This window comes from Eulemur rufifrons, chromosome 18 (assembly GCF_041146395.1).
Source record: "Eulemur rufifrons isolate Redbay chromosome 18, OSU_ERuf_1, whole genome shotgun sequence".
NCBI lineage: Eukaryota > Metazoa > Chordata > Mammalia > Primates > Lemuridae > Eulemur > Eulemur rufifrons.
The window spans coordinates 31,432,076-31,572,706 of record NC_091000.1 but is presented as its reverse complement, the minus strand read 5'-3'; the positions used below and the strand labels follow the sequence as shown (position 1 = coordinate 31,572,706).

General features: G+C 37.6%; 1 protein-coding gene across 2 annotated transcripts; it reads right to left on the bottom strand.

The window, feature by feature from the left end:
- Positions 1-46,158: 46,158 nt before the first annotated feature.
- On the bottom strand, positions 46,159-134,132 carry HHIP (hedgehog interacting protein). Of its 2 annotated transcripts, XM_069493086.1 has the most exons (14): positions 133,369-134,132; positions 127,539-127,731; positions 122,979-123,135; positions 122,082-122,283; positions 79,016-79,167; positions 78,441-78,614; positions 77,686-77,829; positions 73,482-73,603; positions 70,861-70,984; positions 69,765-69,895; positions 66,566-66,647; positions 50,087-50,235; positions 47,208-47,336; positions 46,159-46,390 (listed from the first exon to the last, which is right to left on the bottom strand). In XM_069493086.1, exons 1-14 carry the CDS (start codon positions 133,648-133,650, stop codon positions 46,380-46,382), a joined length of 2,052 nt encoding a protein of 683 aa, XP_069349187.1. In that variant the 5' UTR covers positions 133,651-134,132; the 3' UTR covers positions 46,159-46,379. The 2 variants fall into 2 exon arrangements, with proteins under 2 accessions (XP_069349187.1, XP_069349186.1); XM_069493085.1 differs by lacking the exon at positions 46,159-46,390 and having other exon boundaries at positions 46,880-47,336.
- Positions 134,133-140,631: the final 6,499 nt, after the last annotated feature.

Sequence of the window (140,631 nt, the reverse complement as noted above, 5' to 3'; positions counted from 1 at the left end):
TATATTTGACCTCTTTTTTTTTTTTTTGGTAAGATTCCATATGTAAGTGAGATCATGGAATATTTTTCTTTCTGTGTCTGGCTTATTTCACTTGACATAATGTCCTCCAGGCCTATGCATATTGTGGGAAATGTCAGGATCTTATTCTTTTTTAAGGCTAAATGATATTCCATTATATTTCCCACATTTTCTGTTCTTTTCTTTTTTATGTAGTTAGCTTTCTGGCTCTTAGATATTAGTCTTTTTTTTTTTTTTTTTTTTTCAGAATATTGTGGGGGTACAAATGTTTTTGTTACGTAAATTGCTTTTGTACCATTTGAGTCAAAGTATAAGTGTGCCCATCCCCCAGATAGTGGGCATTGTAAACATTAGGTGTGAATTTACCCATTGCCTTCTCACCCCTCCCACCTGCTTTATTTCCAATGAATGTTATTTCCATATGTGCACAAAGTATTGAATGATTAGTTCCAATTTAATGGTGAGTACATGTGATGTTTGTTTTTCTATTCTTGTGACACTTCACTTAGGAGAATGATCTCCAGTTCTATCCAGGATTAATATCTTATGGTAAAGTCTTGTTGCCTGAATTGGTACAGGTTATGAAGTAAAAGAGAATTCTGGAGGAAAACAAAATATAAGTTAATATTGGAAAATATTATTCTGCCACACATCTTTTTACTAATAAAAAGTAGAATTGCTTAATGATCTACACCCACAATTCAGGGCTCTGTTCTGAATTTGAGACCTATATATCCAACTGCCTACTTGAGACTTCCTCTTGGATGTCCTGTAGAGATCTCAGGATGTGGTGGAACACGTCCTCTTGCCTCGATCTAAACATTCTCCTGGGTTCCTTATCTCAATAACTGTCATCATCATCCATCCAATTGGGAAGGCCCCTGGGACATCTCCCTGACTTGTCCCTTTCCTTTACACCCTACACCCGATCATTGGCATCAGAGAATCCTGCATTTCTTTCTCTCTGTCTCATCTATGCAGGCCAATGGACTGCACCATCACCTTGTACCTGGGTTACTGCGACAGTCTGTTAAACAGTCTCTCCAATCCAGTCTTCCTTCCCTGTAATCAATTCTCCATTCTGTAGCCATTTCCTAATAATAAAAATTAGGTCATGTCAGCCTGTACCAAATGTATATCTATACTTTTCCATTGGTTTTATGATGGAATTCATATATATAGTGTGATATACATACTTGATATGGTGTGTAAGGCCTCATTTCTTGCCACTCTTGCCCTAGCTCTCTTTGAGCCCATCAGTCTTCTTTCAGTATCTTAAATGAGCTTATGCTCTTTCATGCTTCCAGGCCTTTGCTCAAATCCCTCCTTCCGTAGAAGATTCCCCTCCATTTCCAGCCCCCGCACCACACTTACTTTTCCCTGTTTGATCTGTTTTTTCCTATCTGGAAGCTGTCAACCAGCTTTCCATATTTTAGCACCATTTTCCTGCTTTTGTTTTTAATGATAAATTCTGTACTAATTTATAAATTTCTCAGAGATTTTGTGATGTAAACTAGGTTAGTATTGGCCTTCTCCACTGGTAGCTGAGGATTTAGTTTTCTCAGACCAGTAATTTTCTCTTGTCTAGTGGTTTTCTAGCTTTAAAAATTTCATAGTCTCCTCTCCTGTTCTTCCCATTTTTGTGAGTCTTTGCCTTAAAAATATCTGTTCCTTTAATCAGGTTTCAAAATGAACCAAAAAAATGTGCGTGCTAAATTAGAGATGTTTACCCAGCAATATCCTGCTTAAAAAAAATTTTTTTTTGATATATAACATATACACAATAAAGTGTATAAAGCACACTAATTTTAAGTTTACAGCTTGATTAATTTTTACATAAGTCTATCAAGATATATATTTCTGTGTAATCACCAGGTAAATTGAGATATAAAACATTTCTAGCATCCCAGAAAGATTTTTTTGTTCTCCTTCCCTGTCAAGACCAATTCCCCACAGTAACCTCTTTTCTGACTTCTATCATCATCAAATAAATTTTGCTGTTCCTTTTAATTAATATAAAAGCAATCATTGGTCCCTCTTTTATTTCTGGCTTATTTTGCTCAACAGAGTGTGTGAGAGAGTCTTCAATGTTGTTGCATGTATCAGCAATGCAGTGGTGTCTTGGAACTGGCTCACACGGCTGGTGGTTGTGTACATTTCTTTGCAACTCTGCATTCTGTGACTTCATATTGATAACTTGAAATTGACCATGCTGGGAGTATTTACACCAAAAAAAAAAAAAAAAAAATCAGAAAATACTAACAGTCAAGACGTTTTTCCTCCCCAGAGAGCCAGTTGTTAAATGTTTACCAGCACATCACTGTAGTAGTTTATTCTTTTATTCCTGGGTGGGTCTGCCAGTGTAGGAATGTAAGTTACTTATTCATGATCCTTTTGATGTCCAGTTATTTCTAGTTTTTGGCTATTATGAATAAAACTGGTGTGAGTATTCTTGTTCATATGTTTTTAAAATAAATGTATGTATTTATTTCTCTTGAATATATGTTTAGAAGTGTAACTGCTTCTAAGCATTGGTTATGAGTGGGTAGATATTTAGTTTTAGGAGATTCTACCAGACAGTTTTCCAAAGGGGTTGCACCAATTTACACTTTCCCAAGCAATCCAGTTGTACTACATTCTTGTTAACATTTGGTATTATCAGTCTTCTCATTTTAGCCGTTCTGCTGGGTGTGTGATGGTATCTCTTTGTGGTTTAAATTTGCTTTCCTCAAAGAGTAATGATTTTGCATTCTTCTTCATATATTGGCCATTTGTATAGCTCCTTTTTTAACATTTCTGGTCGTATCTTTTGCCCAATTTTAAATTATTTTTTAAAAATATATTCTGTATATAAGTCCTTTGTTGGATGTTTGTGTTGTAGATATTTTCTCCCACTTTGGCCTGTCTTTTCACTCTTTTAATGGTATCTTATGATGAACAGAAGTTCTTAAGATTAAATAAATCCAACTTAACAATTTTTTCTTTTATGGTTAGTGCCTTTTGAATATTTTTCCATGTAGACATCTAATTGTTACAGAATCATTTTCTAAAATTATCGTCTTTTCCCCACAGAATTTCAGTGGCAATTTTTCTGTAAATCTGTAGTTATTTGTTTTTTTAATGAGATTGTATGTGGTATTTTAAAATATTTCATTTTCCAGTTGTTTTTTATGTCATAGAAATATAATGGATTTTTGTATGTCAGTTTTGTTACTAATGACCCTCTAAATTCACTTTTATTAATTCTAATAGTTTTCAGATTAATTTGGATTTTTCATGTATGTATTCATATTAATATTTGCAAATAAAGACTATGTTTTCTTATTTTCTAATCCTTCTACCTTTTATTATTTTGCTTTTGCTTTCCTATTGTATTGACTAGAGTTTCCAGTACAATATTGAGGATATGTGATGGTACATATTCTTGTCCTTAAAGCATTATTGGTTGTCACCACTGAGCGAATGGTGCCACTGTCACCTGGTGGGTAAAGGCAAGGGATGCTGCTAAACATCCTACATTGCGTAGACCATACACTCACAACAAGGGATTATCCAACCCTAAATATCAATAATGCTGAAGTTGGGAAACCTGGATGTGAGGGAAAGCAGATTAACATCTCATAGATCATATGGCTGTGAATATTCACAACATTGACCTTGAATCATTAGAAAACATTAGATTATGATCAGCACACACTACAATGCAATGCATTCTAGAAAGATTTATATAAAAATGGTTAATATTTGCAACAATGTAAGACTTAAAGACAAGTTTCAATTGTCTAAATAATTAATGTATGTCACAGAGCTCATTTCCAAATAGTGCCATATGCATGAAGTATTTCAGAAAGCCAAGACCTCTTTACAATTTTTATATTGTTCAATAATAATTTAAAAAACATTTCTAACTTACTGGTTTGATATTTTTTTTAAAGAGTTTTTTTTTTTTTTTTTTAAAGAAGTTTCTAAAACAAACTGCGGGACTTCATGGCCTCAGTGAACATTTTTTTCTCTGTACAGAGGCTTTGCACAATAGTCAGCCCCGACCTCAACAGCAAGCATCTGGCTGTCAGCTGGGAGGTCATTCTGAAAGGGCTGCTCCTGCAGACCAATCCTCTCTTTCGTCTTCAGAGCCAGGGCATAGTCAGCTGGGGCATGAAAGAACCAACTAAATTTGGTGTAATTGCGGCAGGTTTCAGGAATTTGCCTAATTGGGATGGGTGAGGGGAAGAAGGGTGGCAGGAAAGGGAATTATGCAGAAGTTCAGGAAAGGATAAAATATGCTGGAAATAAAATGAATAAGTAACAACATCTGGAAATTGATTGAAAAAAGGCCACAATTGAAAGTGCATCTGGGGAAGAGAAAACAGGACCCAGATTGCCATAGATCTGAAAGATCGGGAGCCTAGAGAAAGAAAATTCTATTTAAAAATAAAATAAGGAAAAAAAAAATGGTCCTGTGGCCTGGTGACATGCACCAGGAAGCAAACGAACTTGGCTTGGCTTCTTGACCAAGAAATCTCTATCTGTATTTTAGCATGCTTTCTGAGCCATGAAATATGTGCAGGAAGAAAGCCCAGAAGAGCCAGAAATTCCAGTGGTAGGGAAAGATGGCATGGCTGTGTCAAAATACACAAAGGTGCAGAGTGTAGTGGAGATGGTCTCTGTAACTGACAGGTCATTTGTTAGGCAGAAATAAGCAAATTTCATTGCCTTTTTAATCACTGCATTTATGTCTTCACATTCAGCTCATCTCCTAATTGAAATATTTTCTAAAGTCCTGGGTCATGACATCACCAAGCTGTTCAGATAACGCTGGCTTGTGATGTGGCATAAGAGAACATTTTTCTCAGTGTATTCACAAATTAACACTGAATAAGAACCACATCCACACTGCTGGCCATACATCATGCTATCACCACACTCTGCAATCACTCAGAGACAATCGTAATGTTCCCTATCCATCTACAGGGTGAAGAGAGCCTAGCATTGTCCGCTGGCCCCAGTGTCCTCTCTGAAGTCATGGAGGAATGAATGCATAACCCAATCTTGAGTTACAAAACCAGTCTGTCATGTCAAATCTCCAGCGGGGAGGAGGTGAAGACTCCCAGAGCTGAAGGCTGGTATTTCTCGTGGAGACTCAAAATCAACTCAGAATACTTTTCATTTTTAGCATCATGTAGTACTGTTTGTCAAGAACCTGGTCATGTTACTCAGGAAGCTCACAGATTTCTTCCTGCTACAATTTTTTTTATTCTTCCTTGTTTTTGACATCTCTTCTCTTTAGTTCTTTTGGGAGAGGAGTCTTGGCCCACTCAATAGTGCTGAACCTTGAAGTTTAAAGAAAGGACACTATTTTGTAGTCCAAATTGTACTGATCTGTGGAGAGGAAGATGGCAGAGAAATCATCTATTCATAAAGCTTTTTGCCCCTAAGGACAAAAAAACACATAGACACCCACTGTTATGGATTGAATTGTGTCTCCCCCAAATTCGTATGTTGAAGTCCTAACCCCCAACACCCCAGAATGTGACTGTATGTGGAAACGGGGCCTTTAAAGAGGTAATTAAGTTAAAATGAGGTCATTAGGCTGGCCTCTAATACCTTATGACTGCTGTCTTTATAAGAAGTCATTAGGACACAGATACACACCAGAAGACCATATGAAGACACAGGCAGAAGATGGCCATCTACAAGCCAAGGAGAGAAATCTCAGAAGAAATCAACCCTGCTGACTCCTTGAACTCTGACTTCTAGCCTCCAGAACTGTGAGATAACAAATTTCTGTTATTTAAGCCACCCAGTCTATGGTGCTTTGTTATGGCAGCCCTAGAAAACTAATACACTCACATATACCTTGATATCTTTTTCTGAATAAACACTTTCTTAAAATTTAAATGGACTATTAGACAAATACTTTTTTAACACCAAATGTGTGTCCCAATATTTACACTGAGTGTTGTAAAGAAAACAAAGAGACGATACTCAAACAGCCCCTACACATTTTCTTCACATCAAATAGGTAACAGTGTGAATTCACCAACCATGATATACGTGTTTTAAATCCACTTCCACAGAATGAGACGCTCAGACAAGGATTGGAGTGTACATAGGTTATTTGGGAGGCGATTCCAGGAAAATGAGGTAGGAGCACAGGGAAGTGAAGCAGAGAACTTGAGTTAAAAAGCAGGCTACCATTGTGGACACCTGTGGCTCAATCCCAGTGGTCTCCTCACTGGGATCACCCTCACTGCGAGAGGGTACGGAAAACGCTTCAGAGTTTTTGCTCTTCAGGAGTGAGGCAGTTGGAGTGATTGTCCCCCAAATACATTTGTCATTGGTTAAAAGCTGCACCTGTGGACGCCACCTCCCTGGTAGCCCTGCGTATCCTGCTCTGCAGCCAGAGAGAGTCCTCAGGTAGGAAATCCCAAATGCTTGCCGTAAATACTCATGTTTGTGTTGAACAATGAGGGCTAAGGGGATAGGGGCAGGCCACAGAAGTGCACTATACATATTCTCTCTGTATGCTCATGTCTCTTAGAGGGAAGCCATCCCTCTTTCTTAGTTCATACGATTCAGGTGGCAGCGATCCACCCCGTAGGCCTAGCAGTGGGCCCGTGACTCAGCCTACAGAGTTGCCTGAATTGGTCAGTTAGGTTGTTTCATCCCCATAGCCTCAGTATGTGGCTCACTAGTCCCAAGCTAGACCAATAGAGTCCTCCGCTTCAAGACCTTTGTCCATAAAGAAGCTCCCTCTTTACACTGGGATTTCTAGCTGCAAAGCTGATTAAGGTGGAGGCTGCCAGTAGCTACTCTAGCTCCAGGTGAGGAGAGCTGGTCTGAGCACGAAGTAGCCATACAGGAAAGCTGAGCAAGAGATGGCACACTGGACAAAGATAGTGCTTTGTTCAAATTTTTTTATTGATACATATTATTTGTATATATTGATGCGGTACCTGTGATATTTTGTGACACGCATAGAATGTGTAATGATCAAGTCAAGGTGTTTAAGATATCTATGACCATGGGCATTTATCATTTCTATGTTGGGAACATTTCGAATCCTCTCTTATAGCTATTTTGAAATATACATTGTTTTTAACTATAGCTACTCTACTATGCTGCCAAACTTTAGAACTTATTTCTTCTATCTAACTGTATGTTTGTACCCATTAAGTAACCTCTCTTCATCCCCTGCCCCACCCACATATCCTTCCCAACCTCTAGTATCTATCATCCTACTATTTACTTCCATGATACCAACTTTTTTAGCTTCTACGTATGAGTGAGAACATGCAACATTTGTTTTTCTGTGCCTGGTTTGTTTCATGTAACATAATGTCCCCTAATTCCATCCTTGTTGTTGCAAATGACAGAATTTCATTCTTTTTTATGACTGAATAATATTCCACTATGTATATATACCACATTTTCTTTATCATTCATCCATACATTGATGCAAACTTAGGTTGATTCCATATTTTGCTAATAGTGCTGCAATAAACATGGGGTGCAGGTATCCCTTTGATATATACTTATGTCCTCTCCTCTGGATAAATACCCAGTAGTGTGATTGCCAAATCATATGGTAGTTCTATTTTTAGTTTTTTTCAGAAATCTCCACACTGTTTTCCATAATGGCTGTATTAATTTACATTTCCACCAACAGTGTAGAAGAGTTGCCTTTTCTCCACATCCTTGCCAGCATCTGTGTTTTTTTTTTTTTTTTTTTTTGTCTTTTTGGTAATAGCCATTCTAACTAGTGTAAGATGATAGATACTTCATTGTAGTTTTGATTGAATTTCCCTGATGATTAGTGATGTTGAGCATTTTTTTTTCATGTATCTATTGGCTATTTGTATGTCTTCTTTTGAGAAATGTCTATTCAGGTCCTTAGCCCAATTCTTTTTAATTCAAAATATTAAGGGTGTACAAGTGTTTTTGTGAGATGGAAGAACTGTCTAATGCTGAAGTCAGGTGTTTTAGAGTGCCTGTTACCAGAATAGTGTACCTGATAGGAAAGTTTTTATCCCTCAACTCCCTCCCACTCTCACTCCTTCTTAGTTTCTAATGTCCTTTATGCCACCTTATGACCAGATGGACCCATCATTTAGCTCCCACTTTTAGTGAGAACATGGTATTTGTTTTATTCATACCTGGGTTACTTTACTTAGAATAATGACCTCCAATTCTATCCAGGTTGCTTCAAAAGACATTATTTCATTACTTTTGACAGCTGAGTAGTACTCCATGGTATATATATATACACCATATTTTCTTTATCTGCTCATCAATTAATATATCTTCGCAGTTGTGAATTGTGCTGTGATAAACATTCGAGTGCAGGTGTCTTTTTTATAAAATGACTTCTTTTCATTTGGGTAGATACCCAGTAGTGGGATTGCTGGATCAAATGGTAGTTCTACTTTTATTTCTTTGAGGAATTGCCATACTGTTTTCCATAAAAGTTATACTAATTTGCATTCCCACCAAGAGCGTATACGTGTTCCCTTTTCCCTGCATTCATACTATCATCTATTGCTTTTTGACTTTTTAGTATTGGCCATTCTGACAGGGGTAAGGTAGTATCTCATTGTGGTTTTAATTTGCATTTCCCTGGTGATCAGCGATGTTGAACATTTTTTCATATATTTTTTGGCCATTTGACTATCTTCTTTTGAAAAAAACTCAGTTCATGTCTTTTGCCTAGTTTTTGATGGGGTTGTTCAGTTTTTTCTTGCTGATTTATCTTATAGTGTCTAGGTATTAGTCCTTGGTCGGATATGTACTTTGCAGATATTGTCTCCCATTCTGTAGGTTGTCTATTTACTCTGTTGATTCTTTCCTTTGCTGTGCAGAAACTTTTTAAAATTTAATCAAGTCCCATTTATTTATTTTGTTATTGCTGTATTTGTCTTTGGGGTCTTAGTCATAAATTCTTTGCCTAGGCTGATGTCTAGAAGAGTTTTTCCTATGTTTTCTTCTAGAATTTTTATGGTTTCATGCCTTAGATTTAAGTCTTTAGTCCATCTTGAATTAATTTTTGTATATGGTAAGAGATAGGGTTCTTGTTTCATTCTTTTACGTGTGGCTATCCAATTTTCCTAGCACCATTTATTGACTAGGTCATCCTTTCGCCAGTTGTACGTTGTTGTCTGCTTTGTCAAAAATCAGTTGGTCATAGCTATATGGTTTTATTTCTGGGTTTTCTGTTCTGTTCCACTGGTCTATGTTTCTACTGGTGTACCAATATCATGCTGTTTAAGTTACTATAGCCTTGTATATAATTTGAAGTCAGGTAACATGATGCCTCCTTATTTGTTCTTTTTGCTTAAGATTGCTTTGGCTATTTGGGCTCTTTTTTGTTTCCACATGAAGCTTAGGATTATTTTTTCTAGCTCTGTGAAATATGATCTAGGTATTCTGGTGGGAATTGCACTGAATCTGTAAATCACTTTGGGCAGCATGGACATTTTAATGATGTTGATTTTTCTAATCCATGAGCGTGAAATGTTTTTCCATTTGTTTGTGTCATCTCTGATTTCTTTCATCAGTGTTTTGTAGTTCTCCTTGTAGAGATTTTTCACCTCCTTGGTTAAATATATTCCTAGGTATTTTATTTATTTATTTATTTTGAAGCTATCATAAATGATATTGAGCTCTTGATTTGACTCTCACCTTGACTAATATATTTATTAGTATATAGAAGTGCTATTGATTTATGTACATTGATTTTGTAACCTGAGACTTTGCTGAATTTATTTATCAATTCTAGCAGTCTTTTGGTGGGTTCCTTAGGGTTTTCTAAATATAAGATTATATCATCAACAAACAGGGATAGTTTGACCCCCTCTTTCCTGATTTGGATGCCATTTATTTCTTTCTCTTGCCTGATTGCTCTGGCTAGGAATTCTAGTACTATTAATATATTGAATAGAAGTGGTGACCTTGGGCACCCTTGTCTTGTTCTGGTTCTTAGGGGGAATGCTTTTAATTTTTCCCCATTCAGTATGATGTTGACTGTGTTTTTGTCATATACGGCACTTATAATTATGATGTATGTTTCTTTTATGCCCAGTTTTTTGAGAATTTTTATCATGAAAACATGCTGGATTTTATTGAATGCTTTTTCTGCATCTATTCAGATGATCATATCATCTTTGTTTTTAACTTCTGTTTATATGGTGAACCACATTTTTGCTTGTCTAGGAAAGACTTTATTTCTCTTTCATATATGAAGGATAACTTTGCTGAGTATAACATTCTTGGCTGACAGTGTTTTTGTTTTTTTGTTTCTCTTTTTTCCTTTTAGCACTTGAATTATATCATCCAATTTTCTCCTGACCTGTAAAGTTTCTGCTGAGAAATTCACTGTTAGTCTGATGGGGATTCCTTCATATGTGACTAGATTCTTTCTTTCACTGTTTTTAGAATTCTCTGTGTCTTTTGACAGTTTGACTATAATGTACCATGAAGACCTTTCTGGGTTGTATCTATTTGAGAATCTCTGAACTTTCTGTATCTGGATGTCTAAGTCTCTTACTAAACTTGGAAAGTTTTCAGCCATTATTTTATTAAACAAGTTTTCTATGCCTTTGTGCTTCTCTTCACCTTCTCGAACACCCAAAATTAGAACATTTGGTTTCTTTATGGTGTCCATATGTTGCATAGGCCTTCTTCCTTCTTTTTTATTCTTTTTTCTTTTTCTTTTTTTCTACTGGATTATTTCAAAAGTCCTCTCTTTAAGCTCTAAAATTCTTTCTTTTGTTTGATGTAGTCTATTGTTGAAGCTCTTGATTATATTTTTATTCATCCATTCAGTTCTTCCGTTTCAGGATTTCTGTTTGGTTCTTTTATAATGTCTGTCTCTTTGGTGAATTTCTTGTTTATATTCTGAATTGTTTTTCTGATTTCTTTGTATTGTTTAGCTATATTCTCTTGCATCTCACGGAGCTTCTTTAATATTATTTTGGATTCTTTTTCAGGAATTTTATAAATTTCTTTTTAATTGGAATTGGCTGCTGGAGAATTATTGTGTTCCTTAAGAAGTGTTATATTTCCTTGCTTTTTCACGTTTCTTATGTCCTTATGTTGACATCTGTGCATTTGGTGTAATGGTTGCTTCTTTCAGTTTTTTGTATTGGCTTTCATAAGGGAAGTCTTTTTCCTGACTATGTATCTATGGTGTTGGTTGAGTATGGCACTTTGGGTTTGATTCTCGGTATGTGCAGTAGTGTAGCCTTTGTATTATTTGTTTGGGTATAATCTGTGTCAGTGGTATCTGTGATTTCTTCAGTGGCTTAGGCTGTGGTTGTTAGTGGAAGATTTGGTAAGGCTTTTTTGGGGACACAGATGCTAGGTGAGCCAGTCCTTGGGCCCCAGTGGTGGCAGTGGAAGGATGAGTGTGCCTGCCCTTGGGCTCCTGGCTAACATTTGGAGGCACCAGTTTCAGTGGATCCAGTGGGCTATTTTTGGGCCTCCAGGTGGCTTGCTTGGGTGCTAGCAGTGGTAGTGGTGGGCTTGACAATTGGGCTGGTGCTTGGGCCCCCAAGCAATACGCATGGTGTGGGTAATGGCATTAGTGGTGGCTTTCACAGCTTCAGCCTTGGCCCAGAACCCACTCTCTTAGTCTCCCTTATTCCAGCTCTCTTCCTTATGCCCTTCCACTCTGTATATTTTAGTTTGAGCCTTTAATCCATTTATATTTAATGTAATAACTAGTACAGTAGAACTTATATCTGCCACTTTATGTTTTTAATATGTCTTACACCTTTTTTGTTCCTTTTCCCCTCCATTCCTGCTTTCTTTTGTGTCAAATATTTTCTAGTGTACCATTTAAATTCCATTGTCACTTCTTTATATATATGTATGTATTTTTTCCCATTATATTCTTAGTAGTTTCCAGAGGATTACTATTAACATGTTAAATTTTGACAATCTAGTTCAGATTAATACCAATTTAATTTCAATAGTATACAAAAACTTTATAACTCTGCTTTCCCTTCTTTGTACTATTTTCATACACAATGCATCTTTATACATGATATGCCTATGAATATAGATTTAAAACTATTGTTTTATGAAGTTCTCTTTTAAATCAGATAGGAGAAAAAAAGCAAATCACAAATAAAAATTCATTTATTCTTTTATTCTTACCTATGTAGTTGCCTTGACTAGTGCTCATTTTTTCTACCTGTGTATTTTTACCATCTCGTGTTCTTTAATTTCACCCTGAAGGATTCCCTTTAGTATTTCTTGTAGCACAGGTTTCAGGTTCATATATTCTTTTCCCATTTATTTCCTTCAGAAAGAAGGAGACTATGTAACCAGTATGTAGTTATGAAAATTATTAGGAATGACTGATAAAATGATAAAATAATAATTATTCTTGTTACAAATATATTTCATATTCTTTGGAAATACTGTAGTTCTTTTATTTTGAACCAGCTTTAAACGTTCTCTTGTTTTTAAATCTTCTAAAAATTATTTTTCTGGGCTGGGCATGGTGGCTCATATCTATAATCCTAGCACTCTGGGAGGCTGAGGCAGGGGGATCACTTGAGCTCAGAAGTTTGAGACCAGCCTGAGCAAGAGCAATACTCCATCTCTACTAAAAATAGAAAAATTAGCCAGGCGCAGTGGCGGGCACCTATAGTCCCAGCTACTCAGGAGGCTGAGGCAGGAGGATCACTTGAACCCAGGAGTTTGAGATTGCAATGAGCTATGATGATGCCACTGCACTCTAGCCCAGGCAACAAGAGCAAGACTCTGTCTCAAAACAAAACAAAACACAACACAACAAAAAAACCTTTTTTTCTGTAAAAGTGATGGAAAAACTCTTCCTGAATGTAGCAATACAAATTAAATTATGTAGAACACTTTGGTCTTAAATTATGAAATAAATTCTTTGTGAAATCAAATCCGGATCTGTAAACAATGTTGTTTGTTTAAAAAAACTGAACAAATAATGGAAAGTTTGGATAAAAGTACAGAGCATAATTCTTGAGTATTGAGTGTAAGATTGTCTTTCATAACTTCTTTCAAAGTGTTTTATACATATTCATTTAAACCTCACATGTGTTCATCTACAGATCATTTATCCACAAATGTCTGCCTTTAGATCATTTGCCCCAGAGATAGGAGATTTAGTCGAAGATATAACTAGTGGAATCTTGAATCATAGTTTTCTAACAGAAACAAATGTTAGAATAGCCTTTGAAAAATCTTTGAATAGCTTTGGATTTTAGAAGGAACTGACAGGCATTTGTCTAGTACCATATGCAGTTACCCACGGACAAAGAATCATCTAAAATAGCTTTTGGCACATGGTAAGTGTGCTTAGTGGCCTTGTGTCATAGAAACATGTCCCTTCACGGTGTGCAGTAATCCCACATTATTTCTAACCTTGTCCATTACAGGCACTCATGTTTCCTTAGCCAGGTAGGCAGGGAGGCTAGTCTGCTCCTTTAGGTCACTGAAGAATTGACTGCTATCATAACACATCTGTTGGTATCATTGGGACCAAGCATATGTTGCTGATCTTACTCATGAACAGAACATTGCACAAAGCCATTCTTGGGAGTTTCTTCTCAGCACGACTCATCAGGATGTTTTGGCAGAAATTTAATGGCTATCTGTGAGGTCTGGCCACTAATGCTCCATCTTCTTGCTCAGGCACAATATTTTCTCTTAGCCAAATAAAGAAATTTCTTCTATAAAGAGTCCTTCTGCTGAGCCTTTGGAAAATTAAGTGCCTAGGTAAGTGCCCTCCACAGGGGAAAGCTGGTGTGGATCTGGTTAATTTCTTAACTCTGAGGAATCCATTTAGAAAACTATCAACCAACTCAAATTGAAAAAACAATTACCCTAAGCTATTTGTGGTTTCTACCCATAGTTCTCGGAGCTTGAACTCAAGTCTTTCCTGTCTTGAATGTGATGCATTTGAACAAGGAAGAGAAAAATGCCCCTTTTCGATTAATCTTGACACTTTATGAAAGTAATTTCTAAAATATGATTTTTTGGGGGGAAACTGTTGCTACAGGAGTTGTTTTTCTCAGGGTCTCTCCATCTGACAGGTTATCTGAGGGCTAGTTTATTTACTTCTTCCACTAGGTGGCAGGACTTTTAAGCAATATTGCAAATGTGTCCCAGAAAGTCCTCTTGGAACAAAGAAGTTAGAATTGTCAACATTTGATACAGGTCAAGGAGTTTAGCTTTCTTATGCTTCTGCGTTTCTATGAATACCTTGTGCCACATTCCTCCCCATAATTCAGTTTATTTTTCCAGGCAAACAATGCATTAAGAATGTGCTTTAGCTTTTGGCATCATGTATCAATTGCAGAAATGATTTTAATAACAGATCTTTGACCGAAACATCTGTAGTTTCTTGTTTTCAGGAGGAAAGAGAGGTGCACTCTAGACTTTGAAATGACAAAGGATAGAATCTTTCATTTCCGTCTAAAATGGTCAGGGAGGAGGATGGATTGTTGGTGTTGGTGAGAGGGGGTTAGAGTGTTTGGCACCAAACAGAATGAAAATACATACAAAGAAATAAAAGGATTGATATTAAGAGGTGACAAATTACAAGTGTAGGAGAAAGTCAATTGCTTCTATGAATTAGGATCTTGTGGATATTCGGGTCTGAATTATGTTTTGCTAAGTTTTCATTACTGAGTAATGGCCTTTTTGGCTCATGATTCAATGTGAGTGGCATTTGGGGTGATCCTGGCTAATTGAGAAATTAGTCAAGATGCTTTTGAAATCCTGTCATCAAATACAAGTGGAAAATATTTCCCCAGCTATCTGAAAATAAACTGGTGAAAAACGAAAAGGTCAAATTGCCGTAAACCCTTTTGGGTTTTGTTATGGGCAGTTGTGAATAGCATCACTCACTCTCAGATAACTGGAGCTTGAGTTACATGAAATAAGCCTTTGGAATTAAGTTAATGGGTGGTCTTTACTTTAGTTTGTTACTCTGGCACTTGGGTACCAATACTTAATATTCATGATTAAATCCAAGGAGAAAAATGTTTGAAATTACAACCTCCTCTTGTGTTTGGAGAAGAATCTCATTTCAGCCAAACTTTTTATTTAACCAACATGTTTTACCTTCCTTAATGGAGAAGGAGTAGAGTTCCAAGTACTATTAAATGTTTACCTTTGGTTCACTTGCTGTAGAATGTGACAGGTTTGCAGATATGTTTCCAACACAAAGACAAGGAACCTGTGTCTCTCTCGCTCTTTCTCGCTCGCGCTCTCTCTCAACACAGAATCTCACAAGAGCCTATAGTGCAGATACAGCTGCTGTTGGAAAAGTTCAGGTACAGAAATTCCCCAGACATGTAATCTATTGTTTCCTTGGCCACTCCTGTGAATGTCTGGCTTTCCCAGACAGGTGCTCTTATTTATAAACACCTCCTATGAAGACAGCCAAAAGTGCAAGGTGTTCCTGTCAGGGTGAGTGATGGGTGCAGCGTGAAGGAGTAAATGGGTGGGATGGTGGTGAGTTGAAACCCGAGCTGTTCTGATCCCTTGGAGCAGGACACCTGGAAGCCCCGCCTGCTGCTCCTGCCTCTTCCTCTCACAGCCCCTGGTGTTCCCAGATACAGGGGGGTAGAGAGAAGTAAATAAATAGTGTGTTTATTGAATGGGGGATGGGCTGAAGGGATGTTTGGGGGGTTTAATCCCAGCCAGGAAACTTCAAAAAGCCTCTCCTAACTGAAAACAAAACTACCAGGGGTGGTTCTTTGATTTCCACTTTGGTGGCCTTTGCACTTTAGGCGTGCCTTTGACCCACTGCCCTGCTGGCCATGCTCCTCCTTCCTGTCTCTTTTGCTCCTTCAAACTCTCTGGGTTGAAGCCAGGGCGCGGAAGGGAAATATTATTTGAAAAGAATGACCAGGGTGAGGACTTCTCAGTCTGGAGTGTAATCCCTTCCGTGACTTTTGAAACATTGGTTGTGTCTTCCACAAGGCCAATCATACGCTACTCAATCTACTCAATTGTAAAATAAGAATATTCTTTTCTCTCTTATTTTGAATTTATGTTAGAACTCATCAAATCCAATAGTTTGTGCTTGACTGTTTTAAATAAAGTGTGGTACTTACATGACTCTGTATGCACTCTGTCTTGAGTAAGTAAACTCAACTTAGATACCACTAATAAGCTAAATCTTTTCGAAGAGGCAAAGCACTGTATAAATACACTCACATGTTGTAAAGGAAAGGCTTTGGAATTAGACACATTTGGTTTAAATTTCTGTTCCAATATTTATTATATATGTGACGTTAGACAAGTCATTGAACTTCTTTGTGCCTAGTTTTCTACCTCTATAAAAAGGGGATATTAATATCTTTTCTTTAGTGCTGTGATGATTAGGTGACTCAATGGATGTTAAACATGGAGTATTCATTCTAATGCAGAGTGTGGGCTCAATGTATGCTAGCTACTTCTTTCCACAATCCATGGTGGAATCTGTTTCAAAATAAGGATTGGTCATGAAGCAATGCTTCCAAAACATTATCTTCTTGGTTAATTTTTAATCACTGTGGAAAAAGTTTCTCTGGATGCATTTGAGTTTTCTGCTGGTGGCACTCTCTCCTGGAAGAAACCCTGGGTAGAGAAAATAGCAGTTAAAAACAAGGTTTGGTGAATGGGAAAAAATAAAAACCTGAATGATGTTCCGATCAAGAAGATTTTTTCCCCCAGTAATAGAACTTTTTTTTCCTCATTAACACTCATCTCTAGAGATAAAAGCATGTGCCTTTCTCCACACATGACAGCCACTTTTGAACATATTGACGCATTTCTGCCTGTTTTATATAAATCTAATTTCAGGAATAATAAAATCAAAATATGAGAGCTGGAAGAGACTATTCATATTTTGTTTTATTTTTTAAATTGGTATATAATAGATGTATATATTTGAGGGATACATGTGATAATTTAATACATTTGTATAATTTGTAAAGACCAAATCAGTATAATTGGGGTATCTGTTACCTTAAATATTTATCTTTCCTTTATGCTAGAAACATTCAAATTATTCACTTCCAGCTATTCTGAAATATACAATAGATTATTGTAAACTATAGTCACCCTACTGATCTATCAAACACTAGGTCTTATTTCTTCCATCAAACTGTATATTTGAACCCATTAATCGACCTCTCTTCATTCTTCCTCCCCTGTACACTTCCCAGCCTCTGGTAACCATCTATCTACTTTCTATCTTCATGGGATCTACTTTTTTAGCTCCCACATATGAATGAGGATGTGTGATATTTGTGTCTTTCCATGCCCGGCTTATTTCACTTAGCATAATGTTCTCCAATTCCATCCATGTTGCTGCAAATGAGAGGATTTTATCATTTTTATGACTGAATAATATTCCATTGTGTATGTGTACCATATTTTCTTTATCCACTCACCCATAGATGGACACTTATGTTGATTCCATATATTGGCTATGGTGAATAGTGCTGCAATAAACATGGGAGTGCAGATGTGGCTTTGATACTGATTTCTTTTCTTTGGATATATATTCAGTAACGGAATTGCTGGATAATATGGTGGTCTTATTTTTAGTTTTTTGAGGAACCTCCATACAGTTTTCCATGGTGGTCGTACTAGCTTACATTCCCACAGTCTGTGAGGGTTCCCCTTTCTCCACATTCTTGTCAGCGTCTGTTATTCCCTGGACTATCATTATTATTAAAAGAGTATGTTGGGCCCAATGCGGTGGCTCACGCCTGTAATCCCAGCACTCTGGGAGGCCGAGGCAGGTGGGTCGCTTGAGGTCAGGAGTTTGAGACCAGCCTGAGCAAAAGCGAGACCCCGTCTCTACTAAAAATAGAAAGAAATTATCTGGCCAACTAAAAATATATATAGAAAAAAAAATTAGCCGGGCATGGTGGCGCATACCTGTAGTCCCAGCTACTCGGGAGGCTGAGGCAGGAGGATCGCTTGAGCCCAGGAGTTTGAGGTTGCTGTGAGCGAGGCTGATGCCACGGCACTCACTCTAGCCAGGGCAACAAAGTGACACTCTGTCTCAAAAAAAAAAAAAAAAAGAGTATATTGGAGGACCCAGAAAAAGTTTAAGACGACAAAGATGACAAACAATGAGCTCATGGCAGAGCAGCGATTAAATACAAAGTGTCTTTATGGAATCAACCTAAGTGTCCATCCACAGATGAATGAATAAAGAAAATGTGGTATAGATACATGATGAAATACCATTCAACCTTTAAAAAGAAAGAAATTTTGTCATTTGTGACAACATAAATGGAATTGGAGAGCATTATGCTAAGTGAAATAAACCAGGCATGGAAAGACAAATACTGCATGTTCTCACGTAAATATGGAATCTAAACAATGGAACTCATAGCAGCAGAGAGTAGAGCGGTGGTTACAGAGGCTGGGAGGTGGGAAGAATAGGCAGATGATACAAAGGGTATCATCAAAGGGTACAAAGCCTCTTAAATAGGAAAAGTTTTTTTTTTTTCTTTGAGATCTATTGCACAGCATGGTGATTATAGTAAATAAAAATGCATCGTACATTTTGAAATCACTAAAGGAGTAAATTTCAAAAGCTCTCATCACAAATAACTATTTGAGGTAATAGATGTGTTAATTAGTTGATTTAATTATTCCACACTGCATTTGTGGATTATAGTATCACTTTGTACCTCACAATAATATATAACTGTAATTCGTCCATTAACAATTAAAAAATAATAAAAATAAATCACACTGTACACCTTAGAAAAATTCAAGTATCTTGACTTTTAATCCAAAGCTCCGTATTTCAGAAAGCGTATTTCATTGAAAGTAATTCTTTCTTTATTTTTTTCCTCTCAGTGAGTAGAGAGTTGGGAGCCAACATTAGGGAGGTGGGCTCTTTTACTTGTTCTCAAGTAATCCTCTACTGATTTGGAAGAGAGGAAGCAGGTGGATTCAAGTTGGAACGAAGGAAAGATTAAAGAACATCCTTGCCAGGCTGCGATTCCCACAGCCGTTTCTTCTTGGGGGAGATACTAGAATACTGAATCTTGAGTTTTGTCATTTTTTCCCCCACCAATTAAAGATAAGCACAGACTGACGGATTGGGGAGTAATTAATTAAAATAATTTGTGGGACATCAGAAGATACATTTCTTGAAGCTGCACAGGTATAAGGAAACATCTCTTATGTGGATTTGTTTTAATTATTGCATGAAACTAAATCATAGTGAGATTTCTCAGTCTCTGTAAGTATGAATTAAAAGTTAACAAACCATCTCTGGCTCAGATCTCTCTAACCTGTGTTCTGCATCTTGTTCCAAGAGCAGTGTTTGCTGCCAACCATACCGGATGGGACATCTGTAGCAAGGACTGGAACTGAGAATGTTGCCCTGAGTTTGAAGGTGTTATTTTTCCCAAGGTTTGATTTGCCTGGCATTCTTTGCTTGGCATTTTTTCCTCTTCCTTTGCAAGGAAAGGGAGAAACGAGGAGCGTTAGTTGCTGACGAAGTCAAGAGGGCACTGAGGCTCGCTGGGTTTATTACTTTTGGCATATGAACGGTGTGATGTGGTTTTACTTCCTATTTGCAGAGCCTTTCTAGAAACCTAGGCTCTGTTCTTCAGTGAGTCCTCCTTGTCTGCTTATATATATTAAAAAGGAGAAAGTGACTGTCCAAAAGAAGGAAAGGAATTTTAAGAAGCAGATTCTTGAAGACAACAGGGGCCCTCAAGAGAGAGCAGCGGAATCGGAGGGCATAGGGCAGAAGACAATCATTAACGTGTAAAAATCGCCTTTCTTTCCAGTGTAGACTTTGTGGAATTTGCATGTATCTCTCTTACAGTCAAATGTAGACAATAATGGTAGTAACAACAACCGCAGCATTACAAACGGCATGCGTGTGGTACGTCCAGTTGCTTGCACACATTGTTATGTTTAAATAAAGAAGGTATGGAACACAAAACAAACTTTTTGAGTATTCACATTAGTTTTAATGTGGTTTTTTCCCCAGAGTGTTGGCCCCAGGATGATGGCCCAGTTTGGCACAAGGAGGAGACAGTGGGCCTGGCATCTGGTATCTGGTTTTGAGCTTAGCTCAATCATGAAAGACTTGAACGAGGCACGAGCTCCCAGGCCTCAGTTCTTCTCATCTTTAATAAGATGAAATTATATTAGATGATCTCTAAGAATCCTCCCAGCTCTAATATTTTATGATCCATTTCCCTGGATGGGGATAAATTTTCATTTTAAACAAAGCACCATTTGAATGTTGAAAGGCTCACTCCGCTCTTTGAGAAAGTCCCTTATTGCAGCCAGTAGTTTGTTCAGAGGTGTACACTTGGTTTACAAAACCTTTATCTTTTCAAGCATGCAGCTAGCTAAGAAAATACTGCTTTCATCACCACCATTTGTATTTGAAATGGAAAATTCTCCCTGGGAAGATTTAAATGGCTGTGCGTATTGCATGCATTGTGTAACTACCTCACAGTGTAACAAGTCTAACAAAAACAAGAATCACTTACGAGATGCTGTAAGCCAAGTCTTCCTAAATGTAATTCTAAACTGGGAATATCTTTAATCTGCACACATAAATACTTGTTATGTTATTTCAAAAGAAGTTCCTACATGGCCAGGCAAACACAGGAAAATGAAGAGCGAGTGTGCAGATAGAGAAGGGCGAGGTAGCTGTGTGTCCGCAATGATCCCATGTGAGTGTGCGTGTGCGTGCGTGCATGTGTGTGTGTGTGCATGTATGTGTGTGTGAGAATTAGAGAAGGTGACAATGATCGAAAGAACAAGTGTATTCAGAAGGTTATAAAATGAAATGATAGGAATCTCGCTTCTTTAGCTTGTAACTGATTCTTATACACACTTGTTTCTTTTACACCACACCTTAAAAGGAGATCTTAAAACCGACAAGGCAAACTTCAAGTGGCATGAGAGAGAGAGGAAAAAAAATCCAATGAGAATATTGTCTTTAGTAGAATATCAGATTCTGGTCTTTGGTTTTCTAGCTATATTTCTCCTTAGTTTCAAGAAAGATTTTTAGCTTGTCATCAGGAGTTATATTCTCTTCCCATGCCCACTACCTGCTTTTGTTTGATTTTAGTAGCTTTTTATTATTCATTCTAAGGATGCTGTTTCATAAACAAAACTTTTAAAAATAAGCTTTTTATTTTGGAGTAGTTTTAGAATTATAGAAAAGTTGTGTGGGCAGTATAGAGAGTTCCTAAATCACTCTCACCCTGTTTTCGCAGAGTTAACATCTGCACTACCATGGTGCATTGGTCAAAAATAAGAAACTGATATTGATATATCACTATTAACTAAACTCCAGACTTTGTAAAGGTTTACCTGTTTTTCCATTCATATCCTTTCTCTGTTCCAGGATCCAATCCAACTGCACATTGCATTTGCCCACTATTTTATGCAGGCAAACAGAAAGGTCTGAGAAAAGACACACAAATGCCTTTAAGAGGTATCGCCTTTTATCTGGATGTTCCTCACTGTCGCAGAGGTAGTGCTGTGCAGTGGTTAGCTGGACCTGCTTTGCTGGCCGTGCCCTGACTGCCCCCACACAGCTTTGGCTGCTTTCCTGGATAGTGCTGTTTGCAAGCCTCTACCCGTGCACTCCTCAGGCCGTCCTGTAATCTCACTCTCAGATGCTGGGACTCATTTAGCATCAAACCTACATCCAGGGTGGAGAAGAAATGCCTCAGATCCAGGCAATGTCATTTGCATCCCATAGGTTTTGTGGTGTTGGCCAAAACAGTCTTGTTGGCCTTTGTTTACAGCCAGACAAGCTATAAGCCCCATGGGGTGAGGGGCTGTTTTGGTCCCTCCTATCTTTGCAGGCACCCCTGGAGCCTGAGCAGTGGTAGGCTCTCAGTAAATATTTGTTGCATGAATGAATGTGTGAAAAGGTGAGAAGAGCTGCAGGAACACCAGCAGAGACAGGGAACACCATGGTTGGCAGAGGAAAGGCCTTTGGCCCTCTGGGTCCCCACCCAGGTGGCCTTGGCAGAGACGGGAAGGAATCCTCTCCCGAGGGGGCAGCTCAGGGTTCTTCAGCTGTTCTTAGTTGGAAGCCTCACTTCACTACATCACACCTGGCTCTATTTCAGAGATTAATGAACAGCATCTTGTCAGGTTTAATATATTGCTCTTGGGGAGTTTACTTTGACGATGTAATCATAAATCCCCTGAGCTGCGAATTACACCTTAAGGACTTAAATGAAGTTCTAGTGAAAACTAAAGAAACAGGAATCACCGTAAAATGTAAAAAGTGCCAGTTTTGAGAGAAAACTGTAAATTTTCTAGGACATTAGGTTTCAAAAGAAGGATTACACACAGACTAAACAAAGTAGAAGTCATAAAAATTTAAAGACACCACAAAACATAACAAAAATAAGATCCTTTTTAGTTATGACAGAATTCTAAAAGGAAACTTACACCAAATTATGCCACCCAAGCAGAGCCATTAATTAACCTAATGAGAAAATATGTTCCATTTCCATGGCCAAAGCATGTCAGGAAGCCTTTGACATTTTAAAATTGGAAAGAAAGAAAGAAGGAAGGAAAAGAAAGAAAAAAAGAAAAGAAAGAAAGGCCAATTGCATCATTCTCAAAAGTTTTAAATGTTAACTTATCAGTTCAGGAACTCTGGGGTACTTTTGATAATATCCTCAGTGACTCCCTGGGGAAAATTTTGTAATTGTTGCATGAATAAAAATGTGGATTAAAAAAACAGTATTGGGAAAATAAGTTGGAGTCAAGGGAACCATCAGGAAACTAAGGATGAGAATCTTAATATAAGCTTCGCTATTGACCTTGGGCAGAATTTCACAAGATGAACTTGAGCAATGAGAAGAGATCAAGCAGGGACCTCCCTTCACGTTCCGCTAAAGCTACATTGTCCCAAATAAAGACTAAAGCAAAACAGGGAGATATAAAATTTGTATTCTGAAACAAAACTGTAACAATTTCTTTTTTTACACTTCACCCTATGCATGGCATTTAAAAGTCAATCCTCTTTCTGTTTCCTAGTAATTCTATTGATTCCATGACTAATGCTTACATTGCAACCAGTCGTTTCCCCTCCGGGTTGTCATTGTCCTGCCCCCCTTCTTCCTGATCCCCCTCTCAACACCCCAAATCTCCATGCCAGCTCTTGGTGAGCCCTGGACTTAGTTATGAGATCAGAGTGACACCTGGGCAATTCACACACGCTTTCTTTTTTCCTCCTGAGAAGTGGAGATAATAATATTTCCCATATATTTCACAGAAGTTGTTTCAAGGATTAGTGAGGTCATAGGGGCAGAGTGCTTTGAGGCCGTCAGATGAAAAGGGTTATAGTAGTCTAACATGTTATTAGTCAGCGTTATTCAAATTGCTGCACGGTCTTGTACTAGCATAGTTATGGTCGAGAAGGTATTAGTCAGGGGTTTATGTATTTCTCCCCAAGATTACTCTTAAAACTGAAATTGCAAAGTGGTCCCAGTTGTGAAAGTTGAAACCAGAGTAGGTATGAAGGCTCTAGGCCTGGTTCACTGGCCTCCCAGGTGGTGTTATGTGGCCTGGACAGGCTCCAGGTCCCACCTTCTCTGGTGACCTGTGGAGTAACCTGCCGTTTTGCACTTTCAGAGGTGATAGACAGTTAACAGGGGCCTGGCAGTCACAGAAATTTTGCCTCAAGGTCTGAGGTCAGAGATGTTTTTCCAGCCTGCACTGGGAAGGTATTCTAGTTCTTACTCGCCTTATTGATCCTGCCAATCATTTCAGGACGTTATCCATTTGACTTACACCATTTGAGTAGAAGAAACGGGCGCTCGAGTCCACGATTTTCTAGTCAGAGACAATATGGAGCTTCCCGTTACCTCCCTGCAAGGATACAACCCCAAGGCCACTGAAAATGCTCAAAGGTGTGCTTAGACTTCAAGAGCTCCAGTTCCTCTTGGCCTGGGATTTATACCTGTACATTAAGAGCCCAGCTTTCAGGATTTTAGACTTGCCCAAAGATCATATTATTGAACTAGATCTTTAAAAGAGGGTTGAAAGGATGAATCTTTTTAAGTGTGAAAAGATGCAGAGGATTTTTATATAGAAATTGTATCTTAATGGTGAAGATTAAACATTTTGAAATGGATTTAAACTCTAAACTTTATTTCTTTTTAGCTTTTTAATTTTTTCTTTTTTCTTTTTTTTTTTTTTTGAGATACAATCTTGTTCTATTGCCTGGGTAGCGTGTAGTGGCATCATAATAGCTCACAGCAACCTCAAACACCAGGGCTCAAGTGATTCTCCTGCCTCAGCCTCCTGAGTAGCTGGGACTACAGGTGTGTGCCTCCACACCTGGCTAATTTTTCTATTTTTGGTTGCCAGGCTAATTTTTTCTATTTTTAGTAGAGGTGGGGTCTCACTCTTGCTCAGGCTGGTCTTGAACTCCTGAGCTCAAGTGATCCTCCTGCCTCGGCCTCCCAGAGTGCTAGGATTACAGGCATGAGCCACTGCGCCGGGCCAGTTTTTTAATTTTTTAAAGAGACAGGGTCTCTCTGTCACCCAGGTTAGAGTGCAGTGGCACAATCATAGCTTACTAGAGCCTCAAACTCCTAGGCTTGAGCAATCCTCCTGCTTCAGCCTCCTGAGTAGTTAAGACTACAGATGCGTGCCACCACACCCAATGAATTTTTAAATTTTTTGTAGAGATAGAGTCTCAATGTTTCCCAGGCTAGTCTTGAACTTCTGGCCTCAAGGGATTCTATTGCCTCGTCTTCCCAAAGCGTTGGGATTACAAGTGTGAGCCGCTGCACCTGGCCACTCTGAACTTTAGAGTTATGTTAGATACATCAAATTGCCTGATTCTATAGCTGTTAGTTACTAGATCAAAGTCTGGAGACAGTGGCTGAAATTCTTTAGTTCACTTGGGTGAGTAAATCTTGATAGTGCCTTGGTTCTCAAACTTCAGCATCCAGCAGTGAGAATCTCCTGGAGGGCCCACTAAAACACAGATGGCTGGGCTTCACCCTTAGAATTTCCAACCCAGTAGGTCTGGAGTGGGCCTGAGAATTTGCATTTATTAACAAGTTCCCAGGTAAGGCTAAGGCTGCTGGTCCAGGGACCATAATTTGAGAACCGCTGTGCCATAAGCATGGGCTGTAGAATCTCAAGTCAAGACTAGACTTCTATTACACAAAGTATGGTCTTGGACTGGGGCATTGACATCCGCTGGAAGCTTGTTAGCAATGCAGTCTCGGGCCCCATTCCAGACCTCCTGTATCTGAGTCTGCATTTACCGATACTACCCAGGTGATTGGCATCCACGGGACCATTCTAGGGGTCCCTGTGTGTTTGTTCTTAGCCAGCACCCTTGAATTTTCTGAATTCTCACAGGATGGGGAGCTCCCTGAGCCACATATTTTTCCATTTGAACATAGCTCTGACTGAACATGGCCAAGGAGCCCCCTGAGAATCAGCTTAGCACAAGGTAGTGTAGGGTTTTACTCATCTCTCACTCATGACTCATCAAAGAGTAAACTGAGACCTATAAAAATGGCCAATGAACAAAATCAAATGGCTTAAGAACAATGGCAAGCCTGCTTTTACCACAGGAACGAAAGGCACAGGAGAGACTCCGGTGCTTCTGTAATCGTGGACGGTGTGACTCCTTTTGAGCCAGAATCCCATGAACCAGATGGAGCCCTTGGGTGTCCACATTGTGGTCCCATCGTGCAATTCTATACAGCAGAGATGTCAATGCTGCTCTCAGCAGGGCTGGCTGCAGCCCTGTGTGTGTGGAGCCAGGTGTTCAACATCAAATAACACTGCCCCGGACCCAGCAATCCAGAGAAAAATGTAAATGAAACTTAAACAGTTATGATAAGAACCAGTCGGCCACCCTGTCCACCCTCTCCCAAGTCATCCCCCATCTCGCCCTCCCTTCTTTGCTCACAGTGCTGAAATTCCTGGGAGTGTCTTTAGAATTGCAAATGCTGGGGGGTTTTTTTTGTTTTTTTTTTTTTAATAGACTACACAAATCTCAGAAACCAGGGCAGATTTATTGAAGGCTCTGGACACAAAAGACTTCACCTAGAAGGACCCATCAAGATATACAGTTAAGGACAGAGTTTGAAGATTACGCTTTACTAAATGTGCAGATTTTTTTTATTACATCAGACATTTGGTGTATCTCTCATTGTTTTGCATTCTTTAGCAAGTCGTTAATTTGACAAGTATTATGCTCAGTGTAAGGTTCTATGGGGAAGTACAAAAATGAAGCTTCTTGGAGGAAAAATAGGTGTGAACTTAACAAAACAAAACAAAGATGCAAGGTTGAGAGAGTTCAGGACCAGATGTCTTGGTGGCCAGGAAATAGGACGCCAGTCTCTGAGGTGTAGGATGCATGGGAACAGTGTGTGAATGGCAAGTGGTGACTGGGGTTCTGGCTGTACTGTCTCTTGATGTCACTCCTTTCCAGCTTCCAATGGACACTGAAGCCCCTTGTTTGGACTAGTTATCATACACCAAGAGAATTGTGGACTGGATGAGGAGCCTTCAAACTAAAGCAGCCAGAGTAATGGGTATGGACTGGTGTTAGTGGCTTTAAACCACCCAAAGGCTTTCCAGTGTGCTTAAAGTAAAACCCAAACTCCTTTTCAATCCTACAAGACCATGCATAATTGTTTCCTGCCTACATCTCCCACTTCATTCTTTCCTTTGCTCCCAATACTTGAGCCACTGTGGCGTCCACACCAGTCTTTTTTTTTTTTTATCTCCAGGTCTTGGTTTTGCTTCTGCCTGGATGTCCTTCCCCAAACTCCTACACCCTTCTCCTGCAGTGGGATTTCTGTGGTCTCCCTGTTTCAAGTAGCTCTCACTCCCAGTTGCTGTCTCTGTCATCACCCTGCTCATTTCCTTCTTAACTGTCCTATTTATCAATAACTCTAGAACTTAGTGAGTTAAAGCAAAGGCAATCATTTTATTATATCTTACAGTTTCTCTGGGATAGGAATTGAGGAAAGGTTTGACCGGGTGGCCACTGCTCAGGGTCTGTCATGCAGTCACAGTCAGGACGTGACTGGAGCTGAAACAACACAAGGCTGTGGTCAGGGCAGGCTAGACATGACTGTCCCTGCGTGTGGTCTCATGGTCTCTCCACTGGGGCTAGCTGTAGCTTTTTCACAGCATAGTGGCCTCAGGGTAGTTCAGCAGCTTAGTTGGTGGCTGAAGTCTTCATCAGCCAAGTGTTTCTGTGAGCGAGGTGGAAGTTGCATCATCTTTTATGACAGCCTTGAAAGTCACTCAGCATCATTTCTACTTTTTATTGGCCTATATTCAAGGGTGGAGGAATAAGACTGCATGTCCTGATGGGGGATGACTCTAGGAAACAAGTGGGATGGGAGATCCTGTTGCTCCCAACTTTAAAAAATATTATCTGCCACAATGTCACTTATTGCAACATGTAAGTATAGTGTTTATTGTTAATTTCTCTAATATGTCTCTCTCCTTAGAACATATGTTCTCTGAGGGGTGGAGCGTTGTATGTCTTGATTGGTCCTATGCCACAAGCTCAAAGTGAGTGTGCAATCGTTGTTTAGCTGAATGTTGAATGAATGCCCAAAGGCCAGGATACATTCATGAATCAACTCAACTCTTTCATGGAACTACAACACATCGTTTTGAAATAGTCTTTCCTCCTTGATCCACCCATTTTCCAAAGGATGTAGCAATAACTACAGAGAAGCACTAAGAAGTCTTCCCCGCCCCTTCTTCCTTTTAAGTTGACATTTCTCCAATGTTGTTTAGTTTTTATTTGAAAGACACAGACATTCTGAAGCTCTTCTTCTGCTCCTTAGCCTTTTTGCCCTGGAAGCCCACGAGCCAGACCCACTTCTTAGAGATGTAACCTCTGCTAATAAGCACCTGCCTTTCCTCCACTCTTCTTTAGCCCAATGTAGTTTTTCCAGCAAGCACTCCAAGTTCTCCAATACACAACAGTGAATATGTCGAGGAATGCCCTGCTACAGACACCTAATTCAAGGCATATACTCGATCACATTTTACCTTGTCAGATAGAGTCATAGTGAAGCATTTGGCCACTGAGTAGGTTGCATATAAATTTTCAGGTCTGGGTAAGGAAGTATTTTCTGAGAATTTGGGGGCTCCCTTTAAGTTTTTTCCTCAATGAGCTCAACTCTCTATTACATATGTCTAAAGTGTGTTCTTAAGTTGCTTAGAAAGGCATTTGGGGATGGTGGAATTGAGATTGAATAGGTCTAGACAAAGTTCTCCAGGTGGACTTTTAAAATTCTACTTGGGGATCTCATGAACCGCTCTTAAGGATGCTGTGAAAAAGACATTTTGATAAAAGAATAGTAATGACATGTCTTGACATAATGGCTTTTAGATGAGGATTTCTTACAAATATTAGAATTGGTATTTTTTTTTTCCATAAGGAACATAGACACAAATTGAATCACAAAGTAAGTCTGGCAGTACAAGGTACTGATTTTTTTTTTATTTTTTTTTATTTTATTTTTTATTTTTTTATTTCATCTTGTTATGGGGGATACAGAATTGCAGGTTACATACGTTGCTCCTGTTCCGCCTTTCCCCCCAAGTCAGAGCTCCGGGCGTGTCTGTTCCCCAGGTCGTGCGCATTGCACCCATCATGAGGTATATATCCCTCCCTTCCCCACGCCCCCTTCCCGAGTCAGCACCTTCAAGTGTTACCGCTCCCCAAACGGTGCGCAATGCACTCATTGTGTAGGCATACCCCCATCCCCTCCCCCACCCCCCACCTCAGTCTGATATCCGATTGGTGTTGTTCCCAGATTTGTATTTAGGTGATGATCAGGGAAACCAATTTTCTGGTGAGTACATGTGATGCTTGTTTTTCCATTCTTGGGATACTTCACTTAATATAATGGGTTCCAATTCTTTTTTTTTTTTTAAATAGAGACAGGGTCTCGCTCTTGCTCAGGCTGGTCTTGAACTCCTGACCTCGAGCAATCCTCCCGTCTCAGCCTCCCAGAGTACTAGGATTACAAGCGTGGGCCACCGTGCCCGGCCTCGAAGGTACCGATTTTGAGAAGCTACATATTTCTGTTTTGTTTCTGTGGCAATATTCACGTGTACCTTTTTATTAGGGAATTTACCTTTATAGAAAGTTAACTGAATACGTTTTGTTTGGAGCAGTATGGCAATGCCATACTGTTATTGGCCCAGGCTACCTGCCTGCAAATAAACCTTTCTGAACCTGGGTATAGGCATACCTTGTTTTGCTGTGCTTTGCTTTATTGAGCTTCACAGATTTTTTTTACAAAATTGAAGGTTTGTGGCAACCCAGTGTTGAGCAAGTTCATCAACACCCTTTTCCAACAGCGTGTCTCACTTTGTGTCTCTGTGTCACATTTTGGTAATTCTTGCAATATTTCATATTTTTCATTATTATTGTATCTCTTATGGTGATTTGTGATCAGTGATCTTTGCTGACTCCTATAATTATTTTGAGGCAAGATCCTCCACCAGCAAAAAGATTATATCTCACAGAAGGCTCAGATGATCATTAGCATTTTTTAGCAATAAAATACTTTTAATTGAGGTATGTACTTCTTTTAGGCATAATGCTATAGCACACTTAATAGACTACATAGTATAAACATAACTTTTATATGAACTTGGAAGCCAAAGAATTTGCATGATTTGTTTTATTGTGATTTTGCTTTATTGCTGTGGTCTGGAGCCAAACCTGCAATATCTTCGAGGTATGCCTGCATATATTGTGGGTGCGCTGCTTCGGCTTCTAGGGAAGTAGCTCATAAACATCATAGCCAAAGGAATAGCAGAAATATTACATTGGAGCTAAATAGACAGGTTGAATTAGGAGCTTATGATACCAGTAGAGATGGTGGGAAGACACTGCTTGTCTGCCCCAGGAGTCCAGCAGGCCTGAGTATGGTGTATGGAATCTTAACAACCTCCAGGGTGACAAGTGATGATGGGTTCATTGAATGGACTAAATGAAAATCTCACCTGGAATCTTAATTATGAACCAAGTGAGATTTTACCTTTCTCTCTTGACCCAGGCCCCAAACGTATTAGCCTTAGATAAATAACCAAAGTGGACTGAATTTAAAGCAAAAACTTTTCTTTGCCTGGTAAGTACTTTTAGACACTAATAGTGCTATCTTTCCATGTCTAGGTTGTTTCTCTTCCCAGAGTCTAAGCATTTTGAGAATGAAGAAGCTACCTTCTACAACTTTGTTTTCCCAATAGGACCTAGGCTACTCTCAAACAACAATTCACCAATGAATTGATATTAATGTATAATTATGGAAGACTAGTCTAGGCCCTATTGGGTTTTATTGTGTAAATTAAAACAGAGAAAGTATAAGAAGGAAACCTCCAATTTTCTACCTCTCCCCCTCCCTCCTCTCCTCTCTCCCTCTCTCTCTCCCTCTTTCTTTGCTTTTCCTCCTTCCTCTTTCCCTTTCTCCTTTCTTCTTTTATTTTCTTTTATTGTAGAAATATAGGGTCGTGTTTATTTGGCTCTGGTTTCTCCCCAAAAAACTTTGGTAATGAGACTTCATTTTTTCTCTTTACATTTGTAGTAACTATAGCACATGGATGAGAGTGGTTTGTTTGTTTGTTTTTAAATCTAATATTGTAGAGGGAATAGTCATTTAGAGGAAGCACATATGAGATCCTAAGCCAAATCAAGTAGAAGTGAAATACTTTCAAGCAAGCTTCTAAGAAGCCAACAGAAACAAATCAAGCAATTTCTTACCATGAAACAAGGAAATACGGAGGCCAGTCTTCACATATATCCATGACGGGTGAGGGAATGTTGAAAGTAGGCGAAAAATGTGAGTTTCTGTCTAGAATGCTATTGCAATGCTTTGTGAGATGAGTGCAATAGACCCTCCACGTGACTTCTGCACTTAGCGTGCCGCATGCCTTTGAAAAACTCTGAGGATTTTGTTTTTACCAAAGTTGGTAACACAGTGAGTCTAGCTAGATAATGGGCAAGTTTACCAACAAAAGCATGACTGCATTGTCTTGTACTAAACTAGTCATCAGGAAGAAATGTTTGAAAACAAGATAAGAATAAATATTATCATTAACTTGGTGGTAAATACAACTCGTTGTGGGAGGCAACACAAATACCTAGAAATTTAGAGTAATTACGTAATTGTGATCTTAATTAGTTTTGTTTTTAATGGAGGAACAAATTTAAATAAACTTCAAATCTCCCTTCCTCTTTTCTCCTTACCAGAAACAATCAATATTGTCTATTATACCAAGAAGACAGGAAGCCATTTTAGTCTGTTGGACTTATAATGAATTGTATTTGTATTCATAGAACGCTATTTTTAAAACAATTTCACTGTATTATCTCATTTGATGTCTGCAAAAATATGGCAGCTATCTTTATATCCATTTTTTCAAATAGGAAATAAATCACACATTCATTTCTTCCATTCATTTCTTCCAAATGTTGATCCTCCAATCTCTCTTAAATATGAGATATTAGAAATGCCAGTAATTAGTGACTACTGAGACTCTGACTCAGTTTCCACTACTGGTCCAGGACCTTGCCACCATGTCATCATCTAGTCCAAATTACTTTGGCCTCAAACTATAAATACAGATTAATTTATAAAGTCAAAATTAATTCATAGTCTAGCACATGATCTTGAATTACATTCTGTGGTCAAAGGAATGTAAAATTGCCATGTTGGCCCATCCACCCCAGTATTCTCTTACTGAGTCACTTTCTCTGGAAATATGCTCTCTTTGAAGCCATCCTTTTTTTTTTTTTTTGAGACAGAGTCTCGCTTTGTTGCCCGGGCTAGAGTGAGTGCCGTGGCATCAGCCTAGCTCACAGCAACCTCAAACTCCTGGGCTTAAGCGATCCTACCGCCTCAGCCTCCCAAGTAGCTGGGACTACAGGCATGCGCCACCATGCCCGGCTAATTTTTTTTTTTTTCTATATATATTTTAGTTGGCCCGATAATTTCCTTCTATTTTTAGTAGAGACGAGGTCTCGCTCTTGCTCAGGCTGGTCTCGAACTCCTGACCTTGAGCGATCCACCCGCCTCGGCCTCCCAGAGTGCTAGGATTACAGGCGTGAGCCACCGCGCCCGGCCTGAAGCCATCCTTAAAATTCAGGTGTACTTCAGCTTCACTATAGGTTTAGGGTTTTTCCTCTCACATGTGTCTACAGGAGAAAGAAGATAATATTTTGCTTATTCCTGTAATTCCTTATTCTGACAGTTTGGTGATCACTTTTGAAAAAGTTTGCATGATAAATAGCATTGCCTAAAATTTTGCTACTCAGAGAGAGATCTGTGGAGCAGCTGCATTGGAATCACCTGATCACTTATTAGAAATGCAAGTGCTCGAGCTCCACTCCATGTTTAGTGAATCATAAACTGCATTTTTACAAGATCCCTAGATAACTGATAAGAAAGGACATTAAAGTTTGAGAAGCACTGGGCTAAAAAAAAACCAGAGCACTAATTAATGGAACTGGGGATTAGGGATGTGAGTCCCGCACAGCACCTGAGGTTGAGGAAACAGACACGTGCTTTCAGAGAGTTGCTGTTCTGGTGTTTTGGTTGGTGATGCCTACTGGTCAACGTCTTTGGCAGTAGAAGGTATAACACTGGGTTGCATAGCTAAGTGAGTGAGCCCTCCTACCAGGAAACAAGTGGGCATCTTAAAATGGTCTACTTGTTAAATGTTTGTTTCGTCTTTCATGTTAAATTCACTCTAGTTACCAAATGATGATTGGCATTTATTTGGCATGAACTATATGCCAAACACTGTGCCACGTTCTTTACATGAATCACCTTATTTTATCCTTAGAGGTGCTGTTATTGTCCTACTCTAAAGATGAAGATACCAATAAGTACTACTCAGCTATAACAAGGAATGAAATCATGCCTTTTGCAGCAACTTAGATGGAAGTGGAGAAGGTTACCCTGAGCAAAGTATCCCAGGAATGGATGGAAAAACAAATACCACATGGTCTCACTAATAACTGGGTGCTAAACAATGGGTATACATGGTCATATGGTGGCGTAAAGGACATTGGAAACTAAGAAGGGGAGAGGTGGGGGGTGAGGGATTAAAAACATACCTATCAGGGACAATGTACACTACTGTCGTGAAGGGCACATTAAAAGTCCTGACTTCAGCATTATTCAATTCATCCATGTAACAAATACACTGTACCCCCTTAATATCTTGAAATTAAAAAAATAAAAAAGATGAAAAAATCTAGGCTTAAGGAGGTGAGGATATACGTTTCTGGTAACACAGGAGGGAAGGGACAGGAAGTGGCGGAGTGTGGATCCACCCAGGTCTGGGGCACTGTGACCCAGTGCTCTGATCCTCCCTTCTGCACGGCCTTCCCTTCACTCCTCTCAGCAGCCCTCCAGTGCAGACTGATGGAAGTAAACACTGTGACCCCATTAAACAAAGTAGAAGAACAAAGAATTAAGTTAAAATTTTGTACTTTTTCATGCACTTTCTTTGTAAGGCAGGCGAGCATAGTGATTAAGTGCACAGGCTCTAGAGTTATTCTGTCCAATCTAGGAGCCAAGCCACTAGCCACGTGTGGCTACTAAGCACTTGGAATGTGGCTACTGGGACAGAAAAACTGAATGTTCAAGCAGTTTAATTTTAATTAGTACCTTTAAAAAGTGATGCTAAATCCAGTCATTAGAAAGCTTTAAAGTATGTTTGCAACAACTTGGGTATGTGAATCTGCTTTCTTAACTGCGAGTTTTATGCAAGCTAAATATAGATCAAATATTTTACATGAAAATTTTGCATTTGAATTGAGATGTGCTATAAATCTAGAATATATACTGGTTTTCAAAGACTTAATATAAAAATGTAAAATATTTTATTAATAGTTTTTATATTGATTACATGTTGAAATGATAATATTCTTGGTACATTGAGTTACATAAAATATAGTATTAGAATTAGTTTTACTTGTTTCTCTTTACTTTTTTAATGTGGCTACAGTGGCTACTAGAAAGTTTAAAATGATGTATGTGGCTCACAAAATATTTCTGTTGGACAATGCTGCTCCAGATCCAGATTGCCTGGGTTCAAATCCTCACTCTACCACTTACTAGCTGTGAGACTCTGTGTCCCACTTCTTCATCCATAAAATGGCATAAGAGTACCGACCTCATGTGGTTGTTGAGAAGGTTAAATGACTTAATATGTATAAATAATTCATTGGGAGATAATTCTCCGTGGGCCTTTGTGCTTCTGCATATCTTGTAAACAGAAGCACTGACTGTCTTTGTTCTGATCTAGCTTTCAAGTATGCTTGCAGAGCAAATAGCCTTGGGAGAGAGAGGTAGCTTCTCTCTCTAACGCAAAAATCAGGTAGGTTTGCCTATTGTTGATTATAAAAGATTTGGGATTCCTAACTGAAGGTACTGCCTTTGCAGATATCACCTGGCCCTTTCTGTCACCATGTGAAAATTGGGGCTCAGGGAACTGGTTATTGGTTATAGCTATTGCTGTGAGAAGTAAACTGTCCTTGGTTTCTGAACCAGGAGTTTCGTGTCTTCTGCCAGCATCCATGAAATTATGGCAGGCTAACTTGTTAGCTTCTAAGTAGAGTGAAATCTCAGACCCTTCACAATTCTTGACAGTTCTTAGAATAGATGCCTGGCACATAGCACCGTGTGTTAGCTATTACCACTATTATACATGCTACCTATTTCTGTACAGTTTAGCTGAGTCACTACTGTCATATATCTATCATGTGCACTTCCACTGAGGGAGACATCTTTTCTTCACTTTTTCTTTGGACCTCTGACATTCGCCTTGGCTCTTTGTTGCTTATGCCTTCTGGCTATTTCAGGTTGCATGTGTTGAAACTGTTAGGGCCAAATCTTATAGATCAAGGTAATGAATTTGATTATTTTTCTCTCAATATTGTTTCTTACTCCTCCAAAATTCTTCTCTTCCAGGAGAATTTTATAGAACTAAATCTAAAGGCTTGGGGTGGCAGTCTCATGCCCCTGATTCCTCTGTCTGTACTTTCTCTAATTGAGGAGAGGTTGGCACATGACAAGCATCAGCTCCCCTTTCTTCCGCCCACCAGCAATTCTTCTGTGTGCACAGTGTTATTTTTTCACTTGCATATACTCAGAGATGTGCACACACGATCACAGTGCATAGTTTCCACACATGCATAATGGATTTTGACTACACTGTAAAACTATCCCTGGAGTTAAAAATTTTACCTGTTTTGGCCAAAGACCAATGTAAAATTTTTAGAGCAAAGAGTATGTACATACTATCTGCAATAAACTACAGGATCAAAAGAGAGCAAATTTAAAAGGAATATGAAACATTTCAGTATGAAATGTTTGAATTGAACTGAACTGTCTGAATTGCTTTTAGCTCTAATTTTTGAAGTAGCCAATATTAATAAGAAACTTTTATTTTTATATTGGAAACATTTAAATTTAATTAAAATTACATAAAATTGAGCATTCAGTCCCTTAGTTGCACCAGCCGCATTTCAAGGGTTCCATAGCCACATGTAGCTAGTGGCTACTATATTGGGCAGAGCGGATATAGAACATTTTCATCATCACAGATGGTTCTACTGGGCAGACCTGTTCCAAAAAATACATAAAAGTTCAGATCAGATAGTATGTATTGTTCTTTAACAAACAACACTCAATCTGCTTCCGTAGCATTTTGACATAATTCCAGATATGTTTACAACTATAAATAACATGATTATACCTTGTTGTTAGGGTAAAATTATAAAACTTTATTTCTGAAAATTCAGTGCACACTGACAACACCAAATGCTGGTGAGAATGTGGAGTTCTCAGTCCTTCCTGGTGGGAATGCAAAATAGTACAGCCACTTTGGAAGACAGTTTGGCAGGTTTTTACAAAACTTAAACATACCATTACTATACAATCCAGCAATTGAGCTCCTTGGTATTTACCCAAAGGAGTTAAAAACTTATATACACACAAAAACATGCACATGGTTGGTTAGAGCAGCTTTATTCATAATTGCCAAAACTTGGAAGCAACCAAGATGTCTTTCAGTAGGTGAATGAATAAACTGTGCTACATCCAGACAATTATTACTTGGTGCTAAAAAGAAATGAACTATCAAAAGACCTGGAAGAAACCTGAATGGATATTACTAAGTAAAAGAAGCCAGTCTGAAAAGGCTACAACTCTGTATGATTCCGACTATATGACATTTTAGAAAAGGCAAAACTATGGAGACAGTTAAAAGACCAGTGCTTGCCAGGGCTTGGGTGGAGGGAGGGCTGACTTGGCAGAACACAGATTTTTAGGGCAGTGAAACTACTCTGTATGATACTATAATGGTGGGTACATGTTATTATAGATTTATCACAACCCATAGGATATACAACAGTAAGAGTGAACCCTAAGGTAAACTGTGGACTTTGGGTGATTACTATGTGCCAATGTAGGTTCATCACTTGGAACAAATGTACCACCCTGCTGTGGGATGGTACTGATGGGAGAGGCTACTTATATGTGGGGGCAGAGGATATGTGTGATATCTCTGTACTTTCTGCTCAATTTTGCAGTGAACCTAAAATTTCTCTAAAAAGTAAAGTTTATTTATAAAAAATAATTAGTAGGAAAAAAATTCAATATTAACACAGAAGTTCGTTTTCCAGTTTTTCAGGGTTTATACCTTCACTGAAATATATTTAAAATTTCTTTGTCTTGGGAATCTCACAGTTTTCTGTTATTACTATGTATTATATTGGCACAATTTACACAGCTTAAAACTCATGTATGTTTTATTTATGGTGCATATTGCTTTAGCAACCCAGTTTTAGTTTGAACAGATAGATGGATTCCAACATACATGGAAATATTGTACTTGTTTGTGTGATTATAATGCTGTCGCTGAACATATTAATAAGAACAGCAGCTGTAATAACAACAAAAAGCAGCCTAGCATCATGAAGATGACTGACTGCTATACACAAACATCTCCTTGCTGTTGTGTGCATTCTACTCCACTAAGCTCATGCCTGGAATGAAGATTTAGGCCATATCATTGTTTCCTTTTTGGAGGCAGAAATCCAGGCTTCCATGAAATTTTTTCCAGTATTACTATTCTGTCCTTGAAGTCGAAACAGCCCATCAACCATGGATTAGATCCTGCTCCTCAAAGTGTGGCCCGTGTACCAGCAGTGCAAGCACAACTTCAGAGTTCGTTAGGGAGCATCTGAGCTCCACCCCAGACCTACTGGATCAGGATCTGTGTTTTAGCAAAGTCCCCAAGTGACTAGAGGCACACTGAAGTTTGAGAAGCACTGCATCAATGAAAACCAGACCTCGGTAAGTCTGATGACATTTCTGAGGCATGGTGACATGGTTGAATTGTGTCTTCTTCCCCTTTCCCTGCCTCAAGTTCCTATGTTGAAGTCCAAACCCCCAGTACTTCAGAATGGGACCTTATTTGAAGAGATGGCCTTTACAGAGAGAATCTAGTTAAAATGGGGTCATTATGGTGGGCCTTCATCCAATATGACTGGTGTCCTCATAAGAAGGGGAAATTTGGACACAGACACATGTAGAGGGAATGTGATGTGAAGAGACACCAGGAGGAGATGGCCTGGTGCAGATTCTTCCCTCACAACCCTCAGAAGGAGCCAGCCCTGCCGATACCTAGCCTCCAGGGCTGTAGGCAATGTGTTTCTGTTGCTTAAGCCACCCAGTGTGTGGTGCTTTGCTGGGGCAGCCTGAACAGACGGATATTCATGGTTATGCTTTCTTCTGTATCTTGAATTGACTGCCTCTTAGAGAGTATCAACCAGGCATCTATGCCCTTGTATGTGCCCAAAATATGCCATCTATCTGTTAGGAAGGGTGTCTCTGACAGTTGCAAAACCAGACATTAAGGACCCCGGAGGGAGGGGCAGCTGCCCTGTAATAGTAGTGTGATTCTTCAGCACAAAGGAAATGGCCATACCTCAGATAGTGCCTTAGAAATGTACAGTGACAGCTGTAGAAGACATGAGAGGATTTGAGAAGGAACCTTACCAGGATAGGAGGAACAGAAAAAGGACATTCAGACAACACATGAGAGAAAACAACAGCGGAACCACAGAAGGGTGGGAGGACCAGGGCGAAGAGGAAACTGGGAGACTAGAGGAAATGAGGAAGAGTGTCTGTTACGATTGTGTAACCACCACGAATCAGTGCAATGGAGTAGTTAATGTATTCGTATCGAAGATCTGCAATTTCAAACCTGCAATCCACATGGATCCTGGAATTAGTCCTAATGGTAACACCTGTTGGAGCTGAGGGAACCTGTCTCTCATTTTAAGCACAAGGAAGCTGAGTCCCAGTGCAGTGGGAGATGTACTCGCAGCACCTGGCTAATTAGTTGGAGACAAAGGCCCAGGATGCACACCTCACAGCCCCAGCCCGGGGTCCTGGCCGGTACGCCTGGCATGCGTGGCTTTGGGTAGCTGTAGATCACAGAACAGACTGTCTACGATAAACAAAATTGCTTTACATGAAGCACATGGATTTTGCATCAAGGAGTTTTAATTATAAGGCTGTAAATATGTCAAAGGGATCTGACAACATCTTATTAAATTACAAGAGTGAGCTCAAGTAGTTTCTGATGCTGGCATGGTCCCAAGAAGAATGAGTTTTATAGTCGGGAGCTCCCCAGCCTTCTCCTTCCCCCCCGCCCCCACTCCTTTCCCCGTTTAAATTGTTTGTTTATTTTAGTCATAGAAGATATTGTATAAAAATCAAGTATAAGTCAAATTACAAAAATGCAGATGAAATATTTCATCTGAATTGTTTTCCTTCCTTTTATCCTCTCATTTCTTTGAATGATGGTAGTAATTAATCTCCAGAGACCTCTTTGGAACTCCAAATAGAAAAAACCTATTTTTTTTTTTTTCTGATGAGGTATTAAGTGTGGCTGGTATTTTAAATTGCACTTCCATTGGGAATAGTACATTAGTCTCAATTTTTTTTAAAAAACGTAAGTATAAAGGAACAATTTCATAGACATAACCGTCACATTAACTGTCAGACTCCCAGGGACGCTGGCAGCTGAGAGTTGTGATAGCACATATGTGAGCTATGAAAATGCTCAGTGACGACTTTCCATTGGTAGCTGCCTTAGAGATTTAAAGGTTACGTATCAGGCTTTGAAGTGGGATCCTTCTAACTTCTCACTTCATTGTGATCACAATCACATGGGATCCAAGATAATGGTTTCTTAATGTGTCCTCCTAAAGATCTCATCTTTTCCCTTTTTAGTTTGACTGTATCACCTCTCTTCTCACCTGTGTCTAAGTCGTTGTTATTAATATACGTATCAACCAGGATCTAAAGGAGGGAATTTAAAGCAGGGAACTGATTACACTGCGGATGATAGTGAAGGAATCCAGAGAGCTGAGAAGCAGCAACAAACCACTTCCATCGCTAGCCTGTATGCATGCAACACTATTTTCTTCAAGTATGTGGGAACTCTTCTAGATCTGTCATGGACTCAAAAAGTAGAAGACACACACACAGGAAACAAAGAGGGTGACCACAGGCTGAGCCACGGGGATGGCTAAGTGCTGGGAGGGCAGAGCGTGAATGAGAACTCTGGTGCTTCTAGGGCCACTGTGGGAATCAGCTAGGGGACCCTTCATGGTGTCACTTTGCCTGACTTAAAACTTCTAGGAAGCAATCTCAGCTCAGGGACACATTGTGAATAAGCACCTGGTAACACATTTTATTCTCTTAGAAACGCTAACCTCTTGCAAAGAGAGCTTTTCCTTTCAATGAGTCAGAGATGTATTAATCCAGGAAGAAAGGGGCCTTAGATGAAAGCATTCTGCTCTTCTAAAGGATATTGGTAGGTTTTATATTCATGTTCAAAACAGCAGATCAGATCTTATGCAAATACTCTTGGTAGGGTTTACTGGAAGCAAAATGGCAAGGTCAGCAAAGTCTGGGGTACCTACAGTCACCTTTTTTCCTGTTCCCCTTCTTGCATGCTGCTTCCCTTCAATTTGGGCACTCAGTATTCCTAACTGCTCTTCTTCTTCTTCACTTATTCTTACTTGAAAGTATCAGGGTTAACTCATTTACAACTTAGAACAAATTTAAGTCAATATAACATCTTCATTGCTGTCTATTCTATCTACACAAGGAAAATGACCCTTAACATTAGCATGTATTTTACGAAGAAAATTTTAAAATTAGAACATGAATAATGACAATAGACAATTATTTTGAAGTCGTCTGGGTATGGAATATTTAGAAATTAGTGTTTATATAATCAGTCTGAATATTTTGAAAAGTTTAAAAAAATTCAGAAATAAAAAAGAATTGTAAAATAGCACATGCACATCAAGTCATAAGATAAAGTTTAATACATTTGATCACGTTAAAAGACAACAAAACACAGCCAATCTAACCAAATTTCAGGCATGCATTTACATAAATATATTAAATTAAGAAAAGAAATTATACACTTAAACATCCTTTTCACCTAAATTCATTAAATCCACAGATCAACAATAAAACCAATTCTCTGCATTTACCACTTCAAGATACAATTGTTCTATTTTAAAGATAACACAAATACACTTGTTAGAATTTATATGCATTATACATATATTATATATTACATAGATAGTGTGTATACATATGTAGTGTTTGTACAGATAGATAAATATATATACATGGGTGTGTGCACATGAACAGATACACACAGATGTACTTTAGGCCATCTGTACCATTACTGCTGAATTCTAATGTTGAGCTGAATCAGAGCTATTGGATGTGACTATTGTCTTTTACTTCAAACATGTTCATCATACCCATTGGACTCAACGCCTCCTAGTAAATGCCCTTGTCTTTTCTACAGCATGTAATCATGGTAGGCACTTCAATAAATATTTGTTGAATTAATAAATGAATAGATGGCTGAATACTAGAAGATTGACCAAGGAGAACTGCATATTATAATAATTTGGCTAAATAAATCAGATTAGTTCAAATTCAGAGGGATTATCTGAGCCAATGGCTTTGTGTGTTACTTTTTGGAAGGACATTCATAGCAATACCAACTACTGCAGATATTAACCCTGCTCCTTTTCACTTGTACCTGCTTTTACTACTAGTTCCTATAGCCTTCTGCCTCTTATTAATAGAAACCCAAGCATGGATTGGTTCTGGTAGGTTCTGTGAGTAAGGCTCTGGACAAACTGTCCTAATTTTCAACAACCTAAGGAAAATGAACAACTTAAGGAACCAAAACATGTTAGAAAAATGATAAAGTTAATCACTCTTTAAAACTGGACAAAATCATAGATAAAGCAGGAAAGACACAGAGTTTTCATTTCAGTATTAGTCTATGCTTATTAATTATAATGATTCGATGATTTTTTTCATTGTAATTCGATGGGTTTCTTTAAAATAAATAGTCTACTGTTGCATGTCCTGGGAAATAAAATTCCAAAAATCTCATAGTACCTCAGTTATCATTTATCTTGTTACTATATGGTTCTTGGTGAAATGTATGTTCAAACATACCCCGTGAATGTAACGAGATATGGGAAATCTCTGATTTTTCATAAGGTTGTCCATTTGGTTTCTCAATATTAGTATCATGAAAAGGGGTTCTATTTTATATGAAATCTTAATTTGTTCTAAAAAAGTTGTATCTCAGATTTTAAGAATGAGAGTTAAAGAAACGTGTAAAATACATTTTGGGCATAGACTGTACCAAACCTGATCACACCTTGTTCCTGTGAATGGAAACTATCGACTAGTTATTTTTTAGTGCAAAGACAAGTGTACAAGAATTAGTTCCTAACTGTGAAGACAAAGCTTGTTTTATATTTAGCCATTATGAATTTCCCATCACTGTTAATGTTCAGTTCTTTCTATACTATGTGCTAAAATATATTTATTTTAACTTAGATTATAGACAATTGAGAAACTCACCATACATTTATATTAACTTGCCTGAATATGCATAAATGTACTTTGGATTTAAGTAATTTAAGTAATACATAATTTACATATGCAAAAAAACCCCAAGAAACCCTGAATGAAAGATGATGTCTGTCTTTGTGATGCACGAGAGATAACGTTAGAATTAATGTTGAGTTGATACCATTTTCTTTCTTTCTTTTTTTTTTTTTGGTTACTATATAGTCTGGCTAAGGATATAACAACAGGTTTTAAACATAAGACTTTATGTTGAGGGAAGGGACCCATTATTTATTTTTTATTTTGTCAATTGACATATATGCCCTACACAAACAATATAGGAAAGCAAAGTAAACGATGGGTGTACCTTGGGTTCATATTCAATGAGGAATTTAAGAAAAGTGCTAATCTCCTAAATGAACAAACCTCTCCATAGCAGCTAGCAAAATAATCACTGTGACTGAGAAGAAAACAGCTCTACAATACTCCCTTACAATCCCATGAATTTATCTTACTCTTCTAAAATGTTATTTTAAGGCAATTTCCAAAAGTTATTCAAAGAAGACAGGTAAGAGAAAGAAGGGTTGAAGTTGGCTACAATTAGTGTTTGGCACCTTCCATGATCATGTTTTTAATATCGAAATGCTTCTATTCATAGGTTTCCTACCCTCCTTGGCATCATATTAATTATTGGAAGTGTGAACAATTTGTGTTGGTGTGACAAAGAAAAAGAAGGTAAGATAGTAAACATATATTTGTTTTTAGGTATTCTAAAGAGGAACTTTCTGATGGCTTTGCCAGCATTCTGGGAGTAATAAGAAAAATGTACATTTTCTGGCCATGGGACTTTGCTCTGAGTTCTGCAAGTTCAAATCTCATCCTGGGAGTGGGGAAAAAAAGAGTCTGAAGTCTCTAATGAGGAACTACTTCTTATTTTTCCTTATACATTTGAAATAACCTTCAAAACAGACTTCAAAGAGATGGCTGTTGCTTAGATAGGCAATAGCTACGAACTTTCCCTAACTGTTAGTGCAAGCTCTTGACAGGTTACTCGCCATGTCTTTCTGGTATCTATGCTGGAACAGCTGAATTGGAGCATCTGGACTGGTGGTCATTTATGGTTTTTGTTATTTCTTTAAACAATTATAATAGATCAGTTTAGTATGCTATTTGTCTCCTGTTCTTCATGATATAGAATTTGAGCAAATGTGACACCAGGAGGGGGTATTTTTCAGAAAAATAAAGAAAAAGATTGTAATTAGCAAAATCAATAGCAACCTACCCCAGGACACCTTCATGATGGGTATACTGAAGACGTGTCTATTTAGTCAAAACCAGTAGAAAACAGAGGAGAAGGAAGAGGGAAGGGCTAAAAGGAAATAGAAAATATATTAAAGAGAGACAAATATAAAGGGAGGAAGGGAGAGGGTAGGACATAGACATCATAGGTGACATTTTATAGAGATGCTCAAGCTAATTTGTTAATCAGTCAACTACAACTTCCCATGGTATACCTTATTTTGCCTCTTAAAAACCTGGGCTTGGCTTCTCTTTTATGTTTCAAAACTAAGAGACTTAACAGAATGTTAGACTAATAAAAGTTTCATGTGTACTTTGAAAGACCCTAGATACAGCATCTCACCTCATATTTTACACTTAGTAGGCTTGTATATTTTATGATTCCGAGATAAAAACGAGACCAAAAGCAAATGGATTAAAAATTGTCAGTACATTATTACATAATTATTTTCAAAGAAATAAATAGGAAAGAAATAACTGCTCTGAGGCATGTAAATGACAGAATAATTTTCTGTTGAGGTTGTATGTATCGTATCTGTTGTATGTGTAGGTTTCTTGGCTGTTTATGAGATAGCTCATCAATCTGGGAAAACTTCTGAGTATTCTTGGTGATAAAATAAAAGATATATTTTTACAATAGTTACATGGAAATAAAATTCCAAGAAGAAATGGCATAGATGGAAGCATAGATTTTTGCCATCACTCTAGTTTCTGAAATCTTTCCTCTCTTTCACTTTAATGCTCTGCCAATTCAGTTTTCTTCTCATTATCTTAAATGAGAAAACAAGGTTCTATGAACCAGGACAGGAGTGTGACAGAATCAGTGGCAGAAAGATTTTTCTAACTATTTAAAACTACCATTACATCATTTCACATTCAACTGGCGCCCACCGCTTAAGCTTGAGAATGAACAAGGGAATAATAATATACCTTTTCCTAGTTCTTTATTTCACCTTTCTCTTACCCATCAGTGTTCTTACCAAGGACATTTTTCTTCCATTTTAGACTGTGTGCTTTATGAACTGAGTAGATGTTGCCTTTCATGTGATGGAACAAAAACTTTTCCCGAGCTAATACTTCTTAACCAACTCCTACCTGCCTCTTGTCATGAATCATTGAAGATAATTCCACAGTCATGCATTTAAAACATCTACTTGAAAGAAAAGGTCAAAGAGATTTTTTTGAATTGACCACTTAGTTTAAAATATGTAGCCATCAATTAGCCAGTGCTATCTACTTTTCTCTTAAGAACAGAGAGAAAGGACTCCAATGACTTTATTTTCTTTGCTTGGGTTTAATATCCATGGATCTTGCTATCTTCTTTTGAGAAGAACTTGGTCTTTTATTCTAACGACTCACAATAGAAAAGGCAATGACACCTGGGGCACATATGTTTTTCTAAGTCACTTGAGACTCTTTCACTTGGGAAAAAAGCTGCATAAAAAATCTGAGACTGGTCAATTTAATATAGCTATTTTAAAATAATAGAACTAATGGCAATAGAACACCTTTTTTCCTTTTGGGGAAGAGTTGGAGAGATTAAATATATAAGAAGAAACTCCTGATATTTCAGATTTTGCTGAATATATAGCAGCATCCTTATTGTTTTCAGTGAAACTAGGAACGGGAGAATGTGTAATAAAACTGCACGATTTGACAGATTTAGACAGCTGGCTCCCTCACAAGAAGTTCACATTTTGTTAATGTCACCCACGTTGAATAAGGGACTATTAGACGGTAAGGTCCATTTGCAAAAATGGTTGTCAGGACATCTTTTTTTTAATTGTAAAACTTTCTGTGATGGAATTCAGTAAAAGGGCTATGAAGAGAAAGCAATGGAGACAAAAGATTGCTATTAACCTACAGATGCAGGCTACTGCATGGTTCATTGCAAGATTTGTCACACTGTTGGGCCAATGAAGTGTTAGTGTGACTAGAAGGGACCACCCCTTTTCTGGGGTAAGAGGGCAATTTGGTCTCCATGCTCATTTAATCCTGAGACTTCTTTGAATAGACTGTCAATTGAATCTAAATTGTGCAAAATTATGCATGCACTTTTTAATGCAGGCTATTGTTCACTAAGCACTGAACCAAGGTTTCTCAACCCATTTCCATTTGGCATGAGGTCACTTGAAACTTAAGTAATCATATATGGACGACAAGAGCAGTGTACTTAACCAATCTTTCTACATTGTGGTTTCTATATAAATGCTCACTGGACTTTAATTGCAAATCTCTCACTTTAAAACAATAGAGAAATACTAGCTATAAGACTTTTTTTTTTTTTTTTTTAATTGAGGCTCATATTCCTAAAGGTAAGGAGCAGGTTTGGAAAGTCAGCTGGTGCTGCCTAATCTATACTGCTCTACAATTTAGATTTCCGAGGATTGGATGTTTACAGGAGGAGGACAGCCATAGTGGGTATGCACTTGTCACGAGTAGATGTGTTTTTTTTCAGTAGTGCAAAGAGGCCTTATAATTTTGTTAAAATCCAAACATGGAGAGCTGGCCTCAAAAACCTTTAAGAAAAATATGTACTAAACTTTTTGCAGTTTTCAGTTAGAACATGTCATTTCTTTAAAAATCTGAACAGAACATTTACAGAAAATTTATTGATACATTAACCAAAGAGTAATTTCATTGAGTCCGGAAGGAACATATACATTAAAAGTCATATTTGGCAAGAATTATTATATTAAAAATTTGTACAAGTGACAGTTTACATAGCCAAGATTTGTTAAAAACGAGGGAGCTCTTCTCCAAGGAGGTTCGAGTCAGTGGAAATCTGCAACATTCTAATCACATATACTCTGACAGTCTTGCTATGGTGAAAAGCACTTTTTACAAATGTTTAATTCTGGAATTTTATAAGGATTGGCTGTTTTCTTGCTTTTTCATCCGTCGTTAATGATTACATGTTGGCACAAGGATACATTGCTAGATTAGATCCACAGCACATTAAAGACTGTTTGCTTTCTCACTCCCCTTCTTTCCAATTAAGATGGTGAAAAATGTAACTTTAGTATTTTACAGGACAGGGTAAAGGTGTTTCATCTAGGTGACGTCTATATTATAAAAATAAAATAAAAAATATAAATATGTAACACAAACCCAGTGCCTATTGTTAAATATAATATACAATAAAGCAGACCTTTTAGGAAGATTGACCTTTAAAATATGCTGTTATGATTTAATTATAACACACTTGAAAACAATCTTGAGATTAAGCTGAAGTAACCAGATTTCTCTGCCAATAAAAAGGTAAGTGCGTAACATTCTGTAATCGGATATGCTGATAAAAATGAAGATTACAATTTTATATCAAATTGCTCACTTCAAAATTCATCAGGGAGTTCTGAAACATTCTCTCATAGTATAGTCCTTTAATATAAAAATATTGCCCTTTTTATTAGATCCATCAGATTGCACAGTAATGTTTCAAAACTCCATTAAAGTTGACTTTCGTGATTACAGACAGAAAATTCCTGGGAAGTCCAATAATCTCTTCTGGTGACATAAAAATTATCAATTTACAATGGAATTTCTGTGTAAATTACTCTGTACAAGGAAGCATATATATTTAAAACCCATCTGTTATGCAACCACACGTATAGGGGTTATGAGTGTGTGTACGTGCATATGTGAATAAACGTGCCAACATACACACAGAGGATTTCCACATTTCTGGAAATTATTTTTAAATTAATAAAAGAAAATGAAATCACAGGAGTGTGTAGCAGGATAACAGTCTTTCTTTTTAATGACAGGATAAAAAGTAAATGCCCATTGGAAAGGAATATTCAAACAGTCCCAGAAACTATACAATGTAACTTGTTAGATCCAGCAAATAAGATGTCATGTCAATGATCTGATCCAGAATACCTGCCCTGGCCACTCTGCGGATGTTTCTGTCCACTTGTTCACACTGAGGACCAAGATATCCTTTTTTACAGAGGCACTTGTTCGGTCTAACACAGACACCTCCATGACGACATGCCGGCTCACATTTTGCTAGATGAAAAAAAAAAAAAAAAGAGCAATAACATCACAATCTCATTCTGCATGTTTCTGTACATCAGAAACAACACCAAGTATGGGACCCACAAGTATTTGCTGAACAAAGGAAGGGACAGAAAGAAGGAGGAAGATGGCCACAGAATGGGCTGAAAGGTAAATATGTAAGTAGGAAAACAGGCTTTCACACCCACGGTTATTTGCAAGCCAGAACTCAGCAGAGAATGAGAGACATTTCTAGAGAAGCAGAGATCATGGGAAACAACTGTGATCTTTTGCAGGATCAACTCTATTCAAAACAAGGATTCTAGATCTTGCAATCTCTGCCCCCTCAGGGGCATTTTCACAGGGGGCCTTCCAAGGCCTAGGTTCCCAGTCCTTCAAGGTAGGACTTCAGTACAGGAGGGGCCCAGCCAGGGAGGGTGGCACAGTGGCTCAGGCATCGCCAATGCAACATAAAGGAATGGTCAGTTTGGGGTTTTGGTTAGGTGGAATATCCACCATATAAACTCCCTTGGATTCCTCTTCCCCTTGTTTCCAGGGGGCACAAGCACATGCTTTGCTCTCTGATTACACTTTGAAGTCTGTTTTTAGAGTCAGTGCAATTGGCCAGTGAAGGGTATTCCGAGCAGTCCTTTTCAGGGTTGCTCTACAGCGCAGAATTTCTTTGTTAAACAATGTCTACCACTACAATATACACAGGGAATGTAAAGACTTGCTGATAAATGGGATGGAGACATAAACTTGGGTGTATAAATTAATCATCATTTACTGATAAGATAAATCTGAGAAGTGCAGCCACTGTAGTTGGAATCAAATTCCTTGAATGTAGTTCCTTATGCTTTGAGGGGGCAGGGTCATTTTAATCTTTTCAAAGACATTAATCAAAATCTAGGGGTCTGTGGCTGACACATGGGAAAGAATAAGAAGAAAATAAACAGACTCTTTTCTCTTTTAAATTTGTGGGAGATGAAGATACTATGTGGGTATATCAATAAAGTTCTTGCTTGTACGAAAAATACAGTGTATAGCTGGGCACGGTGGCACGAGCCTGTGGTCCCAGCTGCTTGGGAGGCTGAGATGACAGGATGGCTTGAGCCCAGGAGTTCAGGTCTAGCTTGGGAAACATAGCGAGATCTTGTCTCTTAAAAAAGACTAAATTAAAATTGTTAAAATCCCAAATAGATTGCTTTTATAAAATGATTTGGCTTATCTTATATATTCAAACTATTTAAAATTTTTTTTAGTAGAAAGATTAAAGTATTTTACTAAAATAAAACTTCACGTTAACTCAAAGAATGTCTATTTTCATTTATATTAGTCACATATTTTTATTAATATTATTACTATTAAGCTATGTATAATGCCACTTGTGCTCCAGATACTTTGCCCTCAGTTTAAACATACAGTCACTAGAAGGCACTCAATCAATATTAGTTAATTGATGACTTGAGGTGACATAAGCAGTTAGGAAAAGTACAAAGTAGGGAATACAACTGAATGGACACTATGTAAAAGAAACTGCTGTCATCAAAAGATGCAGAGGAATGATATGTTATTAGGAATTTGAATATTATACATTTGAACACATTCTTATTTTTTTTGATCAGCTAAACAAAAAAGGGAGACAGAGTGGGGTCAATAAAATGTAAGCATTTGTTTTAAATGGCATAATTACTTAATTTCTATGGAGTTTTAATTTTGATAGCTCTTTCTCAGATAGGCAACCTTAGTATTAATCAATCCACAATGTTATGAATGCTGAGGCAATTTAAGCTTAAAATGTATACTGTATATGTGATTTTAAATGTTGGTTATTTTTGTTGGACAATATATAAAGTAGACAAGGTCTGCTTATGATTTTTTGAAACAAATACATCTTTAGAATAAACAAAAAAGCATTCATGAATGAAGAATAATATTACATAATAACTTGAGACTCATTTTCATTGGCAAGAGGTATTTTAATGTTTGAAATAGCAGAGATCAAAAATTTTTTCTAGGTGTTCTGTACATGCTGGTTGTTAAATATGCATTTTCAACGTGCACATCTTAAGCTCTAGGTTTCTAAATTTATCTGATTTTCTTACTTCACGCCAAGTAGAACTTAAACATCACGGTGCATAATCGATGAAATCTCAAGTTAAAGGATAGAATAACCCTGGAATAAATCTCTGCTCTCTCGGAGCAGCTGCACATCTCGCTGATGGTTCACAAGGGAGTGGCAAAAAGAATTAAAAAATCTCATAAAATGCCTCTAGATAATTGCGTTTTCCCCTTTTTACTTAATAACACCCACTGAAAAGCCCTGTTTTTAGTGCGCTGTAGCAAGAAAGCAAGCAGTAGAGCCAGAGATGGCATTTGCGGGGTGCCTGGAAAATGCCAGCACGTGGAGAGGAGCCTCGCAAACACCAAGTCATTGGCCGGTGTGGAATCTCAGAACACAATACCGATACCAAGAGCTCCACAGAGATGATCTGGTTGTGCTAGTTCATCTTTTACGTTGTGAAAGGATTCAATCATTTAGATGTTTTTTAATGTTTATGACTAACTTACATCATTTACATCAAGAAAATGAGAAAGATTTCATTTACAAGTTCAGAAGCAGATGAGCATTAATATTACTGTAAATGGCTAAACACTCTTGAACACTAGCTAATTCTGGAAGAAACAGCTCATGTGGGGTTCTTGAGTACCTAAGGACGGCCCCACCCCCAGTCTTTGCTAGTGAAAAGAGAAATACTAACCGATTCTGCAGAAGTCCCCCTCCCAGCCGGGACTGCAGCAGCATTGTCCCGTGGGGGTACAGTAGCCATTCCGACACAGCCTGGAGCACTCCGAGGGCAGCGTCTGAGCAGGTCGTATAGTGGCTCTGCATTCCTCAGGCACTAAAGGTCTGCGTCAAAATACAATAGTTGAAAGTGTATTTTGGTTGAAAATCAATATTGGAATGAAATCTAGCAATTTTGTAGCTTACAAAGCATCTCTTCCTTTCTAAAGAGACCTTTCTTTTAAATGATTCAGATTTATAGCTTTCTTTTTTTTCTTTTTTCTTGGGGGGAGACAGAGTCTCACTCTGTTGCCCAGGCTAGAGTGCTGTGGCTTCAGCTTAGCTCACAGCAACCTCAAACTCCTGGGCTCAAGCGATCCTCCTGCCTCAGCCTCCCAAGTAGCTGGGACTACAGGCATGCGCCACCATGCCCGGCTAATTTTTTCTATATATTTTTAGTTGTCCAGCTAATTTCTTTCTATTTTTAGTGGAGATGGGCCCTTGCTCTTGCTCAGGCTGGTCCTGAGCTCCTGAGCTCAAACGATCCGCCCGACTCGGCCTCCCAGAGTGCTAGGATTATAGGCGTGAGCTATGGCGTCCGGCCTATAGCTTTCTAAGAATAGAAAATACATACCAGTGAGGAAACAAACTAACCAGTTTTGAACCAAAGTGAACAATAGTAGACATTCTAAGAAACTTTGTCATGATCAAAACTCATTGATGAAAAATGAAAGTTTAATTATATTGACATTTTATATTTAATAGCTAAGAATTTCTGGCAATTGCAATGTTTAAAATAAAGATGCATAGATGTTTTAAAACTTTTTCCCACAGATCTACAGAAGTTTTTAGGAATGGTATCTGAAACAGTTTCACTTGTTAGTGACATGGTTGACAGAGTCACTGGGCTAAAAGTATTTCTTAAAATGAACACTTGTAGCCTAAAAATTGGGAATCAATTTTTCTTTCAATTTTACATGTCTTTTGTGATAATATTTTCAGACTTATTTTTCTTGAAAGGTCATCATAACATGTGGATATATGTAGACTAGTCAAAGTTTAAACTCTTCATGCAAAGAAAGATCCATATATATATGTAACAGAGATTTTATGTATCTACTTTTAATTTGATTTTGTCTTGCTAGGAAGAAAAAGAACTCTAGTAGTAGCAAACAGAAACATCTTATTTGCAATAGAAAAAGTCATAGATTTTGTTTTAATTGTTCTACAACTGCCATCACTTATAGAGGAAACCAAGATGCCTTCAGAAGACTTTTTTTTAATGGTTATTACTATTTTTGAAATAAGATGTCATTCAAACCTGATCAGGTTATGAATCGTGGTCACAACTACGCTTGCCTAATCTTTGGAAAAAATTGTGCAGTGGCACTTTCCTATCAGTCACTGTTACCTGTGCCACAGGTGTGGTGAGAAGGCTCTTTTCAGTTAAGGAATGCAGACAGATGTTTTCATCAGCAGTCAAATCACCAGCGTTAGGATGGCCAAAGCAATTGGACTCCTTAAGTACCATAACAAAGAAGGTGATCATTATAGGTCAAAACCACCTCAAGAGATAACCACCGCATGGAGCTGAGATAAGCAAATAAATATGCCCTGTAGACTCAAGTTTTCTTGAGGTTAGGTTACCTTGTGATGGCCCTAGGGCAATATGAACAGTGATAATAGTTTGAGGCCTGATCTCAGGCTGTTTCTGCAATGACTCTTAAAAATGGGTAGTGACTTCTCCTCTACCCTATGAAAGTCCCACGCTACACCGAAAGTACTGTGTTCTGCAACTAACATGACAATTCAGAAACTTCCTTAACTATATTCAACCTCTTATTCAAATCTATTATAGAAATGGTCGATTTATGTGAATGGTCCTTAAAGCATTCCATGGACTGAGCATATTTGCATTTAGAAAATATTAAGAAATATTTTCCATGTGTTCCCCAAGGCAGTCTTTCTGGGAGTCAGGATGAGGTGGGATAAGGCAGAGAAAATGTTAAATGATTATGCCAAGAAAAGTAAGGGCATTATCTTCATCTTCTTTTTCTTGTTGAATACCTCAGGTCTGCTCTCTGTCTTTCACATTTAAAAATCCTTATTTTGTTTGTGAGACAATGGTGGCATTTTTGGCCACCAGAGGGGCAGTTTTCCAGTGGCCATGAAGTTCTCCTGATTCATAGGTCATTAGCGTTTACTAAGGGGCATTCAGTAAACAGATATTGTTCTAATTGCAATTGTAGAATTCTGTGCCTTTCTGCTCATTACTCACTTGTTCATTCTCTTTCTGACTCATTCAAGAAAAGAGACCCAGAAATAAGAGTATGTCAAAAATGTACTAGATGTTACAGGTAATGCAGAACATGCAGGTACATAGCTCACATACTACTCCACAAGATGGTTTAGGGCTGAACAGATGAATCTGAAGAGAAGACATCATTTAGATCAAGAATGTAGGTGAATTCAGTTAAAGAACTACAAGATGTGGCCTTCTGAGGCAAAGTATAGGAACACTGACTCTCGTGCACTGGGAAAGGAATGAGGGTATAAGAAAGAGGGATCCAATGCTGAAGGGCAGTTGTTTAGGGCAGGGGATCTGACACTTGTTTCTCTGCTGATCCTCCTAGTAGAGGCTTTGACTGTGTTTCACCAAACATTAAAATATAGGGAACCTCAGATTATAGAGGGAATCTAAACTGTTTTTTGCCTGAGGTTTAGTTAACACCTATCTATCTGCGAATGCAATGATTATTTCATACTTGGGGTTGTTTATGTTAGCTTCTGTAAGACAGTGTGGCTGTCATACATAAACATATAATTCGGTTATTCTATCTCCCTCTCTCCTCCATTGCAATGAAAATTTGCTGAGGGCAGAAGCTACATACTCAGTTCTCTTCAAGTTCAATGATTTACTTGAGCAAGTACTATGCTCTTCATGGGGCTAAACCATCATACAGAGTCCTGATCCTTACAGAGCCCACGGAGGGGAAGAGACAGGCATAAACACAAAAGTCTATGTAGTGTGATCTTTGCTGTGATACAGGTACACATGACGTATCACAGAAATACAGACGAGGGAGCACTTAGTTTAGGATTGAGGGATGTGATAGACAGATGACATTTAAGGCACGAAGTATTTTTATCTTCTTCAACTACTTATATTTATAGGAGTTGGGAAAATACTGTGCAGGCAGTCAATAAATGTTTATTAAATTAAATTGAATGTATATAGTAGTAACTTTCTCCGATACACTCTCTGGAATATAAACTCCACGAGGACAAATATTTCTTCTCTTCTATTGTGTCGCCCCAGGACCTAGAAGACTATGTTGCACATAGAGGAGCCTCAGTAGAAATCTGTTGAATGAATGAATGAAATAACTAAGAATATGGAATTTTATTTTATTTTTTTGAGACAGAGTCTCGCTTTGTTGCCCGGGCTAGAGTGAGTGCACCATGACATCAGCCTAGCTCACAGCAACCTCAGACTCCTGGGCTCAAGTGATCCTCCTGCCTCAGCCTCCCGAGTAGCTGAGACTACAGGCACGAGCCACCATGCCTGGCTAATTTTTTGCTTCTATTTTTAGTTGACTGGCTAATTTTTTTCCTATTTTTAGTAGAGACGGGTCTCGCTCTTGGTCAGGCTGGTCTCAAACTCCTGACCTCAAGTGATCCTCCCACCTCGGCCTCCCAGAATGCTAGCATTACAGGCGTGAGCCACTATGCCTGGCCAAGAATATGGAATTTTAAAGGGGCATTTGCTACCTGTCTATGCTATTGGATGAAGATATTAGGAAAATATGGCCTATTAGGGGAAGGATATCACTAAAATCTAATTGCTATACTTTTATAGCGTAAACATAACACTAAAAACACACTCACTATGTTTCTCTCTATTGCCCATATTAACTTCTTATAAAATTCTTCTAAGACGTAATTAAATTTATTTTAAAAGATGCATTTTTATGCTAACTATAATATAATAGTAAATAAACAAAAGGTGAAGAAGTCAAGGTAAGCATGAGATAAATAGATAGGATTGTTCTCTCCTCCAGTTGGGCATTAAGTCAACACATTAAAATTTATTTTTCTAGTAATACATCTGGTAAAATCTGACAAAGATTTTTGGTGACCCCAACCATACCCCTCCAATCACACTTTGCTATGGAGACATTTGCCCTTTTATGAAAAAGAACAGGGTCCCTTTACACGGAGTAAAGAGAAAAGGGAATAAAACAGTACATTTGAACTTTATTATTACTGTAATGTTGAAATAGACCATCTTATGTATACATAAATATTACATATATACACCTAGATGGGATCTAAACAAAAATTTAGAGTATATATTTGTGATAAATTCATTTTCATTCTTATTTTTATTGGACTGGAAAATTGAGTGTTTTAATGTATGGTCTAATAAGGATCATTTAAATAGTCTTGTTCTTCTTTTAAACAATTACTTGTTAAACTTTTGGACCCTTAGCTCTGCTGAATGAAGTCAGAAGTAGCTTTCAAAACAGAAAACGTACCCAAGAGGGTGTTTAGGTTTGTAATAAAATGTATATCGAGCCCATTTGTTGACAGCTATCCCCAATAGCTCTCAAAGTTAATTTAAATCAGAAAAACATTATTGCCTAATCCCTTCACATATGAGAAATAATGAAACACTAAGGGGCTAGTGTAGAAAACTGCCCAACATTCTTTAATATATAAAGCGTTCTTTTCAGAAATGTAAGACATTTTCTTAGAAACCTACTTTGGCTGGCTTTGTGTAATTGTATCAAGAGTCAGATACTTTTTTGAAATAAAGGGAGAAGCTGAGAAGCATTAAGTAATTTATAACACACATCATATGTGATGACTTTTTGTGAATAGCTAAGGCCAATAGCGAATGTCGCTGGGTAGTGAGATTATGGATGGTTTTAATTTAATGATATTTAATTTAATAAATGAACACATAAATCAATAAATGGGAAGTCCTCTGTGACTTTGTAGGGAGGTACAGGGATATATCCTATCTGAGCAGGCCTGCCCTTCAGAGTGAGCACAGCAGAAATCTATTTTGTCTTTTAAAAAAGTAAAGGGGCTCATTCTGAAATTTTTGTTAGGCGTCCAGATTTTAAATTCAATTCATTATAACACAAGATCACTCACAGATCATCAGTAATACTCTTATATAAAATCCTGACCCGTTGGAGCTTTTAAAAGATGTAGTAATTTTGTAACCTCTCTCGGACAGCAGTCTGCTTGCTGGGGTACGGTGATATACAAACTGTCTCACCCCTTTACCCATGGTCACGTTGGAGCACATGGAAAAGTGTTCCCTGGCGACCATAACATTTAAAAAACTACTTTTCCTCCATGCTTTTCCCCATTCTCACGAATTAGGAAAAACTGATACGTCTAAATCCTCATTCCCCATAGTGTAATCCCAGGAGAGCAGCACCAGGATTACGTGGGAGTTTATTAGAAATGCAGAAGCTCAGGTCCTACCTACTGACTTGGAATCTGCACTTTAACAAGTTTGTCAGGTGATCCACATGCATGTGCAAGTTTGAGAGGCACGGTTCTCAATTAGGACCATTTCCCAGCCAGGAGCAATTAATGTGGCCAGTGATTAGTGAGTTCAGGAGCTTCTGAGTACAGAATGCTCTGAAATCTTAAGATTGGGTGGAGTCTTCGTATGCCACAGCAGATTCCACGGTTTAATGAATTTCCTCACTCTGTAAGTAGTTTGACACAGGCGATCATCCTTAACCACTCATTATTTGTAAAGCCAACACTCAGCACTTTTACCTAAAAAGGGGTGAGGAAGGGGAAATTTTCTCAGGATGGGATATAGATTTTACTGTTTCCCCTTTTGTACAGCTTGGTGCATAAGCATAAGCACTAGTATAGTAGGGGCGGCATCATCTTTTTTATTACTTATTTTAGTGCTTTTCCCCAAGGTCAATACACAAATGAATATTTTTCCCCCTCTTAATTGGCAGTTCACTGGATTTTTCCTAGTCATGTCAGTATTTCTCTCTTCACTGCAGTTTCCTCATGAGGAGAATTCTGGATTCCAACGGATTTATAGCACGTTTGACGACTATACACAGCCATTTTGCAGCAGCTTTAAAAAGGATAATATATTATACAAATTCAATTTGGCTGTGAGGAATCTTATACATTTATAATACAATCATATTCCAGGTAGAAGAACAGAGCAAATGAAATCTCTTCCTGTGTAACCAAGCAATACTGATCTCGTTGGGAGATCTCTTCATGGCAGTATTGATGGCAATACACATTTCCTAACAGTAGTTTTCAAATAGTATTTGAGCTATACCGAGAAACTGAATGGTTTAAGAGTTATTGCATTCATTTCATTCTTAAGGAATGCCTTGCTTGACATTATATCATATATAGGCTGCAGAAATGTATTTTTATATATTCCCGAGTAACCCTGATATTGTAATAAAGTTGAGAAAGAAAACTTTAAATTCAAGAATAACTCTGGCTGGGCACGGGCTCACACCTGTAATCCTAGCACTCTGGGAGGCCGAGGCGGGCAGATCGTTTGTGCTCAAGAGTTCAAAACCAGCCTGAGCAAGAGCGAGACCCCGTCTCTACTAAAAAATAAAAAGAAATTAGCTGGACAACTAAAAATATATAGAAAAAATTACCCGGGCATGGTGGCGCATGCCTGTAGTTCCAGCTACTTGGGAGGTTGAGGCAGGAGGATTTCTTGAGCCCAGGAGTCTGAGGTTGCTGTGAGCTAGGCTGACGCCACGGCACTCTAGCAAGGGTGACAGAGCCAGACTCTGCCTCACACACACACACAAAAAAAGAATAACTCTGAATTTATGTACGTTGTGTATCATATTAGAATTTTTTTATTTGTAGTGTCTGTTTCTAAAATTCTAATTTAGGATGAGTAAATCCAATGTTCTATCTTATTTCTGACTAGAAATTTTTGTTCTGAAACGTGCTGAAAAAATGGGTCTGGGCCTCAGCATTCTTTTTTGTGACTCATGTTGTCTTCCTTTTGAGGTCTTCTGAGATTTAAAAGTCTCATTCCTCACCTGTCCGTCACACGCTCACTAAGTAGTGTTGACTGGCTTTAATAAAGTTAGGGATCGAGTTGGCACTAAACTCAACGGAGACAGAAGCAACACTAACTTGGTGAATCGAGCTACAGGTTTGCCTGCTGCCTGCTAATAACATTGTCAGAAATTTCAAAAATACTTGCTTAATTTTGTTCTATGCTTAAAGATGCAACCATAATAAAAGCAAATAATGAAGCCACTTACATTTTTCAGTACCTTTCATATTTTAACATTTTCCTCACGACAGAGGGCTGGCTTTGTTATTCTTAAATTTAAAAGATCAGAAAATGTATCAAGCGATTAAATGGCTTTCACACAGCTAGTTACAGAGAGTTCTGGAACTCTCTCCTAGTCCAGTATTCTTTCTACTCAACTGGTCCTCTTGCTTTGGGAAAAAGGTAGCAAGGTACCCACATTTCAGGTCCTATTAATCTCAAACATTAACAGTACAATACACAAATATCTAAAAGGCTATGTGGATCTCCTGTATTCAATTTTATCAGTTTAACTCAATGTATATATTTCCATAGGAAAGTTAGGATGTGAAAAGTTATATAAAGGGAAAACCAAGGAGAAATGATTAATGAAACTAAATGATAATATCACTCACATTTAGATAAAAAGACAAGGTCCAGTTTTATCAATTCGCCTTAGGTATTTGTTGTATTATATTTGTAATGTCTTAATTTCAGAAAGTGGTCAACTATAATTATTACCGGTGAATACAGAAAAATAGGCATTTCTACTGTAATTCAATGTACATGTTCGGGAAAAATCTTGTATTCCATAAAACTGCATGCTAAAATAATGGGGCTGATATGGACTGAATGTTTGTGTCCTCTCCAAATTCATATGTTGAGGCCCTAACTCCCCATGTGATAGTATTATGAGGTGGGGCCTTTGGGAGGTAATCAGATTTAGATAAAGTCAGGAGGGTAGAACTTCCGTGATGGGTAGAGCTTCCATACCCATATAAGAAGAGTGCCCAGAGAGCTTGCTCTTCCTCTCTTTCCAGCATGTAAAGATACCGTGAGAAGGTGGACATCTGCAAGCCAGGAAGTGAGCCTTCCTTAAGAATCTACCATGCTGGTGCCCTGATCTTGGATTTCCTCCAAAACTGTAGAAATAAATGTCTATTATTTAAGTCACCTAGGTATTTTGTTATAGCAACCTAAGAGAAGACAAAAATTTATGGGAAAAATTGGGTTGGGCAGATCCTTCAAGATCTGTGCAACTTTGTAACTAAAGGACTAATGAAAACAAAAGTTGGTACATTGGGAGATAGTTTGGGCAACCCAATGAGCAGCCCAGCAGTAGCCAGAAGCTGCCTTAGGGGAGATTAGAAACACACAAAAACAAAATGGTGATGGAAGTGGAGCTCTGAAAGGAGGAAGTTCAGCCTGCAGAGAGCCCTGCAAGGCTGGGGCGTGCCCCTTGGCGGAGGGAAACCGGTGAGGCATCTATTTTTCATTAGAGTAACAGGCTGAACGCATGTTCCTTTCCTTATAATTCTAGCTACACTTGCTTGAAAAGCTACATAACTTTCATGTTATGCAGATATCATTCTCTTTTATATATGAGCTCATTAGTGTTAAAGAAAATCATACTGTAGCAGAACAGACTTGCATGGGAAGCCGAATTATGGTGAGTTTTACCTAACTCAGTACTTTCTGGACCATTAATCTGCCAATTTATAATGTACAATGCTCTGGCATAGTTTTTTTTTCCCAAAGTATTATTTATCTCAGATGATATTTCTTACATTTTTGATAATGTGTGCAATCTTCTGATTTAAAGCAAAAACAAGCTCTTTAGGGGACAGGACAAAGTTCTCATTCATTTTCTCCCTCCATAGTATGTGACACAATATCTCAAACACAGGAGACATGCAAAAAATACTTGTAGAATGATCAAATCAGGAATCCTGGATTATATCTGCACTTATTCTGATAGGATACACACATAAAAATTGAAAAATTAGGGCACAGTCAGAAAGCCAATGCCATTGCTTCCTAATGTAAAGAAAGAAATATATTCTTTTCAGAGTTTTATGTCTAAAATCAACTTTTAAACTTAAATACTTAATTCGTAAACCATAATTGATAAAATGTTAGATATTAAATATTGCTATGTAACTTAATACAACTAGTGAATTTTTTCCTGAATTTATACATTTTTATAGAGAAAAAATTAACTCAGGATAGTGACAACCAATATTAATAAGTAGAATAAATAAATAACACTTTGATAACATAATCCAAAAGACTTAAGGCAGTATTATTCTTTTAGAAGTCACCTAAAAATAAATTCTTATCCCCTTCTTTCCACTTATAAAACAATAGATCTACCAGTGTTTTAACTTCATATCATACAAAGGTAGAAATTTTAAATATCACTAAATGCTTTAAAGGAGAAGAAAATTTGAAATAAGTTTCTGTCCTATAAAAGAGCATGAAAATGTCAGTTTAAATTCTTTTTTTTTTTTTTTTTTTTGAGACAGAGTCTCACTTTGTTGCCCAGGCTAGAGTGAGTGCCGTGGCGTCAGCCTAGCTCACAGCAACCTCAAACTCCTGGGCTCAAGCGATCCTCTTGCTTCAGCCTCCCGAGTAGCTGGGACTACAGGCATGCACCACCATGCCCGGCTAATTTTTTCTATATATATTTTTAGCTGTCCATATAATTTCTTTCTATTTTTAGTAGAGACGGGGTCTTGCTCTTGCTCAGGCTGGTCTCGAACTCCTGAGCTCAAACGATCCACCCGACTCGGCCTCCCAGAGTGCTAGGATTACAGGCGTGAGCCACCGCGCCCGGCCAGTTTAAATTCTTGAAGACGATTAGGGTGACATATTTCCAAATTTGGATGTTCATACATCATTCATTTGTCAATGTTGACAAAAATTAGTCATTTAAGTAACAATTTTTTTAATTCAACTAAAAAGAATTAAGAAAATGATGCTAAGATGTAGTTTTTTTTCTTTATAAGCTGCACCTTCCTCTAGAAAACATCTTTTAAAAAAAATTTTTAAAAGTTGTTTTAGACATATCTAATGCAACAGTAAATCTGCCTTTATCCCAGATACACGATTATCTGATGATACGTTGCCTTACAATTAAAGATATTCCAAAGGTCTAATAAGATCAGACTTCTAGCATTGTCCCAGAAGGTGGTGGTGGTGGTGGTGGTGGACGTGAGGATTAAAAAGAAAATGCTGGCCGGGCGCGGTGGCTCACGCCTGTAATCCTAGCACTCTGAGAGGCCGAGGTGGGTGGATTGTTTGAGCTCAGGAGTTCGAGACCCGCCTGAGCAAGAGCAAGACCCCGTCTCTACTAAAAATAGAAAGAAATTATCTGGCCAACTAAAATATATATATAGAAAAAATTAGCCAGGCATGGTGGCTCACGCCTGTAGTCCCAGCTACTCGGGAGGCTGAGGCAGTAGGATCGCCTCAGCCCAGGAGTTTGAGGTTGCTGTGAGCTAGGCTGACGCCACGGCATTCACTCTTGCCCGTGCAACAAAGCGAGATTCTGCCTCAAAAAAAAAAAAAAAGAAAGAAAGAAAATGCTCTTAAGAGTTTTTGAGGCCGGGCGCGGTGGCTCACGCCTGTAATCCTAGCACTCTGGGAGGCCGAGGCGGGTGGATCACTCGAGGTCAGGAGTTCAAGACCAGCCTGAGCAAGAGTGAGACCTCGTCTCTACTAAAAATAGAAAGAAATTATATAGACAACTAAAACATATATATACAAAAAATTAGCCGGGCATGGTGGCGCATGCCTGTAGTCCCAGCTACTCGGGAGGCTGAGGCAGTAGGATCGCTTAAGCCCAGGAGTTTGAGGTTGCTGTGAGCTAGACTGACGCCACGGCACTCACTCTAGCCCGGGCAACAGAGTGAGAGTCTGTCTCAAAAAAAAAAAAAAAAAAAAAGAGTTTTTGACTCAATAAATGTCTCATTTTTAAGAATATATTCTTTATTATTCATATTCTTCATTTTATATCTTTTTTAATGAATGCCAATTCAAAGTGGTAATTCAATCAAGTTTTCGCAGCAATTGGTACTATTACTAGAGGAGCTGATATCCCAATATTCAAAATTGATAGGTTGACTATACTTAGTATAAAACAGAAAATTCCTTTGAATGATGTAATCATATGTCACATCACCAGGAAGTACGATATACATATAAGAAGACTTGTATATGTTCTCACCATAAAAAAATGATAAGTATGTGAGGTGACGGATATGCTTATTAGCTTGATTTAATCATTTCACAACAGATACATTTATCAAAACATCACGTTGCACACTATAAATATATATAATTCTTATTTATCAATTATACCTTAATAAAGCTGGAGAAAAAAATAAAGAATTTAGATTCATTTTAATGGCTGTGGGAAATTACTACTAGTGAAGGATTTAAAGGGGAGAAATAGAATTAGTTTTGTGTTTTACAAATCTGTCAGCATTTTGAATCAAGGCATATGATTATTTTCAAAAATGAGACATATAAACATTTTAACATGGCCACATAAAGCTTTTTTCATAACTTATTATGTAATATTTATATTTATTCTGAAACAGGTGATGGCTCTATGTAACATTGCATGTTACCTGAGTATGTTTAAGTGTGCTTATATATACATACACATATGCAAATCTTGCTAAAGTATGAATAAAATTCTAGTTATACTCAGGACATTACCATATATTATTTATGCATGCTTGTCTGTTCACTAGAAATTTTGACTTTGATCTTGCCCAATTCTTTTGTAATATGTCTTTACAATTTCAGATGCTATATGGCAGCTTAGGAAGGATTTGTTAATTGAAAAGGCATTGTGCACCACAACATGAAATATAGTATACTAAGATTAAAATATGAGCAGGCAGATAAATGTGTATCTATTTTTGGTTATTGGATATGTAGAATAATAAGAACATCAAAAAATGTGGAAAATGCTTCCTTGTCTCTTAGACTTCAAATCCACCATGCTGAATGGATTTTTATAGGGCATATACTTGTTCATGACCTCTAGTGTTAAGAAATTCTGTCATGTTTGAAAACTAGTCCCTCGTGGAGCCTGTATCCCTGTTAATAGCTGAAAGGTCAATGGAGCTGCTAAACAGTTTGTATTACTGTCAGGGTGGCCATGAAAACACCACCTGCTGCAAGAGGACTTGGCAGCTGGGTCAACAGGCACTGTGGGAATTTATCAACTTAGGGGGGCCACTTGCATAAAACTTTGACTGATGAATTGGGACTAGACTGGCTTATTGGGCTAAAGCTGCTCTATTATGTATGACTTTCTTTAGGATGGCAGAGCTGCCTGCTGGCTCCCTGAGACATATGCGAAGGATAAACAGGACCAATTTCCCCTTATGATTTTTTTTGAAAAAAAAAAAAAAAAAAAAAAAAAAGCACTCTTTGGCCTCCAGTGTAATAAGGAATGGGATGAAGATAGCAAGGAAAAAATAAACAAAGAGCAGTAAGTGGGGCCGTGGGGGGAGGAGACACGAAGGGCAGTTTTTGATATTGGTCACAGAGGAGTTTGGGGATACAATGTTTCTGTAAAATGACCTCTGAAGCCTGGAATTTTGCATTGTTAATTTATAGGCCTCCTAAGGGAATGGTCTGTGTGACTTGGTTGGGTAACAGATAAGCGATATGTTAAAATATAGTAAGACTGGGCACATAGTAATTAAATCAACATGATTAAGAATAGTTTTGTTTTACAAATTTCTAGAGCAATAAACCCTGGAACCGTTTCGAAATAAAAAAAAAAAAAAAGGTCATTTGGTTTAAGTTCATCTGAAACAAACTTAAAGAATTTTGTCAATAGTGTGAAAAAACTTGTGTTCCATGAAAATAAAGCTTGGAAGTTACATAACTCTCAGAGTTTTTTAATTTCCACCCCCCCAGGAGCATTGGCTTAATTCTAGAAAGATTTAGTAAACAGCAAGCGTCCAAGGCATTACTTGGACATTTGAAAACTAGGTACTAGGAGTTCTCTGAAGCTCCATGGACATCTTTATGCCAATTTTGGAACTAAGAGAACCTTAAAAGTTGAGACATCAACTGAAAATCATCCTGAATCGTGTAGAACGAATATCAACAATACTAAAGAATTTAATATGTTTAAAATATATTATTTAATTACCTTCGCAGCCCGCTGTGGCAATGAGGCAGGGGCAGAATGATCATCTGTATTTTTGGTGGGCAAAGGGGCACAGAAGGTGAAGTAGCCTACATGGGGTCTCACATGAAGGAAGATTCAGAGACCAGACTGACTCCCTGTCCGACCATCTGAGACTTAGTCTGGACTCGTTTCAGGTGGCACTGCTAAGTGAAACTAGAATTATTGCTCGGATACTGGGCTCAGTATGTCTCAGCCTGTTTTCCAGAACTGCTGGCTGAAGGAACCCTCCCCGCTCCCCCACCCCCGGCTGGCCAGGGCATGTTGAACCCAGCACCAGAGAATTTTGGGGACCCTGTGAGTTGGCTGAGCCAGCGGGGTGACTGCTGTTGGCTTGATCCTAATGCCACTCTGCCTCGAGATACTACTGCTCCATCCCTGAAGATACTCGTGAAGTACGTTCAATATTCTAACATGGAGGCAAAATTCATTCCTTTTCTGCTGCCCTAGGGAAGTTTTTCTTTTTTTTTTTCCCTAAATAATTCCTGAGTTCTAGGTATTTTTTTTCTTTTTTTCATGATAAATAATGGTATTTTATATTTATAACAGGTTATCTCACCATCCTTTTCTGAGAAGGCTGCTCACTGTAAATGATTTGAGACTTACAGAAATGATTATGTAACTGACAGCCTTAGATCAAATTGTCCTTACAGACTGAGGTGGTAATGCTGGGACCTCATCTGCTTTTGCCAAAATGACTTAAGAGACATTGTGTATGGTTTCCAAACTCCCTCATCTTGTGGGGGTGTGTGTGTGTGTGTAGGGAAAACATAAAAAAAAAATAAAAACATAAATCCTATGGTAAGAATGTAACTTCCATGACACATAATACAGAATGGTAAAAGTTTGTGTTTTTATAATTTGGTGTTTTTCCCTTCTAGGGCCATAAATCAATTGATATTTGAAGGTTATTCTGAAAACATTATTTTAGCAAGTCTGGGGGCTTCTCCACAAGAATACAATTAAACTCAGAGTTTAATTTGTGTTAGATTTCTGATATAAGAAAAAAAGTCTACATATTGTTTTTTTGGTTGATAAGCTTCTTTCTTCAAATTCTGCCTCAAAAGTTTTGCTGTGACGCAGACATCCTGAACACTACTATGCTAGTAATTAGCTCGTGTTTCCAAAATAATCCTGTTCACGTACTTAAGTGTCTGCTTATATAAGAACTTCAACTCATCTAGGGAGAAATACTATAATAACAAACGTTGACATCCAAATCGAAACAGCATGAGGCTCCCAACAAATGTTTATGAAAACATTTGTTTTCTTATAGTCAGTTTAATTTTGAAATTTATGCCTATGCCTGTGTACAAGGACAGTGTCTTTGGGACTCTGTTACTTCCCCCACCTTCTGAAAAGCAAACACACATCCTAACCCGGGCCCCCCACACGACATGACTCACCAGAAACAGGCAGCATAATGAGAAGTCAGGCCTTCAGGTATGTCACTCTGAGACCACCCTACTTGAGGAGCCCTAAGATCACAAAGCCAAGGTCCCTTATGGCAACCCTGGTAATTAGACACTAATAATAGATTGGAGGTGTAAAATTCACCTCAACTCACCCATAGACTAAACAATCCGGAGTAAGAGAGAAAGATTTTTTGAGAAGAGAGAATTCATTACAATACTACTAAGGAAGCTTGCAAAAGTATATCCACTTTGACAACATAATGGAGTAACAATGACTACTTTTGAAACTAATTGCATTAGATCTGAGTGAAATCCCTACACCTCATTAGGAATCATTAGAACGTGGCTGTTTTATGAATTAACATTAGTTTGATTTTTATTCTTAATGTTGCCAAATTCAACAATCACCTAAGTGTCTGATATTTTATTTTTTCATTTGTTTCTTTGCTTTTCTCAAAGAGGACATTGATTTCACACGCAAGGAGAAAAAAAAATCACTACAGTGTATAGATGACTGTTTCTCCTACAGTGAAAGAAAATGTATACCAGTTAAACAGAAAAGGAATGCAATCAGCATGCGATATATGTGATGTGATACTGTCCAGAGATCGTTTAGAATTGATTATTCTTTTTGTTGTGCAGTAGCCAACGTCAACCTATATTTCTCTTAGGAAAGAATGTGTTTTGTGGTATAGAAAAGTGACAAGACTCTCCATTTTGTTAGTGGCTTTCTCAGGAAAATATACACAATTTACAACTTACAAATAATATCTTTTAAAGGGGACTAAATCAATGCCTTTAGTAAACTTTTTAGATTGTTAGAATTTATTCTTTTGAAAGAGGCTTGAAATTCAGGAATTTAAATTTTCAAATTGGCTCATGAAAATAAGTTAATGTAGTAGGAATTTAAAATTTGCAGCAGGGTCTGGCTAAAGAATAACTACTACTACTGTTCAATAATAGTCGTATCTGTGAGGATACTTAGGTTTTATTAGTTAGTTGTTTCTAAACTTATGATTAATGTCTGCTTGACAGCATTTAATTTCAGCAGCTTCTGATAGCTCAGGTTTTATCCATGAAGTTAACAACTGACTAATGATAACTCAAGATGATTGGAAAGTGTGTGTGTGTAGACATTGTGAGGGGTGGGTGGAAGGGAGCAGGGGGCTAGATAAACATATTCTTTAAAGGATTAAAACATAGAAATCTTCCTTCCTCGGAGGCAAATAACAAAACACTTCTTTAGTTTTCATTTGTTTAGTCACAGCAGTCTTCATGAGAGCTGTGAGCTTTCAGATAGATTTGAAATGAGGCTCAGATGTTGAACTGCCAAAGTATCTTATACTGATTACCCAACACAAATCATACTAAGCAGCTCCAAGGTCTACAAGGATGTTTTTCGTTTTCTCAACAATAAGGAGGGTTTATTGCTTCCAACGCCAGAGCCTGTGCCTCTGCGTCACATGTTAGGGTCCTTGTCTGGCTTTTAACTGAGGACTCTGATTCCATACATATAATGCTGCTCTGTGATGACAAGAGGAACGACACGAATGAGCTTTTAAAGTTCCGCAGAGTCAAGTCTAGTCCTTACAGATTGGCGTAAAGGGTCTTCTAGGGACAGCCCGCAGCCTATGGAAAGGGTGGACGTGTTCATCTGGGCTGATGGCAAATTGTAACTTCTCTGTCGCTAATTTGAATGAACTCGAATAAGAACATTACTTGACTTAAAGAAATTGAAAGAATTCTCACCTTTTGGGATCTATGATTTTGTAGAGTTTTCCATTGTGACTCTGAGTCATACTTTTACTGCTTGATAAAATGTAAACTTCACCTGTTGAAGAGAGAAAGAACAAGTAAATTCACAGCATTATAACATCTTACTTCCTATTGCCCATCAGATATTCCCTTAATAGGTTGATATCTCTCTCCATCCACCCGCAGGAAAATCACCTGCCTGAAGATTATGAGCGAGTCCCACACGTCTGCGTCATGGCACCTGCAGAATGTACCCAGATCCCCATCACTTCCTTCCACGTCCCGCTGCTGTCCCAGTGCAGGCAGCTACTCTCTCTCACCTTGCCTCTGGCAACAGCCTTCTACCTGAGCTCCCTGTTTCTACTCTTGTTCTTCTATGTTTATTCTTAACGTACTGGCCATGATTCTTCAGGGGAGTTAGATCATGTACGTTGGCTCATACTCCTTTGTTTCAGTACCCTCCAATAGCTTCTCATCTCTCTCAGAGCACAAGCAAGTCCCGACAGATGCCAGGAGGCCCCCCTTACTGCTCTAGCAGACCTCATCGGCAACATTCTGCCCCCTTGCTCTCTTCTCTCCAGCCTCACTGGCCCCTTGACTTGACACAGGTGAGGCAGCTTCCTGTCCCAGGCTCCCGTCTCAGGTTCTTGCTGTCTCAGGCTCTGCCCCAAGTCCTGTCTCAGGCTTCTGTCCTCTGCAGGTCTCCACTAGGTTCCCTTTCCCCCTCCTTCCAGTCTGTGCTTAGCTATCACCTTTCCTGCCTGCACTATTTAAAACTGCACCCTCCCCAACGCCCAACAAAACCTCTTCACTACTACATTTTTCTTCAAAGCCCTTATTGCCCATTTACAATATTTTCTTAAAAAAACATTTATTTTTCCTGTCCCCCTCCATTACAATATAAATTTCATGACATTAGTTTAGACTTTTTGTCTCTTTATCTGCTGCTGTATCCCCAAGTGTTAGAACAGAGCTTTGCACAGAGTAGGTGCTCAATAAATATTTGTAGAATGAGTGTCGAATGGACAAGTTTTAACTTGGTTGATTTCTATGCAAGAAGGAAAGGCTTTGGTTATTGAGTGGTTATTGTTAATTGATAATTCACAGTAACATGGAATTGGGATACTTCTTTTTAATCTTTAGCTTTTTAAAAGATTAAAATATGTTAAATAAATATTGAGGGAAAAGAGAGAGAGTGACAGCGGAAGTGCAAGAGCATGCCTGTTGCTCTATCTCAACTCTAACTCTGTAACTCTTCATGCTACGCTGTGTTCCTAATGATGAAATACAACAGATGGGCTACTCTTTGAGGGGAGAAACACCCTCATTTATTACCACTTCTTCCAAAGAACTCAGTGTATAGGATGTGTCACATGAATAGGAAATTAGTATTTATAATTATATGTTTATAAGGTTTTAAAATTTATATTTGATTCTCACTCATGAGATAGTCCTTGATTTGGTCCGTATTTCCCCATTCCACTCTATTATTGTGCATGAAGCACACCCTGCTGCTTTTCTACTTTGGAGAAGAATGTTATGAGGTTTATACTAAAAACACAGACATAATAGAAAAAATAAAAATGAAGGTAAAAAGCAAAGGAATGTAAGCGAAAGAATTAATATTTATTTTGTCAAGTGCTTTATATAGTTTACCTCATCTAATTCTTACAACAGATCCCTCCTGATTTTATAGTTACAGAAAACATACAACAAAAAATAACAGACTCTCAAGACTTTTTATTTCAAAAGGTGCAACAACTTAACTCATTTTTTTAATATGTCTCCTCAATTAAAGCTGAGGAGTTTCACATTAAAATGTAATTCTGTGAAAGTGTATTTATTTTAATTACAGGTATATGCAGGGTTGTAGCTTTTGGAGAGTCAAGATTACATATGCTTTATTTTTTGGTTATGCTCCCAACATAGTATTAAGTGTACATACAGGATATTTTAACCAATGGTGGTGATATTAATATGATGACTGATGAGGAATCATTTGTAGTAAGATCTGGGAAAATCAAATGATTCAATCACAACATCATCTCTAATTCTGCCACAAAGAATTCAGTTATTTTTAAAATCAGAGTTTTCCAATGAAATAAAATTACATTATAGAGGATATAAGTGAGAAAAGGTATCCTTCTGGTTCCTTTGAGTAGGGTAGGAGAATACCAAGGAAAAAATTAATTGTATGATGCTTTCAATGCTGAGACAAGAAAAGAACAGACTGGACTTCTGTTCTTTAAATTTTTACATTCCTGTGGCTCTGAAATGCTTTACATGTTTCAGGAGTCTTGTCTTGAGTCTCTTATTAATCTAAATGAATCACATGGAACTATTTCTGGTGAAATCTCCGTTTGATGTATGAAAACCAAATCTGGACTTTTAGAGAAAATATTCTGAATTAGATGGGAAACATATACTCTCTTCTTTATTTATGCCTAGAAATTCATCTCTGAAGCTAAAAGGAGCATAGTAGACATGGTTTGTTTGAATATTATTCTTTAAATGGAGTCATTAAGAAAGCTACATTTATTTGAAATTAGTAGAGAGTAAAATTTTTACTTGCTGATTGATCACATTCCAATTTCAACTTCTTTTTGCTTGTTAAGCTGCATACATTTTGATAAACATACCAAAAACATGTTATCCCAGACATTTTCAATCATATAATGATTTCTATTCTGTTAGAAAGATCTGCAACTCTATCTTGCACAAATTTCATGCCCTAATGGGTAAAAAAATAAAAAAATTAGAAAATAGAAGATAAGGTGAGTTTCAGATTCCAAGAATTTTTACTATTTATTCCAAGAGACATGGATAAGTGGAAAGGATTTTAGATAAAGAATATAAACAAATTATTGAGATGTATAATAAAAAATATCAGTAAACATTGAAAAAATTCTCTTGGGGACTGAAAAATTCTCTCTTGTTCCTGCTTCCCATTTTTCTGCTTTATTATTCTAATATTTCTACTGTGGGACTAAGATATAAAGAGCCCCAGGGAAAGGTTACTGGAAAAGAATATGTAATTGGATCCTCTTTAATCTCTCCAGTAGATCATCTTTGCCATAGATTACATTTCCAACAAATGGAGGATGAGATTGTTACATTCACTCTTCAGGGCAGAACAAAGCCTCTTGAGCAAGGAAGTGAGAATGGAACTCAACAGAAACAGTTCATACAATACCTAATTCATCTTCTCCAAATCCCAAGATGTGGCCAGAAAAGTAGCCTCTACAGGAACCACTAGTGCCGAGACACAGTGGTTTTTCTTGCCATTGCTTGGTCACAGGACTTTGTTGGAGAGTTAAGAAATTCCTACAACAAAAACATACCGTAAACCTACAGTGAAAACATGCTTTTGCTTAAAGACAACAGTAAAATGTTTAAAATAAAATTCACAATAAATAACTGTTGTGCCATAGACCTTGATTCTAAAGGGAAAAATAATATAGCCCATAACGCATGTGAGTACTGTGAAATTCTCATATGCAGAGAAAGTACTTAAAGATAATATTTTGTTTTGAGGAGGCACTAAAAGTACCTGAGTATGAGAAAAGCCCTCCCCTTCATCCAGGGAATAATACCTCCTGTCCAGGACTAGACTCCATGTTGTGCTATTAATTAGAGAGAGGGATAGGGGAAGAGGAGGGATCAGTACACTTTTCTAGTTCCTTGGAGTGATCAATCATATCAGCTCTGCCATATGCCTGAATGCCAGCAACTTGGGAAACAAGATTCTTAATTTGCATTCTATCACAGAATTTCCCATAATTATCCACAATGTGGCCTTGGAAATGTAGGCTAAAATTTAATTTTGTAGTATTCCTACCTATAGAGACAAATTATGTTCTGTTGCTCAAAGTACTGAAAATTTGTCAAAAAAATCAAAAATCTTTAGCCTTCGAAGATAATTTTTTTTGAAAGTTCATACAACTCAGGTAAAACAGTAGTTTTTAAATTATTCATTGTCATGGTAAATTTATGTTGAGGATGAAGGGAAGAGCCTAACTAATACGAAAAGTCCATCAGAAAACTTCTCTGCCCACCCTTACAAATTATTTTTATGAACTTGATCAAGCCTGTTAAGAAAAAGGATCTTTTTAAAAGTTATTAAATTAAGCCACTATATTCAGTGGAACTAAAAGTAAATAATCATTCTAATGTGTGTCCCAGATCTGATGCCCGAAGGGAGACAATTATTTGACTATTTTGTAGCTGTCTGCCAGCTGATCAATGGATATGTCATTTGGTATATGAAACTGTGGTATCACAAAACCTACCCATTACGATCTCCGAATACATAGCTTCCATAGAGTCTTTCAGACTGGCAGCCTCGGTAAACAAATCCACCAACCAAAGGACCATTACTGAATGGCTTGAATTCTAAAAGTGATGGCTCACTTTCTGGAAAGAAATATAGCATTAGATCAAATGAAACATATTTTCATAAAGTAAAAATTATATAGGCCAAGCAACAATTATTACAGTAATTTAAATCTAAAATGTGCTCATGATGGACAAGATGGGTTTTTGCTGTAGATATTTAGTGAAAATAATGAGTCTTTGCTTAGATAGTATCAAAATTTAAAGGACTTCCATGGACAGCTTAATGAAATCAGAATGCTCTGCCAGTGCTTGCCGTTGTTATAATTGCCAAGACGTACCAAGTTTTCAATAAAATTAGAATTTGGGTATTTTGGAAACCATGGTTATTTATTTTAGAACCAAAATCCTTTAAAAAAAAAAAAACACCTAACTTTTTAAGTATTAAATTTTTTGTAGAAATGCTTCTGCATATATTTAGTAAATTGGGACAGACCTCTGTCAAAATATATAAAATGTTTAAAAGTCCACACTAATGAAAACAAAAGCATAGTACATAAAAGGTCTTTAAAACCACATTTATTATATATTTAAAAACACTGTAACTAAGTCAAATAATATCTTCATTAAAAATTTTTTTTTTTTTTTTTTTTTTTTTGAGACAGAGTCTCGCTCTGTTGCCCGGGCTAGAGTGAGTGCCATGGCGTCAGCCTAGCTCACAGCAACCTCAAACTCCTGGGCTTAAGCGATGCTCCTGCCTCAGCCTCCCGAGTAGCTGGGACTACAGGCATGCACCACCATGCCCGGCTAATTTTTTCTATATATATTTTTAGTTGGCCAGATAATTTCTTTCTATTTTTAGTAGAGACAGGGTCTCGCTCTTGCTCAGGCTGGTCTCGAACTCCTGACCTCGAGCGATCCACCCGCCTCGGCCTCCCAGAGTGCTAGGATTACAGGCGTGAGCCACCGCGCCCGGCCCAAAAAATATTTTAATAGTCTTGTTTTTAGAGTTGTGTGGTCTATTCCAATAATTCCCTTTAAATTACGTGTATAGTTATATCTCTCTATCTTTCTATGCATGCCATTACATGCATATGTATGTATATGTGTGTTCATTGCAATGGAAAAGCTCTACAGCCAGTTATAAATTAATCTGAAAATAACCTTTTATATATTTAATGTCCAGTAAGTCACTGTCAACAGGCAGCATTTGCTGCAAAAGCTTCTGTGGAAAGACAGTAATTTTAAAGCCCTCTTCCACTTCTATGTGATTATGGTGAATATGAAGTTATAAAAAAGTGGAAAAACTAAGAGAAGTTTTAAATAACCACACTGAGAGGCAGCATAATTGAATGATTAAGGTCACAAACTCTGGCATCAGGTTACTAGGGTTCAAATCTAGGCCCTGCAACTTATGTTTTGTGATAATCAACCTTTCTGTGCCTCAGTTTTCTCCTCTGTGCAATGTGGCCAACGATAGTGCCTATCACATAGAACTGTTCCTCGAATGAAATAAGTAAGGTTTATAATGTGCTTACTGTGGGGCCTGGCATGTATTAAGCACTGTAGATATGTTTTTAAATACACAAATATAGGGCTATTAATATTGTAATCACTTTTAGCTGAACCTCAATTAATGTGATTGTAGAATTTATTCTACAGACACAGCCCAAATTCCATCCAGCTAGTGGACTCATTAGCTTTTTTTTCAAAGCACATTACTTTTTGGTTTGGCTTTTATAAGATGCACACACACAAATACCTCAAAAAAAAAAAAGTAAAATAACTGAATACCACATGAACTAACATAGCTGTTTCATTCCTAGTGTTAAATAAATATCTGTATTGAATGAGTAAACAGAAGAAGCAATCAATTTAATAATCTTAATCTACTATGTTTCCTGAATCATAATAATATTTGATATATTGCTTCCTTCAAAAGGAATAAATACTAAAATATTGAAAAATACTAAATGTTTTAAATTTCATTATTATTTTTATAGTCTCTCTAAATACCCTAGTAATCATGTTATTAAAAATACTGTTTAAACCTCCCATTCCTATGACTTTTTTTTACAAGTTGATTACTTTGTTTTCTCCAAAATCAACACTTTTTAAAAAATTATATTCTTATTTGAAACACTTACAATTTTCCTAATTGCTGAGACTAGTAGGTTGGATATTGAGAGATGTCTTACCATTAACATTTGTTTTTTTCTCTGTATATAAGGTGTTAGGAAAAGTTCTTCCTTATTGTATTAAAAATAGAAGTTATTCATCTTGATTCTCTGATGAGCAAAGTATAAGCTGAGGTTAACTTTTGAAGGTCCATTAAATTTTTTGGACCTACCTGAGAACTGTTCTACCCATGGTAATTAATCAGATAGAATTCTCAGGGCTTGTAAGAGTCACTGGACCTTTAAAAAGTGAGCAATGTATTCCCTCATCACTGGTAGGCCAGTGTTTTTATGCTCTCCCAAATGCTCATTTTTTTCAGAAATCCTTTTCTCTTCAATGACTAAACATACTAACAAAAAACCCAAACTAAAGCAAAATCAGCAAATTATGTCCTACATACCATAATCTTTTCCCTTTATTATCTGTAGGATTCTGGCTGACGATCTGTTTTTTCCATTGGAGTCTGAACAAAGTATGGTTAAATTGATGTTTATATCCGTAGGATGTCGATCCACAGCACATCTGCATAACAAAAGAGGACACACATTAATTCCTAGGGGTGTCTTCCAGGCTCAGACTGGAGATTCCTGACATGGGGAGAAACCCTTTGTGGGCTGGCAAGGATCCTATGGGCAATTTACTTTGGGTTTTCTAGAAACCGCTGAATGAAACAGTCCCACGTATTTCTTTACTTTGTTGAAGCTTAAGGATCTCTGGAGTGTATTTCTTAATTTCTCTTGGTATCTCCTTTTATTATGAACGTGAACACTGTCTTAAAACATTTGTTAGTTTATTGTTAAGAATATTAAATGCATACTACAGTGGTAAGGTATTATGAGTAAGACTCAGGGTCATCATCAATTCATTTGTGCCACCTGATATAATATTAGCTATAGTATTAGTTTGTGTTTCTTACACGAAATTGCTACATTCTAAAGCTTAGGCTGCTTTAACAAAGCAAAATATGTGTTCCAGTTCAGGGGATTTAGTAAAGCTGTCTCCACAAACATGGGGGTCTTGTACATTGACTTTGTCTTTATGTTCTCCACTCCTAGTCTGGGGGCTACGGTATCTCTGTGACTTAAGCCACTGATTGTAAACTCCATGAGGGCAGGTACCACTTCCAACTTCATCATCATCTTTCTGACATCTGGCTCAAAGCCGGGAATATAAGAAAGGCTCGAGGCCGGCGTGGTGGCCCACACCTGTAATCCTAGCACTCTGGGAGGCCGAGGTGGGTGGATCGTTTGAGCTCAGGAGTTTGAGACCACCCTGAGCAAGAGCAAGACCCCATCTCTACTAAAAATATAAAGAAATTAGCTGGACAACTAAAAATATATAGAAAAAATTAGCCAGGCATGGTGGCACATGCCTGTAGTCCCAGCTACTCGGGAGACTGAGGCAGAAGAATTGCTTGAGCCCAGGAGTCTGAGGTTGCTGTGAGCCAGGCTGACGCCATGGCACCCTAGCCCGGGCAACAGAGTGAGACTCTGTCTCAAAAAAAAAAAAAAAAAAAAAAAATGCTCGATAGTGGTTGAGTATTTAAGTTATTGAGGGACTGGGCATGGGGAGTTTGGGTTGGGGGAAGAATAAAGTTAAATATTACAGTTTTTGTAGTTCTCAAAAATGTGGAAAAGAGGCTTGCATTGGTTTTACGTTTCTCAACCTTGGCACTGTTGACATTTTGGGCCAGATAATTCTTTGTTGTGGGGGGGCTGCTCTGCGAATTGTAGGATGTTTATCAACATCTCTGGCCTCTACACACTAAATCTGCTGTCCTCAGCCCCTGGGGTACCTGTCCATGGCTTGTTAGGAACCAGGCGGCACAGTAGGAGGTGAGCGGCAGGCCAGCAAAGCTTGGTCTGTATTTACAGTCACTCACCACCTGAGCCCCGTCTCCTGTCAGATCAGCCAGGGCATTAGATTCTCACAGGAGCGCGAACCCCACTGTAAACAATGTATTCCGGGGATCTAGGTTGCACGTTTCTTATGAGAATCTAATGCCTGATTGATGATCTGAGGTGGAGCTGAGGCGGTGATGCTAGTGCTGGGGAGCAACTGCAAATACAGATTATCATTAGCAGAGAGGTTTGACTGCACAATAAATGTAATGCCCTTGAATCATCCCCAAACCATCACACCCCCGAGTCCGTGCAAAAATTGTCCTCCATGAAACTGGTCCCTGGTGCCAAAAAGGTTGGGGACCGCTGCACTAAATGACAGTAGCACTATCCCCCACAACCCCACTCCCCGACTGCCCCAGTTGTGAAAACCGGAATGTTTCCAGACATTGCCAAATATCCACTGGGGGCAAAATCACCCCATTGAGAATCACTGTTCCAGGCCAACAAAATACATTAATTACTTAAAAACAAAATCAAATCATGGGGGCTACTAAATACATTTAAAAAATAAAAACACTTGAGAGTATGGGTCTCTTGGGTCTTATGAGACATAAGAGTCATGTAGCAATTATTATAAAACAAAACAAACAAAACACAAAGCAAAAACTGTTGGCCTCAAAGTGATTCCATTCATGATAGGGAAACCATAAGCCTGACCTGCCAAAGATGGGTTAGTTGTTCTGTGACAACAGTCCCTTTATTGTCCTCTTTAGTTCAATGATTCACAGAGCACAATGCCTGGCAGGGATCATGACGGAGACCCGCTGTGACTTAAGGTGGAACTGAATCCACAGGGGGGAGAAAATTTTCCTGTAATTACCTTTCTTTTGAAGATGGAGAAACTATGACAAAAAGAGGTTTGACTTGTTTTTAACAAGAAACAGCAAATCTGGAAAAAATGCCAGGTCTCCCAAAGGTGGAGTTGCTGGGGGCCGCCAGTGCTGGCTGAATACCAGGTCCACTGAGAACTGCTTGACCTTCAGTCTCTCACGGGAAAATGGGGCCAGATAGTGAAACTATCTGTACGACATTACGATGGTAGATACATGTCATCCATTTGTCTAGATACACAGTATATAACCACACTATGGATGGTGGGTGATCATGGCATGGCAATGTCGGTTCATCAGTTGTAACAAATGTCCCCTCCTGTGGGGGATGATGATAATGGGAGAGGCCATGCATGTGTGGAGGTTGGAGTTATATCAAAAATGTCTCCATTTTGCCATGAATCTACAACTGCTCTAAAAAATAGTTTATTTTAAAAAGGGGGGCAGGAGGAGGGGGAGCTGATGCTGAGTACTGCTGAGAGGCATCAAGGAGATAATATAGATACGTAGTTCAGCACCCAGCAGCAAAGAGCTTAATAAAAGTTAGCTTTTCTTTTAGCCAACAATTAATATAGTTTCTTTTCTGTTTTATTAACTCTTCTTCTGCTTAAAATGCCCTTGGAGGAAAGTGGAATATAAACACCAACTTTTCCTGCAGCCCTCTGCCCCCAGAGGAGGTCAGACCCCACAGCACAGGCATCTTGCCACACGTACGGTCTGCAAAGCGCCTCATCCCGTGTTTTTGCACGGAGGTTCAGGACCCCCAGGAAGGTTTCGAGAAAGCTCCAGTGGGACTGTGGCGATTTAGGCTGCCTGACTTCAAAGTGCTGCTTTGTGGTGGTATCTGTGAGTTTTGAGCTACAGGAATGGAATGTGACAGTTTCCTCCACATCCTGAACCCACCTTAAGTATTCCCTGTCGCACAGATTTTAAGATCTGCTGAGATGCCAAAAAGGAAATGAACTGTAGACTGGGGCTTTGATGGAGGGGAGATGAAGGGCATGAGGAATTATAAAAATAAAAAGTTTGAGAAATACTCACCTTGCACATAGTGAACACTCAATAAACATTAAATAGCAATAATAACTTAGCTAGTAAATGAATGAATGTGGCCAGATATTCCTTAGTATGAACAATAGACCATAGATTGAAATTGCTATACTTCATAGCATTTTTTAAAGTGTATCCCAAGTTTCTCATCCTACATACTTCTTAGTTTTCCTTTCTTTTGGTTCATTATAGTATAGCAAGAAGGCAATGTAAGTTCCTTTAGTATTTGTAATTTTTTTTCTTGTGGGAAAAAAAGTTAACCCTTAGTGCAACTCCTTGCAAATTAACATTGCATCATCTTACATTAAATGGAGCTATAATAATAAGAACTGTAATTTATTTAAAACCTACCCCAGGCCAGACACAATATTTGGTGCTTTACTTATAGATTTTTATTTAATCATTGCAGCATCTTTGCAAGGTAGTTATGATCACCCCCATTTAATATGTAAGGAACTTAAGATTTTGAGGAATTTAAGAAGACAGATCAAAAGGTTTATCACTCTAGACTGTTCAGATTGAAGTCTCAGTTATTACACTAGTCCAACACTGTTTATTGGATAATAACCCCTACACATTTTAAGGTGAATTTTTTCTTTTGTCCTTTTCCTTGTCCAAGCTGCCTCCTCAATCTAGTTCTCACTTTAATAGAAGAAAGAGTGCTAAATACTCCCTTGGATAACGACCTGGTATGATGTTAGAGGCACAACCTTGGATACCACCTTTGGCTGCTCTATGCCTGGACATCCTCTTTTTTGTTCCAACTCCCAAATCCCCACCTGGCTTTAGAGCAGGTGAGAAGACAGACTTGTGTTCTTACCTGCCTGGATCGTGGAGTCCGTGAGCAAACACTTCGGGGGGCTGGTTGGTACTGTTGAAGTGTGGGTTGCTCCTTGGTATGGAATAAGGCACATTACACATGTCTGTGTCCACATCCAGCCGTAGTACTGAGCCTGTGAAATCACTGAGAAATTGGAGGACGGCATAAGCTCTTTCCATTTTGGTTATGTAGTTCACCTAAACTAAGTGTGGGGAGGGGGCTCTATGGATAAAAGAATCATTCTCTTATTTGAAACAAAATTATTCAAGTTCCAAATGGCATATGGTGGGAAATGAAACCTTGGGGCAGTTTAGTTACAGACAAGTGACCAAACCAAGACCCAGCCTGATGGTGGCCAAGGACTGCGGCATCCTAGTACACTGCTTTTTTGTATCTGTCCTCTTTACTTTTTGGCAATCTATGTATTTTATGTCCCCCAAGGAGCTCTGCTGGCCCAGTTTGCAGTGTCGAGAGGCACCATGAAGCACGAGGGGCCGCTGCCTCTCAGTGCCCTGTGTAACAGAGGCGGCCCCACAGCACAGAACTACACAACAGTAATTCGTGTATCATAAAATGAAATAGTACATCAGCGTATTACTGAATTCCTCTTCATTTTATAAATGCAGACATTGACCACAAAAGTTAAATATTTAACCAATTCAAAGGTGGTTTCTAACTCACTGGCTCGGATCTTTCCTCTTGACCCTGAAAACATTTTATCACCACGAGGAACCTATTTACTATTAGTCTTTTACCTTAAGCCATCCATTTCTTCCATATCATCCAGGGTGATCATCCCATCGCCGAGGATGATGTACAAAAAGCCGTCAGGGCCGAAGAGCAGCTGTCCTCCCAGATGCTTTCTGTGGAGTTCTGCAACTTCCAGAAATACTCTGGCTGTTCTCAAGTCAACTTGATGGGGGTTTTTTCTACAATGTGGGGAGAAAACAATACCATGATAATTAAAGATATAAGGTGAATCCATAGGAAACTAAATAGTATACAAATAGGGATGCAAACAGCTGGCAGGAAAACGAGGAAACATATAGCTGAAATGAAGCTAACAAAAATAACTAAAAAGCTACATTATTTCCTAAGTTTGAGAAGTAGTATTTAAGTTGAAAGATAATTGAGGAAAAGTGCCAAAGCCATCATTTTTTCTCACTTTCTTTTAAAGACACATACAGGGTTTTAAGCAAGGTGGAGATTATGATTTAATTATTGCCACTTTATGGCTAATCATTTGTAACTTCTAAATAAAACGCTTATAGAGAGATCATGAGAGAATAAGATTTAAAAGTTTTTATGCTGTGATGCATTTTAGTGATACCTGGATACTGTGTATTCCACAACCCTAAGAATGTGGTCATGAGGCCCGATAGCCCACCGTTCTTGGTTGGTGGTATAAGACACATACAGCTTTCCATTTTTCTTGTAATTGGGATGGAATGCAAGGCTTAGCAGTCCTCTTTCATCTCCTCCCTGCAATCAAATGAAAAACACAAAGAATTGTGAAGTTAATTATGTTCTTTATTGTGTTTCAACTGGAACCCCGAAAGAGTCTCTTTCTTTCTTTTGGATAATCTTTGCCCAACCTCTTTTCTTTTCTTCCTTGCCTATTGCACAGAAAAGGATTATAAAACATTTCACTTTGTGGAACTCTTTAAGGGTTAGAACAAGACAATTGTCTTGTGTGGTTATCTATGCACAAGAGCCTTATACCACTTTTGTCAAGTGATTTGTGTATGTAATCTTGGGACGCGAGGAAGACAAGTTTAAGTGCTGTGAAGAATTCTTTCCTGGGTTACTAGGTTGCTTGTAGTTCATAGGAGACAAATAAAAAGGTTCATAATCAACAGTCACTTCTAATCCAAGTCTCCAAAACCTAAAACACAGTGTGGGCTGCCAACTCCCACTGTCTTGGCAATATGTTTAGAAAACAGTTAAATTGCTTGTGTAATATGTAAACCTTTGCTTTACCCTGGAGGCATCTACATCAGTTGTCACGACGATGGTGGTCTGTTCATCATAGCTAGGTAATAGGCAGCCTTGGCCCATCTATACAGAAATGAGGCATTTTTATTCGGATCCCTTCGCTGCACAGGGTTTTCTTTACAGAAGGATGAAGAAGTGGGAGGAGGGCTAAAGGCCAAGGCTGAGGTAGGGGTGGGAGAAATACTAGAGAGGAAAGGGGACACTAGGAAATAAAAGAAAAATCCCAAACAACTTTCTTTTGTTATTATATGAATGTCAAGGATTGTATACGTTAGGCATGCCAAATGCTATAACAATTAAAACATCATCATGTTCTTAAAGAGAAAGGCATTTTATCTTTATTTTCTGTTAATTCAGATCGTTGAAATACAATATGGTCTTAGCTTTTGTTTTATCCCACAAGTAGTCTAGGAATTTCTATAATGAAATCAAAGTATCTAAAATTATCTAGATGTGAGCCTTAAAGTTCATACACTAGTAAGCCAGGGGACACTTTCTCTGCAGTCTGATGTGTTACCCACAGTGGTGAAAAACATGACATAGAAACTGAAGGCTGCAAGTGCCCATAGTTCATTGCCTTCTTTATTCCATTAAACATCACAACGTCTCCTATGTAAAAAAGCATGAGACATTATTCCTTCTGAGTGTCAGAGGAGAAAATGTCTTTAATACCGCAGCTTCACAAGGTCATGCTCAGCCAATGGAAACACTCTCATGTTTTTGTCGCACAGAACAGCATGTGTTACTAGCAAAACATAGAACTGTCTGCAGTTCTTATTCTACATAGATTTCAGAATTTAAAGTTCTAGGCATAAAAGTTCACTTTTCATAAAAATTATTTGATTTGTTTCCTGGCCTAGAGAAAACTGTTTTTTATATATACACCATCCAAAGTAGAAACCTCCAAACTTTGAGAGTATATAAATAATAATGTGGTTGCAAATAACCCAGAACTAGCAAATCATTACTCAAGTGTCAAAAAAGTTTTATACCTTTTTGCACATCACAATATGTGTAATTTTAATTTTAATCATAAGGGGAAGACTCTAACGACTGATTTGTGAATGAGTCTCTGTTTTTCAGATTCTCTTGCTATGATGATTTTAATGTTGACTTGATGTTGCTGTTTTTCTTCTTATATCTTTGTTTAAATAAAAATCTCTTGGTTTTGTTATGAGACATTGGAAGCTGGGATGTGTAACTAAGATTCGATTGTAGAGAAGCCACTGCACATTTAAACCTCCTTGACGGATTGTATAAGGAGGCCCAGGGGTGGGATTTAGTTTGTGATTAATTCCTCTCTCCACTATATTTCCCTCTAAAGCTGTGAGTGCAGGTTAAGTACTGCATGGCCGCTTCACAAATGTTTGTGTTTCACCATAAGAAGCTTTTGTTGAAAGTAGTTCTTTGTAGTCTTTAATCAAATCATCAGAAATACAATTTGAATTGGATAGCAACATGGTTTAAAACTATGTTGGTTGCTTTTCAGGAATTAGGAATGTAGAATTAATGCATTGTAGAAAGACAGATGGGAAAAGAGATTTAAACAAATCCACAAGGGATAGAAGATAATTGTTCACTTTAGAGCTACGCCAGCACATGAATGACATCAGAGGCATCATTGACATTTACCAAAGTGCCAAACATGGAAACAGAATGAGATGTGAATGACTGAGAAATAAATCAAAAAAGCTATTTAAAAAATGTCAGTAATTTTTATTTTTCAGGTTATTGGATTTACATTTGATTAATCATTACACATGATCTCTTTTTTTTAGTCAATTTCCAGATGCAAAGTAGTGTTTGGGTTGGTTTAGAAACGACTACTTTTGAGTCATTTCAGAGAAATATTCACTTTCATAACTACACTGATGAAGAAATTTAATGTATTATGTAAATATACTAGGTTGTCTCTCAAATCCAGCTTTTAAAATTATATAACAGGATTCCTAAATGTTCAGAGATTAGGAAAGACAGATATACTCCTGGTGTGCCAGAAGATTAAATTATCGATAGGCTGACATTTCACATGAATCAACCTTCAGAGTTATGTTTAACTAAAATATGTTACTGACTAATCATGATTTAACTCTCAAATGCAAACCTATCTTTGAAGTCTGGGTCATTCCTTTTTCAAGGTCTATATGGAGAAATGTGTTGATTGGTCACTGACAGGTTAACTTTGGACCAAGGTCAGTTAAATCCACACTGTCAGAGACAACACCACCAGCCTTAAGGTCCCCAGGCCCTCCAAGGGCTTTAACTATCGTCTTCACCAGGGCATTGTCCCAGCCTGAGAGCCTGAACGTTGGCACAGGGAGCCAGAACCGGCCAGCAGACCAGACCTCCCAGGCTCCTGTTCTTCCTTTCCATTATCTTAGTGCCTTTTATACCAGCTCTGACTGTCTCTTGGTCTGAGCCCCAATCCCAAAGTCTCCCTTCTCTTCACTGTTTCAAAACCTGATAACCCAGCTTTACAGGCTCAGCAGAAAGAATCAATAAAGCCCTTGTGCCAATGCGACTAACTCTTCTTTTTACTCCTTCCCACCCTTTCCCCTCATTATGGGTGGCTCGATGGCTCAGAGGAGATGGAATGAAAAGCAGGCACTCCTTCCAGAAATGTCAATTACTGAACTGAGTCTAAGGAGCATCTGGGGAGAATGAGTCTCTAGCGATGAGTGGAGCCAAGATGGCTAAAAAAAAAAAAAAAGGGGAGAAAAACACAGTAACAGAATGGCAAATGGAAGATTCATGGTCCAGGGAGACATGACTTTCAAGAAGACATTGGCTTCTAACATTATACTTTTGAAAACTGTCAACCTTTAATCAAAATGTTTATCCTCACCTTTGTGAAAAGCACCTTTGTGCAAACCTAAATAGTCCAAATATTCACGTTATACTTTTTACTTCATTATTAATACGGAACACTTTGTATGCATAATGTGCTTCTGGGAATGGCATTGCTAGAACAAAACTGAAGGCCAAATGTGCAACAAGTAATTTACAAACAAGACTTATAAGACTTTAGGGTTTCCTCTGTCTGGGTAATGCTTTTTTTTTTTTTTTTCTGGGTGGGGTCTCACCCAAGCATCGTAGGCTACCATGAAAGTCACACTTGCCCTTTGCTCAGTTGTCCCCATACTACACCAACTTCTGGACAGCCCCACACCAAGCACAAACGACTGCTCAAATTCCGGCTGTTGAACGATTGGAAAGTAATGTCCCTATACACTGTAGAACCTTGAGATTGACCCTTGTTTCAGGGTGAATCAAATAACCCTCCTCAGGCATTTTTAGTAAGTATTTAACTGTGTGCCATTCTAGTTGCCACTCAGTTCTTAGGAGCAATTTCACAGGGTCCACAGAAAACAGACAAAACCCCAAAATGAAGAGTATCGATGACTTTGGTATAAGTACAAGATGAGACCTAGTCCTGTAACTTTGGGATAAACTCTTCCCTGGTGAGATCAAAGCTCTGACCAATTGACTAAGAATATTTCTCTTCTTTGAATAATAAAGTATCCATTTGAAAAAGCTAAGTAATCATTAAGTGATTATAACAGAAAGTATTTTTTTTCTTTTTTAAGAGAAATTGTGGTGCACAGTCTTTCATAGTGCTATTCTTTTAAAGACAACATTTTCTTCATACTTTCAAAGTGCTTAAAGTTATTTTTTTTTGATTTCTGTTTTTGTTTTAAATTTGCCTCAATCTCTCTCCTTCAGGGAATGCTGACTTGTATACTTTAGGAAACAGGACTGAGCAGCACTGAACTGGAAGCATTATTATCCATTTTTGCACAGTTTTTCACAGTGACCTTTTGGCAAGTGACTGACTTCAAGTTTACTAGTCCATAACACGGCCCTATGGGCTTAAGAAAGCAGTGAAACATATTAAAGTAAATAACACGATACTTTGTTGAAGATATTATTTGTTGCTGCCTTAGCAAAACATTTTTTTATTTAACATTTTATTCAACAAATATTTATTGAGTACTTATTATGTGTTAGGCACGATACTTGGCCTTAGGGATAAGAATAAATCCCTGCCCTCAAGGAGTTTATATATGGAAAGAGATAACAAGTATAGTTTTCAGTTGTTTAGTTCCCACCATTCTTCTTCATGGTGTGGAATTTTTGAGAGGTTAAACAGTGCTATACTATTAGAAGTGTGCATCGCCAAGGAACAAGTGTTAAAGAGAGTAAATACATATTCCTGGTAACTTTGGACACAAAGGTTAGTTCATATATTAGCCCCTGAGGTTTCTCCACTCTTAAACTTGGTAAGGAAAAGAAAAAAAGCTTAGTTACATGAAACCTTAATTACATGAAGAATTAGGTAGAGTTTCTACAAATCGTAACACAATCTTATAATTTATTTTATGTACATGACACAGGCACACAGGTATGAATGAAGGATTCTAGTAAAATCGCTGGTCTCTTAATACTGAAGGAATTTCTAAGAATTAACCTAAGAACACAGTCGTGGTATTTTTAATTCTCTATAAAGCATATACTTTTACTACAAGGCAGGTTTTCACATTTCCTTTATTAATTTCATTTGACGTTTCGCTGGTACACATCGTGAAAGGAAAAAGAGGACTAATGTGGGCTCCTCCTTGTGCAAACCTAGATTTTCTCTTAGACTGGAACCATTTGCTGTCCAGAAATGGGAAAACAGGTTTGTTTGAGGATTCTTAGTTCAAACACAATTCCAGATTGCATTAGTTTTCAATTGCTGCTGTAAAAATTTACCACAAACGTTGTGGCTTGAAACAACACCAATTTGTTATCTTAGTCGGTAGGTTTGAGTCCAACATGGGTCCCACAGGCTAAAATAAATGTGTCGGGAGAGCTGAGTTCCCTTCTGAAGGCCCTAAGAGACAGCCATTTTTTTCCCCTTTCCAGTTTATGGAAGCCACCTGCATTCTCCAGTTTGTGTCATCTTTCTTCCATTTTCAAACCAGCAATGGTGGGTTAAGTCCTTCCCATATCACATCATTCTGACCTCCTGTCTCCCTTTTCCACTTTTAGAACTTGTGATTACATTGAGCCCAACAAAATAACCTGGGATAATCTCCCTGTGTGCTGTTCAGCAATCTTAATTTCCCCTTACCGTGTAAGGTAACATATTCACAAATTCTAGGGATAAGGATGAGGGCATCTTTTCATGGGGGGCATTATTTGCCTACTACATGGATATTTTAATCTGTTTCTTAAAAAGTATCCTAAGCATTTATGACTTGTACCTTCTTGGCCGTGCCCTCTTGTGAGCACCAAAAGAGGAGACCAGTGAAGTTCATCCATAAGTTCACAAGGAGATACCTAAGGAAAGCTCTCACAGCAAGCTCTTTCTCATGGCTGTCAGAATTGAAAGAATAACCATCATTCTTCAGAATGAAGTGAAAGCACCCTTCAGGAGGAGGTGGAGGAGGGGGACATCATTTGATAAAATGTGGGCATATGACACTTTTATATATGAATTCAATTAAGAGCAAAACTCCCTTGTTAATCACATGGGTATTCAAGATACAGAGAAGGTAAAATTAAATGTGCACAAACCATTTCTACTAACTGGAGGACAATCTTTGCATTTTAAGCTCATTAAGACTGCATTATCTTGCTTTGCTTATATGTTGTTTAGAAGTTGTAGAGTATTGATTTCTTTGCAACTCCTGCAAGAGATAAAAAGCATTGCTTTTCAATAGTTCCAAAAGCCTAATTTGGTCTCAGAAGAGGAGTCAATCCCCTGAGGACCTGAGTTAGCTTATGGGAGGAGGTGCATGATTTAGTTCTGTGGTATAATAAAAAATATGCTTGTTCTCTGTCTCCAGTTCCTGGCACGGATCTCCTAAAACTCTTGGAATTTCCTGAGTGATAGGAATGTCTTTTTTTATTCATAAGGAACCCCTTTAATCACACCTGAGTTTATGAGCTAACTCTTCGTGGGCCCCTAGATAGCTTCAAGATGGGGGCTGGTAGCCAAAGGAACCAACCACGTGATGAGAGAATTAGAACTTTCAGCCCACCCCAGGGAGGGAGAGGAGCTGGAGGTTGAGTTCAATCACCAATGGCCAGTAATTTAATCAATCACATCTATTAATATGTAATGAAACCTCCATAAAAGTTCTAAACAATGGAGTTCAGAGAGGGTGGCAGCTCACGGAGGGCATGGGAGCTCTACACGGTCCCTCCCCCCAATGTCCTGCCTTGTGTATCTCTTCCATTTGGCTGTTCCTCAGTTGTTTCCTTTGTAATAAACCAGTAGCAGTAAATATTTTCCTGTGTCCTGAGTCATTCTAGTGAATTATTGAGCCTGAAGGGGGTTGTGGGAACCCTCGAATTTGTAGTCAGCTGGGCAGAAATGTGGGTTAACCTGTGCACCCTATTTGTGGCTGGTGTCTGAAGTAGAAAACAGTCTTGTGAGCCTGAACCCTTAATCTGTGGTGCTGGAGCTAAATCCCGATAGTGTCAGAACTGAATTGAACTGTACTATTGGACATCCAGTTGGCGTGGGAGAATTGATTGATGTGAGAAAAAAACCCTTTCATCTGGTGTCACAAAACACCCCCGAAAGAACCTACGTAGCCCATTCTTCTTTCTAGAGAGGAGATCATGATTAAGTCTACCAAAGAGGTCAAAGAATACTTAGTGTAATTTGGTAGTCTTTCTTTTATTTATACAAATCTTACTCTTAAAATTTTCTTTCCTAAACTTAAGTTTGGGAAAGACATAAAATAACTTGTGTCATTTTTTTAATTCACTCTTTAGGCTTTTTTTTTTTTTTTGCCTTCACTGTTCTCTGATGATGAAACACCAGTCATAATATGTTCAGGACCTATCACTTCTAGTACTAATTCTCCCCCTTTCATTACAATCTCCTCTACTTTTCAAATTTGGCCCTTCTTTTAATTACTACAAATTACTACAACTAACTGAATGCTAAGGCTCAACTTGTCTCTTTTCTGCTTAATCGTGTTTACTCCCTGTTTCATTTCTCTGAGAAAGTATAATGACGCTTTGCTTAACAATGGGGATATGTTCTAAGAAATGCATCATTAGGCGACTTTGTCATCCGGTGAACGTCATAGAGCGCGCTTACGCAAACCTAGATGGCACAGCCTACTACGCACCTAGGCTCTATGATGTAGCCTACTGCTCCCAGGCTGCAAACCTGTGCAGCATGTTACTGTACTGAATACTGTAGGCAACTGTAACACAGTGATAGGCATTTGTGTACCTAAACATAGAAAAGGTACAGTAAAAATACAGTGTTATAACCTTATGGGACCACTGTGGTATACGTGGTCTGTCATTGACTGAAATGTCCTTTTCGGCTTGTGACTATATATACAATTTTCAAATGCTGGTGGTACACTAGCTCACCTCCATCACACTCCATCACACCTGACAAAGAAATCTGTCCCGCTTCAGAAGTTGAAGAGCTGCTAGAAGATATGCAGCAATTCAGAATTTTTAGAAAGTATCTCATGGGGTATATAATCTCTGCTATGTAGCAATTGGGTACATGGCAAATCTGTGTTTAGGACTGTACATTTTATCTTCTAAAGGTAGCAAGTGCAAACACAGACTAGAAAAGTAGAAATAGGAGAATAAGACATATTCCACATGGAGACCAGCTACCTGAAAATCACAACAATTTTTTTCTCCACTCTATTCAAACAGATAAAATAACTCAGTCACACTAGGTTTAAGTTACAGCCTATTCAGAGCAAAGATATTAGAAGGGGCTATTTTCTAGCATTTCCATCTTCATAGTTCCCTCTTATTCCATATACTAATGTTCTTTTGACATTTCCAACTCTGGGGGAAAATGTATACACATACTCAGTTATACATTTAAAATTATTATATTCACAGCATTTTATGTACATATGTATATGACTTGTTTTATATAAAATATATTTGTCAAATGGAATTCAATTTATTTTGTCCATATTTCCATTTCCTCCCTAGGCTTTCTACTTACTTGAACTGTGACATTTGTTACGTTATGGCATATTAGATATTGGATTGCCTCGTGCCTTTTACCTTGTCCTGGCAGCAGTCACCTGTTGTGAAAAATTTAATATGTGTGCCCAAAGAATCTAATATAATAACAGAGAATGTCTTGAACACTAGGGACTAGCTGGTTCAATATGTGTCAAATGCTTATAATATCTGTAGTATTCCAAAGTTCAGTTTTCTAAAACATTTTTTTATTTGAAGACAAATGCTCCATATAAAATTAAACTGTGTGAAACAAAAAGCATAAACTCTTCTCAAAAACAAAATTCTAGCACCAAACACTTTTTTGATGAAAAAAATTTATGGAAATGTTGGCAACACTCAGAGAAAGCAAAGCTCTTATTCTGTGCAGTTAGGCTAATTGAAAATAAACTAACAAAAGCTTAACAAAAACTACAAGAATATTCATGGGAATGGAAAATAAATAGAAATGACAATAAGAAAAAGCTTTGTAACTTCACTAACCTTTTCTATTACAACCTACAGGTTTAATACTTGCTGGACCTTAGATTTTAAAAAGTATACATTTCTAAACTGTAAAAGGGTAAAATACTGGCCAACTACATTGTTAGACACAACAAAATGTCAGAAATGTAAATTAGGAACTAGAACAATTCTCTATGGACTATAAACTTCTTGAAGGCAGGGACCACAGCTTGGTGTTTCTGGTGTCTGACACTGAACTTCACCTACAGTGGAGGCACTGACAGTACCTTCAGGTACATAATACAAATAGCGTGTATTGAGCTTTTACTCTGTGCCAGAGACTGTTCTAAGTAATTTGCAAGCATCACTCTGTTTGAACTTTATAACAACTGTAGAGTTTAATACTGTTTTATTATTATCCTTATTTTCTGTATAAGAAAACAGAGACATAGAGAGAGATCTTGAGTAACTTGCCCAAAATGCACAACTAAAACTGGCAAAGCAGGAATTGTCTGCTATTGGAAGACAAATAATGTATAAACTATTGTGTTATACCGGCCCCACCAAATATTTCCTAAATGAAGAAATGAACAAATGAAGAATAGATGTATTCCCTTATCAGCAACCATTGTTCATAAACTGAGGCGGTTTTGAAACAGTCTTACTTAGGTTTCTGAAGTTCTATAGGGGAATAAAATGCAGCTTATCTTTCAGTTGTTTTAACTTATAGATGTTATTTTAGCTTAACATGGGATATAATGAAGTGTTTTTCTCAGTTATTTTAACACAAAGGTTAATTTAGGTTTTAAGGCAGTGTTATGCTGGTAAACGGACCCTCTGGGAAAAAATAAGTCCTGATTTGTGTAAATTTCTGTGGTGTAAATATTCTCACCATGGCCAGTTTCAAACTGGCAACTTGATGCTATTTATCGCGGTGTTGTTAAGAGATGCGCACAATTTGCCCTCGTAAACCCATGACCAGCGCGGAATCCTTCTACTTCCCTGAAGACTCCTGTTATTTTCTCCTTCCATTATTATTGCACTTTTTTTTCCTCGTGTCTTAAAATTTTATCATATTTGTCCCTTTCAATGTTTCACAATCTTTTTGTGAATTAAGCAAGGGTATAAAATAACTAAATAAATAATCTGTTAAACATGAGGGATGAGGTACTTCTTACTGGATTTTTAGATGTAGCATACATAAAAATCAATATACCTATACTACTAAAAGAAGAGAAAAGAAAAAAAAAGAAAAAAGCAGAATATTCAAAGATCTTTTTATGAAGTTTACTTGGTCATTTAACAGGGAGAGAGGCAAATGAAAACTCCTTGGTAAATATCTTGACATCGTCTCATAATGTTGCTCACATAATCAAAGAAGATAGTGAATGTAAAATCACTTTATGAACTCAAAGTGGTATTTGAATTGAAGATATAGCTATTACAGTGGACAGAGAGGTAAGAATGATGCTCACATTTAATTGTCCTATAAAATAATAAGATTTTGAAGAAGGGAATGTGATTTTGAATTAGAGACTGTGAAGCCCTGCATTTTAATCAGATGAGGAATGCATGTAAATTATGGACAGGAAGTATTATCTTGCTGCCTGCCATCCAAAGAACTTTTGGACTTCAGAAAATTGCAGGCATGAAAAGGCACATTTATACTTATATTTAGCACCAGGCTCACCACATACTTTTGATAAAGATCTGTGTATATCTTTTCAGGAGATTTAGGTGGTATGTTTTACCACTGGTTTATTAATGAATGATTTGTAAGGCTTGAGGAAATCTGAATTTTTATTCTAGACTTAAAACATAAATATTAGACCATTGTAGGAATATAATTCTTTTTAGTTGAAAAAATACAGAGAGTGCTTGTATACTCCAAAGTTAAACATAAAGCAATTTATTTAGTAAACAAAGACAAGGATGAGAGAAGCAAATAAGCCCTAACATTTGTGTGTTCTCTAATAATACTGATGGCAAACCACAATGATATTCTCTTTACCAAAAACAAACCCTATGTAAAAATGCACTTTCAAGTTTTATAACAGAAAAATGTGCATTTTTCATAGGACAACCAGCTGTGAAAATTATATCACAACAATATGGACTAATTTTACACATATTTATCTAAACAAAAAAATGATACTGAATTTGGATTCAAATTTCGAGAATTACAAACTAAGGAAGAATATAAGATTATTTAAGGAATGCATGAGAGTATGCATATCCATCAAAAATATGTATCTCCATAGATTAGATGATACCACAAAATAAAGAAAATTTATTTGTTTATGTTTGGAGAGATTCAATTCTTTCTTCCCTCACTCTCTTACAGACATTTTTATTTGGACCATTCTTAAAGCATAGTTTGTAAAAATTATTAAATTGACAAATATTGGATAAATCTTGTTAGAAAAGCAAACGATTCCTTTGGGATAAGGAGAACAATTTAGAAAACACATTAACTTCTTCAGACCTTCTAATTTATTTTACTTAATGAGTAAGAAGTAAGTATCCTTCTATTGTCTTGTGATTTGGGAAATATGTTTCTTAGAATGACTTGGTTTATGATAAAGACAAAGAATTCTTCATACTTCATTAATAATGATCTCGCAAACATAAAGACTATTAACTTTTACAAAAATAACAGTTAATTTTATGTAGTTATTGGAATATTAGATTTTTATATTGAAAACCCACAAAATGAAATGCACTTACATGATTTCATTTACCATTTTTAAAGCTAAAATCTCTGAAGCATAAAGTCTGACCATTAATTTTAAACATTAAACTCAGGAATATAAAGTTTCTTTGATAGATTCATGTGATTTATACCTTTGTAGTTTGAAAAATCTTTTTTTCCCTCCTGTCAGAAAATGGGATACGCAGGGCTTTTTTAACAAAAGAAAAAAAATCACAATATTAAGGATAAATGCTTAACTTTAGCAAAGGGTACAAAATTGTTCTTAATGAATTTGACCTCTTGCTTTTACAAAGTTTGTTTTTTATGATGTGTGGCTAATATGGTGGTCATGCAGCTAAAAGCATTATCTTCACATCATTATATAGAAATATAACACTGGTATACTTGAGTTTCCTAGTCATGTTTCACTACTCTTGGCTATTATATATTTCCTATTGTTACTCTGAATAAGAACTCAAATTGACTTATATGAGAGCAAATGCTAAGTAATTAAGGAAGATTATTGCTTTGAAAAGGAACCTTGAAAAAAACCCCAACAGTTTAGACCACCAACGAGCACTAATAAATTTAAGGAAATATGAGGTTTCCTCCATGTGACTTCTTTTGAAAAGTTATGCAATAGATTGCTGGAACTTCAAGGTCATATAAAAATTATGGCACTTTTAAAATTATTTTCTGAGTAGAGTTTGTATTTACATGATTTATATGCCAATTAAACTTGCAATTTACTCAAGTAGCAAAATGAAAATATTCGAATCTTTGATATTTTCATTAAGCACTATTTTACAAAGTGATCAAATGCATGATTCTAGCAACACAGCAACACTAAAAGACTGAAATGTGATCAATCCAAATATTCATTTTTACATTAAAAAATCATTCTTATTCCAAAATATCATTAGTTACAAATCAACATTTAGAAAATAAATATTTGCTATGCCCCAGATATCTAAATTAAGCAACTCTTTTTGATATTTGATATTTTACATTTTTATATTAATTCTGAATAAAAGCAATTAACATATGTTTCTGAATAAATGCATCACTAGTATTAAATTATGTAACAATTTAAAATATAAAATTTTGCAGTTCCATGTTTTCTATAATCAGGAAAGTATGATGCTATTCCATTAAGGTGGAACAAGTTTGGGAACTATATACTACACAGGTATCTGAAAAATCTGGATGAAGTTCAGATTAAAGAGAGGAAAGTGTTTATAACATCAGAATAGGATTTATACAGAAAGTCTAAAGGGAGGGCTTGGATTTCTTAAGCTAGAAAAAGAAAAAAACTCTGAGGAGTACAAATAACTTTCCTTAAGTACATGAGGATTTATTTCAAGAAGGACAGTGTCTGGCTGTTCACCTTTTCCATGGAAATTTCACCAGAAAGACAGTTTTCAATGGAAAGAAGCTCTGTTTCCTATAATTTTTAATATAATAGAACATTAAATATCTAGGGATAATGTAATTTTGGACCAAAAGGTTGAATTTGGGGGAACATCTGAGATTAAAATTGCATGAGACTGTGTTCTTGGTTACCTGAGGGAAGAACCAATCAGTGAAAGACTGACCAGTTTTCTAATATGTTCATAATTCCACACATGTGGCAATTTGGACAGAACTGATGGCAAATTCATGGTTCTCGTTCTAATTCCCAGAATCAACACGCAGAGACTAGTTCCTGGTTCTACATCACAGGGCAAATGAAGTGTTTATGGTGGTTCCACTTTCCTGACTGCCAGCACCCGCTTTCTTCAAGACCTATGACGCCATCGCCACCATTGCCGCCATTGCCATTTATCCTCACTCACTGCACAGCTCTTACCCTCAGATTCCAGCACCTCATTCAGTTATCAAGGCACAAATATGGTAAGCAAGTTGCTTCGTGTCACTGTCAATCAAATTCCTACTCATTCATAGCACCGTGGTTAAGGGTATGGGCCCAGGGGTTTAGGCTACCTTGGTTTGCACCTTGGCCCCTCCATTTGCTAGCTTTTTGACTTTGGGAAAGTTACCTCTCTCTCTGTGCCTGTTTTATTACCTTCAAAACAGGGGCATTTCCCACCTCATAGCTTGTTGTGCGGTAGTGCATAGAAAGACTGTAGAATGGTCCCTGACACACAGTTGGTGATCAATAAGAGTCAGCCATTATTACCATATGCTATGGCCTGGGCTACTGTTTGCTAGTTGGGGAAAGAGACTTTGCACCAGTGAGGCTACAAATAAACACGGAATTCAATTTTGGAGAGGACTATAAAAGAAAGGAATAGGGCATTATGGGAAAGAATCTCAGGGGAATCGAATATATAGCCTTTAGCCAGGTCAGAGAAGGCCTGGCTAAAGACATTTGAGTTGAGACTTGAAGGATGAGAAGGAACCAGAGAGGGAAGAATGTTCCAGGGGAAGAAAGAACAGCATCTCCCAGAGAGACACTTTATGGATATTGAGTGTGATTCTTTGGGAAAAGAGAAATGTAAGGGAGGAGTACAAAATATGTGTGCTCCCCTACTCCTTCTCTCTACTTGTGAAGAATTTTTGGTATCTGAAGGCACATGTAAATATGGTGAAAAGAATGTGGGTTCTCGAACACCAGAGCTGGGTTTGAATCCTTGCTTTGTGACTTACAGGCTATTTGACTTTGAGGAAATAATATAACACCCCTGGGCTTCAGTTTCTATTTTACAGGCATTATAGCCTCTACTTCATAAGATGCTTTTTGTAAAATGAAAAATGCATAAAATAAAAATTTTAAGTTACTATCATTCAGCTGGCATATATTAGTTGCTCACAAATCAGCTCTTTTCTTCCTCATGGTGGAGACGATTGGGTAGTGGGTATGAGCTTACTGTTCATGTAAATGACAGTAGGTGATGGGTGCACCATCCTTAACTGTTCTGAAGGATTGAGAGTTTAATATTATACCCAGGGAAGAATAATCATTTATTCATTCACTGAATTACTCTCTCAGAGTTATCACCCCAAACCAAGGTGCCACCCTTGAAATGTATAATAAGGTGAGCTCCAGCAGAAATGATAATTCAATTATTCTTCCCAGATACTTTTTCCATTTTAATAGAAAAAAACGGTTTTTTCCATTTTGATGGTTTTAGGTGAAAAACTATAATTGGATAAAAGGCTGGATTTTTTTCCCCCTCATTTGATAGTGTGTGTGACAAAGTGATTTTAGGGTGAGGGCCTTAGAAGGGGCATTGTTGATGGCACTTATCCGTCTCAATTGGTGGCATTTGTATTAAAGCTGCTTGTTTTACTGGAAGGCTGGAATTATTTGAAATCAAATATAGAAAATCTAATTTTAAAAGGCATCTCCCTTTTTATATATGAAATCTAAATTTACATAGACTTACTTAAGTATATAAATAAACAAAGATACTTATGTTTATATTTATATATATTATGTGTAAATATTAAAAAGAAAATATAAACACAAACAATAGCAAAAACTACATAGGTATTTCAAGAATGATTAAATGGTTAAAAAAACAAAATTCCAGTAGCAACAATCCATCAGTCTAATTCTGGACACAAATATCAGCAATATCAACAAATTGCCTTGTTCTGCTCTTTCTTAAATATTTCCAGACACAAAACATATCTATAAGCCTGGATAAGCAGGGATCAGGGACTCAAATGTGGAAATTACCTATCAAAATCAGTACAGATCATATAATACTTTCTTAAAGATTTCTTTCTTACATTTATAAGCAAAATGTAAGGTCATGTCGATGTTAATTTTAGAAATCCGGGTACCTGGAGGCCCACATTTCACTGTAAAAATGATAAAGGAAGTTTTTTTTCCATTGGAAAATCAGCAATCTTTCCTTTGTTGTGATGAACAGTAGACTGTCACAGATACATGCACGATTGCCTGGGAGCCCCTCATATACCATGAAATATTATTTTGTATATACTACACATCATTCCAAAACAGCCTAGAAGCAGGAATATGGCTTAAGATAGAACTGCCCTATTAATGCTGGAGTAACTTTGGCATCCATTGCTTTCGAGCTGGTTAAAACACAGATAAAGCTAAGTTTTCTTTGAATCAAGTAATTTCCCGATAGAAATCTAAATGAAGGTTAAAAAAAATATATATCATGGACAGGGTAAAGGATGGTTCATTTTTCTTCTTTGGCTGTGAGAGTTGTTTTGTTTCCACTGGCCATGTCTGAGGATAGTAACACTAGTCCATTATTCACATAGATTTTCAAACAAACAAATCTGATTGTTTTACTTTGCTTCCTTAAGATTATAACAAAACAAAATTTTTGGACTGTCATCACCTATAAAATAATTCCAAATAATTTAGCAGGAACCATAAGTCCCTTCACAACATGGCCCTAACCTCTTTTTTTCCAGCTTCCACGTCTGCATTCTAGTTCATGTTCTTGTCTTTCCAACTATAGTCAACCTTGATGCTCCCTTGACTTTCATATCCTGATGCCTTTGCATTTGGTTGTTCCCTCTGCCTGGAAAACTGATACCATATAGTGATAGAGAAGAACTTACTGATCTTTTATGATCCAGCTCCAGCTCTTTTGCAAAGTCCTCCCTGACTCTAGACAGAGTTCAGCATGCCTTTCTTTTTGGGGAGTCCTAGCACTTTCCCCATACTGCAAGGACACCATACCACTATCATACCACTTCATGTTGATTGTACACACCAGTCTCCCTACCCCATGAAGAGAGAATCTTAAACAGAAATCAAGTTCTATTGCTCTTTGATTGTATCCCAGCATTTAGCCCAATGGCCAATACTTCTAGGCATTCAAATATTCATTGCATGGATGAATAAAAAACTCTAAGACCTGTATCTTCATTTCATGTATTATGTATATCTTTACCCAATGTTCTTCTCTTTTAAAACAAAATTTTATTAAATAAGTAATTTGAAAAAATGTACATAGAAAAGATACTAGACTCAAGCTCTAGTAAAAATAGAAGGTTAACCACTTTCACTTGCTATTAGTATAACAGAACAAAAAAGCATCTTGCTAAAATACATAATAAACAGGAAGAATCCTCCTCTCATAGTGACAAGCAATGGTCTATAAAATATAAGCCTAAAATTATTTTTTGAGTTGTAAACTAATTCAAGCAGTAGTTCAGACAAAAAAATCAAAGGTAACTATTTCCCATTCTGAGTTTTAAGAAATTTTATGCTTTACCACCATGTTCTTTCTCATGAAAAATGTCTACAAGAGAACTAATGGTAGCATAGTAGTCCTGGAATCACTTCCTAGGATTAATGTCACTAGAAAACATCAGGCAAAGTGTTAAGGGATAACACCAGACAATTTGTTTTTCTTTATAACTACTTGTCTAGAGCTTCAGAGCAAACACAGTAATAAAAATCAGTCATCATTATGATGTAATTCTCATAATTTCCTTCGAAATAAGCCAGCAAGTACAAAAAATATTTATAATGTACGACATCATCTATGTGCCTTTCCATTGCTCAAATTTTGGATTATATGTAGTGAGATTTCCTGTTTGTTATAAAGAACACCTTCTGAGTGAAATAAAATACGTTAATAAAAGCCTCTGAAGTCAAACTGTCTTTTAAAATCACATATGTGCAGGTGTAGTTTAATCACTATGGACTGAAACAATTGTATGACCTAATCTAACAACTTATGAAAAGATATTTTTATTTTTGCAACCCAGACTCTTTCGAAGGTATTTATCCATCGCTGAAATGTTTGCAGTATCTAAAACAAGCTCCAACTGTTATCTGCCTACTGGTATGGCATAGCCTCTAGATGACATTTATAACACCAAACTTGAAGAAATGAGTAATTCAATGACATTTATAGTTAATAGGTTTTGGTGCTCCCACTTTAAAACCATAAAATGTCAATGGCTTTCATACAGACGCAGGAAAATTGAGAAGTTTTGTATGAGAGTAAACTCTCATCCCTTCCTTTCTTGCATATAACTTCTTACACAACACATTTCCTCATTTATCCTATTCTGCAACTGTTTTGTCTGGCAGAGTTAATTAATGTCTATAAATTTACATAGCTTCTATGATATTTAACATGCTTCTCATGACATATGTCTTTTAAAGGATGAAATGGACTAGGAAAAGGAAGAAAAGAACATTAGCTTTCTTCAAATACATTAGAAGGCATAACTCTTCTCCATAGGTTCTAATTTTTAGACTCCCAGTTTATTTTCACAGGAAAATCAAGCTTCCCATTCATCCAGGATGGGAAAAGTCTCACCTGTGCTCAGAATTAGGCATTTTCACCTGTTGGCTGCCTGGAACTTCAAAAACAGAATTTCTAATTAATTCTATAGAAGGACATTACTCTGTCAACCAGCCCCAAACTGGGGCTCTTCTAGCAAGCCACACTTAACTTCCTTTACAATGCATATTGCTGCTCAAGGCCAAATCAACATAGCTTCTTTTTCTGTTTCAGTAAGCTATTCCAAGATTGGCCTGTGCTTGGGAACCAAGGCTGACTGGAGCAGGACCACGATCTGTATCTAACTTTGTATTAGTTTATCATGTGATACTCATAGAAGACAGCAGAGTTAGAAATCAGTGGTGATACTGGAGCAAAATTTCTTACAATGTGTTCATAAGCTATATTTGGGATGGTTTTGGATTTATTTTGCCTAACTATTGGAGTCAGACATACAGGAATTCAAATCCTGATTCTGCCAGTTACTAGATATATATTAGATATGTATTATAGGGAAGATTACTTAACTTTTCTTAACATGAGTTTCCTTATCTATAAAAAAGGATCATCATACCTAGATTATAGGACCATTACAAGGATTAAATGGATATATTTTGTAAAGCCTCTGAAAAGTGGTGCAACTTCAAAAAGGTAGATCCCCTTCTCTACCAAGTTAAAAGGTGTATGCAAACAGAGTGTGAGGTATCAAACTTAGCTTTGATAATACTGAGATGGCCTATAGGCCAATAGCAAAAAGTTGCCAAAAAGTTATGAGGCACCTGAAACATCTTAGTACTCACTAGACCAAATGATTTTTATAGCTTTGTGGTGGAGAAGTGGTGCTATTGATGGTGTGAGGAATGAAGACACTGAAACATCAGCTTCATCTCTGGCAACTCTACATAGAACCAAAGAATTGAAAGGTGCTGGCTTCCCCTTTCCCATGTAAGGCTCACTGAACTATGAGCACAACTAATAAACTTTCATGATTCCTTTTGTAGGAGACTGAAATAGCCTCTGTGAGGTTGGTAGAAATTAAGCAGGGGCACAGCATTAAGCTTTGTACCAGCCTAGAATTAATGCCTTAATGTATATTCTAAAACAAAGGGATGTGAAGGAATGGCAGTGTGAAAGCTGGATTTGCAGATACTATGTTCAGCCCTTTGCTTTGTCTGACCAGCACCATCTGTGGGATCATACCTTATACTGAGGGCAGTCCTTGTTCTCTACTCCAAAGCACTCTAATTATATGAGAACAATGTTTACTGCAATGTAGCTTCTATGCAGACCACATGGAGAGAGTATTATTAGGATATCACAGGATTATTGCATAGATGGCTGATGCTAGACAGATCAACAGGTAAACAGAATTACCTGCTACATTATGAAGTTGTAACCAATGATAAGCAGACTGGTTGAACATAACAATCATGTTGAGTGACAAAGTTATGGTATGTTACCATGAAATAAATCACCCTTTCCCTGAAGAAGACTTGATCATTTATTCTAAGTCAATCTGTCATAGAGCCCAAGGGATAAAGAGCAATGCCTTGAATAGCAGTGATATGGAAAGAAATACAGGCTAAGCATGTTTATTTTAAGTGTTTAGCTTTTTCATACATGTTCTCAAAACCTTTTTGTCCCTGTGAGTTTTGAGCCCAGACTAGGGTCCTATCAGAAAATTCTTGCAACTGCACAAGCTGCTTTGCAAAGAAAGCTGTAGCATTATGCCAAGACAGTAAATGGTTCTACATTCTCATTCCTTTTCCCCCTTCTATCTATTCAGAGTCCTTTATATCTTTAATAACTTTTTAATAGTCTACATTAAGTCTATAACTTAATGGTCTAAGTTATTAGTAGAAATTTTACTTTTTAAGCACAATTTAATTTGAGAAGCAGAAAGCAAATGTCTTCTTCATAATTTTAGAAACATTTCCTATTTTTTTCAGTATTTTTAACATATCTTTAATCACCCATTTCTTTTCCATTCTAATTCCAATAACATCTTTAATCCCAAGACACCCTACCCTTTTAAAAGATACTAACTTAATAGTACACAGGATCACAGATAAACTACTGTCTTTCAAGTAGCCTTTATTCTTGAACCACTTTTATGTGTTTCTACTGATTTTTTAAAATCTTAGCAACATTTCCTCAAAGACTGCTTCTCACTAATTTCCTGGCTCTTAAAAAAATTCCTCTTCTTTAAGTTTGGTGTCATAATAATACTTCTTAGAGCCTCCAGGGAGGATACTGAACTTAATTATATTATGGCCACTGTAATTTGGTGGGTCAGCCACACTTACTTCCTTAACCAATTCATATGCTACTCAAGGCTAAACCAAGAGTAACCTCTCTTTATGCTTCAGTAACAAGCTGTTCCAAGAAAGCAGTTGTTTATAGTATTGAGAAACTGTTCCTCCAAGCCACATCCCAGTGTAATGTTCAGTTGGCAAAAAAGAAGGTTGTATGTTGTTCAACAGGGAAATCTGCCTCATTGGACCACCCAAGAGGGCAGCAAAAATAAGTCACCTAGTAAAGGTGGTCTTTATACAAAGGTCAAACAGAACTTTACTGGAAACTTTGGGTGGACTGGAAAGTCCTGGCATAATATAGTGAACTGCATAATTTAAAATGTGTTCAAGTTTTACTATAAGTAAAGCTTATTGCAAGATCAATGCATGCCTGATTATGCTTTTTAAAAAAATGATTAAAAAGGAAAAAATGAAACAAGATGGTTTGTGCAAGATCTGCTTCCTAATCCTGGTTCCTACGCAACCCTAGATCAGCCCCTTTCTTACTCTTGTTTTTTTCCTTCTTCTTTTATTAGTAATTGTCCATAGTGATAGCCACCTGCTTTTCTTGATGGAAAGGAGGAGAAGGTACTGTGGAAGTAGAAGAGCAAAAGGAGGAGGCTTGGCCGTCATGTTGCTTCTCTCAGGCACAAGATACTAAGTCCGAGTTCACTGCAATTCCTCAATTTTTAAAATGCTTTGTTTTGGGTCATTTTCTTACCATGATAAAGGTCATTTTGATGTCCATTTTATGATGAGCAGTTATTTAATGACTGGACATGGGTTAGCTAAAGAAAGTTTGTAATTTTAAAATCTATAAAAATTAGAGTGACCATATCCTACTTTGCTGGACAAAATTCTGGTCTAGGTTCTAGTAAAACCACTCAGAGATATTTTAAGTTTTAAAATTGTCCCAATTTGGATGATAAATTAAATGAACAACCTTACTTTAATATACACTTCAACTATTGAGCTTGGGCAGAGGAGAAAAATTCTAAAAGTATACATTTGGATAAACGTTTCAGTTTTGTACAGCAAATGGTGCTCAAGGCTGACACGCAGGAAGATGACATCAGCATGGTCCCTCTTCTTTATGGCCCACATGAGGAGGTAATGTTAGTGCAAGGTGGTTAGCGTTACAGTAACAGATGCAACTCATGAAGAGTGCTCTTGGGCTATCTTGTGTAGTGCACAAGGTTGCAGTTATGCAGTACGTAGACAATGTTGAATTGATAATGGTCGAGAGCAGCAGTATATCCAGGGGGCCAAGATAATGGAGTGGGATTTGAGATATGTATACAAGATCCAGGCATGCTAATGACTGGTGGAAATCCTACACGAGTCATTTAGAGTTGAAAGTTACAGAACACAATCAAAAGCAACGAATGCCACTTTCTTTTCACTGATTCTATATATGGAACCCTTAAAAATCATCCTTGATAATGATGTCCCCCAAAATTCAAAGCCCTAGGAAATATAAACCATAAAAAATTAGGATCCTCTCAGATAGAACTAAAATGTATATTTAGAGAAATATGCTTAACTTTTTCAGGACATCTCTAATTTTGTTAAAATATCTTTGTATGAATGATATTCTACTGTCTTCAAAAATTTAAGGCAGCACAACTTCTCAGAGAGGAACGTATTGAGAAAATCACCAACTGACCATCCAAATCTGTGGTCAGCAAACTTTTTCATAAAGGACTGGATAGCAAATATTTATGGCTTTGTGGGCTACGTAGTCGCTATGACAACTACTCAACCCTGCTGTTTTAACACAAAAGTAGCCACAGATAAGACATAATCAAATGATGTGGCTGCGTTCCAATAAAACTTTATTAATATAGGCAGTGGGCCAGATTCAATTCATAGTTTGTCAACCCCTAATCTAAGTCATTACCACAGAGTTTGTCTTAATTATATTTTACTCTGGTCCATAAGCTATATAATATCTATATATGTGGAAGCAGTTTGTATACTGTAATGTATTGTAAGTTTTAAAATCAATTATTTGACCATTATCTTAAATTTAATTTCCAATCATCAACCAATGATCTTTTGTTAATTCCTTAACATTCCTAAAGCAAAAGAAAAATGTAATTAGCTGAAAATTTTTTTTTTAACCATGGCTCAACTTTTATGTTTAGTAACTCCTCATAAATACACCACACTTACTCATTATTTCTTATATAAAAATGAAGACTAAAGTATGTAGCATAGCTCTGGTTGTTTATCCTAAGTGAGGGCTGAGATTAAGAAAATATTTTATCTCTATTCAATCTGATCCAAGTTTATTTATTTTAAAAAGACAATGAGAAACATTAGATTGCATATCAGTAGTCTAAGGAAATGAATAAGGTTTAAAAATTATTTAACAAGAATATAAAATCCAATGACCTGACAATGGAGCTTTACTCCAGAAGTTACTACTTTAATGTGGGCCAGATTATAAAACCAGTGCCTGAATCTTCCCAGGTTTTGCCTTTCTTTCTTTCTCTGCTTAAAGCTATCTGTCCTCCCTCTCTAAACCCAAAGATTCCCAAGCTTTCTCCGCATCAAAACCTGCCTTTTAAGAATAGCTAAAATTTGTTCTCCCTAAACTAAAAAGACCGGTAAGAATAACAGCTTTCTCAGGGACATTTGCATTTTAACAGAGATCAAGCTAATAAAAATTTGGCTGGTGATCTTTAAAAAATACATTTCACACATTCTAACCTTTGTAAATGCAATTTTAACTTGTTCTTAATGTTTTCGTGTCATTGTTTAAAAAATTGATCTCATCTGTATTTTGTTTCACACACACAGGTAGCGTCTTCCTAAAAATAAGTCCAATCATCAACAGCAGTAATGCCGTTGTTTCAGTCTCCTTTCTCTCTCTTTCAAAAGACTTGATTTCTTAGAGCAGTTTCATCACAGGAAAATTGAGCAGAAAATACAGATTTCCTTTATACCCCAGCCCCGTGGAATTCTTTTTTTAACATTGATATTTGGTAGTGTTATGAAAGAAATGAATCTAACCCAGGGTAACTGGGTTGGCAAAAAGTGGTGTCATGTAGACCTTCACTTGGTTTTCATGAGAAAACAATGTATTTCCTTTAGTTAAGAGCATCCGGAACAACTAACAAGTATTATCATCCTGCAATGAGTCTGTCAATCGTGCTATCTGGCTTTCAGAGTATGTTGTGAAGTTTTTGCTGTCCTTCAAGTCTGCTGCTTTCTACCCTGCTAGCAGTTTCCATTTCTCAGTAAATTAGTCTCTAGAGCACCTTCTATGTGCCCCACGTTTCTAATCATTCTCACTCGGAAACGTGAACATTCTGGGAAAACGAACAGCAAAACATCAGGCTTGTTAAATAAGAAAGATTAATTTTTACAAACAATTCAACGTCAGTATGGCTCTGTGTGGCTAGCCAACTTCAGACAAATTATTTTGCCTTTCCAGGATCTGGTTTCCTAAACTGTAGAATGAAAGAGCTAGCTTAAGTGATTCCACTTTCAAAAGTTTTATGATTTTATAACTAAAGCACATGGCACTTGGCGAAAGCTATTTTCTTTGAAGCTCAGAAGCCAAGTTTGCTTAATTTTGCTGTCCTTAACTCTGTCCCCAGAATCAGAGGCTAAAATCTGATTGCTGCATAAATGAGATGCTAAAGCATGATGCTGTGAGATAAGAGGTCCATACTCTTTTACAGGCAATTTTGAAATCCAAAAAGCTTTGAAAAGCAAAAGCTTTTTTATTAAGTTAGTGCCAATTTATTTGTCAGCAAAACTAGACCTGAACTGTTGTGAAACAATTTATAGTCTTTATTTATTCCACTTTGGCTGAAAATTCACATGATTTTCCTGCAGATATATTAGTACATTGGATTATCTGAGACCTCACCATGATTGTCAGATAATATATAATATATGGACCATGTTGGCTTAATGCAAACCTTAAAATCCCTGAATTCTGAAACTTATCCAGTCTCAAAGGGTTTCATATAAAGGATGGTGTGGGATGGTGACTGAACCTGATATATTTGTAGTGATGACCTAAATACTACAATAGTTCATATTTTACATCTAAGAATAAGTTGTTTTCACATTTTTTTAATGATACCTTCATGTATATTCTTTGAAAATTGGCAATTTTCATGCATCTTTTAAATTATTAGTTAATTAAAATGTTCAGTTAATGAGAAGTTCCCATTCCTTGTTAGGGATAAATGGAAATTTTATGCATTTTAGTATTTTGTAGGTCAATGTTGGAAACAAGGAGACAGCCTCATACCATGTAAGTGAACAAATAAATGGAATGACATTTGAACCTGCTTAGAAAGTAATCTTCAACACAAGTCCAAAAGCCCTCATTGCTTCCATCTGTTTCTCTTCCTAGTACTATAAATCTCTACCTGAATGTTTACAATTAGTTTATTGTAATCATTCAACATGTAAAGAGAGAATTTCTGGACTTTTCCTAGTTCCTCTGTCTCAGTTAGGAGAAGTCCAGTAAACGTGTGCTCAATGAATGAATCCATCAAAGAATGGCAAATGTACAGCCACATCTCCTATGTGGATCCTAACCATATTATTAATATTTTTGCAGATCTACAGAAGCACAATAAGACATTTAGTAAGTTCCTACACAGAGACCTTTGGAAAACAGATTATTCCTCTGAGTTGAAGTCTATAAATCTGTCAGCTTTTCTATGAAAGTAGCTTTATAACCATCTTCTGGTAACAATCCTCTAGCTGGGTCCCACCCAGAATTTCTATGGGTAAAAAGCCAATTTCAAAGAAAAATGTCTTCTCATCATTTGATGTAATCAAGTGGCAGAATAAACAGCATGACAAGGGGTCAAGGTGGTGAAACAAAGAAGAAAGGTCAAGTTTTTTAAGCTTTTTACATAAACAAACACTCGTTTTAGAAAGCATGGATATGACAGACAATGGTATAATATAAGCTAAGGAAAACAAGTAACTTTTTAAGTAAAACATTACAACTACATAGGCATGCTTTAGGCAGAAAAGACTAAACATATGTCTTACATAGTACTGCTGCTATTTAAAATTCATACATATAAGACCTAAACTAGTTTTTTTTTCATTAAAAAGAAATTAATTTCTTCTTTTTGAATGCTTATTGTATACAGTTAACATTAATTTCAAGAACACGTTTAAATGTGACAAAGACTGTCAATGAAGAAAAAAATGACTAATTAAAAAATTTCCCTAACTGTTAGAAATAAAAGCACACATATTCTTGGATAGAGTCTGGATTTATGCTTTTCAAACTTTCTCTTGTTTTCATTTAAGTGAATAAACAAGAACAGATTTTATTATTCATATTACATACCTAGCAAAGGCATACTAACAGACTCATGAGAATATTCAGAAATGTCCTGCATATTTCAAAGTGTAAGAAATACTGACAATATTATACTTTAAGTAGACTAAAGCACATTAATCATACTATTATTATGACTAAGGACAAATTAGAACATGTCATACTTGTTTACCAAAGTTAATTAAATTGTACATAATAGTGCTCAACTTCATTGGAAAGAAAATGTGAACCTTATAGAGCACTAAGGTATAAAACATTACAAAATTATATGTTACAAAAGTACAAAACCTTATAGTCAGATGTTTCATATTCTCAATTTAAGCACTTTGGAGGGAGTTCCCTATGTATTTCTGTTATTCTTGCAGGTTTGGATGCAAACTCTACAGTGACTCACTAATGATTAATGAATGTAAGTGAAATAGAAATTTTATGAAAGCCTTTCAAAATAAGGATAAGACTATGGGTTGTATAGATGTGTTACTTACAAGGTCTCCACTACCCCTTTTTGTGGAGATGAGCCATTTTCTGCAACTTAAAAGTTATTAAGTCAGTCTTTTTGAACTCACTGCTTCTGGCAATTCAGCAATACTTCCTAAGGCATATTTTATTGGTACATCAAGTGTGTTTATCTGGGTCTATATGTCTTTAAAAAGAAAGCAGATATAAATAAGCAAGAAATAGGTATTGTGTGAACAACAAGAAAACACCTCCTAATTAGCTATAGCGGTGGTTCCCAAACTTTTTGGCATCAGGGACCAGCTTCATGGAAGACAATCCTTCCACTGACCGGTGGGGAAGGAGGGATGTGCTGGGATGACCCAAGTGCGCCACATTCATTGTGCAGTCAAACTTCTCTGCCAATGATAATCTGCAGTTGCAGCCGCTCCCCAGTGCCCCAGCTCCACCGCAGATCACCAGGCACCAGACTCTGGCGAGGAGCAGGCGACCTACATCCTGCGCATGCGCAGTCCACAGTAGGGTTGCCGCTCCTAGGGAATCCAATGCATGGCTGATCCGACGAGCTCAGGGTGATGCCAGCGATGGGGAGCGCCTGCAAACACAGATGAAGCCCCGCTTGCCCGCCCTCTGCTCACCTCCTGCCGCAGGGCCAGGCCAGGGTTTGGGGACCACAGAGCTACAGTGTACCAAGTGAAAGTGAAAGCCTTAGTTGGTTTGCTTTACAACCCTTGGATGTCCCTAAAATATGTCATAGAGGAAAGCCCAGTACTAAGAAGTATGGGGCAGAAGGAAGGCAAATTGAATATTAAGAATCTGGGACTCTGACTCGCGTGGTTTTATTTGCTCAGTAAGTAGTGATGTCTGTTGTTAAGACTGCCTTAGCATCCACGCCCTCCTCCTCTGGAAACACCACCTCGATTTCCCTTCCACACTTGCCGTCAGTGCTTTGGACTCTGTCCCTGACTCCAGAGAAGGGCACATGATCCAGGCCTGGCCAATTAGCACATGTTCTGGGTCCCATGAGGAACTCCAGGGTGGGTGTGGGGCCCAAGCCAGGGGCATCCGTTAGGAGACTGCTGTTGGCAGTCAGGCAAAAGCAGCTCATTCTCCTGGATTTGCTGAGCTGCTGAGATTAAGTCTGGAGCTGCTACAATCTGTGCCATGGGGAGAAAGCCTGCACAAGAATGATGCCAACACAGGAGAAAGTAAAGTTGTTTTGTTTTTTGATTATGCCCATCTGAATTGAGTTTCTGTTTTTCTTAGGATCTTCTCCTCTTGCATCCTTTTTTTCACTTTTTTTAGATTCAGTTCTTAAGCTGCCTTGCCTTCCCAGACACGACAAAGCTCCCAAATCCTGTACAAGGGGAAGTAGAGCTGTCACAGCAGCTAAGGTGACATTTGCTTTAAGAAGCCAACTGGTTACACAGAGACCTACCACATCACTCGGCGGCTGGCCATAACTGTCCTTGCTGTCTAGCACAGAAAGGAACTCAGAATCTCCAGCTGAGGATATAAGACACTTTATACGTCCCCTTTCTGGTCTCAGTTTACATGTCTAGCCTGGTCTCAATCCCTTCATGATGTTTCCCGAATGACAGGCTCTTTCTTCCTTTCTGCCCATGTCCTTTAAGCATCATTTCCTCTGCGAGGCGCAGCCACCCTCAGATGGTTGGAGTCACCAATTGTTTCCTCTGGCATCTCCCAGACTTTGGGTATACTTTGATTATAGCATGTACCAGGCCACCTACAGTTTTTTCTGTTTCTATTTCCGCTCCTTTATTAGACTTGAGTTCCTCATATCCTTGTTGCTTTGCCTGCCCACCATCCATTTCTCTTCTTCTGGTCAGAACATTCTGATTACCTTGTGGGAAGCTACATTCTATATTCCAGGTCCTGTGTTTTGAGTTGGGTTCCAGACATGGCTCTAGAGATGGGCCCTGGTCAGTGCATATGACGTATTATTAAAGTGTCTCTTGGTCCAGGTTTAGCGGTAATTGAATAGCAAATCTCCAGAGAGTGATAATAAGGAACGTACTGTTATGGGTAAAACCATCAAGATACTTTTGCACGAAATTTTGGACAAAATAAAAACACACACACAAACAAACAAAAACGTACACCTAGCCATATATAAGCAGACGTGTACATGATGACAAATACTATTGGCAGTACTAAAATAAGCAAACAGCTTAAGAAGGTTTGTATAGTGGTGCCTTGATGCATCACCTATTTTATTTTATTATTGTTTCCAAGTTTTTTTCAGAATTGTGAGTTTGGTTGCCATTTTCTCAAGTAAGTAAATCTTAGGGTTATCAACAAGTTATGTCTACATTCTGCTTTACTATTATTCTCTCTCCCAGATCCAAAGATAAACAATTCATGGGAGGGAGAAGAGATTTTAAGCAGAATTTTTGGAAGCACATGCCTGTGTACTCCCAACAGTAGTGTCACCAATTTAATATTTTCCCCACATTTAAAGATTGCTCCTAGTCTGTTGACAACTTTTTCACCATTGGGTTTCTCTCCTGGGTGGCATTTAAGCTATATTTAAAACTTACACCTTGTTTACATACACTCTTGAGCCAGAACCTTTGGTTTATAGGAAAGAATTTAACTGGTCTCTTTCCTTCCCACTGAAAAATTACTGAAGTTACACTAATTGCTTCTACAACTGCTTATTGTTGATCTCCTTGAAAGGATTGATATCAAATGCAAAGCTTAGATTGCCTAGCTTTGCTTATGCTACAATCTGAAATATAAACCAAAGAGATTATAGAAATATTCTACATTTAGTCTGTGCATTCATATACCTAAACATTCTGATTAAAAATGAGGTGTGTAATTTTTCAGAAAATCTTATTATCTTTAGTAATACTTCACTGAGCCACACAGTGTTTTATACATATATATGCATACCGACATACATATTTTTTAACCATATAATACACTTATAGACAATAAAACTGAGCCACAAAATATTTTTCTTTAACAAAGAATTAAAAATACTGGCCCATTCAATGTCAACCTAAACTAATGGGAAATTAATGATTCCTTTGTATTTTATCACCTATAAAAAATTATTTCCCAATGTTTTCACTCTAATATAGTCAAATAAGGATTTTTTTTTTATTGAACACTGAATCTAAATTCCTGTTTGATAATTTTGATGTACATTATTCTCCCCAGAAAGTATCATATAAACTTTCTCATAATAGATACAACAGAAACAATTGACAGGATTTATCTTTTATAACTAAATATTTTGTGAAAAAAAATGTATTCTGATGTGATATCCGCATTCATCTCTAATGGTTGTTATAAATTTTCAAATGCTGTAATAAATTCAAATGATCAAAATTAGAGTGATTAAATGTTCTTGCAGTGTTTTCCAAATGTCACCCAAGACAGTCATAATTCAACTAGGAATCCGTTTTGAACTCATTTTTATTTCAACTCATTAAATATGTGGTTATTTAAAATTAAATTGTAGAAACAAAATGTTTACTAGTATGCTTCATCTGGAGGTTAAACAACAAATTTGTGGTTAACACTGTCTTCTGGGTACAAGAGAGGCTCTTTTAATATGATAGCCAACAATGCAACTAACTGCCTCCCAGAAATTTAGAATTAGAAATGCAGAGGTTAGATAAAGTTAAAGGTCATCTCCCTACAGGCAAGAGGGGGCCAGCTCCCTACCAAGTTTCTAGCAGACCTGCTTCCTTAGGGCACATCATAAAAGTAATTTACTGACAACTCACCTTACCAGGGGTCATTTGGGGCCTCAAGTCTTCTGGAATTCACTTTTAAGAAGCATGATTAAGTGAGGACAACTATTGGCCCTAAAGTATTTATGCTGAGAACAAATGTCTGTCAGAATTAAATTCTTTGTGTGTGGTGGTTTCAGACTTAAGAAGATGTGTGCCCTGATGAAAAGCACGTATATTCTATTCACCAAATTAAATCTTAGAATGAATATTGGCTAATTGATTTATTAGGTTTTAAAAAAATACCCCAGAAATCCAAATAGACAACACAGCCCAATAAAAAGGAGAATGTATTTACCAAGTCAGTTATATCCTTTTCGATCTTTTCTAGTCTAGTTTTTTTCTCACAGTGGAGGAAAAATGCTTTGACATTATTTAAAAAAAAGTGAAGATGCCATTTAAGTTAAAGCATATAACTTTAAAAAAATTCATAGGAAAAGTTATTTCCCAATTAAAACAAATCTCCTGCTTTTAGGTTTTTTTTTTGATCATTTTGGCATAAAATATTTGGCTTAACATGAAGTAGAGATGACTTTTGCACATTAAAAAAAACTGCTAAAAGTGAAAATATGTGTGTATTGAACAAAATTAAGACAGATTATTTGACACTGTGTGTGGGATACAGCTCTAATCTATACAGTGCATGGAAACGAAGCTGGTACTTTGAATTGCACAGCACACGTCTCAGTAATAACAGGGGAGGAGGCATACAATTTCAAGGAACACCCACAATGAACATTATTCTTTCCAAACAGAGAATTGTTTTGGAATAAGTTAGGTTAATTGGCACCATGGGATTTCTCTCAAGGAAACACAGAGCACTGAAATCCTTACAAGTAAAAATGATCAAGCAGTACCCTCTTTCCCTTTCCAATTTTTCACATCTAATTTACTCTATCCACAACCAAATTAACTTCTGTAGATTCAGATGCAGGCAGAAAAAGGGACAGTTCTTTGCCAGCTTAACATATAGCCTGAAAGATCGATTTGTTAAATGAGGTTATTTGTTCAATGCTAACCACAAAGAAGAAACCCACTGCAGATATTTGGGAATATTCTACTTTTGAGAGTGAACTATGGGTACTTTATTAGGAAGGTCATTATTGTATAATTTAAAAAGTTAGAAATTCCCTGCAACAACCTTTCCATATCCACCTTATTAGAGGTCTATATTTTTATATTCCATTATCATATTAATCCTCTCTGACTCAGGATACCTGGATTTTGACCTTTTATATGCTAAATCCAAGTATAATTATCGTTTTAAAAATTAATCATCTGACCTCCTTTCCCTTTTTAAATGTTCATTTCCCTAGGAGGAACACACACGTGTGTGTATATATATCATTCAGATAGTCCTTGGTTGTGGTTACCATTTTCATGAATTACCATTTATTAATACAACTGACGTAGATTGAACCCTCTTCTTCCCATTACCACAATTGGTATTTTCCTGTAATTTACAACCTCTCACCAGAACCCATTAAATATGCTATGTTGCTAATGTACTGAGTTTCAAAATTTGCACTTCAAAACTATGCAAACAAAGGTATAAATCTGGGAAACACCATGTGTAGAAATGCTTATGTTTAATGGGGAAGATTTCTAAATATTCCTCCAGGTATCAACCCATTGAAAGCTGGAAGTGAAAGGAACCTCAGGTATTAATGACCCTCTCATTTTACAGGTGAAAAATTGAGGCTTGAGTGGTAAAATGACTGTCTCGTGGGCACAAAGCACATTCATAGCAGAGCTGGAACTAAAAGTGAAGTATTCCATCCTATATCCCTGCTTTCACTCTTGACTCTCCAAGTCTACTCTCGGCATGTCTGCTATTGATCTGGCTTAAAAACATTAGGTCAGATCACATCACTCTTCTGTTCAAAATGCTCCGATGATTCCCTGTTTCACACAGTGTAAACATGAGGAAGACCTTAGTAGAAACTGTACACTTCCTGTCCCCACCAACACACAGATGCTCAACTCCGCAATCTCATCTCCTACGACTACTCTCCTCTTTCTTCCCTCAGCTCCAGACTGGTCTCCTCCAGCAGGCTGTCCACTTCAAGGTCATGGTATATCTTCACTTTCAAACCCATGTTTTTTGAAAGTTAACCCTGCACATGCAAGACATTATCTTGTTATTAACTGAAACCTGAAGTCTCACTATGCATACTGAGTTACTGCAGCTTCTAAAAGTGTAACTGGAGCAATGACGACCAAACAGAAAGATAAGTGTACCTATTTGTCCATGTGGTCAGGTACCCGCATGGACTGTATACTGGGGGATGCCGACTGGGTTTCAGTATCATAGAGGGAAAAGTCAAAATAAAGCAAAGTAATTCCCACACTCTCTGAGCCTCGGCAAGCGTGGAGTCATCCCAGGCCTGATCACAACTGACCACATCTCTTTAACATAATTCTCTTGGAAATAGTTGGAGACTTGCACTATTTTCCATTTCACAGAATTTTAGAGCAAGAAAGGTCTTAAGGTCTTATTTGGTCTAGTCCTCTGCCTTCAAAAATGAGGACGTGGAGATTCTAGAAGATTAAGCAGATGGCTCCAAGTCACACCGCCACTTCCTGGCAAAACTGGTGCCATCATAGTGCTGGTGGATGAGTGCAACAGCCATGCAGTGAGTAGTTCTCACACCCCCGGCTGAGGTGGGGTACTACAAGAATGCGACCTACTAGAGATCAAAGGTGCTGACAATTGATGCTATTGCCATAAGTTTCCCTTAGTAGTACCTCTAATAATTAATTCTTCCTGAGGGAAGAAGCTTACCAAGTCATGCCCAGAAGACTTTTGTTGTTTTTGTTTGCCTGTTTGCCCAGCAGTTTTATACATATTAACATTTAATCAAAGCCAGAATCTTAAAAAGCAAAAACAAAAACAAAAAACCTCCTTGGACAAGGAGACATTGTCTATAGGTCGCAATTAAGGAACTTAGGCAATTAAGGAACTATGCCAACTATTGGTTAAAGCGCTTCGGTGGAGTAAGCCCCAACACTCCAAGTCACAGGAGTCTAAATAAAGATCAGCCTCAGGGTGATGTACATAGAAACCTCGGGTGTAAATATACTATTAACGTCATGGGGTCATCTTATCTTCCAAATCTCTGGAGATTTAAACAGAGGCTTTAATAGTGACACAGGGAAAAGTCACAGGCAAGGTAAGAGAATGAGCTCCGTGGCTTTTTCAACCCCAGGTCACAGGCTTGAATCCAGCCTAGGATAGTAATTGATAACTTATGAGAGATGTTTGGTGACCTGTGCATAAAGGGAAGTCAGTTCAAGTTTTGTTTCACTTTTCCCGAACAGGTGTGTTCACATCCATCCACAAAGATGTTTGCACTGGCCGGGGGTATCAAGATCAAATCTTTCCTAGGAAGACTCAGAATTTAATGGGAATTAAATTCAGTTATCTTTTTATCCTCTTAAGAGCAGCACTTTTCCAATTTTTTTCCAACCTCAAGTATCTTTCATTCACACACACAGTCTTTTTTTTTTTTAATAAGGAATTCTTCTGAACAGTTTCAAACTGTTGGCCAAGGGTTCTTGTAGAACAGACGTGCTTTCCTTATCTAGAAATACCCTGAGGACAGATGCCACTTTATTTAAGTTTGTGATCCTCTTGGATCAAAGGTGCTTTAGGATAAGAGGCTGGTTTAGAAATAGCTTACTAGAATTAAACAAGTAAATAATTTAGCTATTCTTAAAGAGAAAGTCAGAATATTCGATATTTGAATATTTGAAGGGAATATTCTTTCCTCAAGAATTTTGTGGCCACATATAAAATTTTAAGATCCTTTTTCATAATGTTTTATTTTTGTATTAGCTTCAGTTCACTGGATTTAGTTCTATAATTACATTAAATAACTTCAACTGCAAGCAATGATGGAATTAGTTTAGATCACATTCATTGACGTTCTCTTTTTTAGTTCTTGCCCTACTACATAGAGGTATGATAGAGTAATTAGCATGTATTTTATCTTAAACAAATTATTATTTTTTATAGATTTTCTGTGATTTGCAGTTAAGGCCTGCAGAGAACTGCATGATATTTGAAATGAGTGAATGAATGGACTTTAAATAGAGTAAAATGGAAATTCATTACATGAGGGATTTAAATTTTACCTCCCTTTTTATGGTAATTCCTAAGTGCAATTGTGACCATAGGCATTGTCACCTGGTATCCCAAAGTCATGCTGGGATAGAAAATTACGTGATTTAGGAAAAAAATGGGTGATTACACATTACAGGATGGTCTTAATAAATGGCATCTTATTTTTCAAAGCATATTTTGACTGAAAAGTCCAAAGATGATTTTAATTTCTAGCCAATGATCTGGTTTTTAAAACACTTTTGAAATGTCCCCAGTTCTGGCTACTTTGATATAATGATAGTTCAATATAACCACAGACTTTAATTAAATGTGAATTGATGAATACTACCAACAAATACATTAAAATATATTGTGGTGATTGATGAAAGATTTGTTACATATATTTATTATGTATCAATATTATATATTATGTAAAATAAACTTATGTATCTACTTATTATATAAATCTTAAGATGAAAGAAGTCTGTTAAAAGCAATATGCTACATAAACAAACTTCCAAAGTTGGTCATGGAAAGGTAGACATATACTAAAGAGCAAATTTGCTTACAGATTTAGAAGACTTTCTAGAAAATACTGAGTTAATGAGATAGGAAAAGGGTCTATTATGGCCTGAGGTCTGGGAGGGAGCTAACTGAAGGCATTCCACGTATATATTCTTACACCTCATCTTCTGCACAGTTCCCTGAGTTTACTGATGTTGACTGTTGCTGTTGTTTAATTTTAAAACCTTTCTTTAAAGTTCTCTCTTCTCTGACTTCATGGTATGTTTTACTGATCTGCCTTTTTAAAAAAAAAATAATAATTTCTTGAGTGATACATGACATTACATGTTAATTTTAAAGCAGCTTTACCCAACTGCTCCCCCTGCCAACTCCTGACATTCTAAATCTGTGCTTTGAGCAATAGTTGCTAGTGGGCAAAACTGTGCACCTTCTTAGTTTTCAGTCCCAGTGTATTTCCTTTGCAAATCCTACAATTTATTAACTCTATGGCAGATTGACACAAACCATGTTCCAAAATAAACACACACACAAAAGGCCTACATTACTATAATATCCAGGTTGAGAAAAACTAGTACGAAAGCGAGGGGATTCTGATGAAAGGTTGCTGTAGCACGTGTGGGTCAGCGGCTTTGTGCTTAGTCATCGTTAGGCATGTGCTCTGCAAAGCTCCAGAGCTGGGTTTTGCCTACTGATGCGGGGAGCAATACTATACACCTCATGTCAAAAGGTGATGCTGTAAAAAGAAGGCGTTGTTTTTCTCTAGTGACACATTTAAATAAAAAAATATATATTCTAGGTTAATCTTTTTGAGGTAAAAATAAAAACCCCCACACGTGCATCAATACAACTTTGTTTCCATGGGGCTGCCATGTAATTGTGGTGCCAATGCTAACATGATCACAAATTTTCCCTAAGTTAACATTCAAACCCACTTTAAGAGGGACTGTTCAGACACTAGGGAGTTTAGTTAACAGTGGTCACTAGAGCTTGTGAGTTGTTCCGGGAGTTGGGCATTTCCTTCCTCCCTTCCTTTTCATGTTAGTGTGACAGATGGATGGTAGCAGCTAATGCTTCCAAAGCACTTCACACTTACATGAGATCGTGCATGCACAGTGTTAGGTGCACCTTTTGTTATCTCTATTCAACAGATAAGAAACTAAGCCTAGGCAGGTATAATAACTTGCCCAGGGCCAAGCAACCAGTACATGATGGTTGGTGCAGTGACCACCACGCACTCTAGATCCTCGGCCCTCAGCTTCCTCACTGAGCGTGCTGACACCAACTACGCGCTCCAGTCTTTCCTTCCACACGGCACTGCTCATCAAAGGTATATAGCAGCATGTATTAATAACAGCCCACCACTGTGGCTGAGAACACAGTGCTAGGCAATCTGCATTTAAAATCTGTCTCTGGTACTTCCTAGCTTTGTTATCTCGAGAAGTTTACTTCTAGGTCTCAGTCTCTTCATCTGTGAAATGAGATATTAACACCTACTTCACTGGGATTACAGAAGTAATCAGTGTAATGATTTAGCAAAGGAAGTGCTGAAAAAATGGTGGCTATGATTAATATGAAAGAAGCTCAGAGTATCCCTGCTAACAACATGGCTTGCTTAAAGACTGTAGTATAGTACTGGACTGTATTGCACACTTGAAATTTGCTAAGAGGGTGGATCTCTTGAGCACTCTCACCACACACACACACACACACACACACACACGCACACACAGACTATAGTATTGAGAAAGAAAAGCAATTATCTTTTAAAGGGAATGCTACTCTTTGTCACTTAGAGTTAGTTTTGTGATGTTTGATATTTTCCTTTCATGAGGCAATATAGCAATGACAACTGATACCACCAACAGATTTTCTCTCTTCTCTTTTTAGTCAGAGATTGTCTGTAGGACGCGGCGGACCCCACGTTCAGAGAGATGCTTTTTAAAGACGGCAGAAACTTTTCCTAGGGTCCAGATTTCTTGGTTTTCCACTTCTTTTAAATAATTACTGTAAGATTTCTCAGATTTATAGCCTCTATTTCCTTTGCCCTTCAAGTCTTAGGTAAATATAAAGACATTAATGTAAAAACTTTCCTCACCTCAGCTGTGACTTATGGGACCTACAGTGTAGGAGAAGGCAGGCTTTTCTCTACGCAACTGGAGGGACACTGCGTCTGCCACTCCAGTTTCTGCTTCAGGAAAGAACATGATGGAAAATAATTTATAATTAAACTGGCTTAACCTGGCATAAATCACATATACACACACTTATATTTATTAGAAGGTTTTATCAATAGAATAGCAAATTCCAAAATATCAAAAGACTACCAGAAGTGAAAACTAACTTAACCAGACAGAAAATTACACCAAGATTATTTCACATTACTAAGGGACTTTTTCTTTTATGAAAAGTAATTTTTCTCTATGGGAGTTCATAGTTGACTTAAAGTGAGATTAAACTTACATAAAAATTGAAAACAATGTTCTTCAGAGAATACAGAGCATTTTGATGTAAGATGTCAGCATAACTCAATAAAATAGAGTTGGGTTCAAAGCCATGCCATTACTACCTTGATATTAACAATAACTGCAGTCAAAAATTTTACCTGCAGATCTATATTTTGTTTACATTTTGACTGCATGGTTTAGAATCAGAATTTTAAACTAGAAAAGAAGAAAGTGCTTAAAAGATTTTATTTTGGAGAAGACAACTTCGACCACATTTCAAATGAATTTACTTAATGTTTATTTCTACCACTATAGCAACTTTCTTTTAGGTGAAGTTTAATGACTTCTAAGCTGCAATTCGATAGGTCAAAAAGTTTTAAAATGTTGTTCAGTATAAAAAAAATTCCAGAATGGTGATTCTTCTATTGTAATATTTAACAAATAAAATGTATTGCTTTCTTTCAATTACTACCAGCTTTCTTCTAACCTAAAGCATGCTTAAAAGCAGAATTTTAACAATTTTTCTGAGGAAGCATTTGATACATGGCTCAATTATCATCATATGGATTTGTGCGTGTCGGGGGGTATATATATGCATGCTATGTTTCCAATTCTACTTTTGAAAAATAATTTCTTCTCAATCTGCTTTGACTAATTTCACTCAAGCTAAGATACACTAATATTTCATGGGCTGCCCTAAGATTGTAAGCCAAAGATAGAGAAAAACACGAAAGGTTAGGTCTCTGACAAAGTCCAGAAAAATAGAACTTTGGCCCCAGTGGGTTGATGAGCACTTGGATTTCACTAAACTTTCGACGCTCATAATCCTGCGTGTGATTTACAAGCATGTGAAACCAGAGGCTGCCCCGACGGGGCTTGCCCTGGTGGACCCTGCGTCCTCCTCCACATGCTCCTGTGACTCCCAGGCACCGGACCGCTGTCCCTCGAGAGCCCCACCTCAATGGGCTCAGTCACCCGGACAATTAGCAGCTTTCAGCCTTACGTCCTCTCCTCCCCTGCTAAAAAGACTGCTTCGAAAAGCATCTTTTGAAATGAGGATCCAAGTAGATAGAGAGGGACAGGAGTCCAGTGACACTTGTTCCAGTGATAGACAAGCCTTTCAGCATTGTCTGGGGCACGCCGCCAGCCGATGGCTGCCGAGGGTGTGAAACTCTCCATTCTCCGACTGCTCGCGAGAACTAGGTGGCAGAGAACGGCGCTTGGTAGTTTCCTCAAGGGGCCACCCCGTGGGTGACCGGTGCAGGCTTGCCCTTCCTTCTGCACACATGCAAAGCTAAGGCTGACTTTCGTATCCTTGGTAGTCAAGGGTGCTTTGGTGAGATTACACTAAAGTACCTTCAGGTGTCCTTGTAAATTTTAACATAGTTTACAGATATAATCGCAAACCACAGATTTTGGGAACAGGAAAAATAACTATTTTGCCAACTAGCTGGGCACCAGACTCCAAAATGGAGCAAAAACAGGAACAAATTAATGGGTAAAGCAATTTTCCAGTTAGAATTAACTATTGAGATTTTTAAGTACCATTTTTGAAATATCAAGTGTCTTACATGCTGCCAGAGTTAACTCATCTCTTTGCTCAAATTGGACAAGTAATATGTATAAACTAAGTAAATGACAAAAGGTTTAGCAAATGACCACTGGTGTCCAGCCATTTGCTCTCAGGAATAGGACGTGGGTGTACACTGGGCAGAGAACATTTGTCTCATTCCGGGTGTAACTAACCCAGAGGCTTGGCTCAGTCTAGATCAATAGTTTTCAAATTGGCTACACATTTAAATTATCTGGGAAAGCTTTCAAAAAATGTCAATACCTGGGTTCCAACTCCAGATACTCTGATTTCATTTGGGTATCAGAATTTTTTGAAAGCTTCCAGGTGATGATATTGTGCAGCCATTCTTGAGAACCACTGGGCTGTCATTCCTGAGGACTTTAGAAAGATGAAGCTGGTTCTAATACTTGCCAGAAGCTCTGATTCAGAATTTAGATATAAACTCAATTTAAAGATGTCAAATCACCTTGTATCTTAAAAAAGTTTTTTCCCCTGGGGATAGCACAGTTTTTGTAATTTCCCCCTTTGGAATGAAACAAGACCACCACCACAACACACATGCACACACACATACACAAAATGAAGATTTTAAAGTTTGCTTATCAATTTGATGTCTGGGCCACTCTTCATAGTTTCTAAGTATTAATGATTAGCTTGTAGAACACACTATCATTAAAGACCTATCAAATCACTACCTATTTTTAAAACATATTTCTGACTTAACTCTTTAATTTCAAATCTACAACTTATTTCCTGTTGCAAAAAAGAAGTCAATTCTGTAGCTTGTGCTTTGCATTTTTTGCAGATTAACTTTTGCCCCATAAACTGTAGACAGTTTAGCCCCTGGGGTACTACAGTCTCCTACAATTTAAGCAGCACAATCTTGGTGTTTAAAAATAAGGCATCTGGCCGGGCGCGGTGGCTCACGCCTGTAATCCTAGCACTCTGGGAGGCCGAGGCGGGTGGATCGCTCGAGGTCAGGAGTTCCAGACCAGCCTGAGCAAGAGCGAGACCCCGTCTCTACTAAAAATAGAAAGAAATTATATGGCCAACTAAAAATATATATAGAAAAAATTAGCCGGGCATGGTGGCGCATGCCTGTAGTCCCAGCTACTCGGGAGGCTGAGGCAGTAGGATTGCTTAAGCCCAGGAGTTTGAGGTTGCTGTGAGCTAGGCTGACGCCACGGCACTCATTCTAGCCAGGGCAACAAAGTGACACTCTGTCTCAAAAAAAAAAATAAATAAATAAATAAAAATAAAAAATAAAAATAAAAATAAGGCATCATATTTTTAGCTTCAGTTGAGGCCCATCTAGGGAAGAGTTGTCCAAGTCTCTTTGCTGACTGGCTCTTTGCGGATGGTGTGCCTTTCAAGCAGTTATAAGAATCAGGTTTAGTAGAAGTTTAAAGAGATTAATCAGCCAAGCCCATGTCCTCGCCACAAAAAAAGGTCAGCCTTTCCCATGTGACAGAAATCACTGCCCATTCTTAATTGACAACTAGCAGAATTCCAGATTTCCTTATAGCCAGTACTAGTTTTTAGACACTCTTATAAATCAGGAGTTTCTCTTTATATCTGATTTAATTTATTCCTACTGGTCATTAATTAATGTCATTGTGAGGGGGTCTCCACTGTGGTTTGTATCATTTTCATTTCAAATATGTGGAGGTTGGGGTTAGTATGTATTATTCATTCTGTGATTTTAGTATTGCAGATGATACTTTGGTCTGTTAAACTGCTTTATGCTTTCTTTAAGGATTTTAAAACTGAAAAAAATAGAGAAGAGTTGATACGTATAATAATTTATGAAAATTCTTATTGAATTATTTATGCAAAAATGATTGACAAACACAGAATACTGCCATGAACACATTAACTACTCATATGTCAAAGAAGCCTGAAAAAGTACTGTGAAATAACTGTGAAAATGTTTTCACTTCATAGGTCTCTGAAGGGCAGACTATGAAAATCAGTGATGTGATCAACTCATGAATGTGTTGGCATGCGTCCCATCACACAGTAGCATCTTCCTACACCTCCCATTGGGGAGTTCTGCAGAGACTGAGGTAAGAGCCACCTGCAACATAACCTACTTGAGGTAAGAAGAATGTGGTCTCATTATTCACTATACACACACAGATATCTATGTGATGTATTCCTCTCTTATTGACATTACTAGTGTCAAACACTAAAAGCATTTAACATATTGCACTTTAAAATATGTCATATCGGTTCACTGGAATAATAGATTTTGAAATTTACTTTAAGCTCCGGAAGCCCTGGAGCTCTTTTGGAAAGAAGGGTGCAAATTTGCAAGAGCTCCTAGAGGCCTACAGATCACACATATTGCAGAACCGTGGCACTGTGGTATCCTTGCTTGTACAATGTTATTGTGTGATGAAATAAATATCTTCATGTCAGAACAGAATATCTCAATGAATATCTGATTCAATAGCTACATGAAGGCTATAAATTGAAATAGAGGGACTTTGAAGGAACCCTAATTTAAAAGGTAGTTGTTCCTTAGGCAGTTAAAGTAGAAGCAAGAATGTCAATTTTTTAGTTCTTTCAAAAACTTTTACACTTTTTACATCTACATTTTGCCATACATATCTTTTTAATTCCAACATTTTTACTCAAAAAATATTTGAAAACTATATTCTCTCAAATATTTGAAAATATAGTTCAAAACAAATTGGCAATATGTATTATGGTGTACAGCCATCAACTCAGTAATGCTCTTTCTATGAATGAAATTAAGGAAGTCATCCATAAATAATATGTATGGGAATAACGTTATTTACAATAGTAAAAAGACAAGACTGGAGTCATTCTAAGTGTATCATAATAAGGAAATGAAGCACCCAAAGTGATAAAAACTAAGTATTTGAGAAAAGTTTCCAAATCTGGGAAAGTCTTCATGACATGTTGTTAAAGTAAAAAAAAAAAAAAAAGAAGGCTAAAATGATGTATGTATGATTTGATTTCACTTTTATTTTAAAGTTGTTTAGGAAAAAAGGTAAAAGAAAACATGCTCTTACTGTGTTTTCACGCTTATTAATATGGACCTGTTTTACTTTTGTAGTAATGAAAAATCCATTTAATTTTAATATAAAAACTGGAAGAAAGTATATAAAAATATTAATGGTGTTTTTTTAATTGATGGAATTACAGATGATGATTTAAAAAATATTTCCCTCAATTTTTTTCTTTTATGGAGAGCATATTTAACTCTCATGGAAATAAAAACTACACTGCTAGTGAGTCATGCATTTGTTGCTGCATCTTTATTCTTTGCTCATTAGTGCCACTTGCAGTGAGCTATCAGGACACATTTCAGAATGCATTTATTGAATACTGATGTGAAAACTCAAATGCATTATTTTAAAAGAAATTTTTGATTATGTGCTCTGAATTCTAATGAAAGTTTTATTGAAAGAAAGCTGAAACTGCTGAGTTAAAAAGATTTTCCAAATGATCTGTGTCTTGGTGCCAAACTCCTTTTCCTTGAAAGGTTTCCTTCTCTTATGCAGTATGTCTTGGTGACACTGCTACATCATGAGCTTGAGGATGGGTGGTCCAAACAATATAGCATTATCTGTATTCTAATTAATTTATTCTATATATTTTTTTTACTTGGTTGTTACTGAATAGGTATCAGGAATATATCTATATTTTTTCTGACTTGTTTCTTCTGGTTTGGTGTTCTTACCTTTGAGTAGAGTACAACAAAGCAAGAAGGAGTTCATTTCTACATGAGCAGAAGAGTATAAATTCTCCCTCAGTTTTGTTCTAGTTAAGAAATGAAAAGGATAACCAGCTCTTCCCAAATCATATCGTTGCTTTGTTTCATTCTAAAATTGTCATGAGCTGTTAAATGTCTCTTAATTTTAGAATGCCACAATTTGCTTTATAGCTTAGTACTGCTAATATTGTATTGTGTTACTCTTGTGAAACAAAATAGACAATAATTTTATTTATATATCTAGGTTATTTAACATGAGAATTCAAATTAGAGAAGTGAGAAAGAAAGCAATAATATGCTTATATATTATATAGATGGCTAATTATAGATAAAAATATTTGACTTACCTGTAAAAACATTGCACAAAAAAGTCATAGTATAAGTAGCATTTTTTATGACAGACTCAAAAACAATACGGTCAAAGAATGATTTGCAATTGCCAAATAACCAAAAGACCTCTTTGTTTCTACTAGCAAATGCTGATGTACAATCCTAAATATTATGCCATTAAACAATATTTAAACAAATCCTTTATAAAGATAAGTTATTTTAAATATGTAAATTACATAGGGAAAGCATGTCAAAATATCAATCCGATTGCATTGCTCAATAGCAAATAACATATAAATTTAATGTCATTGTCCCAATTCAGTTGCCATATTATTGTTCCCTTATCTTCTTTCAATATTCTTCCTTTTATTACAAAGAAATACCTTCAGTGAGGAAGATAACGCTAAAATAAAATTAACATAGCCAGAGCAAAAATAAATAAAATTTAAAAGCCAACCTTTATTCCACTTTGAACAAGTTTGTGAATGTCCAAATAAGGCTCCTTGAAAATTTCTCCTTCAGGGGTAAGTATCTTCACGTAACCTTCTTTTTCCAGAATGAAGAGACGGTGCGAGCCATCCCCGCTATGCAGGGCACCAACTGGCTGTCGCAGCCCACTCACAACCTCCTGAATACAGAAGCAGTTGTGTTTGTGCTTTCTAGACAAATCAGAGAAAACCAGTAAGCTTTTCTCGAGATGGAGAAGGTAAGGGATGCACGGAGCATCCTTTTCAAAATATATTTCCTCTAGGAGTCAATGGTTGTGAGAATCACGAAGTGCTGCTAACCTAAGGGTCACAGTATGATTCTTTCAAATGATTCTTTTAATTCTTTTCAATGGAAAACAACAAAACAGCCTTCTCTCAGAATCTAAATGAGAGAATCAAAACATGTATGGATTTTAAAATTTCATAGGCTCATTATCTCATCGTTCAGTGACTAGAATTAAAATTAGCTTTTGCTCACAATAATTAAACCTCACAGAAAGGCACACAGAGAGAAAGTTCTAAGATCTATTAGTAAAAATCTGATATGCTAATAATAATTGTACTGAATATTTCCACAGTGCTATGAGCTAACAACTGTCATAAAATTCAGGTCTAAAACCATACCCATAAAACTCACATGAGTCATAGAGAAGCCAAGCTCATAATATAAGATTAGTAGTCTAAGTATTAAAAGCATTTAAGCTATGATTTTAGAGAAGCAAACTACCAAAAAGAAAAAAATAAAGCATCTGCAGGAGAGAGCTGCTGAACCTAAGTACAGACAGTTGATTCACTGTCAAAACCACAAGATTTGTCAGTTGGTTTTTTTTTTTTTTAAAGATTAAAGAGCATTTATCTTTATGAACCTGCTGATCTCTTCCACTTTGTCATATTCTTCCATCTGGTCCAAGTAGTTAGATGCTGGTCCTCTGACTTGTTTTCTTGGAAAATCTGGAAAGCACAAACCACCATCTTTTCTTGCATAGTAAAAGCAGAACTCATCAGCAGTTGTTTGAAGGAAACCTTTAAAAAATATAAAAACACTCATTAGAAACACTTAGTGTCACAGTAAAATCACCTCATTTAACAGATACAATATGGAGAAAGAGAGTTTTTAGAAATGATATGAATATTCTAGGAAAAAATTAGACTAAAATAAAGAGAACAACAACAACAACAACAAAAAACGGGGGGTGGGGTTGGATTCCCATTTGTTTCTAACCAAAATCTAAGAATTGAAGTTAAAGGTGAAATAATATTGTGCTGGGTATTTTAAAAGGCTCTTATGAAATACACATAATACAAACCCAGCATTGATCTTGACGTTTTTTAAGCTTCCCCAGTTATTATATGCTACCCCTGTGAGCTTATCTCATCACCATTCAGCATTTTTTCCCACAATATTAAATAACTTCTGCAGAAGAACAAATTAGAATCAAGAAAGACATAGGCCATCAGGTGCCAGTTTGGTCACTTTACGATTCTTATTGTATTGCTACTCACATATTATTACATAATAAATCTAATGAACAACACAAGGTCATTATACGCCCTAATAAATAACTGACTCACTGTGCAATGATCAAGCAATGAATTGATGCTGATAACAGAGCCTCCATTTTCAAATATGTCAATATCTTTTTTCTGTACCTCACTTACAGGAAAAAATGGTTATTTTGTCATACAAAAATTATATTTAAAATATCCCTTCAATCTTCTAGCAGAAAAGCTGACATACCACTGAGCCAAAACAAAAATACAAAATCAACATACTTAATTGGATTTAAAAGAAAGATGTGTTTTGTTTTCTTATATATTAAGAATGTTATCAGATAAAAACAGGTAACTCTGAATAAGAAAGAAAAGAACTTTATGACAAAGAAGACTTTTGATATTACTTTTAAAATTTTGGTTAATAAAGTGTTGGCTTTTGGGGGCATATTAAGAAGATTCATGTCTACATTCTGATGACTTCTGCCTTGTATAAGGTCTCATACCTTTAATTATATTTAAAGTTTTGATTTTTATGTAACAAATTAGATCATTATACCCCTATCAGTTTCATGATAGCAGAAGTTGAGAAGCTGCATAATAAATTCAGATTTAGCAAGGATTTCTAAGAACAAGAATTTGGGGTCAGCCAAGTGAGGCTTATCAATGGGGCATAAAAGACACTCAAAGTTTATTTTCTGTGTACTTGACCTTGGACCCCTCAAACTAAAAAACTTATCTTAGAATGAGAGGGTGCCAAATGGTTAAAGCTTGATGGACACTTTGGCCTAACTTTTGGGTGAAATGTATAACCCTTAAATTTCTGAGAGACACTCTTCAAGGCCAATATCTAACAAGCCACTGGGAAAGATTTTGTCTTTGGGAACCAGGCAAGTAAGAGTAGAGTCCTTGGGAGTGTGTATGTGTGAGAGTGTGTGTATGTGTGTTTGTGTGTGTGTGTGTGTGTGTGTCTGTGCTTGTGGTGGGGGCACAGAAAAAAGGAGGCATAGTAGCTGGGAAGGGTGCTCCATGGGAGGGGCAAGGCAACTGGAAAAAATTCAGGGATTAGAAATTGGGGAGGGGAATGAAGGTCACAGCAACAGTTACTCATCTTCAGCAATTCACCATTTACAATAGACTATTTTTCTCCTCCATTCTTTCATGGCTAAGATTCAGATGAAAATTGCCTAATAGTGTTAAACAGGATTAAACCAATTGAACTAATTGTGTGCAGACATTTCACACTACAGTAACCTATTGCTGAGAAGATGAGGTCTAAGAGTGATAAAAATCATTGTGATTAACGGTATAAAAAAAGAAGCAAGACCAATAGATGCCCATTGATACGCTTTCCATAGAGTGCATTCTGCCATCTTTTAGAGAACAGCAAAGCATCTACCCTGCTCATTCTGGCAGAAGAGAAGACCTGCAGAGTTGAGCAAAGGGCTCCTGTGTTTGTTGAAAGTAATTTTGGCATTTTTAGAAGTTTTAAAAATGTACTTCCCTAAGTAAATTCACAACTGGAGAATAATATTATAATTAATAAATCTCTAGTGCGTGCTCACTAAATTGCTTCTTAATTACTTTTCTCATTTTGGGGAAAATAAACAGACCATGACTAATTCTTAACTAAAATCTCTAGATAGTGGCTACCTTTAAGGTATATGACTAGTGTAAAGAGATTGTGTTTTCTTAAAGGCAAGAAGGCAAAGTAAAGCATTAGATCATTTATATATTTATTTCTTCATGTATTGGCCAATAGGGAAAAAAATGAAGATATCTCTGGAATTATTTTCCTCTCCCAATCCCTTTCGGTATTTGCCTTCTTATAATAAAATACATCCTTTAGGGTACGTTTTTCTTTGATTTGTAGAAAGATGAAGCTATTAATGAGGACAGTCAAATATGCTGATTAGTTTCTTACAAAAAGAATTGCAAAGTATAATAGCTGTTTTCCACAATTTTGAACTTCTGAAAAAATACACCATATCACTAAATAGACCTAAGAAGGGAACACTATCACAAGTTTGCTTTTATAGCAATTTCCCCAAAGTTAGTGTTTTAGAATTCTAAAGACACTTCTGTGCTGGGGGCAGGGGCTGAGGGGAGGGTTACCGTCTTATTCATCGTACTTTAGGAAATGGTAACCTACATGCCAAGGACCAGTCTAAGTAACAAATCGATTAACCTAAGTTACTCAAAGAGTGTGTCATTACAGCTCACTTTTGGAAAGTATTTAGAATGATTATTAGCACTTGACATATGCAGGGACAGCCCCACTGCTTGTCGCTAAAGCCTTCCAGAATCTCTGGAAAGCACTATTGCTGCTCCATCCACCTCTAGAGTGGAGCTTTCATCTGGTTATCTTTCAAGGCAGCCTGGGTGGCCACCAAAAGCACTTGACATCTTGATGCACTTCAGCAGTTTTACATATATACAAACTTTGTAGAAAAATAAATTTGTCATTCGTTACCACATATGTTGATCTGGGGAGTGAGGTGCTTGCAGTTCTGTCTCTGAGCTGTTTGCTGTGCTCTTTCAGTGGACACAGCTTTTATTTTATTGTTTTTAGAAGCTAGAATAATTTCAAATATATAAAGACCCCTACAGATGAGTCCCCAAATCTAGCGTGTTTTATTTAGCTGAAGTAGATAATGATAAGTGCTGATATCACTTTCAATTTATAGTCCAGAAGGCAAATGTTCAAGACTTGAAGTTTGCAGCAAACCTTTATGGTATCTAATCTGTTGTCGCTTCTCTGTAGGCCACCTAGGCAACCATGACCTATTCCACTTTGCTTTGGGGAATGGGATAAAAAGGAAGAAACAGCTGGTTTAAGAAAAGTCTTAGAAACATGGCTGTAGTTTACAAAGACAATAATAATATTTTCACATTGAATGGGTTTAGATACATGTTCTGCTATACTCAAGGGAGAAAGCAACCCTAGTCAAAATGTTTTCTTAGGTTACTAAGAGAGTTCTATTAAAAATACCAAAATCTACACTTTTCTGGGTCAGAAAAAAAGGAAAATATGCACAGCAGTTAAAAAAAAAGTTCTCTCAGTGCATCCTACAGTTCTTAAAGCTTGTCTTTTTCTGAAATACAATTTTGTTTTATAAACTGTTAACTTCAGTAGACTTGTGTGTATGTGACTTTGCCTAACTAAACAAAATCTGTCTCATTAAATTCTTTTCTTCCTCTATGTTGACTCTTCCAACTAAAGCAACAACCACCAAAGTTGATAAACTTTTGATGATAAAAGTAATCAATGCCCAAACATCTATATGTTTATTAGAGCTCAAAAGATGACAGTGACTGGTATATTGATGACGTTGTATGCATAAGAACTTCCATATCTCTCCTATCACCTTCTCATTGTACAACTTTGGTTAAAGCATTTAACTTCTCCTGGGGCTCAGCTTTTCTCATCTGTCAGATGAGGAAGACTCCACTGTTCTTATCTACCTCACAGGATTTCTGAGGGGCAAATTAGTCTTTATACCTGAATGTGCTTTATAAGGTATTACTTTTTTGGATTCCTAATCATTTTTTATCTTAATGACAAAAATTGGGCATTCTCCAGTTATGTATCAGCTACGTAGAAGAGGAGGCTGCCTTGATATTGACGCTGGTAGGTGAAGGAAGAAGACACCAATAAGAAATTTGTACTGATAATCCAAAGTGTGTAAAGATTAACAACTGTATTATCAGCTTAATAAGAAAGGTAAAACATTTCAACAAAGCCAATATACTGTCTTTAAAGCGAAATTACAATACTCCTTTTTGCAAAGTATGAATTTGGAAAGATTCACTATGAGGTAAAATAGTATTTGGAAAGGTGAGATAAAGTTTACAACTCTTGGAAATAAGCATTTAGGAACAGGTATCTCGTAAGGATATTTTGCAATGGTTTATTTAACATATGCATTTTTTACCTGGAATATGGGTTCGGCAGGTATAAAAGAATTCTTTGCAATAGTCTTTGCAGAGCAGGGGAAGGACTAGGTCTCTTTCCAAGACATCTCTCTCAGGTGAGTGGAACAGGCTTTGTGAATGTGGAGAGCAAAGTGCACACTTGATTTCCTCCAGTAACTTCCCACATTCAGTGTTGTTGGTAACAGAAAATATCTGAAAGCCACAGATCAGAAACAAACATCTTTTTAGTCATGTGAAGTCAGGTTTGTTTATTTATTTATTTACTTGCAATCATGAAAGTAGAAAACTCCAAATTAATTTAGCCAATGAAGTTTTTCTGAAAAGAATTACTGTGTCACAACACAGAACGCTTTTACAAGGATACAAGGACAGTCTCTAGGGCTGGGCTGGGAGAACAAAGGGCAGGGATGTGTAAAAGTGCTTCTCATCCTTGCAAATCAAAGCCTATTAATCTGTCTTTCAGGTGTGAAAACTTAAAAGACAATTAGATTTAGACTCTTTAACCCTTTTCATTCTGCCTCAAACTATATAATGAATGATACTTACCTTTAAAATTCCAAATACCTTTATCCAACTGCATGCAAAGCAGAATTATTTAAGACATGGCTTATGTGTGTCTTAGGTAAAAATCTATTTCATTCCTGAAGTTCCTAATATGATTTTCTCAAAAATGTAATTGAATTGCACTGTTAAAATTTCAATTAATTTTCAATCTACAGGCTGTATAGGGAAAGTTTTCTAAAATGGGGAAATATCCGCCTTTCATGTTCTATAAAAATAATATTCGAAGTGGAATCAAACGGGCTTAAGACCAATTTTTATTATTCATTATATCTTAGCCAGGAAAAACTTTCTAACTAGTTCCTCAGGTATGTTATATGCATGAATAAACACAAGAGTTTGATGAAAGTGCTTTTGTATAGTATGCAGTGAATTTTAATGAAACAAGGCATACTTTTATCATTATTTTTACAATGATATGTTTTTTATTTCAATGAGACCAATTTGGAAATTATCGATACATTGAGGTTAATAATTAATAGAATAGGTCTTGGTGTCTAGTAGTAATTTTAAAAACTGACTTCAGGAGCTCCTTTAATAAATATCTGCACAATATTTGAGACATGAAATATAATGCTGTCTAAATCAAGCATTGATTTTTCATATTAAAAAACACCATAAAGAGATTGAATTTTATACCTTTTCCCAATTTATCTAACTATATTTATACTGAATTATTTCTTTAGAACTATGAACTAAAATTAATATTTTAAGCTCTAGATTGTTTCAAGCAAATATTTCATTCACAAGTTGAGGTTCTAATTTGAGTAAATCTTATGGCCTCTATTTTTTGGTATAATGATATTCTAGGTGATCACAAAAATTTGGACCTAAAAGAGTAAAGTTACTAAAAAAAAAAATCATTGAATACAAGCATGCTGAAATTTTTATATGAAGTATTTAAAAGTCCCATAGAAGTTACCCTATTTTGGAAAAAAAAATATTTATGCTGCCTTGTAACTATCTACAATATTCAGAAAAGTTATTATTAACCACAGTTATATTTACATTTTTATCAATTTATTTAAATGACAATTGCCTAAATGGTTAAAGTTTTCTAAAAGAAAACATACACCAGACACTTAGAATTTGCATTCCAAGAATGTTTTAAATGTCTTTTATTGTCCACACTCTGGCAGACCTCACCAGATCTATTCAATATTAATAGTGTTCAACTTTGTTCTGTTTGTTTATCATATAGCAGTCCCCTAAGAACAAAACAACTGCAGGATGCTGAAGCCACCTCTTTTGCTGGCTGGAAAAAGTGGAATGTAATTACCTTTGGTTTTATGGAGAATATGCATGCTTCCATTTTTTATAGCTGAAATAAAATGATTCCCATGTACTCTCCCAGCTGCTATCCAGGAAGAGATTGATTTTAGCGCCTAAAGAACTTTGTCTTTTACAATTTTTGGAATGTATTCTGGCCACAAGTTCTCTCATCAAAAGTTTCAGAAATAGGATTCAATAAATTATCTGAAATCAAGTATAATATTATTCTTTTTAAAGTTTCATGCTGTTTCAGCCCAGCAGGATGGTAACATTTTGCTCTGTGTGAGGTCTGCAGTGTAAATACCTATTTGAAGATAGATAGAGCCATCATTCTGGCTTTGGTTTCAATGAACCAATAGTCTTACTGAAGTCAATTAAACTGACTCAGCCAAAGCAGCAACACTGTTTTAGACAGATGAGGATGGGTGTGTGTAGGGTAACGTTTTCCTCTTTTTTGCTTATGTGTCTGTGCCTGCAAAGGTCCTTAACTTTATGGCTGACAATGCCATCAATCTTGAGAAGAAATTTAAGCTAATTTCCTGTTTCGATTTTTAAAAGCTATATACGAAACCATCAAATTAATTAATCTAAATATACTTCAGAAATCATGTAAAACTTCGAAACATTATTACAGCATGCCTAGGAATGATTGTGGCTATTGCTGACTAATCTATAACATCTGGCAGGTCATCCTTTAATCTTTAGCCACATGAAAGTAAAATCCATAGAAGAAAGGTAAGATAAATAGGGCATACACAGGACAGCATGGCCTACAACTATAGCTTATCAACAAATAGTAAAAGGGGTGACAGAGACCTTCTGTATTTCTCTTTATTTATCAAGTAACTAAACAAAGAGGGCAAAAAGGCACCCACATGGGTTCGATGAGGGGACAAAAGGAGAAAATACATGACAGTATATTAAGATGTCGCCTACCGATCACTCTGTGCACAAGAAGTTATTTCTAAAAATCATATGCCTACAAGGTTGTTCAGCTGTTGGGTAGAACACATGCGTCTCTGGACTATAGTGCTGGATTATGTCATTAAAGAGTTCAGTTTCAATTTTAGGCTAATATGTAAATAGATCATTGTACTAAGGCAGCTGTTAAAGGGACCCCAGGATGAGTTATTTGTTTAGTTGGATGTGTTCAACAATAGCCTTTGTCCCTGAAAGAGCCAGAGCAAACAAATGATTGTAAAAGGGCACACTTGAAAACAATTACTTTTCACCCATTCCTTGACAGCTTTGGCTGTGAAACCACCCAAGGTAGAGAGAGCTTCTATGCCTCTGTGGCTACAAGTTAAGTTTTAGAAATGGGGGTATTTCAGCTGGTTGCAGATTCAATTTGGCTAATGGGAATTAGATCCCTTTAGCATGCTGTATTTAAAAGCTGCAATAACATTGCTAAGATAATATGACTTCCTAAATTTTGGCAGTACTTATAACGGTAGTTAACAATCTCATTACAATACACAATGTTATTAAAATGTACAAAAAGAATGTAAAAGCATAATACCATGGATAAAGAATTTAACTCCATGCTAGTTCATTAAAGAAAATTTGTTAGTCTAGAAACTGGATTTAATTACATAGCTGAGCACACTCAATATTCCTACCTAGTTGGCTACTATCTAGCTAAGAAATTTCTTCACTTAGGAAAAAGCTACTACTGTAGTTTCTTGAAAAGTTACAGAAATCTTTCTGGGGAAAATTTTTTTTCTTTCATAAACAAAAAAAGGGCTCTTTCAAATAGCAATCATCTCTCCTGTATACACATTATGAAATAAGACCCTAACATATATTATAATCCAGGAAGGCTTACGGTAAAAAGGGAAACACTGAAGTTTATTATAAAATAACATGTTTTAAAAACTATTAAAACTTGAGAACTAACATAGGTCAAGAATGCATATGCATAGCTATATCAAATCTCTGTTTTGAACAATTTGAGTATTGTTAGTTTATAAACCACTTGTAATGGAACCAGCAAAGTCTAGTGTACCAAACTTAATTCAAACACATTTTCCAAATGAGTAGGGGTTTGTTGGAGATTGGAAGCACGTAAAACAGAAAGGAATGTGGATAAAACGTGGCAGATTGCTTCCTAAAGAATGATTTCTTTAAAAAAAATTATATAACTTCTCTTAAGGGTTATTAACTCCCCTCGGTCCCGTCCCCACTCCCCTTCTCCCCACTATTTAGTTAAGAACAAAGTTTTCATTCCACATGTTCCTGGAAGAGTTCAGTATTGCAGGAGTCTCTAGATCATCCAGATATTCATAGTATACACTGCATATAGGGAGATTTAATGGCAAATATTTTTAAACTTTTCTCTGAATTTCCTGGTTCTTTAGGGCTCCTGGTCAAACTCTTAAGGTGATCTGAATGTAGCTATTTTGGAACTTAATTCAATTACAACACAGGAGCTTAATGATATTGTTTTGAATAAAATGCTGGAATATCTGTTCCCTGAATCTCAGACTACTGCTGCATATGGTAAGAATAAAGAGAGAGTTGCAGCTGAAAACCTGCAGCAAGACAGTTCTCACTCATCTGGGAATAGAAGGAGTTGGACAAATGCTCCCTCAAAAGGCATGAACATTTGGACAGAGCTGGGGACTGAAAGAGAATGATGTTCTCTAGTTTCACCCATTAGTGAACCAACTAACAAATACAATGGTGTTGTTGTTATTCTTTTGCCATAAGCAACAGGACTCTGTGTGTGGGCAGCAGTTTAGTGGGGAGGAGGATAAGTCGACCCCTTTTTGTCCTATTGATTTTTTCCTATTTGCATGACTTGAGCAAATTAAATGATGCAATATGGCTTTTTGTTACAAAACAAAGTGAGAGATACCACCCAGACACATATGTTGATTCGTAGGAGCTGTTTACATGAGAATAGAGTGAAATCTACCGTGAACTGAGCATAAAAATTAGATTCAGCCTGGGTATTTTTTTTTTTTTTTTATTATGCCTGGGCCAGCAAGACTGAAGCACAAGTTTTCCAAGAGTCTCTCAGACCTTGACAACTGCAGAGCTGTAACAGAGGAATTCTTAATTAAACCTAAAATGGGGAAAGGGAGGGGGAGCAAAGACACCTGATTGTTTATTTCACGTGCAGTGATTGTTAATGACGTGATCCAGTAGCCTTTCCTTGGAGTACAGTAGGTAACACACATCACTGCATCCCATGGCAAGAACGATATTGCATCCAAAAATAAGCTTGTCTTTACAGTCAACCAACACCATTTTCGTATTTAGATTTACTAACACAAGGAAAATGCAAATGCCATTACTCTTAAAATAAATTTTTAGAGATCTTCCAAGACACCTAATTACGTCTGAAAGCCTGCATTTACAACGTTACAAAATGACGGAGAATCGTCTCAGTTTTATGTGATAAATACGCCCCAGCAAAATCTTTCTCCAGATTTTCAGGTTCTTAACCAGAGTACTAGGAGTTCCTTTCCGCTGGTTTAACTAATGTAATGCAAGACACCCCCCCTCTGACGGGGCTGGGGATCATAAACCAACCATGCTTCAACATCCTTTACAATTCAATCCTCTCCCTAACCGAGCACGTGGAGAAAACGGGACAAATCTTTTTACCCTAGAAAAATAAACCGGAAACCACAACCACCTTAATTTACAGTTTCACTGCAGTCAATGCCAGATTCGATCCAAAACACACTGTTAATCGCGATTCTTCTAAAATATTTACCCAGCCCAGGATGCGGGTACCACAGAAGCGTCTCTTTTCTGAGACAGGCAAGTTTGCACAGCATCCGGATCGCGGACTCTGGGGGCGGGAGAGCCATCTGCACACCCCAGAGAAACACACAACGGAATCATGTTAGCGCTTTAGAAAAGTTATCAAAAGAACTCCTCGAACAAGTTTTGCCCTTCTTACAACTCCCAGCATTGCCAGAGCCACAGGGAACCCCACCCAGCCAGTACGCCCAGTACGCATCCGTGAGGCCGGTGTGTGCCTACCTTGTTCTCCAGGCGTCCCAGCCCTGGGCTGTCACTCCGCAGGCAGCAGGACAGCCGAGGGTAGAAGCCACCGCACAGCATCTCTCCCCCACTCAGCAGCTCCAGCTGGGACATCATCCGCCTGTCTCTCCTTTTCAGGCGCTTCGGGGGGTTCCCATTCAGGCACCTTCTCCTCCTCACTCCGCTCCCTTCGCCTCTTTCCCCAAACTTAGCATCTCCTTCAAAGAAGCCCAGAGCCACGGCCAGCAGCAGCAGCAGCTTAAAGGAGAGCATCTTCAGCATCGTCTGCCCCGAGCAGCAGGGGCTGGGCGCGGGAGGATGGGGGGGGAACGCCACTGCCCAGCAGGGGCACTAGGGCGCAGCTCCAGGAGGAGGCTGCAGGGCTGCAGGGCACTCGAGAGGCAGAGGGAGGTGGTGGGGGCGAAAATATGTAGAGCGATGCAACTTTGCAAAAGATAAAAGACGCGGCGATGGGTCCAATGCCTGAGGGGAGCCCGAGGAGCGAGATAAAGTTGTGCAGATGACACCGTTTGCAGTTGTGCCAGTGTCAGTTGGGTTAGGGGCTTTCTGCTGCGGCTGGGAAGTGGGAGGAGGAGAAGGAGTTGGAAGAGGAAGAAGAAGAGAAGACGGTCACAGAGGTTCACTTGTCCGTGTAACGGGAGTTGTTTAGGTGGGACAGTAGCAGGAACAGAAATAGCGACGGCGGCGGCGGGGCAGGCGGAGGCAGGGCCAGCGCTGGGCTCTGGATGATGCTGAGGTCTCCTCTGCCGGCGGCTGCAGCTTCTCACACAGCCTCTCATGTTTCGCTCCCTCTTTTCTTCTTCTTTTTAACTAGCGCGCGGGGAGGTGCTGCCACCGCGCGCCCCTTGACGTCACCGCTTCTCGCGCGGCCCCGCCCGGGGTGGGGGAAAGGGGAGGGGGCGGCCCCGGCGCGAGCGCGTCCCCCGGACCCCGGCGGCCTCCGGGCTGCGGCAAGGAGGGGCGGCAGGCCGCGACGGCGGCGGACGGAGGGGGAGGGCCGGCGGAGCCTCCGGAGCCAGCCTCCAGGGCGCGGAAGCCGGCGCGCCCGGGTGGGGGCGTCCCGGGCCCGGTCCCTGGCTGGCCTGGGGCGAGGGCGCAGCCCGGAGATTCCGGGGCTGCCGGGCAGTTGCCTCCCGCCGGCTCCTCTCTCCTCCCCTCAATCCCTCCGCGCTGCCCGGGCTAAAGGCGGCCAAGCTGAGGCTCCGAGAGAAAGTGAGTAAGAGTGGGCCGCGGGAGGTGAGAAGGGAGGGGCGCCTTCCAGGGCCTTCCCCACCCCGGCCCCCGGCCCGCCCCTTGCCCCCGGGGAGGATGAACTAAGTGGGCTGGAGCCGGCGGGAGAGAGCTTTTCGGCCCCTTTCCCGGCCCGCATAGACACCCTCTCCCCCCCCAGTGATTTCCAATGTGAAGCTCAAGTCCTCAAAGTTCTTTCTTGGGGTCTGACTTAGAGAAGTGGGGACATCCCGGATGCTGCGGGTCGCTGAGTAGGCTGAGATGGTTTGGAGGCTCTTCCGACAAGGGACACCCATCCTCGCTGAAAGTCCTGCAAGCTACTGAAGTGGCACGGACGCGTGTGCGTGGCGTGGAGTGGGGTGTCGGGGAGCAGGCCGAGCCAGAGTCTGCTTCCCAAAGGGTTAGCCCTGGATGCCCCCTTCCGAGGGCCCCACCTGTGCTTCGCAGCTAAACCCCGCCCAGCTGGTGCGGTCTGGGAACGCTGGTTCCCCGGCCCCAGGTGGGCGGAGAGAAGCAGCTGATCGCGGAATCAGCGTTCATTTGAAATCACACACACATATTTTAAATCACACAAGCACGCACGCACGCGCGCGCAATTCCTGGGGAGAGATTCCTGGGGGTGTCAAAACAGGCGTTAGTTCTGGAGGAAGGATTAGTTGCAGATTTGTGGGCGTCCACAGGCGCTCTGCCCTGTTTGTCACTGTGCATACAAGTAAATTAACCTTTCCCCTAGCTAGACAAAGTCTGCGTAAAAAAAGTGTTTCTAAAAAGATGTCTGCGTTATCAAGAGCAGTGACTTGACGTTTACCGTATCCCAACTTGGCATCAGGATGAGCTTCTACGTGGTTGCACGCAGAATGTGCTTTTTGCCCACTGAGGTATTTAACAGGGGAGCTGATTTCCTGGTATATGGGCTTTGATGAGAAGATAAAGTTTTTCCACTTTGGCAATGGAAGAATGTTGACCATATTTGGATTTGCTTCACTTCTTGGACTCGGATTTCGCCAACCTAATATGAAGGTTGGTGATGGTTGAGATGGGTAGCTGATTAAACTAATTACTTTTAAAGTGGTCACAGCGGCTAGGTAAGGCTTCTGTCCCTTTCACTTCTCGAGCCCGCATTTTCTAGTGGAGTTAGACTTTTCCCCAAAGAGGTGACCGATTGTAATAACTGAAAAGAATCTGCTGAGTTATTCCGATCAGTTTGCAGCTAAATGTAGGGCCCTGATGACATACCTAACATTTCTCCCAACGACTGTTGTGTATATGCACATGCCTTCTGCATACGTGTGATTGTAAATGCTACTTTGGATCCCACAGGCTGTTTTATCTGACATTCTTCCTGCTTTAAGGACTTTTGCTATAAAGTAAATCAGAGAGCTCTAAGAACTTTATGACTTTAAACTCTCTCATTTAATAGAGATGAATCCCATCAAGGTTAAATCACTTGCACAATTTCATCTATTTAGGTAGTTTAAAAACCAGGACCTAGGAACCCAATTTAGGGTAATTTCCACTATTCAAGGCTTTATTCCCAAATGCCAGTTTTATGTTCTTTTTCCAAAAGAAAAATCTTTCTAAAATCATATATCAGTGGTTTGAGCTCCCACTCTAAGTGATGAATTCATGTTAGTAGTATTGAAACAGGCCTTCCTTATGATTTGTACCCCAAGACTAAGGACGCTTAAAGGTAAATAATTTTACTTTTAAAATATTAGACATCTGTTATAACCTATGGCCCTATGTTTCAAGATACGGAGAGTTTATAAAAGATTACTGAAATAAGACATCCTTGTTCTTTCTTGATACATGAAAGCTAGAATTGATCCCATCTGTTTGTCATGAAAGTCAATAAATTGGGTCCCTTATGAGATAGCGGAGCTAAGTGTTACTGATGTAATTTCCAAATAGTCACTAAGCGGTGTTACACAAATGGATTAACTTCTGATTTCTTTCTTCCACAGGGAAAATTGCAAACCTCACCTACAACTAGACTGAGAGCATAATTTCTTAGGAATCAAGAATCAACACTGGGTTATTTCTTAAGATTAAACCTTGAAAGCCCACTTGGAGGCTGCAGCAGCGGAGCATGGCCATCTACACACTTGAGAATGAAAAATGATCTTCTTTCGTCAGGGAGGTCTCCCTCCTCAGCTAAACCACCAGAGTGGTGAGAAGAAGGGCCCCCTACCCAATTGAACTCCCCTAGATGAATAAAATTGACCGTTTTTAGCAAGGAATGGGAGCTGCACAAGGGTGGCCAGATCACATCTTCTGCTAACACCACCACGGAGCAACCCTCTCCAGGACGACAACCTATGTTTGGGTCATGCCCTATACAGGGGCACCTGGAGTGGGAGGTGAAATCCTGCCCTGGTTTCACTCACCAAGCAGGGTGTATTGGTATGTGGCTATATTTCCCTGAAGGATGTGGATCCTTTTTCTAATTTGCAGCAAGACACCTTGTATGGGCTAGTGCCAACTCTGACCATCCCACCCCCCTACCTGAGTCCTATCTAGGGTATATGCCTTACTTTGGATGAAGTAGTGATTCTCATGAACAAATTAGGCTTATTGTGAAAGATGAAATATTTGATGCAAATTGAAATTAATTTCATAGGTAAAGCCCAAAATCTTACCATGAATGTGAATTATGTATGTATGTATATGTGTATATATACATAGTTACATGGATATATATTTTTATGTATCAGAAGTTAAGACAATTTAAATTTGGTAAGTATTTAAAATAAAACTATTTTGAGGTTTGGAATTAGTTTTATATATGGACTTCTGGCCTTCACAAGATATATACTATTTAATTCCATTTCAACAAATATATTAAGTGCCAGGCACTGTGCTAAGCAATATGTATACAGTGATGAAAAATAATACCCTGCCCCTAGATAGTTAATAATCTAATAAGGAAGACAAATGATGAGGTCACAAGTAAACTTATAATTATAAATTAAATTAAGAGCTATGAAAGAAATGCCAAGATGGAGAATAACAAGGCAAATCTATTTCAGTTTAAGGGACTAGAAAAAGCCTTTCTGGGGAAATGGTATTTCAACTGAGACCTAAGGATGAGTCAGGAGTACAAAGTGACTCCACCCTGCCATTTAAAGTATAGGAGTGTTTGGGTTCAGAACAGAATTTGGTACATTTGAGGGAAAGCATAGAATAAAGTAGATAACTGAGAAAGGAGATACTAGAGGCCAAATTAATAGTTTCTTAGTATAGACTCCAAGTAATGAAGTTACTTATTTGTCATTTCCTTTTGTTTTTTTATGAGTGCCCTTTGTTCTTTCCTACCTCATCCTCATCCATCTTTGACTCTTTCTTTAAATCCTTGCTTAACACTCAACCTCTTCTAGGAATTGTTCTAGTCGGAACGGGCCCTTCAGCCATTGCACTTCATCTAATAAGCATGTAGGTAATATATTTTATTTATTTTTATTTGTGCATCATTGATAACCATCTGAGAGTTTTTCATATGTGCGAATTGAATATCTGTGAGATTGTAAGCCCCACAAGGGCAGGAGGTGCATTTCCTTCCTTGGCCGCCCCAGCAAAGTCTAGTTCAGTCTCAATAAAATGCTGCTGAGTGGCCGATCTTGTTTGACTTGATGGTTTTTAAAGGTTTAAAATGGAGGAAATATTTGCATTATGAAAATTCTAAACTGTTAAACAGAAGAAAATACACAATTTAAAGTGCACCATCATTAAGGCAGTTCAGGAGACATTGCTACTAAAGTGTGATTCCACAGAGGAAGGGCAGCCAACAAAGCCAAAGAATAAATATATACCTTTTAAAAATTAAAGATTGGTTATAGTTGAAGTAAACTGACACAATTGTAGGGCTGCTTGTAGGAGTTTTTCTACAGTTATTCAGTCTTTCTTTCAAAAGTCAGCACCTACTGTGTGCCAGGCCCTGCTCTAGGAACTGTGGACACAGCAGTGAACAAAACTTTCCTTATGGAGCTTGTATTCTAATGGGGAGAGAGAGATAAATAAATATGAAGTATAACAGATGGCAAGGAGTGCCATGGAAAAAAGGGAGCATGGGGAAAGAGTGGAGGGGTTGAGTGAAAGAATAATTTTCTGTCGTCAGGAAAGGTGTCTACTGAGGCAGTATTTGGGTAGAGATTTGAAGCAGTGAACCATGTACGTGCAGATATCTGCAAGCATAGAGAACAGGAAGTCAAAAGTGTATAAAGTAAGCATGTGTGGTCAGTTCAAGGATTAGCAAAGAGGCCTACATAGTTGTAGGTAGTGATCTCCCTCTGTGTGTCTGTGTCTGTGTCCAGATTTCTCCTTTTTAAGGACACCAGTCATATTGGATTAGGGTCCATCCTCATGATCTCATCTTGACTTGATCATCTGCAAAGATCCTATTTCCAGATAAGGTCATATTCACAGGAGCTGGGGGTTAGGACTTTAATATATTTTGCGGGGGACACAATTTAATCCATAACACAAGATATGGGGTCATTGTGGGGAGATGCAGACAAGAACAGACTAAGAGGAAGGAACAAGCCTCTTTTCTCTCCTTTTTGCCTCCATCCTCCCTCTAGTACCCTGCCATAGGATTTCCTATAAGCATAGGCTGAGACAGGGATTCTTGGGCAAGTGATTCATTAAGAGGTACTTTTATGAAAAGGAGAGTGAGGGAAGCAGAATATGGCCCAGGAAGGAAGCTATGTAAGGACAGAAACTGGAGTTAGGTTCAGCCTGATCCCACAGGGGCATCTGGAGTGTGAACTGCACCACAGAATTGGTCCCAACTTGACACAAGGGTAGGGGGATTGGTTTTTTTTTAACCCATGTATCAGTTGGTTATTATTTGCAGGTTGTCCCTTAAGGGGACATATACTCCCAGGTATGCAGGTCCCATTCTGCCTAGAACTATTCTCTGTAGAAAGGAGAGCTGTGTACTGTTAGCAGCCTAGTAAGCTTTGGTAGCCTATACTTTTCAAGGAATCTGTCCATTTCATCTATTGGCATAAAGTTGTTCATAATACGGCCTTGTTATCATTTTCGTTTATAGCATCTGTAATAATGCCACCCCTCTTGTTCCTGATATTGGTAATTTGTGTCTTCTTTCTTATGTCCTGATCAATCTGGCTGAAGGTTTATCAATTTTATTGATTTTTTCCAAAGAATCACTTGGTTTCATTTATTTCTCCTATATTTTCTGTCTTTTTAATTTAATTGATTTCTTCTCTGATCATTATTGTTTACTCACTTCCACCTACTTTGAGTTTCATTTGCTCTGATTTTGCTGATTTCCTAAGATGGAAGCTTAGGAACCTTAGGTCATTGATTTGGGACCTTTTTCTTTTTTCTAATGTAGGCATTTTCCCCTTAGTACTGCTTTGGCCACATCCTACAAATTCTGAAATGCCATGCTTTCATTTTCAATTCAGTTCAACCCACCCTTGAATCTTTTTTATTTCAATTAAATTCAATTCATTTCAATTCAACCCACCCTTGAATTCTTGTTTGACCCATAGGTTATTTAAAACTACGTTAATTAGTTTCCAAATACTAGGGGATTTTGGGGGGGAAGGGAGGAGAGTTTTTTTAATTGATTTTAACTCAATTCCATTGTAGAAAGAGAATTGAATTGAATTCATTCATTTCAATTCATCCTTATGAATTGAATTTTTTAATTTTTTGAGATTGTTTTATGGGCAGAAAAATGGTCTTTCTCAGTAAACATTCTATGTACAATTGAGGGTGTATTCTGCTATTATTGGATGGAGTGCTCTATAAAGGCTGATTAGGTCAATTTGGTAGATAGTGTTGTTCAAGTTTTCTGTTACCTTATTGATTTTCTGTTTACTTGTTCTAGCAATTATTGAAAGAGGGATGCATGCTGACATCTCTGAATATGATGTGGAATTTTCGGTTTCTTCTTGCAGATCTATTAGTTTTTGTTTTGTATATTTTGAAGCTGTTATTGGGTGAATAAACATTTAGCATTGCTGTCTTCCTAATGAATTGAAC

Bases quoted from the DNA above. Each gene is read 5' to 3' on its own strand.
- HHIP (XM_069493085.1), bottom strand. From the start codon at position 133,650: ATGCTGAAGATGCTCTCCTTTAAGCTGCTGCTGCTGCTGGCCGTGGCT. The intron at 78,615-79,015 runs GTATCACTAAAA...CCCACATTGTAG, and splicing joins GTGGAATACACAGTATCCAG to AAAAAACCCCCATCAAGTTG. The intron at 50,236-66,565 runs GTGAGAATTCTT...ATTTTGACGCAG, and splicing joins AAAATCATAGATCCCAAAAG to ACCTTTAGTGCCTGAGGAAT.